Raw genomic sequence first — 144,179 nt, 5'->3', positions numbered from 1 at the left:
CAGAATTTACTCTGCGTTTGTCCTTGTACACCATAAATGACCCCTTTCCATGGGGATTTACCCTTACTATCTTCTTCCGACATAATATCTCGGCATTGTTGGCGCTAAGCCAATCCATTCCCAGAACGATGTCGAAACCGTTCAACTCTATGGGCAACAGCTCTTCATGGAATTCGTTTCCGTTTAAGTCGATGACTACGTTCCTAATACGATTACTAACAGGTATGAACTTGCCACTGACAACTTCTACAATCAGGGCATTATCAAGTTTTTCTACAGGCAATGCTAATTTCCCACCAAATTTATGCGATACAAAGGAGTAGTTGGCTCCGGAATCAAACAGTATATTGGCAGGCAAACCATTTACAAGAAAGGTACCTGAAGCGACGTCTGCTACCTCCTTCGCAGCCTCGAGCATCATATGGAAGGCTCTCGCCTTTGGCTTCGGTGGAATGTTAGGCCTTGTCGCATCTTTCTTCTTCGGGAAATCCTTAGCAATGTGCCCTTCTTCATGGAACTCGTAGCACACCCTTTTGTTGGCGGTGCACTCATTGGCGTAATGCCCTGTCTTCCCACACTTGTAGCAGGTCACCTCCTCGCTACATTTCCCGAAGTGCTTCTTTTTACACTTCTCGCACCATTTTGCTTCATTCCCTCCTCCTCCAAACTTCTTTGAACTGAACTTGCTCTTCTTATTGGGTTTAGCAGATTCCTCGAACTTCCTTTTCTCGCCAACCTCAACCTTGATGGCAGCTCTTCCCTTGATCATCTCCTCCACAGACTTGGCAGCCCAGATAGATGCCTCCAGAGTATGTGTCTGACGTACCAGCACTGCATACTCTCATGGGAGTCCCTTGGCGTACTTTTCGATTTTTGTTAGTTCATCTGGGACAAGACGCAAGGCAAACTCCATCTTCTCTGTGAAGTTGTTGGTGTACTCATCAATCGACATGCTTCCTTTCTTCAGGGTTAGGAATTGGTTCTCTAGCTCGAGCAGGTTTTGGGCTGAGCAGTACTTACGTTTGAACTGCACCAAAAACTCTGCCCATGTCAGTTGAAGGGGCTCATTGGGGCTTAAAGTCTTCCCCAGGGTGTTCCACCAACGCACCGCGCCTCTTCTGAACTGGCGTACTGCAAAGGTGGTATGTAACTTGCCTATGCAACCACACGTCATGAAAGCTAACTCCATCTCCGAGATCCAATCCATGACTCCGATCGGATCTTCCTTTCCGGTGAAAGTCGATGGCTTGCAAGTCAGAAAATCCTTGTACTTGCATCCATTCCTCTCGACTCCGTCATCCTGGTTGTTTTGTCGAACTATTGGTGGGTTGGCTTGACCAACGGTCCCACTGTAGTTCCCCTCCTCAGACTGCCCTTCGTTCAAATCGGGCTGTTCTATTGGTATGGTAGCTTCCTCTCGATTCTGTTGGAGCAAACGTCTGGTTTCCTCCATTTGACGATCCAACATCATCTGGATCATCGCTTGCACTCCGGCCATCGTTATTGGCTTAGCAGCGGCTACCACAACCAGTATTTGCTCAATCACTGGAGGTTGGTTTCTGTTCCCATTTGCATTTCCGGCTCCACTGCGGGTTCTTGCCATTTTGATCTATACACCGAATAAGGTGAATTTAGATCTTTATTTAGGATAGTCGTTTAAACCGTCCATATCACTCCGAAACGTTTACATGTTAGTTCTAATATCGTAGTCGTACGTTTAGAATCCTAAACACATAAGGTTTCCAGATCCGGTCGGCAACAGAGTATAGATCCGAACAAATAACAGCATATCAGGCACAAAGCATTTAGCACATAAAAGCATTTTAGGCACAATTCCTAAAATAAGCTAGTGCTCACACCTCACAATCATCGCTTAGCATTCTAAGTATAAGTCTAGAAATCCTACAAATTCCTAGTTCGCTTAAACTAATGCTCTGATACCAACTGTGACATCCCCATTTTCACGGCCAGAAAAGACCGATTTTTGTTTATGCTTTGTTTAAAAATCGGAGTAACATTTTAAATAAAAGTGTTGCGGAATTTGTTCCCAAAACAAAATATGATAAAGATTTATCAAAGCATTTCCGTAGAAATGTATTTCATTAAAAGGATGTCATGTTCGATACAGATCAAAAGCATAAACAGTACAACATAAGCCTTACTACATTATTTCGTATTTACAGGCCTATAATCCCTTATCTCTCATCCAAACATCTATGCTCATGCGCCACTACCTGTAATATAAGAAACTGAGTGGGTCAGGCTTGGAAGCCTGGTGAGCACATAGGGTTTTCAACCCACAATAATTAAATTTATTATTTTCATCAACCAAACAAACCCGATTACCCGTTCCCGCTATCCTCACTTTACGTCCCTAAAACATCTAACATAAGGGACCTAGCCTAGGGATTTTCATCGGGGTGACAACACATGATTCGGGGGTTCCTCAGCCATTCATGTCAAACAAGGCAACCATGTGGGGAATGGAGTACTGCTGGTGAGCACACAGTTCAAATAAACACCTACAGGTTGCGAGCCTGCTAGCGTTCCACTGGACCGTCTAGAATAGTCCGTGGTCATCATCTATACTCCGCTAGATGACTGGATCATCAATAACATCTATAACGAGGCCTCTCATTATTTTATTTTGTCACACATCAACTATTACATCTACCCATGTTTTACCCAACACATTTTGTAGATATAAATTACATATACAGTTTAAATCATTTAAAACATGTATAAAATCGTTCATCCAGCATAGATAGCAAGTATACAGATAATATGCACACACAGCACGTAATTTGTATAAAATACTTCATATCTATGTGTAAGATGAAAGTAACTATGCACTCACTTGTTAAGGTGGTGATTCCGAACTCAGACAGCGATTCGTTATCTCAAAACAATTTTCCCTTGACAAAACCTAGTATCAATACCACTAGGGTTTAGTCTATGGTTAACCGCGACTAATTAATAGTCTAGCTATTATTACTATTATATAAGCGTTAAACAGCACTCTATATAACTCATAATAATAGCCCAAATAATTATTTTAAGGTCCTAATAATGTTACTATAATTAATTAGAAGCTATATTAAAAATAGCATAGGCGTAGCTCACTTACAGTTGGTTTTATAGAAAACCGGGCTTTGCTTGGAGCAGCGTTTCCGAACCGAAAGACCCTTTTTCTCGGGACTCCGGGAGCCTCGGGGCTTCCTTCGGGTGCTAGGGGGTTTACCTAGGCTTAGGGGGGGTTGGATCCTAGAGAGAGAAAGAAACTAGAAAGAGAAGTGATTTTGGTGTGATTTCTTCCGCAGCCCTCGTAGCCTATTTATAGGCACGAGCCTTCGGTTGTACGCTGGGCGTACATCAGCATTACGCGGGGAGTAGTTCGGATAGGGTCACCAGCTGGCTTCGTACAAGGCGCGTGGCAAGGTTCTGATGGTGCGACGTGGCCATCTCTCGGACCACACAAGAGCGAATTATGCTGGGCGTACCCAGTTTCGGACACTGGGCGTAGGCGAGGGGCGACATGTCGCAATCCGAAGCAGGTACCGAGGTCAGGGATGGAAGGTCCAGATCGAGCCACGTCATCATCTTGCACCAGGTTTCGCAATTTCCCTTTCCGACTTCTAAAAATCATAACTCTTGCATACGAGCTCCGTTTTTGACGTTCTTTATGTCCATGTGTAGGAGGGAACGTACTCTACGACTTTCGTTTAGACTCCGTCGGCTAATTTTTACTTTATTTTAAAAGTTATATTTTAACAGGCCGGGACAGGATTGGTCCGTTAAAAATTCATAACTTCTTCATCCGACGTCCGTTTTCGTCTGTCTTTTTATCGTTACGCTACTATTAACGAGATCTTCGATTCTCGTTTAGGTTGTGTCGGCTAAAAACCGCTCGATCTCATATTCGAACTTCGGGTTGTACACTGCTAAGCCGAAACTTCGAAAAATCATAACTTCCTCATACGAAGTCAGATTTGGGTGTTCTTTTTACGGACGCTCTCGGTTTAACATATTCTACGACTTTCATTTAGATCGCTAAGGCTAAAAGTCATTCTATCGTAAATTCACTATTTACGCTTCCCGGTGTCGTGCCGGTTCCGTCGCAAAACTTCGACGGGTCATAACTTCTTCGTTATAACTCGAATTTTGGCGTTCTCTATATATTCAGAATCCTTGTTTCGACCACTACAACTTTATGCATCGATATCGGGTTTATTCACAACTTAAATTTTGACGCTTTCTTTTATTATTACTTTATAATTAAATATATAAGCACATAAATCACATAATACTCAAATAATTCATTTTTATTACTTCAAAAAGATTTACAATAGTTGACCTAGACTATTTCATCATCTAACAATGTTTAGCGCCGAAACACGGGCATTACATTGATCCTGCCTGGTATTTTGATACAGGCGCAACAGACCAGGTGTCTCCTGACATTCAAAGACTCAATCTTGTTGAAGAATACAAAGGGGATGACAAGCTCCAAGTGGGAAATGGTAATCAGTTGTATATTTCTCATGTTGGTTCATCTTATCTGCCTCATCTTAAATTGCCAACTGTACTTATTGTTCCTAAACTAACCAAAAATCTTCTAAGTATTTCAAAGTTAACAGAAGATAATGATGTCTATGTTGTATTCTGGCGTAACCATTGCAATGTTAAGTCGTTTCAGGGGCAAAAAATTCTCAGAGGGGATGTAAATGAAGGGCTCTATCGGTTACCTCTTCCTCGTAATAAATTTGCATTCACCGGTGTTCGTACCTCTCTTCATGGATGGAACATGTAACGCCCGTAGATCCGGGCTAGTCAATTTAGAGATAATAGGGGTCGAAAAACGATTCGAAAAAAGATTATTTAGAATAAATAATCTTAACCAAGTTGTAGAATACGTCTCAAGGGTTCCGTACATATAAAGAACGCCGAAATCCGAGTTATAACGAAGAAGTTATGGTCCGTCGAAGTTTTACGGCAAAACCGGCACGACACCAGGAGACGTAAATAGTGAATTTACGATGGATGACTTTTTAGCCTTAGAAATCTAAACAAAAGTTGTAGTATACGTTAAACTGAGAACATACAAAAAAAGAACGCCCAAATCTGACTTCGTATGAGGAAGTTATGAATTTTCTAAGATTTGGCTTAGCAGTGCACAGCCCGAAACTCGAATTTTAGATCGAGCGGTTTTTGGCCTACGCGACCTAAATGAGAATTGAATATCTCATTAATAGGAACTCAACGGTAAAAAAAGACAGACGAAAACAGAGTCTGTATGTAGAAGTTATGAATTTTACGCGGACATTTAACAGTATAATCTCCTCGTACTGTTAAATTTAAGATCGGTCGAGAATTAGCCGACGGAGTCAAAATGAAAGTTGTAGATCTTATTTTGACTTACGCGTGGATATAAAGAACGTCAAAAACAGAGGTCGTATGTGAAAGTTACGGATTTTAGAAGTCGGAAGTGTGTTGTGCGAAAATGGGTATTGTGGCACAATCTTGGCCATTGTTTTCTCCCCAAGTCTTGCCACTAGATGGTGACATGTGGCACCAAGTTCAGCCATTTTTCACCCTATAAATAGAACCTCTCCCACCCTCATTTTCTTCACACTTTTCCCATTCTTTCTTCTCTTTACTCTCTCTCTAGAACCTCTCTCTAGCCCCGAAACCCCCCGAAAAGCCTAGGAACCTCCCTAGCACGAGGCGGAAGCCCCGGAGTGCTCGACGGCTCCGAGAAGAAGATCTTTTCGGCTCGGGAACGCTGCTCCAAGCAAGGCCCGGTTTTCTATAAAACCCGTTGTAAGTGAGCTACGCCTACGCTATTTTTAATATAGCTTTTATTTAATTATAGTAACGTTATTAGGAACTTATAATAAGTACTTGGGCTATTATTATGGGTTATATAAGTATTGTTTAACGCTTATATAATAGTAATAATAGCTAGACTATTAATTAGTCTCGGCGAATAATAGACTAAACTCTAGTGGTAATAATACTAGGTTTCGTCGAAGGAAATTATTTTTAAGAAGCGAAGCGCTGTCTGAGTTCGGAATCACCACCTTTTCAAGTGAGTGCATGGTCCCTTTCATCTTACACATAGATATGAAGTATTTAATATAAATTACGTGCTATATGTGCATATTGTCTGAATACTTGCTGTCTATGCTGGGTGAAATATTTTTATACAAGTTTTAAATGATTTAATTTGTATATGTATTTTATATCTACAAAACGTGTTGGGTAAAACATGGGTAGATGTAATAGTTGCTGTGTGACCAAATAAAATAATGAGAGGCCTCGATATAGATGTTATTGATGATCCAGTCATCTAGCGGAGTATAGATGACGACCACAGACTATTCTAGACGGTCCAGTGGAACACTAGCAGGCTCACAACCTGTAGGTGTTTATTTGAACTGTGTGCTCACCAGTAGTACTTCATCCCCCACATGGTTGCTTTATTTGACATGAATTGCTGAGGAACCCCCGAAGCATGTGTTGTCACCCCGATGAAAGTCCTTAGACTAGGTCCCTTGTGTTAGATGTTTTAGGGACGTAAAGTGAGGATAACGGGAACGGGTAATCGGGTTTGTTTGGTTTGATAAAGTTAATGAACTTATTTATTGTGGGTTGAAAACCCTATGTACTCACTAGGTTTCCCAACCTGACCCACTCAGTTTATTTATATCACAGGTGTTGATATGAAGTCACATTACACTGAGAGATTAAGGAGATATAAATCACTAGTGATAATGAATGTAAGTTCTGTTTATGCTTATGTTTCTGTATTGACGATGACATCCCAAATGTTTTAAAATGAATAAAAAAAATACTTTTCTTCGGAAATGCTTTGATAACGTATTTATCATGTTTTACTGGGAACAAATTCCGCAACATTTTTATTAAAAGAGGTACTCTGATTTTTATAAAGCATAAACAAAATCGGTCTTTTCTGGCCGTGAAAATGGGGATGTCATAGAACAGGCGACTTGCACATCCATATGAACCTATGTTACATCGTTTAGTTTCAACATTTCATCTTCCAACTTCTTCCAATAAATTTCCCAATGTCTGTGACTCCTGTTAATTGGGTAAAAGTCATCGTTTTCACTTACCACCATCTCATGTCACCTCTTCTCAACCTTTTGAACTTGTGTACTCAGATGTATGGGGTCCTTCCGCTGTTTTTTCATTCAATGGATCACGATATTTTGTTTTGTTTATTTATGACTGCACAAAGTTTGTATGGGTTTATTTTTTTATCTCACAAATCTCAAGTCTTCTCTACATTCTTACAATTTCGAACAATGATTAAAAATCAATTTTCATGTGATATTAAAAGCTTACAAACTGATTGGGGTGGTGAATATCGAAATGTGTCAACCTTTCTTCAAAATAATGGTATTATACATCGTGTTTCTTGTCCACATACACAAGAGCAAAATGGTGCCGTAGAACGTAAAAATCGTGTCATAGTTGAAAAAGGACTCACTCTTCTAGCTCAATCTTCTTTACCTCAACTATTTTGGGAACATGCTTTCAAAACCTCCACATACTTACATAATCGTACCATCACACCTTTACTAAATTATCAGTCTCCATACCAAAAGTTATATCACAAAATTCCAGACTATAATTTTTTAAAAACTTTTGGTTGTTTGTGCTGCCCTTTCTTGCGTCCCTACAACAAACATAAAATTGATTTTCGATCTCTACCTTGTATTTTCATCGGATACAGTGCCTCACTCAAGGGTTACCTATGTTTTCACCAACCTACCTCTCGAATATACATCTCCCGTCATGTAGTCTTTGATGAAGATACCTTTCCTTACCTCACTCCCACACCCAATATTGTTACATCAGTTCCAAATCTACCCTCCATACCATCTACTATTCTTGAATGTGCTGATCATCTTCGTCCCATAAATCAACCAACACAGACTCCATCCGTTACTCCATCTCCACAACCATCGGTCACATCTACTACTCCTCCTCAAACTCCAATTAGTCTGTCACCAACCAGCCCTCAACCTGATCATCACACACCTGTTTTCACCTCTTCAACTTCTCAGTATCAACAATCTACCATTAGCTCACGGGCAATAACAAATCAATCCTATTCCATCCCATTTTCGTCCAGCAGAACAAAATCAACACTCCATGGTAACTCGTGCCCGTACCAACTCTCTCAAACCCAAAGCATTCACAGCCACCACCTCTTCCATTGTGAACTTTGAACCTCGAACCTTTCATCAAGCAAATCAGCATACATGTTGGCCAAATGCGATGAAAGCAGAATATGATGCTCTCATGAAAAATGACACTTGGTCACTTGTTAATTGTCCCCTCATACTAATGTTGTTGGCTGTAAGTGGATTTTCAGGGTAAAAAGGCGAGCGGATGGTTCTATAGAACGACACAAAGCAAGGTTGGTTGCTCAAGGATTCAATCAAGAAGCAGGAGTTGACTTCTTTGTCACATTTAGTCCTGTTATAAAACCAACCACAATTCGCTTAGTGTTGTCAATTGCACTCTCTCAAGGATGGTGTGTAAGGCAACTTGACATCAACAATGCGTTTTTAAATGCTGACTTGTCCGAAGTTGTTTATATGAAACAACCCAAGGGTTTTGAAGATCCAACGAAACCAAATCACGTGTGTCGATTACATAAAGCTTTATATGGGCTTAAGCAAGCACCGAGAGCCTGGTTCACCAAAATCAAACAATATCTTGTTACAAATGGCTTTCGTGCTTGTCAATCCGACACTTCCTTATTTGTTCATGTTTCCACATCATCAACCATATATGTACTTGTATACGTTGATGATCTCATTGTGACAGGTACAAATGATGCTCATCTACAGCGGTTTATTGATGCATTGGATCGTGCTTTTTCATTGAAAGACCTTGGTGATTTGCATTTTTTTCGTTGGTCTTCAGATTACCAGAACTGCCAATGAGTTAACTTTGTCACAACAAGCCTACATACAAGATATACTGGATCGCAGCAACATGTCCATGGCTTCATCAATTACCACCCCAGCTGATCCATAGTTTCGTCTTCATCAAGATGGAGATCCATTTGATGACCCTACGCTATATAGACAAGTGGTTGGCTCTCTCCAATATGCTACTATTACATGACCGGACATTGCATACTCTGTTAATCGTGTATGTCAATTTATGCACTCTCCAACACAACAACATTGGCAAGCTGTCAAAAGAATACTTTGTTACTTAAAAGGGACGATCACCCATTGCTTACACTTCAAACCAACCACAGCTACGTCGTTACATGCTTTTTCTGATGCTGGGTGGAACTCTGATCGTGATGACAGTCGTTCACAGTATGGATTTGCTGTTTTTCATGGGACAAACCTCATCAGTTGGACATCTAGAAAACAAAAAGTGGTGGCTAGATCAAGTACTGAAGCAGAGTATCGTTCACTAGCTTATACTACAGCAGAATTAATGTGGATAAAACAATTACTCGCTGATCTTCAAGCACAAATCAGTCATCCACCTTTAATTTTGTGTGACAATGTAGGCGCTATATTCATGAGCAAGAAGCCTGTAATCAGCACACGTTCAAAGCACATTGCTCTTGATTTTCATTTCATTCGTGAGCAAGTAGAGTATGGACAACTAAAAATCTGCTATGTTTCCTCTGTTGACCAATTGGCTGACATATTCACAAAACCACTAGCTAAAAGTCGTGTTCTTCTTCTAAGTTCCAAGCTTCAAGTCCGTCCCGCCCTTGAGCTTGCCGAAGGGTATTAGCAAATATTAAAAACGTGTTCATAGTAGAGTCAAAAGTCAGCTTAGTCAAACCATAGAAGTAGGAGTATATCTCTGAGTTTCAGTTGATTCCTATGTATAACCTCTGTATAAATTCATGTAATGTAATGTAAATAAACATATACGAGTTTATCAAAGCTCTATAACATATATACATCAATTTTACATATACATTCATAAATTCATACCATGATCAAGATATCCACAGTCAATAGTTTCACATATATACATCAATTTTACATATACATTCATAAATTCATACAATGATTAATATATCCACATGCATACAATACATATTCAGAAGTGAAATAGAAAACTAACGTGTTCTTGCCGGAAAAACGAAACTACAATCGTTGGTGATGTGTGTCCTTACACCCAGAACTTAAAATCAGAAAAAAATCATTCAGTCATTCGTAACGGGTGTTCAGAAAAGAAGAGAAAGAGAAATGGGTAGAGAAAACGAACCTCGTCGGAGATACCAGGTCGTAATCGGAGGTGACAGTCGGCAGGCGGTGGCAGTCGGCTTTGGAGGTTAATTGGCGGTGGGAGTCAGCTTTGGAGGTCAATCGGCGGTGGAGAGCAGTGGCGTCAGCGGTGATGTCGCAAATCGTCGCCGGAGTGACCCATTGGAGATGGTTACAGATTATACGTCGTCTGGGATGAGGAAGCTGAACAAAAGGGGCAACCCTTTAGCGGCGACCCTAATAGCGGCGACATAGAAGCTATTAGCGGCGACAATCTAGAAGGAAATCAACACGCACTTTCCGGAGATTATCGACCGTTGGATCGGGTGAGAATCGTAGGGCCAAGATTTCGTCAATGTGGGTCAACGGATTGATACCAACAACGACGACATGTCGCTGCTAAAGGTGTCGTCTCTATTGCCTTCCAGATGAATAAACCCTATCTGTTGGATCATGTTCCGAACCAAATGTCAGGATTGAAAGTGGTGTGTCTTCGACGGATCTCCGGTCCATACCTTTAGCGACGACGCTATTAGCGACGACATTAGCATTTTAGCGGCGACACCAAGCGTGGCTTGTCTTGTGTCGTCGTTAAAGGTCTTGTCGTCGCAAAAAGCGACGTCGCTAATACTCTGTATTCTTGTTCTGTGTGTGTGTGTGTGTAATACATAATTTTAATGAAAACATAGCTTTTTCTAAAACAAAATAAAATTTTCATTAAACCAAATAAAAATTTCATTAAACTAAATAAAAATTTCATTACTAAAAATTAAAAATTACATTAAAACCTAGAAATTATAAACCTTATATTTGTCTTTTATTTTGCGTTGGAGTTTTTTAAATAACATGAGTTGATCGGGTGGAAGATCTATATGGGGAGGCGTGTTTATTATTTTAAAGTCGTTAAATATTTTTTTCTATTCTTGAGTTGAATTTTTAAACTCTAATTTTTTTTTAATGAAAGATAAGATGATCATCAAGTTTTTTGCGAAAGCACTTGCATGGCATCTGTTTCAACGATACTTTTTTCCTTTGTCCATTTTCGATGATGATGCCGCCCTTTTCGCTTTGTCTTTCCCATCAGGGGTCGAAGGGTGACTTCTTGCAACTCCTCCTCCTCATCATCATTGAGGTCAAATCCAAAATCCATGTCCGACTCCTAAGTTCTCCCACATTTGTTAGAGCCGGTGGATTGCGATTGACTAAGCAAGCTCGGATCATGGACCCACTTTGGACCATCTCACATAATATGCCATGCTTTTTGATGGCCAGTCGGTCTACCACAATGAGTGGTTTCTTATTGTTGAAGAAAGGTGCTTAAAAGGCCGAATCAATTACACCCACTTTGACGCACGTTGGTGAAGTTCATGTAGATTCCATTAGAATTTATGCAAGTAGCTCTTAACTCGCGCCATTTGTCGTTTACACAATCGTAAGTCTGGTATTAACCCTTTCCCATTTGTGAGTAGAAGTGTTCTAGAATGATGTTCCAAAATGTCGTCCCGGTTAGGGCGTTGCTCGTCTTCCCATCTAAAGATATTGAATCCAAGATTTTAAAAGCGTCATTTCCTCATCTTTGGTCCAATATTTTATTTTAGCTTTTTGGCTTTTTTCTTTGTTTTTTCTTCTCGAAGATTTTGGCGGTTGAGTTTCCAACACCTTTTCGATGTCATCATCGTGGGGAGATCGGGGTTGGAAATGTGGTTGTTGGGAAGGTTGGGTTTGAGGTTGTTGAAATTGTTTGAATTATTAATACTATGGACGACGGTGAGTGGAAAACCGTCGTCCAAATCGTAGTCGTTCAAACTCAATCAACTTTTCATCTGAGCCGCATAAACTCCAATTCGGCGGTTGTTTGCAGTTCATTTGATCGGGTCCTGCTTCTTCTACCCACGATTGCGTCCATGCCTCTATTTCGGTAACTGCTGAATTAGTTCATCCTCATCCGCCTATATATTGATGGTTCTATGTTAGATGTTTACATCTTTTAATTGGTAAAAGCAATTGCTTCATTTAATCCTATGGGTTCCAATTCGTCTGACATATGTTCACCTAAGGTAAAATATTCAATTCTGTAATCGATTCCTATCCTTTGTACTTCATTGCATTTGTTTGTTTCAATTGGTAAAAATAATTGCTTCATTTGATTTTATGGATTGCAATTCGTCTATTGTTTCTTCACATAAGGTAAAATTATTGTCTCTGTAATCGATTCCTTTGATTTGTACTTCATTGTATATTCAACTTCGATGTATAATTGAAGTTAAAGTTCATTTATGTTTCAATTTTCGATTTCATATGTATTAATAATTGTGTTCTGTATAATTTTCATGTAGAAATTTGAAGATGTTGATGGAAAAGTCAAACCACAATCAAATGTATCAAAATCGACATGTCACTCTGATTCTGAGAGTGTTGAAATAATCGAGTGTTCACTTCAGTCCCTAAAAATCCCAGTTGGAGAGGGTGATTTCGGAAGAGGTAAAGATTTTATGAGTTTTGTTTTCAGATACATATGCATGTAAAGTTCTTTTTCCCTTTCAGGTGTCTTTAATTGCCAAAGAAGAGGAGAAGCTGTCAAGAAAAGAAAAAAGGAAGTTGAATTTGTTATGTTGGAAGTAGGAAGAAGTTGTAGATCTATGTGAAGATGAAGAGTTGGGTGTGAATCTAACATCAAAATTGTTGATTTCGTTGTTGTAGAATTCGAAATAGTTGAACATGTTGCCCCATTGAGGTAATGGCTTTTCTTTTTAATAGTTATGTCGATTTTTTATACTTTGTATTTTTCATGTTGATTGATCTTGATGACCTTTACAGATTGGGAATAGAAATTGTTAGCAGGTATGCTGAAACCAATTAATTGAAGGAAATAAGCCTGAAGATGAACTTGAATAAACAAAAGAACGACCAAAAATCCAAGCATCTGATTCCACGCCTAAATGATGAATGAACCCATCTTGGAAGAACCATATCAGGTAAGTTCATTGTAGTTTTTTGTCATTTTTTTTTGTGAAACATCTTCTTATAAAATATCACGCACTTAATTTTGCCGAATTCAAGTAAAGTGATGTTAATATTTAGTGTGAATATGAGCGTTTTCTTTCAAGGGTATGTGCACATGGTGTCATCTGTTGGGTGGATAAGATACAATGTGTGGAGGCATGGACATGGTGGAAGCAAGGCATGAGGTTGCATTTTTAAGGCGAAATGGTTACAGCTTCATGACTTCCCCTTTTAGAAGACTCTTCACCTAAATTTTTGATATAAGTCTCCATTTCCAGTTGTTGCCATTGGATTTAGACTAAAATTTCTCAAGGTATGTTTTGCAAATCCCAAACACTACTTCAAAGTTCAAAGTAGGAAGTAGTTGGTGTTCATTATATCTTTTGGAGCAAGTATAAAAGGGGTGTTTGGATTTTCTTTTCTTAAGTAATTATTCTGATTTCAAGAATTACAATCAGATAATAATTTGAGAAATTTAGGGATAATATGATACTTTTCCATTTATCCTGCAATAAATTTGATTTTGGCACTAAAGATTCTGTCATGATGACTTCTTGTACTGGAATTGTTCTGAAAATATCATAACCTCTGAATTTTACGAAAACTAGTGGGGTTTTTTCACATGATGTTAATTTGCTGCTGCCCACGTCTCCCCAGAAAAGCTACAATATGGTAGACCATCACCATCCATTTGAACTTTGAAGAAGATAACAATGCAATGTAAGTTTATGTTAATTGTTTTCTCTTACTATTTATTTTTGAATTTATGACACTTTGGTTGCATTGAATCTGGTGGGAATAAAAGGATGAGACAGAAGTCTATTAAGTTAACTAACCATTTTTCTTACTTTTAAATTGTGTTTAATTATTTGCCAATTTGGTCTATCAAGTGTCATGTTTTTTCTTTGGGTTTGTCCATGTGATTGAATTTTGAAATACAAATTGAATTCAATCTTAAAATTAATTTTCTTTAAGTTGGAAAAAAATATTATATTCTACTGGTTACATCAGAACCAAACAAAATTAATTTAGATATGGCTTTAGTTCAATAATGATGTTTATTTGTCTTATGTTTCATATTTTTTGGTGAAATTTGGTGTATACAGTCGGTTAATGTAACTGAAAATGCAGAAGAATAGACACGCAAGAAATAGCAAGGCACCTCCATTCAAATGTTTAATATAGCATTTTTTTTATTATAACGTTGCATTTTCACTTTTTTTTTCCACATTAACACATTGCTATTATGAGCAAAATACACATACAGAAATGAAAAAATGTTATGGAACGGTTATTAGAAACTAAACATCAATGTTATTGCAGGATATGGTGAAGGTTGATCAAGTGATTCACATTTTTACTCCCGAGAAACCAGTTGTAATGATAGAAGTTTTGTACTTTTTTTTTATCATACCGGCGCACAAATTTAGAATAGAAATAATTAAAGTAAAAAAATCTATGTTTGTGTATCATTATGATGTTTTGTTGCTGGGATTTGTGGTAATAATACCCTTATAATGTTTTTGTTTTACCTTTTCTCTATTAAGTATAGCCATGATTAGTTTTTAAGAAAGATCTTAGAGTAGTGTGAGCTGAAAGTTTGAGGAATTTGTATAATCATTACGTGGTTATTTGTAAAGAATGTGAAAATCTTTTTTTTTAATAATTTTTAGTCATTTATTTTTTAATTGCTGATTAATATCCTTTAATGACAGTCTCATTCCGATATCTAAGATTATTTGTATAAGTTGCCTAAATTGGTAAAAGAATACGGAAACATTGTTACATAAATAAACATTTAATTGGTGTCAACTACTACATGGTTACCGGTGAAGATGACAATGTAGGATATAAAGCTTGGTTTCACGATCAAAGATTGAGATTTCAATATACCGACCTAACCTTAACCTAATAAAGGAGGGTATAAAGCTTAATATTTTGCTATTTTTTTATTCATTCGTATGTAATATAATTGGGTACATTGCTAATATGAGAACAAAAAAATGATGTTATAGAAAAAATTTAAATCAATTTATTGTTTTACATTTGTCCACCTGTCTACCGGACGGGTATGACAGTAGTTGGTGTGGTGTTTGGTTTTTGGAAGTAGTTTTGTTGGAATGGTTGTGGAATAAGTGAAGTTGTTATAAATAGCATGTGCATGAACCCTCCAGTTGGTGATTCAAAATGTGTGTATTGACGAAATGTTGTGTTGAGTGCGTATGAACTAGTAGGTGAAGTGGGTGTTTTTGGGGTGCGTGGAGTGTTTGGGTTTTTGAATTCTAGTTCATTTTTGGATGTTTGGTGAATGAGAAATAGTGTGTTTAAGAGAAAATTTTTGGTGATTGTAGTATGAAAATATATATGAAATAATATTGTATTTTTAGGTAAATATTTGATAGTGCTTTTTTTTTTTGCCAATGGTAAAAAAAAGGTCACATTACTGTTGCCTCTTTCTCTCCCCCTTGTAACGCAGTGTAAGTCAACCTACGCCACCGACTTACATTGTTCACGCGTAATGTGGGGTTGCCACTTGCCACCTCATCTTAAGGAGACCATTACACGACTAGTCCGTGTAGCCTTAACGGATGAATTCAAACCGGTGACGCAAAAGGATCATCTATGCAAATTTGCGAAACCACAAGGCCCATTCTCATCAACGAAAAACGTTAAGGACGAATCTTGAAAATTAAGAAACCATGAGGATCATTGTTGTAAATCTGTCCATATATATACTCATAGAGGTGTTGAAGTGAAGGTGTTATGGAGCCCAGAAGCAAAATGCGAATCTCTTTCATCATCATACTGTTGATACTGCAATCGCACATGGTAGCCTTCTCACATTCGAAGTCAATCGTGGAAAACCTCCCTGGCTTTTCTGGCAATCTTCCATTTACGCTCGAAACAGGGTACGTATGCATCTATCTACCTACATCTTTGCTCTTCAAACTTCACCCTCTTCAATCAAAATCTTCTTGAAACAGCCAGTTGTTAGTCATTTACGAGAAAAATCTCAGATATGATTTCTCAAAATTCAAACAACAAAAGAGACTTGTATTACTTTGCATGTTTTTTCTCCATATAGAAATTATGATGAGTTTATATAACGCTAAATGAACTATACAACATAAGTTTCCCCTTCGATATAGTTTTTGGGGATTTAGAATATAGTATATTGGATTGAATTTGTGTTTTAAAGTTATGTTGGAGTCGGAAAAGACGAAGAAGTGCAATTGTTTTACTATTTTGTGGAGTCTCAAAGAAATCCACAGAAAGATCCGTTGCTTCTTTATCTCACCGGTGGCCCTGGAACTTCCGGCATAGTTCCATTCCTCTATCAAATCGGTACGTTTATTATTCGTTTATAGTTATTTTATATTAGTTAGATCCAAATAGATTTTCTTTTTTATTTTCAACGAGCCAAAAAGTTGGATCTAAATAATAGTTTAGTTTCTGCTATTATATAGCATGCACGAGTTATTTTCAAAAAGCTATAAATAAGTCAACTCAACTTGATGCAACATATATTTTATATTGGCCACATGTAATGAGATTTATTGATAATCCATAAAAAGAGATCTTCGTGGGAAAGTTTTTAACTCATACCCTACAAAAAAAGAGTCAGTGAAATATGATTGTTTATGTCACTATCTTTTTTATCTTTTATTTTTAATTATTATCAAAAGAAATGATAATAATAAGATATATAATACGAATTTTTATATTTTTAATTCAAGTAAATATATATAAATAATTTAGGACAAACTATATAATTAAACTGTAGATGTGTAAGAACAATTTAATATTTACAACTAATTGTAACCGGACCACATGGGTTCCTAATTAACATTTTGTAAGTTGTCAAATTTTTTAGTTACATAAATACCAAATAAACCAGATTGCATATAATATGATTGTGCTCAACCATGCATGTGAAACTTATTTAACTTTTTTTTTTAATACTAATTTGGCCCCATATATTGAAGTAACGCACAAAATGTAAGTCGAAAAACTGAAAATTAAAACCCAATTTCTCCACAAGTTTGCTGTTATTATTTGAGATATTTCAAGAAAATTCTAAGAACTTTGATTTTTGATGATGAGTTCCAGAACTGAAATCTTTTAAAATTGTTGTTACAAACTATATTGTAAAATTAAATATTGACTTTTGTAGATCGAATCTAAAGTTCATTCAAAACTAAACGACATTGCAATGTGAATATAATGTACTTCAATTTATCATTTTTCTCATTTGCAATCATATAAAACATTATATTCGATGAACTTTTATTGTAGGTCCACTTAAATTCAAATATGCGAATTCAAGGAGAACTAACGTAAATTTGGAAGTGAACCCATATTCATGGACAAAGGTTTAATTAGCATACACACACACACACACACATATATATATATATATATATATATATATATATATATATATATATATATATATCATCCATTTCTCTAATTAATTAATTATATCATGTAACAATCTAAAATATATATTTTTTGTATTTTATAGACGGCTAACGTCATATTTATAGATCTACCCGTTGGCACTGGATTTTCATATGCCAAGACATGGGAATCATCAAGGAGTACCGATTCTCTTGTAGTTACTCATGCGTACGATTTTACAAGAAAGGTAAGAAACATAATTTAATTAGGATCAATATATATCCTAAAAGCTTTTTAATTAATATATCAATCTTTCCTATATATATATACGTACATAAAATTTGGTATGTCATTTATGTACTATACTACTAGAATATTATGTTTTTATTTATTAATTGATGTTCATCTTGCAGTGGCTCATAGACCATCCTATGTTTCTCAGTAATCCATTGTATATTACGGGGATTTCTTATATGGGAATAATCATTCCAAATGTCGTTTCAAAAATATACAATGGTAAAAAAATTGTAGTTTTAGTTAAAAAGGACAACATGATGATCATCCTTTGAAAAAAATGAGAACATGATGTTCTTTTTACCATTTTGTAGGCAATGAACGAAAGGTTAAACCAAAATTGAACATCAAGGTAACTTAAATATAAGTAAACATTTTTATTTTTCTTCTATTTCTTTTGGATTCATAGTTCATGTACTTTGGATTGTAGGGTTTCTTGATTGTGAACCCGCTAACAGACAAGTTCATAGATTTTAATTCAAGAATTGAATTTGCTTATCGGGCTGCATTAATAGAAGATGAAATCTACGAGGTACCATGAGTCATTAATTAATTAATTACATATAGAAACGAAATAAGATTTGTTACTTTAAGGTTAACTATATATATTAATCCTAAACACATAATTCTGATTTTTGTCAGCCAGCAAAAGAAAATTGTGAAGGTAAATATGTATATGTAGATCCAAATAACACATTATGTATGAATAGTCTTCGGCCCATAAATGAGGTGAGTCGATTAACGAATTTTCATTGTCTTTTTGTTATATATAGTATATTCATTCCTCATATATCCTAAATGTTCTCGATTGCAGTGTCTAGCTCGAATTAACGTAAATCACATCTTAGAGCCACTTTGCGACACACAAGATCCAAAATCGATTTGTCGAGTAATTAAATCCTAAAAACTCTCTAAATGTCTTACATTAACACTACAGCAAATAATGGAATAATACACATGTTTTCTTCACAATTAGTTAATGAACACGTGTATACATACTAATTAAATATCATATTTTGTCTTTAATATATAGGAATCCATTTATTTTTATTCTAATACTTGGGCAAACACAAAAGCCGTCCGACAAGCTCTCCACATTCGTGAGGTACACACGTTAATATTAATCTTATTTAGCAGTTGATATATATAGCCCAACAAAAAAGAATCTGTCCTTTGTTACAAAGTATTGTTTTCAAGAGAATTAATTCAATATGTACCACAATTTTTCATTATAGCTAAGGACCTTTGTTTAATGTACAGGGTACAGTAGATAATTGGCAGTTCACTAACACAAGCATTCGTGCTTTATATGGGAAAAACGACACCATAATTTACTCCTACAACATCTTCAGCAGTTTGGCATACCATAAAAAGCTTATTACCAAAAATTGCCATGCTTTGATCATCAAGTAATCTCTCTCTCTCAAACTTGTATCCAATTTATGCTTGAGGTTTTGAATATATTAATTATAAATATACGAAAGATGTAGATAATTATTTTGATTATTTTCTGCTAGTGTAATTGAAATGGTATTGAATTGATTTGCAGTGGTGATCATGACATGACATTTCCATATATGGGCACGAAGCAGTGGATCAATAGTCTTAATCTTACAACTGTAAACACATGGAAGCCATGGTTCGTTAGTAGTCAAGTCGCTGGGTAAGTTTATTATTTTTATAAAACGAAATAACAAAAGCCATTCAATTCACCTTAGTTTTGGTAATCGAACGCTGCCCATATTCTTGTTATATATATATATATATATATATATATATATATATATATATATATATATATATATATATATATATATATATATATATATATATATATATATATATATATATATATATATATAGGTATCAGAAGACGTACTCAAAAGCCAAATATTCTTTGAGATATGCGACAATTAAGGTGAGAACTTGTAACTTATCTACATATGTGCGTCGGGATTATAATGGTGATAGTGTGCATAAAAGTTGTAGGGATTATGATGGTGATTAATTGCGATTGTTTTTTGCAGGGTGCGGGTCATTCGGTGGCATTGTATAAGCCTGAAGAAGCTTTGGTCATTGTAGAGGCATGGCTTGCTTCTCATACTAACTCTACAAAATCTTAACACCCAGTTCTTTTTATTAGGAAAGGTTATTTATTTCACTCTATATGTACACTGTTTGACTTTTGATGTAACATATTGGAATATGGAGTGTAATGACAATCTCAGGCTTCTGGAATGACTATACGTTATAACTTATAACCGTAATACATTTTTTTTAAATGTATCATTATTTGTAGGATAATGCTAAGACAACACTTAAACTTCGACTACATTTTTAAAGGGAAAATGAGTAATCTAACAAAATGTGTAAGGTTTGAATATAATAACCACATTTAATTTGTTTTTAAAAGATAGCCGCTCACTCTAAATTAGCATTCCATGCTAAGTGATAATTTCCCATGAATTGGAATTGGGTTATTGAATACGTATAAATACAAGCTAGTACAATGGGCCATTACATATAAGCTAACCAACAATGGGCTAGAACTAATAATGTGTACAAAAAATAGATTCCGCTAACATCCCCCGCAATTTGAACGGGAGGAGAGTTTCGTATATTCAATCTGGACTTGAAATCGTTGAAGAGATGTGATGGTAGATCTTTGGTGAAGATGTCGGCATACTGAGCAGAAGGCGGAACATGAAAGACTCGAACAAAGCCTCGAGCAACCAAATCACGTACAAAATAAATGTCAAACTCAATGTACTTCGTATGTTGGTGCTGAAATGGGTTCACAGACACGTAGACTGAGCTAATATTATCACAATAGACGGTGGTGGCTTTGGTAGCCTGACACCGAAGCTAACGTAATATATTACGAACCCATCATGTCTCTGCGACGACGTTAGCAACGCCACAATACTGCCTCGACACTAGACCGAGAAATAACTCCCTGTCGTTTCGAAGACAATGTCATCAACATAAATCAAGAGATAAACAGTATCAACGCCATTATGATAAATAAATAAAGATAAAGCTACAAGACTATGTTGAAACCTCATGCGAAGGGCATGTTGAGCAAACCGTTGATACCATGCCCGAGGGGTTGTTTGAGGTCGTATAATGATCACTGAATGTGACAAACGTAGTTCGGATGCTGGTGATCTCGAAAGCCCAAGAGCTAAAGCATGTAAATTGTCTCCTGAAGGTGACCGTGAAGATAGGCGTTCTTCACGTTCAGCTGATGAAAGGGCCAGTGTCTGGAGATGGTCAGACAGAGTATCGTGCGAATGGTGGCCGGTTTTACAACCGAACTAAAAGTCCCATCACAATCAATCTCATATTGATGATTGTGCCGTTTTCCACTAACCACACTTTATATCCCGAGAGAGTCTGTCACACCCCAAAACCGAGAACGGCGGAATACGTTCTGGGGTGGAGGACGTCATGTACAGTATCATAACAAAGCATAATAGTAAAGACAAGCAACAACATCCATTGCATTAAGATAATAATTGTAATACAAACGTGTTCAGTACAAATGTTAGACGCCAAAAATACAATCAAAATAAAGTGGAGTCTTATGTGTGCTCCGTCTTCTCAAAAGCGGCATCCGTACCTGTCTACTGATGACCTGAGAATACAAGTTATTTTGAAAACGTTTATCAGCATAAAGCTGGTGAGTTCATAAGTATTTAGTGTCATTTCCTGTATAAAAATATTCACATTTATACATTGTAAAAGAAAATTTCGATGTTTGAAAAGAGTATGAGCCCTAGAAAACCCTATGTTTTCCAGAAAAGTAGTCTTTTCCAAGACCCGATGGTTTGTTTGTTCCTTCGAAAATGTACAAGTTTTTCCTAGTAGTTATTAGTATGAAAATATAGTTTTCAACTTTATTCATGTATAGTAATGAGAAAAATGTTTTACCCCAACAGTATCACTGTCGGCCATATGTAATGAAATGCAGGCTCCAGGTAGTATTAAATGTACAATACTCCTCAGGGAGTCTGTTGCCTTTAATTTTTAAAGTATTAATTAAAGGTTTGAATGTGAACTCGTACGTAACCATGCTGATTGACGATCGAATCCCTTTGACCCTCCGAGTCATATGTAGATGTGACATTTTGTCACCCCTGGGCCTAGACGGCTCGGACTGTAGCTAGCAGTCGGGATGTGGGAGTGTCTGTCCCGTATAGATCTATACACATAATGCCCGCTCTCCCTCCAGGAGACTCTGGTTACGCGGTGATAGCACAAAGATGTGTCGTATCGAGAAATAGTATGTCACATTCTATTTTAGTAAGTTCTCTTGTATAGTATGTAGTGTTCTCTTTGTATAGTATGTAATGTTCTTCTTGTATAGTATATAGTGTTCTCTTGTATAGTACATAGCATATATTGACTCACAACTGAACTGACTCTGGTAGTTGTCATGGCAATAGTAGCATTGAGTAGTATCCCTTAACTATACCTATTATAGTTAAATAGTGTTGTTGGTTGCATGTCTTTGATATCCAAAGGCATTGAACTAATATGTAAACTTTTATATCTGACACAAATATATAAGATATATAACTAAGAATTCAACGAGAGTCGGACTAATAACAAAATACCCTAAGCCCACAATCAAACAAGAACAGGAAATAAGGTGAGCTATTAGTCCTAAGTCCTTCAAGTCTTACTTATATAAATATATTGGTGTAGATACCTATTATAGTTAAATAGTATTGTTGGTTGCATGTCTTTGATATCCAAAGGCATTGAACTGATATGAAAACTTTTATATCTGACACAAATATATAAGATATATAACTAAGAATTCAACGAGAGTCGGACTAATAACAAAATACCCTAAGCCCACAATCAAACAAGAACAGGAAATAAGGTGAGCTATTAGTCCTAAGTCCTTCAAGTCTTACTTATATAAATATATTGGTGTAGATATGGTTTGAGACTAAAAATTTGTTTAAACGAATTTTGGAAAAATAGTTTTATAGTGATTTAACACGAAAATGAATTTAGTACGCATTTGAAAACAGTTTAAATGGGCAAGATAGTTAAAAATATAGAAAATCCCTTTTTGATGGTAAAAAGCAGTTAATAGTGTAGAAAATCCTTTTGGTTGCAAGTTATACTTCACATGCGATTGTGTACTATAACTTAGTTGGTTCAACTTGTATTCCCCCCCCCCCCCCCCCACAAAACAGTTAAAATCATTTAAAAAGGTTCATTTAGGGGTATGAACTCACCTGTAGTGAGTGAAGTGAATGGAAACGCCGGGTAGGATGCTAGGTGTCAAGTGAGGACTTGAACACACACACGGATCCTATGTAACATCTAATGATGTATAAAGTATCTAATTAGTTGTGTAATCACTAATTAAGTGAGTAAAGGTACTTTAATGTATGCAAACACTTTGTTTCAAGTGTTAGGAGTGCTAAAGGTGGCATCTAAGGAGTGTATGGCCTCACTATGGAGTTTACACTTCACTTGGCCACACTTAAGTGTGTTTACGGTTGGGAGACCATTTCCCCCATGAGTTTACGGCCGTAAACTCATGGAAATGGTGAGTTTGTGTGTCTAAAGGTCTCATGCATCACAAGGAAGGCTTCTAGGATCAATTCGAAGGCTTGGGAAGTGATTAGGGTTCAATTGGGTACTCCCTTGGAGTTTACGGTCCTTGGACCACTCCTGGGGAGTTTACGGTCGTAAACTCCAGGAGTTTACGGTCGTAAACTCTAGGGTTTACGGCCGTAAACCCTTGACCACTTCAACCATTTCATGTTTCAAGGTCCTAAGCTCATTTACACTAGTTTCTAGTTCATCAAACAAGCTAAGGAAGGGTTTAGGGGCATCAAAACACCATTTGAGGTGTTTACGGTTTTTGGGTTTACGGTTTTTGAATGTTCAAGAACCGTAAACTCAAATTTATGGCCAAAAAGTCACGATCTTGGGTTCCTTTGTCCATGCATGCAAGTATCTAAGCTATATCTAAGCATTAGAGAAGGTTTGGAAGTGTTTTTGGGGCTTCTAAACCCGTTTTTTTGGGAGTTCACGGTTTTGGGAGGCTCCCCAAACCGTAAACACATGCATGTTAAGGCATTTGGATGATTCAAACTTGAGATGGCATGAATACTAAGTTAAACAACAAGTTAGGAAGATTACCTTTGATTTTTGAGCTTGAATGAGGTGATCTTTTGGCCAAACCCGATTTTAGAGAGAGAAAGTAGAGAGAGAAAGCTCCAAGGTGGGAAAAGGCTCTAAAGGTGGACACTCCTCCCTTATATATGGCTGCCTAGTGGGAACCCACCATACACTGTCGTTTAATCGGAGCTAAATGTTTTTACCGGGTAAACTAACCGTAACCCGACTTAGTTGTTTTTATTCCGTCATTATATATTATTTATTTTAATAACTCAAAATGAATTATTTTAATAAATAAAAGTTAACGGAAAATTTTAATAGGACTAACTTTTATTAACGGAAACGGGTTACAGTGACGGAGTAAATTTCGGGTTGTCACATCATCCCCCCGTTAGAGGGAATTTCGTCCCGAAATTCAGAATTCGAGTAGTTACGTTATTACAGCACAACTAAGCAAAGAGATGAGGATAGTTAAGTTTCATTTGATCCTCGCGCTCCCAAGTGAACTCTGGTCCTCGTTTGGCGTTCCAACGAACCTTCACAATCGGGATGCGGCTTTGCTTCGTTCGTTTGACCTCTCGGTCCATGATCTCCACAGGTTCTTCCACGAAGTTGAGGCTCTCATTGATCTCGATTTCATCGAGTGGAATTATGAGAGTCTCTTCGGATAGGCACTTTTTCAAGTTCGAGACGTGGAAGGTAGGATGCACATTACTAAGTTCGCGGGGTAGATTGAGTTTGTAAGCTACGGGGCCGATTCTAGCGAGAATCTCAAAAGGCCCTATGTATCTTGGATTCAGCTTTCCGCGCTTTCCGAAGCGTATCAAGCCTTTCCAGGGTGAGACTTTCAAAAGGACTCGGTCTCCCACCTGGAATTCCAAGGGTTTCCTCCGTTTGTCTGCGTAGCTTTTCTATCGGTCTCTTGAGGCTTTAAGTCGTGCTCGGATTTGTACGATCTTTTCGGTGGTTTCGCGGATGATTTCTGGACCGGTGAGAGTGTTGTCAGGAACTCGTCCCTTAGCTAATTGAGTGTCGCCTACCTCGGCCCAGCACAGAGGGGATCTGCACTTCCGGCCTTATAGGGCTTCGAATGGGGCAGCTTTGATGCTCGTGTGATAACTGTTGTTGTAGGAAAACTCGACTAGGGGTAAGTGGGTATCCCACGCCTTACCGAAGTCGGTTACACAGGCTCGCAGCATATCCTCCAAGGTTTGAATAGTTCTCTCACTCTGTCCATCGGTTTGAGGATGGTAAGCTGTGCTCATATCCAGCTTAGTTCCAAGAGCCTTCTGTAGTGACTGCCAGAACCTCGAGGTGAACCTGCTATCCCGATCGGAAATAATGGACACAGGTACACCGTGCAGTCGGACTACCTCTTGGATGTAAATTCGCGTAAGTTTCTCCATTTTGAAATTTTCCTTGATAGGAAGGAAGTGGGCGGATTTGGTTAGCCGGTCGACGATTACCCAAATGGTGTCGTACCCACTCGGAGATTTGGGCAATTTGGTAATGAAATCCATAGTAATTCTCTCCCACTTCCATTCAGGTATCTCTGGCTGTTGGAGAAGACCCGAGGGTTTCTGGTATTCGACCTTGACCTTAGCGCAAGTAAGGCACGTATTCACGAAGGTAGCGATTTCCGCTTTCATGTTAGGCCACCAGTACGATTTCTTGAGATCCAGGTACATCTTATCTGAACCTGGGTGAATGGAATATCGAGTGTTGTGTGCTTCTTTCATGACCAAGTCTCTGAAGCCACCGTGTCGCGGTGTCCAGATTCGGTCCATGAGGTAGTAAGCTCCATCATCCTTGACTACCAGATTCTTATCCATTCCTCGCAGGGACTCTCCCGCCACATTTTCCGGTCTCAAAGCTTCAAGCTGTGCTCCCTTAATTTGTGCGGGTAGATGCGAATGGATAGTCATGGTTAGGGACTTGACTCTTCGCCCAGAATATTCCTTCCGACTTAGGGCGTCTGCTACTACATTGGCTTTACCCGGGTGGTAACGAATTTCACATTCGTAGTCATTGAGTAGCTCGACCCACCGTCGTTGTCTCATGTTGAGCTCCTTCTGGTTGAAGATGTGCTGGAGGCTTTTGTGGTCGGTATAGATGGTGCTCTTTGTACCATACAGATAGTGTCTCCATATTTTTAGGGTGAACACGACCGCTCCTAGATCGAGGTCGTGCGTGGTGTAGTTGACTTCGTGTGTCTTCAGCTGCCTTGAGGCGTATGCGATGACCTTACCTCGTTGCATCAGGACACAGCCGAGCCCCTGATTGGATGCATCGCAATATACTACGAAGTCTTCTGTCCCTTCGGGGAGGGACAGTATCGGAGCGGTGCACAGGGCTCGCTTCAGGGTTCGGAATGCCTTCTCTTGTTTTTCTCCCCAGTTAAAGGCCACGCCTTTCTGGGTCAATGCCGTAAGAGGCTTCGCAATCCGAGAGAAATTCTGAATGAATCTTCGGTAGTAGCCAGCGAGGCCTAGAAATTGGCGAATTTCTATAGGCGTCTTTGGTGCTGACCAGTTCTCAATAGCTTTAATCTTGGATGGGTCCACGTGGATTCCTTCTTTGCTAACCACGTGTCCTAAGAATTCGACTCTTCGGATCCAAAATTCGCACTTTGAGAACTTTGCGTAAAGCTTCTCCGATCGTAGAGTTTCCAGGACCTGTCGCAGATGATCGCCATGCTCTTCCTCACTTCGCGAGTAGATAAGTATGTCATCGATAAAGACGATGACGAACTGATCCAAGTAAGGACGGCATACTCTATTCATCAAGTCCATGAACACTGCGGGTGCATTGGTCAGTCCGAACGGCATCACTACGAACTCGTAGTGACCGTAACGAGTCCGGAAGGCTGTTTTCGGAACATCTTCTTCGAGCACTCGCAATTGGTGATACCCGGACCTTAGATCAATTTTGGAAAAGTAACTCGCCCCTTGTAGTTGGTCAAATAAATCGTCTATCCGAGGAAGAGGATAACGGTTCTTGATTGTCAGCTTGTTGAGTTCTCTGTAGTCGATGCACATGCGGAATGATCCGTCTTTCTTCTTTACGAACAAGACTGGTGCTCCCCAGGGTGAGAAGCTTGGTCTTATAAAGCCCTTGCTGAGCAGTTCGTTAAGTTGGCCGGATAGTTCTTGCATCTCAGCAGGCGCTAGACGATAGGGCGATTTAGCTACGGGGGTAGCTCCTGGAATTAAATCGATTCTAAACTCGATTTGACGTTTGGGAGGTAGGCCTGGCAGTTCTTCTGGAAAAATGTCAGGAAAGTCGCACACGACGGGGAAATCTTTGAGTTCTTTCGTTTTCCGGCTCGTGTCGACAACGTGTGCAAGGAATGCGCGATATTCCTTGCGCAAGTATTTCTGAGCTTGAATGCTCGAGATGACGCGAAGGCTCGTACTGGGTTTGTCTCCGTAGATCATCAATGTTTCGTTGTTTGGCAAGTTCAAACGGATGGCTTTGTCGAAACACAGGATGTCGGTACGGTGGAGACTCAACCAGTCCATGCCTATGATGACATCAAAGCTCTTGATCGCTACCGGTATGAGATCGATAGGAAACGAATGATTATCTAGTGTGAGGGTACAACCTATGTAGATTTCGTTAGAACTTTCCGTCTTGCCGTTAGCCATTTCTACGACGAAGGTTTCTTTCAGTGATTGCGGTGATTGTTTGAGTAAGTGTTTAAAGTTTTGATTTACGAAACTTCTTTCTGCCCCACTATCGAATAGAATACAAGCATAATAGTTATCGAGAAGGAACGTACCCGTGACTACGGTGGGGTCTGCTACAGCCTCATTATGGCCAATAGCAAGTAGTCTACCTGCTCCTCCCGCGTTGCCAGTCTTTGGACAATTTCTTTTGAAATGTCCGACTTCGCCACAGCCATAGCAGGCCTGGCTCGCTCCCGAACTGGGAATTTGGGAAATGGGTTTGGGAGGTGCTCTGCAGAACCGGATGGTGTGGCCCTTCCGGTCGCAATTGGCGCAGTGCATTTCACGGCATGGGCCGTTATGATGGAAGGCGCACTTATCGCACTTGGGTAGATTCCCCGCATATGTTTTGGCGGGTACAGGGGCAGTAGGAGTAGTGGCAGCATGGACAGCCACTATTTGCTGGTTACTGGAAGAGGATTTGACTGATTTACCCTTCTTTCGATCTCCCCGCTTTCTCTTGTTGTCGGAGGCGTGAGTTGGAGCAGTAGTGATGGTTGTAGTTGTTGATGGAGCACGGGGAACTTCATGATCGATAAGCATTTGGGCCAACTCCTTGGCACTTTCAAAGGTCGTTGGTCTTGATGATAGAACGTTCCCACGATACGGAGGCACTAGGCCCCCGATGTATCGTTCAATCTTCTTGGCTTCCGAGGGGATCATGTTAGGGCATAGGGCTACCAGCTCGCAGTACCGGGTTGTGTAAGCTACTATATCGGAACCCTGCATTTTGAGACTCCAGAGTTCCTCCTCCAATTTCTGAATTTCTCCCTTTGGGCAGTACTCTGTCATCATTAGGTCTTTCAGTGTATCCCAACCCATGGCGTTAGCTGCTACCAGGGAGAGGGCTTTGACATGGCCATTCCACCATGTTAGGGCCCTTTGGGTAAGGGTACAAGTAGCAAACTTTATCTTGCTCCCTTCGGGGCAGGAGCACATTTCGAATACTGCTTCGGTTCTTTCGAACCATTGGGTTAGGGCGAGGATTCCCCCGGTCCCGTTGAAGTAGGTAGGCTTGCAACTGATGAAATCTTTATAGGTGCATTCCCGAGCACGGGGGTGGGTTTCACCCTGGCTAGAGTTAGTTCCCAGTCCACCTCCACTGGCACCACCAGAATTGACTTGCGCCAGAGCGGCGGTCACGGCTGCAGTCACGGCTGTTTGGAACAACACCGGGTCGAACTGCAGAGGAACCGGCGGTGTAGGTGGTGGGGGTGGAGTTCGAGTTGCGGGAGTTCTCCTGGTTGGACGCTTGCGAGGCGGCATCCTGTACTGAAAGATTACGAAAACGATGACAATAGTAAGAATCGATTTGTAAACATGATAAGAGTGTTTCTTGGACTAACTCTCTATAGTCTAACAAGCAAAGGGAAATGTACTGCTAGGTTAGGGGCACCCAAAAGTACAACTTTCCCATCGATTAGACCCTGCCAATAGTACTGGTATTACTGATGTGTAATGAGTTCGAGAAAGATAATGACCTAGCAGTAGGTCTTACATCAAACCATCAGGGAAAATGTTGGCAGTTTAGTAGTCTAGCTCGAGTACTTCCAAAGTTAGGAATGCTTACAGGCATGTACTCTATTGACTATAGAAAGAAAGCTATTCCTTAATCAAAAGAGAGGGATGAGTTGGCATCTTTTACTGGCGACGGGGATCCTTTGGGGCAAACCCTAAGATCAGCCAGTTGGCGCACAACTCCCTGAAGATGTCGCTCGTGTGTCCTCTGACGTGTTTGGAGTTCCATGACTTCCGCTCGGGATGCGGTTATGCCATTTACGCGAGAATGGGAAAAGAAAATTGATAGGCGCGCTAGTCTATGATACTTATAAGATGATCGTTATTAGTCGACCCAATATTTGCATAGTGCATACCAATTACATGTAATCGAAGCAGAATAGACCTTCGAATAAGTAACCCTAACTCCAAGCCCACAATCAAACAAGAACAGGAAATGAAGCAAAGGTCACAGATTCTAAGTCTATAACGCCTTAGTCACATGTAACCGTGGTGTATCCACTCAGCAACTATTGCCCTACTAGTAACGACCCTTTTAGTTCTCACAGATGTTGTAACTAGAATGCAGAATACTCCTATAGTATTCTTGTTCTGATGTTCTTGTAGCAGTATTGGTAAGTTTTAGACTTGTTGCAACACCACAACCATTCTTAGGCACATGCTAGCCACTCCTAGGAAAAATGTAGTTGATCAGGCTACATCCGCCTAGTTTTGGCCATATGTCTCTAAGCCTAACTGTGCTGTTCAACAATCTTAATACTTTTGTTCTGTTCTAGTATGATACTGACCCTTTGTATGAATGAATGTATATATATACTTAGTTAAATATTTTATTATTTAAAAGTATATATTCTTGTTCAGAGTGTTTTAGTCCCGATGTGTTTATAGTTTGTATATCTTTTATGGGTTGATATACTTGATTCACTATAAACAGTGCTCTGATACCAATCTGTCACACCCCAAAACCGAGAACGGCGGAATACGTTCTGGGGTGGAGGACGTCATGTATAGTATCATAACAAAGCATAATAGTAAAGACAAGCAACAACATCCATTGCATTAAGATAATAATTGTAATACAAACGTGTTCAGTACAAATGTTAGACACCAAAAATACAATCAAAATAAAGTGGAGTCTTATGTGTGCTCCGTCTTCTCAAAAGCGGCATCCGTACCTGTCTACTGATGACCTGAGAATACAAGTTATTTTGAAAACGTTTATCAGCATAAAGCTGGTGAGTTCATAAGTATTTAGTGTCATTTCCTGTATAAAAATATTCACATTTATACATTGTAAAAGAAAATTTCGATGTTTGAAAAGAGTATGAGCCCTAGAAAACCCTATGTTTTCCAGAAAAGTAGTCTTTTCCAAGACCCGATGGTTTGTTTGTTCCTTCGAAAATGTACAAGTTTTTCCTAGTAGTTATTAGTATGAAAATATAGTTTTCAACTTTATTCATGTATAGTAATGAGAAAAATGTTTTACCCCAACAGTATCACTGTCGGCCATATGTAATGAAATGCAGGCTCCAGGTAGTATTAAATGTACAATACTCCTCAGGGAGTCTGTTGCCTTTAATTTTTAAAGTATTAATTAAAGGTTTGAATGTGAACTCGTACGTAACCATGCTGATTGACGATCGAATCCCTTTGACCCTCCGAGTCATATGTAGATGTGACATTTTGTCACCCCTGGGCCTAGACGGCTCGGACTGTAGCTAGCAGTCGGGATGTGGGAGTGTCTGTCCCGTATAGATCTATACACATAATGCCCGCTCTCCCTCCAGGAGACTCTGGTTACGCGGTGATAGCACAAAGATGTGTCGTATCGAGAAATAGTATGTCACATTCTATTTTAGTAAGTTCTCTTGTATAGTATGTAGTGTTCTCTTTGTATAGTATGTAATGTTCTTCTTGTATAGTATATAGTGTTCTCTTGTATAGTACATAGCATATATTGACTCACAACTGAACTGACTCTGGTAGTTGTCATGGCAATAGTAGCATTGAGTAGTATCCCTTAACTATACCTATTATAGTTAAATAGTGTTGTTGGTTGCATGTCTTTGATATCCAAAGGCATTGAACTGATATGTAAACTTTTATATCTGACACAAATATATAAGATATATAACTAAGAATTCAACGAGAGTCGGACTAATAACAAAATACCCTAATCCCACAATCAAACAAGAACAGGAAATAAGGTGAGCTATTAGTCCTAAGTCCTTCAAGTCTTACTTATATAAATATATTGGTGTAGATACCTATTATAGTTAAATAGTATTGTTGGTTGCATGTCTTTGATATCCAAAGGCATTGAACTGATATGAAAACTTTTATATCTGACACAAATATATAAGATATATAACTAAGAATTCAACGAGAGTCGGACTAATAACAAAATACCCTAAGCCCACAATCAAACAAGAACAGGAAATAAGGTGAGCTATTAGTCCTAAGTCCTTCAAGTCTTACTTATATAAATATATTGGTGTAGATATGGTTTGAGACTAAAAATTTGTTTAAACGAATTTTGGAAAAATAGTTTTATAGTGATTTAACACGAAAATGAATTTAGTACGCATTTGAAAACAGTTTAAATGGGCAAGATAGTTAAAAATATAGAAAATCCCTTTTTGATGGTAAAAAGCAGTTAATAGTGTAGAAAATCCTTTTGGTTGCAAGTTATACTTCACATGCGATTGTGTACTATAACTTAGTTGGTTCAACTTGTATTCCCCCCCCCCCCCCCACAAAATAGTTAAAAACATTTAAAAAGGTTCATTTAGGGGTATGAACTCACCTGTAGTGAGTGAAGTGAATGGAAACACCGGGTAGGATGCTAGGTGTCAAGTGAGGACTTGAACACACACACGGATCCTATGTAACATGTAGTGATGTATAAAGTATCTAATTAGTTGTGTAATCACTAATTAAGTGAGTAAAGGTACTTTAATGTATGCAAACACTTTGTTTCAAGTGTTAGGAGTGCTAAAGGTGGCATCTAAGGAGTGTATGGCCTCACTATGGAGTTTACACTTCACTTGGCCACACTTAAGTGTGTTTACGGTTGGGAGACCATTTCCCCCATGAGTTTACGGCCGTAAACTCATGGAAATGGTGAGTTTGTGTGTCTAAAGGTCTCATGCATCACAAGGAAGGCTTCTAGGATCAATTCGAAGGCTTGGGAAGTGATTAGGGTTCAATTGGGTACTCCCTTGGAGTTTACGGTCCTTAGACCACTCCTGGGGAGTTTACGGTCGTAAACTCCAGGAGTTTACGGTCGTAAACTCTAGGGTTTACGGCCGTAAACCCTTGACCACTTCAACCATTTCATGTTTCAAGGTCCTAAGCTCATTTACACTAGTTTCTAGTTCATCAAACAAGCTAAGGAAGGGTTTAGGGGCATCAAAACACCATTTGAGGTGTTTACGGTTTTTGGGTTTACGGTTTTTGAATGTTCAAGAACCGTAAACTCAAATTTATGGCCAAAAAGTCACGATCTTGGGTTCCTTTGTCCATGCATGCAAGTATCTAAGCTATATCTAAGCATTAGAGAAGGTTTGGAAGTGTTTTTGGGGCTTCTAAACCCGTTTTTTTGGGAGTTCACGGTTTTGGGAGGCTCCCCAAACCGTAAACACATGCATGTTAAGGCATTTGGATGATTCAAACTTGAGATGGCATGAATACTAAGTTAAACAACAAGTTAGGAAGATTACCTTTGATTTTTGAGCTTGAATGAGGTGATCTTTTGGCCAAACCCGATTTTAGAGAGAGAAAGTAGAGAGAGAAAGCTCCAAGGTGGGAAAAGGCTCTAAAGGTGGACACTCTTCCCTTATATATGGCTGCCTAGTGGGAACCCACCATACACTGTCGTTTAATCGGAGCTAAATGTTTTTACCGGGTAAACTAACCGTAACCCGACTTAGTTGTTTTTATTCCGTCATTATATATTATTTATTTTAATAACTCAAAATGAATTATTTTAATAAATAAAAGTTAACGGAAAATTTTAATAGGACTAACTTTTATTAACGGAAACGGGTTACAGTGACGGAGTAAATTTCGGGTTGTCACAGAGTCCCATCAACATTAAACTTCTGCTTAAAGGGCCACACAGAACGAACCACATTGGCTCAAGTTGGTCGTTGCACAAGAACCCAAGTATCATTTGTACTAAGAGCATTATACTCTTCATTCGTGACTTTATGCCAGTTTGGATCTTTCAATGCTTGTAGATGTGAACATGGGACAAAGGAAATAGAGGTGGAGTTTAAGTTAAGTCTTTGTGTGGGTTTCACTATGTCGCTCTTAGGTCTAGTGTGCATGTGGTGAACGGTATGAAGATTAGGAGCCACGTGAGGAGAGGAAGTGGGAGAAGTAGCCGCAAGTGGAGGGGAGGGAGGAGGTTAGGAAGGACCCGCGTCAAACTCGAGAGGATGGGGTGAGCCAGAAGCAAGAGGATGTGGATCGGAAGCGAAATAAGGGGGTCTAAAATGATATGAAGATTAGGGGATACGTTGAAATCATAGAGAAAATCATAGCAAGGGGGATCAGTGGGGGTGACCGATCCATAAGGAAAGACGGTCTCGTCAAAAGTGACATGACGAGATATAATGATTTTCCGAGTGGAAAGATCAAAGCAACAAAAACCATGATGGTAGGTGGGGTAACTGAGGAGAATACATGGGGTGTATCATGGTTGAAGCTTATGAGTTGTGTGAAGGCGAGGGAAGCATAGCCAGCCAAAAACACGAAGATGGTAGTATGTGGGGTGTCGTTGAAATAGGCGATAATGGGAGTGTCATTAGATATGGAGGTGGATGGAAGGATGTTGAGTAAGTGGGATGCCATATGGAGGGCTTTGGGCCAAAATTGAGGAGGTAGTTGGGAGTGAAAAGGAGAGTTTGCATCATATTGTTGGTGGTACGGATCATGCGTTCAAGTTGTCCATTTTGTTGAGAGGTGTGTGGGCAAGGCAAACAAAAGGTGATGTCATTGGACGTGAAGTGATCATGAAAAGATTTATTGTTGTATTTCCCCATTATCACATTGAAATTGTTTGATTATGCCCCCAAATTGAGTTTTGATGAAGTTAGAAGAGTGTAAAAATTTGGCAAAATCATCTACTTTTTGTTTTAGAGGATAAACCCAAACGTAGTGAGTATAATGATCAAGAAACAAAATGTAATATTTCAATCCACCATAACTAGAAATAGGAGATGTCTACAAATCAGCCTCAAAAATCATTATGTCAATTAGTAGGTTTGAGGGCAAACCCAAAAGGACTCTGCTTTTAATTCAAGTACATACTAATTTAGTTATTGTCTTAGACACCTAATCCAACATTTATAACATTCATCAGGAAGACAATTTAAGGAATTTTCTTTCTTTAACCGTTTTTGTTTCGAATCAAAATATTGTCAGCTCCTTTTGTGTTTTTCTCAAATGTATATTTTTCCACTTTATGAGATGGATCACTACATCTATAGCACTTTAGAATTCCAAAATAGCTTTTCTTTCGAAAATATGGTTTTTGTTTTTCAAAAGACTTGGGTTTCAATGGAGTAGAAGCGTTTTCAATTAATTTAAAAACTCTTTCCTTGGTTCTGGAAACATGAGAATGATCAGTGCAACAAGATGTGGTTCCAGTGGTATGATGCCCTGAGTATGAACATTCATAATCACCAGTGTCAGAAATAATTGACTGGTCATGAGTATCATAGTCACTGGCAATGTATTCATGGAATTCACAAAGCATAACCTTGATAGTGTGAATATGACCATTAGTCATAGGAAAATTAATAATAGTAGCAATTTTAGGACCCTTATATACACGATCAGGAGGTTTAATAGAAGGGTCAATAACAGTTAGAGGAGAAACACATGAGGTATAACCATCAGGATTAGTAACACAATGTTTTGTCTATAGGGTCTTGATGATTTATAATACCACCACTTATGAATTTAGTTTTGTATTCATGAATAAGTTCAGATTGAGAAGTAAAATTTGGTTTGGATTCAATGATTTTGAAAATATCAACAGCTTCATCAATATTTCCTCCAAATATCTTTTCACGGTGATGAGGAATTTGATCATTTACAATCTTAGTTGTTTTGAAATGAGAGAGAGACTAGTTTTTAGTAATACTTTGACATTTTTGAGCAAGTTTAGTTGAAGAGTATTTCTCACTATTGTGATCATGATTTATAAGAGATACATTATGAAGTTGTAAGCTCGTCAGTCAACGAGATTTCTCGGTGTTGGATAATTCATTTTTTAAAGATTCAATTTTTTTTCTTAGTTTAAAAATTTCTTGATTAGATTTTGAAAAATCAAGACACAGATACTCAAACATTGTGGATTTTTCATTTTCTAAATAAGATAAAAACTTATTAACCTCATACAACGTATAGGAATCCCTATTATGAGATTTAGAGTCACCAGCAGCATTAGTGAGATCCGCTTAAAAAGTACTTGAGTTGCTGCCTCCTTCATCGATAACAAAATCACTAGTTACTACCATTAAACTCACATCCTTTTTGAATTCTTCAGCAGATGACTCTTCTTCATCGACCCATTCTTCACCTTCAACAATAAGAACTTTGGACTCTAATTTTTTCTTCTTATGAGAAAATACGAATCGCTTGTACTTTGTCCCATAAGATTCATCCTTTGAATCATTCTTCTTGACTTTGCAATCACGAGCACAGTGATCAGCGACTCCACAATTGAAACATTTACCCTCATCTTTCTTGAGATTTCTAGAAACATTTTTTTAGACACTGATGATCCATCAGACCTTTTAGACACTGACGGTCCATACTATGTTTGAAACCTTCTAGGTCCTCCAAACTTCTTATTTTCTGACTTCTCATAATGCTTCACACTCATTGCAGTGCTTTATTAAAGGTCTGCATGATACTCTTATTCAAAATCAACATTTTCTGATTTGTCACTATCACTTTCAGGGAAAAAGCTTGAATTTCTTGAGAAAATCGTTGAATATTTCTCCTTAAAACTGTCTTTCACAATCTCTTTTCTCAGAACCTTTGGTTTGTCAAAAAAATTCGGATTATCGTACAAGTTGTGAAGATCCATGGAGTGGATTTTCTCGTAAGAAGCTAAAAATAACTATTAAAGTTTTTGAAAATAAGGAAAGAAATATTTGCTCATCCAATGGCTCAGTAGAGATATCAGCGAGTTGATCATCAATGAGAATATACATCAGCTCATTCTTCCCTTTTGGCATGTTTTCCCTGATGAAGTGATGTTTGATCTCGATATGCTTGGTCTTGGAGTGTTGTACAGAGTTTTGGGTGAATCCATAGCAAAGAAGTTGATTTTGAATCCATAAAATATGAGCACAACATCTTCCAGCAGCGACATATTCTACTTTAATGGTTGAGCAAGCCACTGATGATTGCTTTTTACTTGACCAACTTATAAATCTATTTTCCAAGAGTTGACGTCCTCTAGAAGCACTTTTTCTATCTGAAGAACAACCTGCATAATCAAAATCAGTAAATCCAATTAAGTTGAAATCAGAATCACGAGTATACCAGAGCTCAAGATTGGGTGTATGCTTAAGATATATGAAAATATGCTTGATGGAGAGAAGATGTGATTCTTTAGGCTTTTCTTGAAAACGTGGACCAATGCTAGTAGAAAACATAATATCACGGCGACTAGTAGTAAGATATAACAAAGATCTGATCATTCCTCTAAATGGAGTAGGACTAACATCATGGCCATCTGAATCAGCAGAAATCTTTAAAGAAGAGGACATGGGAGTTTCTGCACAGGGCCGGTTCTAAGGATTCAAATGCCCAGGACGAGACGGGTAAAAAAGGACCTTAGGCCTTAACGTGTAACGAATTAAATTACATAAACATAAAAATCTGATCATCAAGTAACCTATTTCTGATAAACAAATTTACAATTAACATAATCTAGTAACCATAATATGATAAAGTAGTATTTGATTCTTTAAACACTCATGATTTTTGAATTTTAAATTTCTAATAAATAATTATACAATAAACATAATCACATAATTACATAAATACATAATCTCGTTCTCATAATTTAATTTCAGTTTCTAATAGTAATAATCTGTTTAAGAAATCATAATCATTTATTATAATCTGATTGAATCATATTTCAGAATAAAATCAAGATTTTATAATCTTATTAGTGATAATAAACTACTAAACTGATTTCTATGATCTATGAATCTGAGAAACTGATAAGATTTCATTCATTCATGATTCAACATTCTATTAAATTGGTTTCTATAGTGATAATAAACTATTAAACCGATAATCTATGAATCATTCAAGTATGCAATTGACAATTATAAACTGATAATCATCGATTTCTCATAAATCATAATCTATTAGACTAATAACTATTACAATATTACCTGATTAGTGATTAGTAGGACTGCAGGAGATAAGATAATCGTGCAATCGATCCTTGCTGTTGCTGTCTTGCTGATTGGCGATTGCTAAAAGTTGAGTCGATGTGGCTAAGTTGATGTCGACCTGCCCTGCTGAGTGTTGATCGTTTTTTTTAACGAGGAACGTGATGTTTCTGGCTTCTGTTCGTCGAATGTCGATACTCGATGACGCCTTGTGCAGTTGTGCCTTCTCCCGTAATGCTGATGGTCATGGACTGGTTTGCATTTGGATTGGCCTAAAATTATATATACTATTTAAAAAAAAATTGGGCCCCTGAAAATTATGGGCCCTGTTCCAATGCCCATCTTGCCCTTGATGTAAACCGGGCCTGTTTCTGCAGATTTACAATCGAAGAATAAGAACTTTTTCATCACATCAACAATATACTTGCTTTGGTTGATAAAAATTCCTTTTAGCAACTTCTTGACTTGAGACCCAAAAAGAAAATCAGTTCATCCATCATACTCATCTCGAACCTTTTAGACATGACATCAGCAAACTCTTGACTCAAATTTTCATTTATTGATCTAAATACAATATCATCGATGTACAGTTGAGCAATAATGAGATCAGATCCTGACTCCTTGATGAAAAGGGTGTTGTCAATAGCTCCTTTCTTGTATCCATTTTGAAGAAGATACATAATCACTGTATCATACCAGGCCCCGGGAGCTTGCTTCAGACCATAGACAACTTTATCTAACATGTAAACATGATCATGGAATTCATTACTTTAAAAGCCAGGAGGTTGTTTGAGAAAGACTTCTTGCTTGAGATCTCTATGTAGAAATGAAGTCTTTACATCCATCTGAAATACTTTAAAGTTCATGAACGAAGCATATGCTAGAAAGAGTCTAATGGCTTCGATACGAGTGAAAGGGGCAAAATTTTCATCATAGTATAATCCTTCCACTTGAGTGAAGCCCTGAGTAACAAGCCTAGCGCTATTTCTTGTAATGATGTCATCCTCCTCCATCTTGTTTCGAAAAACCCAGCGAGTACCAACAATAGTTTTTCTTTGAGGACAAGGAACAAGGGTCCATACATTATGTCTTTTGAATTCATGCAAGTCATCTTGCATTGTTCTAATCCAATTAGCATCATTTAAATCTTCATCAACCTTCTTAGGTTACATTATAGAAACAAAGTTAACAAACATGCAAAAGTTGGAGGATTCTTGACGAGGAGTACAAACACCAGCAGTAGGATCTCCAATGACTTGAGAGAGAGAGAGAGAGAGAGGGTGATCACGAACACCATGAAGATTAGATTTATCAGAAGGAGTCTTGTTATCAATGAGAACTTTAGTTTCTGGGTGAGGAGAATCATCATCAACAAGAACTTCAGAATCAGGACAGAGAGTAAAAGAGATAAGCTCATCAAAAATTGACTCAGAATGATCGACATAATCTTTAGAGAAAGAGTCTTCATCAAACTTAACGTGGATGGATTCTTCAACAATTTGCTTTCTTAAATTGAAAACCCTGAAGGACTTAGAAATTGACGAGTAGCCCAAGAATATTCTTTCATCAGCTTTAGCTTGAAACTTGGAAAGTTGATCCTTCTGGTTCAAAATAAAACAAACACAACCAAAAAAAGTGAAAATAAGAAATGTCAGGCTTTCTACCTTTAATAAGAGCATATGAAGTTTTTCCTCTTACGCTTCATAATTATAGATCGATTTTGAGTGTAGCAAGAAGTATTAATAGCTTAAGCCCAAAACAAAAGATAAAGACTAGCATCAACAACCATAGTTCTCCCTCCTTCAATAAGAAGCTTGTATCGGCGTTCGACGAATCCATTTTGCTCAAGAGTTCTAACAGCTGAGAAATTTTGAACAATTCCTTTCTCTTCACAAAAACCTTCAAGAGTGATATTTCGCAACTTAGTTCCATCATCACTTATGAGTTGCTTGACTTTTAAATCATATAACACTATACTTTATTTGATTAGGGAGATGATCTCATCAGTTGCATCATTTTTGTTGCCTAAAAACATTACCCATGTGAACCTTGAAAATTCATCAACAATGAATAATAAGTGTCTTTTAGCGGCACGAGATTTAATGGGTACATGACCAAATAAGTCCATGTGTGAAGATGAAATGTTTCAGTGATGAAAGAACACATATTTGGTTTAAAATATGACTTGGTTTGTTTCCTTTTTCATATGCAGCATAAACATTATCTTTGACAAATCTCATCTTAGGTATCCCTCTCACAAGATGATTGTACCAAAACCTTCTGTTTTTGCTTTGCCATTGCCTTTATAGGTGACTACAGGGTCATCTTTCTTCACAAAATCCTCTAAGAGAGACTTAAATCATATCATATGTCGAGAGCATCCACTGTTGATATATCAGATATGCTCTTGACCATGCACCACTTGCAAACAATTAGATGACTTTATTAACCCATTTTGCAATGGGTTTAACGAAGGAAGACCTAGTAGAGCTAAAGATGTTATAACATTCAGCAGCAAAACAATTTAAAGAATTTTCTTTCTTTAACCATTTTTTCTTTCAAATCAAAATATTGTCGGCTCTTTTTGTGTTTTCCTCAAATGTACAGTTTTCCACTTTATGAGATGGATCACATCTATAGCACTTTGTAATTCCAAAACAACTTTTCTTTTGAAAATATGGTTTTCGTTTTTCAAAAGACTTGGGTTTCAATGGAGTAGAAGAATTTTCTATTAATTTAAAAACTCTTTCCTTGGTTCTAGAAAGATGAGAGTGATCAGTGCAACAAGATGTGGTCCCAGTGGTATGATTCCCTGAGTATGAACATTCAGAATCATCATTGTAAGAAATCATTGAGCAGTCATGAGTATCATAGTCATTGGTGGTGCATTCAAAGAATTCACAAAGAATATCCTTGACAATGTGAATATGACCATTATATATAATAAACTTAATAAAATTAGCAATGTTATGACCCTCATATACATGATCAGTAGGTTTAACAAAAGTCAATAGCAGTTAAGGGAGAAACACATGAGGTATGACCATCAGGATTAGTAACACAATTTTTCTATAAGATCTTGATGATTTATAATACCACCACTTATGAATTTATCTTTGTATTCATGAAAAAGCTCAGATTGAGAAGGAAAAACTGGTTCGGATTCAATGATTTTGAAAATATCAACATCTTCATCAATATTTCCTCCAATGATCTTTTCACACTAGTGAGGAATTTGATCATTTACAATCTTAGTGGTTTTGAAATGAGAAAGAGCCTGGTTTTTAGTAATACTTTGACATTTTTGAGCAAGTTCAATTGTAGAGTCTTTCTCGCTGTTGAGATCATGATTTATAAGAGCCTGGTTTTACCAATCGCTTGAACTTAGTCTCATATGATTCATCCTTTGAATTATTCTTCTTGACTTTGCAATCATCAGCAAAGTGATCAGCGCCTCCATAACTGAAACATTTACACTCATCTTTCTTGAGATTTCCATAACCATTTTTTTAAACGTTAATGATCCATCAAACCTGTTGGACACTGATGATCCATACTTTGTCTGAAACCATCTAGGTCCTCCAATCTTATTATTTTCTGACTTCTCATAATGATTCATAATCATTGCAGCGCTTGAATAAAGGCCGGCATGATATTCTTATTCAGAATCAACATTTGCTTATTTGTCACTATCACTTTCAGGGACAAAGCTTGAATTTCTTAAGAAAAACACTTAAGATTTCTCCTTAAAACTATCTCTCATAATCTCTTTTCTCAGAACCTTTGTTTCTTCAACAAAAAATTCAGATTGCCATACAAGCTGTGAAGATCCATGGAGTGAATTTTATCACTTTTTTTTAGAACATCCACATGATGTTCCCACTTATCATCAAGAGAATCTAAAAACATCAAAACTAAAATAGATTCATGTTTGTATATATCAAATATTCTAATGTCATTAATCAAACAATTAAACCGATTAAAAGTTTGAGTAAGAGATTCATTACTTTGAGTAAAGAAGTGTTCGTACTTTCGGCTGAGTGAGTTTTCCATGGTTGCCTTAAAGTTTTTGGTTCCTTCATTTGCTACATTCAGCGTATCAATCATATCCTTTGCTGAAACACAGTTTTGAACAAGATGGTAGATGTTATAAGGAAGAGAGTTGCCAATAGTTGCACGAGAACAAACATCAAGACTGAACAACTGCTTATCCTCTTTAGTGAATTGATGCTTTGGAGTCTTCTTAATTACACCAGTTTTAATATCGTTTTTCATCTCTTCAACAAATGGAATGTGAGGAGCTTTTCGATGATGTCCGTCATGTTATGATCCATGGTTTCAAGAACAACCATGGCTTTGTTTTTCCATATGGGAAAGTACTTCTCATCAAAAGGAGGAATTTTGTTTCCTGAGGTAGTACTAATAAAGAGTTTTGGATTCAGAAAATGAAGATGGTTTCGACATTTCTTGGTAATAATACCTGTTCTGATACCAGTTGAATGATCGAGATTTAACAGAAAATATCAAGCAATAAGATAATAGAAAACAACAAAGAACAGAATTAATCAAAAACAAATTTTGATCAAGAAATCTCTCATAAAGAGAGAATGCACCAAGCATTAATTACATTGATACCTAGTGTAACTTATATATTAGGTAAAAGACTATTCTAGATTCAAATACCTACATATCAGGGATTTGAATAATATGATAACAACCAAATATAAAAGATATATATACTATACAAAAGGATCTTATCACTAAGATAATGGATTAGAAACTTGTAACAAAAGTAATATCATGCTGCAATGAGAAGCTAGTCAGAGGTTGATGGCGTTGATGAAAGTGTAAGCGTGATAAAGTTTTGACTCATCGGGTTATAAGGTTTGACCTTACACTTCTCTACTGTATTTGGCCTTTGTTCGTTGAATCGCAACCTCTATTCATGAAACATATGTTCTAAGAATCACAAGCTTTGTACTCGGAACCACAACCTTTATTCTTGAAACCTATATCACCTTAGATCAGACTTCACATCTTAACAATCTTCCACTTGGAGACAGATCAAATCTCTACGCCCATCCAAGCAATGTAAACTCTATCTCACTTTCTCTAGCCCCCACATTCGCTTCAAGCTACTAGAAAGCCAGTTGTAACCATGCACAACTTCAACTTCTTTGTTTTCACTACCTTGATACATGTTTGTTGGATTATTTGTTCCAAGGATCTTCATAAAATTCAAAGATTTGTCGCTTATTAGTTCTCGGATAAAGTGGTACCCCATCTGAATGTGTTTTGTTCTACTATCAAACACAAAATTTTTTGTCAAGTGAACTGCATTATGGTTGTCACAATGTAATATACAATCTCCATGTTGTATCCCTAGTTTTGATAGAAAGTTCTTCAACCATATAATCTTTTTGCCTACTTCCGTAATAACTATGTACTCTTATGTGGTTAAAAGAGAAACACTTTTTTCCAAATGATTTCCATACAAATAACTATGAACACATAATCGGTTGTGATTTTTCCTAATTATATACAGCCCCTCAAATTAGCATCAACGAAACCTTCCAAGCCTAACCCTTTTTTTGAAGCGTAAGAGAGCCTTAGAAATACTTGTCAAGTATATGGATGTAAACAGGAACAAACGAGGGACAAAAACTGCCTCCCCCGCCCTCGAAACCTTCCAAGCCTAACCCTTTTTTGTCTAGGATATGAAATAAAGTGTATAACCCTCAATAGTCTAGGGGGCTATATTGTAAATATGTATGTCGTATTGCAATCAAACGATTGCAACTCAATTATGTAACCGGCTCTCTTGAGCCTATAAATAGGGTCTTTGCCCATATGAAATAAACAAGTTAAGTTTAAGTGTTTAAGACTTGAGTTGATCTCAAAGTTCTTCCTCTGTTGAAATAGTCGTTCTATTTCTGAATAGCAGAGCCCTATCCAAACATACCCAAGATTATTCATATAATCATTCATATAATTTAAACAATCCATCGGCAATCCATCCCGACGCATCATTCAGGTATAATCTTATCCTAATCTTTTTATTAATTCCGTCATGTCGTTAATTTTGGTATCAGAGCTAAGTATCGTTCTTATTATGATTATGAATGATAAATCTTTCGTTCATATGAATATATGTTCATCATGCATCATCATAAATATTATTATAAATATTTATCGTTATGAGTTATCATCATAAATTCAATGTTTAAAACAAGTATTACTATGTACCTACAATTTAGAAACATATTTCGTAAAAAAAGTTTTTAATTCTCAGTATGAAAACTTTGACATCATAACCACCATTATAAATATCATAAATAACAAACCCCACCATCCTATTAAAATCTATGATTTTTAGTCGAACCATTGAAAGAAAAGCTAAATTATCATTTTAAAAATTATAATCATGAGTATTTCAAGTTTAAATATTATTAAACAAGAATTAAAGTTTTTCGTAAAACATTAAAACAATCTAAAAAATTTCTTTTAAATTTAAAAATAGATTCTAACATATCAATAATTAATTGTATATCCAATATTGAAGCAATACATATAATAAATAATAGTATAAATTGGAAACAAGAAAAAATAAAAGATCTAGAAGATAAAATAACAAAACTAATCTGTTAAATATGTCTCAAGAAATAGAAAATTCACCAATCACTATTAATAACGAAGAAAATGAATTTGGATACACTTTTGATGCTTTAATTAACAAAAATAACATTAATAAAGATGCTATAAAAAATCAAATTTTACACTATCAGAAAAACATAATTTTAAAAATAACTCATTAAAAATTTTCTTTTCTAGAAAAAATATTATATATTATAGAAAAATTATAGGAGAAGAAGCATTACCTATAGAATCAACTTAATGAAATATTATTATACCCATAATAAATAAACAACAAATTAGAAATAGATTATCTAATATTAAAGAAGTAGATAGAATAAAAATTGTTTATATTCATATATCAACTATTCAAGTAATTTTAAAAAGTACTTTTAGCGATTTAGATACACCAATGGAATTAGAAATCAGAGATGATCGTATAATTAATAATCAAGAAAGTATTATTGCAAAAGGAAAATGTAATTTAATTGAAGGAAAAATAAAATTTGATATTAATATTCAACTAGGATTAAGTCTTAAAGATAAAAATCTAAGTAATAGTATTACTGTACGATATAAATTATTAAGACAAAATTTTATGTTAAAAGGTAATCATCCGTTTACTATTACATATCAAATAAATTATGCATTAACAAATTATCATCATAGTTATACATTTAAAACAGAAGATAGAATTTATATAGATAAATTATTTACCCATTTATTATCACTTGAATCACCAAATATAACTAATAACAGAATATTTAATGAAACCAATTTTCAACCAATAATAACTACTCCATAAAAAAAATAAAAAAATAAAAAAAAACTAAAAGATTTGTTTTCAAAAAATTAGTACCAACAAAACTTATTAATATGGAAAGTTTACAAGAAAAAGTAGAAACACTAACTAAATTATTTGCAGCACTAGAAATTTCATCCGAAATTCAAAAAAATAATACAGAAATAGAAAATAATTCGGATAATAACGATGCAGAAGTAATATATGATTTTTCATCCGATGATGAAAACCCTTATTCAAATCCATATAAAGAATCACAAAATAATTTTGGATTAAAACGAAAACAATCGTATGTTGAAGATGATTATCAAAATCAATATATTTATGGACCACCTTCATTAGAGGAAAATTTTGTATATAGACAAGGAATGGTTAAAAATAAACAAAACAAATGGGAAAAAATACCTCCACAATACATACCCAAATTATTTACTTTTCCAACAAATTCAGATATTCTTTTTATTGATTGTGAACAAAATCCCGAAGCAAAAATTCAAAAATGGAGTAATAAAATGGGAATTCAAATTCAATTAACTGAAGAGTTAAGAAATCTACATCCAAAAAATTTTCTTAATTATATTATACATAAAACACAAGGTAATGCATACCGTTTCCTTTCATCTCTCGATGAAACAGAAACAATGATGATAGCTACCACTGACGCTATGGAAACATTTAAAAATGTATTAAATCGGCTTATTCAATAATTCATAGGAAAACAAATAGAAGATAAAACATCTCAGGAAGCTTTTCAATTAGAATCATTATGTCATTTAACTAACCTACGAATTTGTAACATGTGTTATTTAGACCCATTTATATGTGAATATTCTGAACATTATTATAATCTAGATTTCACTAGAAAAAAGATAGCATTAGACATGTTTTACCAAAAATTACCATCATTAGTAAGTCAAAGTGTAATAAAAGATTTCCAATAAGCATTACAACAAAATAAAATTGCAGATACTTTAGGAGCACGAATAAGTATATTAAAAGCATGGATGCAGAAAAAATGTTTAGAACAAAAAACAACACAAGATGCAAAAATTGATTTATGTTGTGATACCCTTTCTAATAAAGTTAATCAATATGGTTGTAAAGACAATAAAAAACAACAATATAAAAAGAAAACTTGGAAAAAACAAACTTATAAACCTAAATATAAACAATATTATAAACAAGGTGAAAGAAAATATTTTCGAAATAGAAAACAATATAAACAAAAATATCAATCTAAAACAAATTATTGCCCATCGAATAAAAAAGATTGTAAATGTTGGATATGTCAAGAGGACGGACATAAATCTTATGAATGTCCAAAAAATACTGAAAGAGAAAAAGAAACAAGTTTATTAAAAATTGCATATGATTTGGGATATGAACCTATAGAAGATTCAAATATAGATTCAGATATAGATATTTATGCATATACAACTGATTCTGATTCAGATGCAGATAGATAATCCTATGGAGAAAGCATTATTGGGATTAGAACGTGAGGGAAACCTCATATCTAACCCATCCGAAGTATACATTATCAAAGCATACAATGGTATGAAAATACCACCAAAAGCATACAAAAATAAAGTATACAGTGATATAAAATATATCACCAAAGCATACATTGATATGAAAATCCTCATATCATCATTTGAAATATTAAAAACAAACAAATATCAGCAATCATTTAGGTACCCAAGAGACGCAAATATTCAATCAGCATATATATTGAAATGGAAGCAATCATGAAGCAAATCAAACACCAGTTCAAACAAAAAGAGGAGCAAAAAGCATCATTAATCAGACAACTTGAAGTAGCCAGACGTGAAAAAGAACAACTACAACAAACATTACAAATTTTATCATCCCATTCAGTACCTAAAGAAGAAGCAGCTAGCAGTTCAACAACGAAGCAACCAAAAGAAGATATTCAAGAAATATCATCCGATGATAGTCAGCCACTCAAAACAGAAAAACAACCTATAACGCCAAACCAAGAAGAATATCCACCACTTCAAGCCGATCATAAAAACATAAAGAAATGGTATGTGATTTTCAATGGAGAAAACAAAGGAATCTACGACGATTGGGGAATTGCCAATTCATATATTCTTGGAAAAAACGTAATTCACAAAAGTTACAAAACAAAAAATGAAGCAGAAGCCGCATACAACGAAGCATACAAAGCAGTCATAAAAGATAATGTCGAATGTTCAAAAACAGTTCTCCTTACACCACAAAACCCCATATCCAGCTTTACCCCACAAAAACCTGTATCCATCCCAAAATCTCTTAACCAACTAAAAGCAAAAATTGCCCTTGAAGCCATTCCATCAACTAAAGAAAAAGAAGCTATGAAAAAACCATCTGCTCAAAAATTTGCCAGATTATGGGACAGCCTCATTAAATACACCGAAGTCCATTCTTTAATGGGCTTTTACCCAGTAGCCAGGCGACCAGGCCCAAAAGCAGTATTCCTAGCAGATCTCACTGACCCCATGACCTTATGGGACTATTTCAGCCATGGATTCATAGACACTATCTATCTTGATGGAACAAATTTACATTGCATCAGCGAATTCCCATCAGCCGTTCAAACAGTAATCAGAAGCTACAAAACACGATTTGCAAAACAAGAAAGAGGGTTATTTATCAAGATGCATTCAAGTTACCCAATTTTTGATGAAGATTCTCAATTACTTGTTCCAAGCATTACTTTCGCAAATATGGGGATAAGCAACGGCTCAAAACCAACGAGAGATGACCTACCCCATGAAATACCTACACAAGACCATTTGATTTTCGCACTTGTCGGTGTCTATTTAGCATCATCTCGCGTAGGCAATGGTAGAGATCAAAAGTCAAGAATCAGAGTAAATTATGTCAGTAAAACCTTCGTTATCTATTCTCTAACAGACATTGAAATAACCCCGGAAGCATTAAAAGCAATTGAAACTTTCGAACAGCCGTTCGAAAAATTTTCACATCATTTAGCTAAATTACCCGCTGATATAAAAAAACAGCTTTGCAAACATATCATGCATGAACCACGACATAATTGCAGCCATTGTAAAGATAATACGGAAGAAACACCGTTCATGGAAGACTAACGACAGCAATGACCGAAGCACACATCATTCAAAAATATCTGTCCTTTCGATGGCGGGAGGAATGACGAAAGCAATGACGTAAAAAGTCATTATTATTGAAGACACGCGTTCTTTCATTATGGAAGGAATTGTAATTATTTGTAGTTTGTCTTTTATAATTATTATTGTCAAAAAGTAGTGTCTAGCCCCCCCCCCCCCCCCCCCCCAATTAACCATGTTTGGCCCAAAATCCCATGTTTAAGATTTGAGTTGTTCTCAATCTTCTTCTGTTGATATAGCTCGTCTATTTCTGAATAGCAGAACTCTATCCAAACATATCCATATATTCATATAAACATATCAAACCCAGACAATCAATCCATTCCGACGCATCATTCAGGTATATTCTATCCTAATTTTATTAATTCCGCCATGTTTTTCAATTTGGTATCAGAGCTAAGTAACGTTCTTATTATTCTTATTATTAGTTTGCATATTCAATCTATCATTAATAAGAATATATTCATATGCAGCATCATAAACATGATAAACATCATAAACATGATAATAAATAACCATTGTTTTTAAATATTCATATTTAAAAAAGTTATCAACAATTAAAATATTTATCGTAAGAAGATTTAATACTATAAGTATGTCTCAAGAAATAGAAAACTCACCAATAGTTATTAATAACGAAGAAAATGAATCTGGATACACTTTTGATGCTTTAATTAATAAAAATAACATCAATAAAGACGCTATAAGAAAATCAAATTTCACACTATCCGAAAGACACAATTTTAGACATAACACATTTAAAAACTTCTTTTCTAGAAAAAATATTATATATTATGGAAAAATTATAGGAGAACAAGCAATACCTATAGAATTAACTCAATGAAATATTACTATACCCATAATAAATAAACAACAAATTAGAAATAGATTATCTCATATTAAAGAAACAGATAGAATAAAAATTGCTTATATTCATATATCAACTATTCAAATAATCTTAAAAAGTACTGTAAGTAATTTAAATACACTCATAGAATTAGAAATCAGAGATGATCGTATAATTAATAACCAAGAAAGTATTATTGCAAAAGGAGAAGGTAATTTAATTGAAGGAAAAATAAAATTTGATATTAATATTCAATTAGGATTAAGTCTTAAAGATAAAAATTTAAGTAATAGTATTACTGTACGATATAAATTATTAAGACAAAATTTTATGATAAAAGGTAATCATTCATTTACTATTACATATCAAATAAATTATGCATTAACAAATTCTCATCATAGTATTACATTTAAAACAGAAGATAGAATTTATATAGATAAATTATTTACCCCTTTATTATCCCTTGAATCACCAAATATGACTAACAATAGAATATTCAATGAAACTAATTTTCAACCAATAATAACTACTCCGTTAATAAAAAGAAGTCCAATTATAGAACCTCCATTTTCAACTATAATAGGTAGATCTTCTATTTCAGAATGTCAGCCTTCAACATCTAATGAAAATAACGATGAAAAGTTAGAAGATATTAAAGAAATGATTAGATCATTAAGTTTAAGAATATGACAGAATCATCTAGTAATTTTCTAAAATATTTTAAAACACTTGAAGGATCATATCAAAATACAAAACCATGTATACCAGATAAAGAAATGATTATAGAAATACCACAAAATTTACCACAAGGAACAATATATAACATCGGTCTTAATCCTGAAGAAGATAAATCAGTAGGAGAAAAATTAAACATAATTAATCAAAAATTAAACAATATTATAGAAGTAGAAAGTTTAATTGTATTAAAACAAATTCATGAATTATTACAAAATTTAAATCAACAGAAAATTCTACTTGAAAAATATTTAAAAATAAAAACTATTAAAGAAGAACCACTTAATGAAAAACAGCTACTTAAAGAAAAACCACTTACTATTAAACGACCTTTCACATGGTAAAATAAAAATTATGAGTAATAAAACTCAAGTATATTGTAGTTACGATAATAAATATAAAGTTGATCTACTTAAAAAATTATGGAAAGATTTAGAAAAATCCACAAAACATTTAAAAGAAATTTATAAACTAATCCTAAAATGAGTAAAAGAAAAACAAATATTAACCCAAATAGTACCTTTATTACAACCAAAATACAAGATAAAGAATTAGTTTCATATATAGATATAGGAGCTACTTTATGTTTTGGAAGAAAAAAGATATTAAAAAATTGGGAAAAATTAGAAAAACCATTAAAAATAACAATTGCTGATAAATCAATTCACAAAATTTGGTTCGTAGGAAGAGATATAGATATAGTAATTGAAAACGCACCATTTAAAACTCCAACTATATATCAACATGATTCAGGAATAGATTTAGTAATAGGAAATAATCTCCTTAAATTATATCAACCATTTATACAAACAAATGACGATATAAGTCTCAATCATCCAACAAAAGGTATTATAAAAACTGCAATTATCAAACATTATGATCTTATTAAAATAATCAAACAAGAGGTTGGCTTTCAATTACGCATATTACTAACATTTGCTAAAGAAATTGCTGAAAAACAACTCGAAGAAGTATGTAGCGAAAACCCGCTAGATCATTTAAAAAATAAAAATAATCAAGAAATAATATTATTATTAAAAAACCCTAATGATGAAGTTAATGTTCCAAATAAAATTTCATACAGCATAAAAGATGTTTCTGAATTCAAACAGGAATGCATTGAACTATTAGAAAAAGGAATCATTCGACCTAGCAAGAGTCCTCATTCAGCACCTGCATTCTATGTAGAAAATAATAATGAAATAAAACGAGGCAAACGAAGAATGGTAATCAATTAAAAAAAATGAATGATGCTACTATAGGAGACTCATATAAATTACCACGAAAAGAATATATTTTAGAAAAAATAAAAGGAAATACACATTTTAGTACATTTGATGCAAAATCCGGATATTGGCAATTACGCTTACATGAAAATACGAAACCACTAACCGCTTTTTCATGTCCTCCTCAGAAGCATTATGGAATTCGGTTTAAAACATGCACCAGCAATATATCAGCGATTCATGGATGAAACCTTAAATGGTTTAGATCATATTTGTCTTGCATATATTGATGATATAATTGTTTTTACAAAAGGAAACGAACAAACACACATTGATGCAGTTATCAAGGTTTTACAAAGAATTAAAGAAAAGGGTTTAGTTTTATCAAAAAAGAAATCAAAACTTTTTCAAACTACAGTTGAATATCTCGGTTTAAAAATTGGAGAAAATGGTCAATTATCGTTAACAGACAATATACGAGAAAAATTAAATATGTTTCCTAATAAACTTGAAAATAGAAAACAAATACAACGATTTATTGGTTGTTTAAATTATATTGCAGAACAAGGATTTTTGAAAAATTTAGCAAAAGAAAGAAAAGTTTTACAAAAGAAAATATCAGAAAAAATACCTTGGTCTTGGACCAATACAGATACTATTTTAGTACAAAATATAAAACAAAACATTCAAGTTCTCCCTACTTTATATAATGCAAAAATAGATGATTTCTTAATTATAGAAACAGATGCATCACAAGACACTTGGGCATGATGCCTAAAAGCAATTATACATGGAAAAGTATTATTGGGACTAGATAACGAGGGAAACCTCATATCTGACCCATCAAAAGTATACAGTGATATGAAAGTATCACCAAAAGCATACATTGGTATGAAAATACCATCTGAAGTAAACAATGATAAAGTATATAGTGATATGAAAATATCACCAAAAGCATACATTGATACAAATGTATCATCTGAAGTATTAAAAACAGATAAATATGAGCAAAAATTATGCAAGTATATATCGGGAACATTTTCCCAAACGGAGCAAAATTATAGCACACATGAACGAGAAACACTAGCTTGTCTAAGAACGTTGAAGAAATGGAAGGTCGAGCTTCTACAAACAAGATTCGAGTTACGAACAGATTCCAAGTATCTACTTGGATTTTGGCGCTATAAATTACAAGAAGATTATTGTCGTGGACGATTGATTCGTTGGCAATTACAATTACATCAATTTCATCCTTATCTCAGATACATCAAAAGCGCAAACAATCATATAGCAGACACTTTGACAAGAGAATGGAAGCCATCATGAAGCAAGAACAACAACAGTTCAAAAAATCCATTCATGAAAGAAACATTGTGAACGCCATTCATGGAGGATTAACATCATCCATGACATAAGCAAACATTTTCAAAAATATTTGTCCTTTCGAAGGCGGGAGGAATGGTGTAAGCAATGACGTATAAAGACATTATTGAAGACACGTGTCCTTTCGTTGTGGAAGGATGTATTTTATAATTTGTATATTATTTGTATTTGTTGGTATTTGTCATTGTCAGTAGATTAAGTGTCATATGTCGATAGGTTATATGTCACTATCGAATATGATGTCTAGTTTGTAGGATATGATTTAAAGTGTATAACCCTCAATAGTCTAGGGGGCTATAATGTAAATAGGTTTGTCATATTGCAATCAAACGATTGCAACTCAATTATTGTACTCGGCTCCTTTGAGCCTATAAATAGGGCATTTGCCCATATGGAATAAACAAGCTAAAATTGAGTGTTTAAGATTTGAGTTGTTCTCAATCTTCTTCTGTTGAAATAGCTCGTCTATTTCTGAATAGCAGAACCCTATCCAAACATATCCATATATTCATATAAACATATCAAACCCAGACAATCAATCCATTCCGACGCATCATTCAGGTATATTCTATCCTAATTTTATTAATTCCACCATGTTTCCCCTCCCCCCCCCCCCCCCAAATTAACCATGTTTGGCCCGAAATCCCATGTTTAAACTTATTTCCCTATTTTTCACTTGTTTATTTCATTTAACATTACATGTTACACTAATTATCAAATACAAAACATAAAGGGGGTCTTATAGGGTTTTTGACACCCCTATTTAAGGAGCATAACAACCACTTGGCTCATTCCCAAAAATATGTTTTCCTGGTCGAACAATATAAAACAATTCCCTTAAGATAAAAATTATTAATAAAAATGTTGGCTTTAATGAAAAAAATACTATTAGTAAACACATAATGATTTCGTATCCAACAAGTATTCCATAAAGACAAACAGCAACAATAACAACATACGAATAACTAATAATAATACATTATCAGCAACAATAACAACATACGAATAACTAATAATAATACATTATCATAAAATTAATAAAAATAAATATTGTCATAATAATATTAGTAATATACGTATACCAAGGTTGTAAAAAAAACGTTCAACGTTAACTAGTCGTTGGACTAAGGTTAAGGGATTAATCGAATAGGCGAGGTTTAATCGGGGGATTAATCGGTGACCTTAAATTGCTTATTCGTTGAATTTTAAAAATCAAATATGATTAATATCATAACAAAGTTCTTAAATACTAATAATATCATAACAAAATAAGTTAACATGATTAATACAATACTAATCATTCCTTAAATAATTTCTATTAAAATAGAATTTTTTTCAAAGTGTTTAAATTTCATCGTTTTTTACAGTTTTGCTCATTTTGTAGGTAGAGACTAATCGTTAGGCATCTCTAGTAACATAAGTAGCGCCTAGGGACTAATCGGGACCTACTCGAAATTTTTACACTGATATATATATAGTTAAATATTTTGATTGATTATTAGATTTTTAAAATAAAAAATGTTTAAAAATAATTTTACAGATTTAATAATAATAATAATAATAATAATAAAATGGGCTATAGACCCGATACATTTTTTTCTAACCAAAGTTTAAAATAATGAACGCTTGAAATGGAAAGTTATCTTCTAACCACCATTTTTTTAAAAATGGTTTTTCGAAAATTTCATTTGAAATAGAAAGTTATATTCTAACCACCATTTAAAAAAATGGTTTTTTCGAAAATGTCATCTTCACTGGGTGAATAGACACTATGTCTATAAAACCATCTATTGTTTTTCTTTCCACTCTTAATTCAATAAAATATTATTTAAAGTATATTGTTTAATTTTTTTATTATCATGTTTTATTTTGCTCAATCTTTATTTTATATATATATATATATATATATATATATATATATATATATATATATATATAAAGTATATTGTTTTAGATATTGTTTAATTTTGTATCATCATATTTTATTTTGCTCAATATTTATTATTCTTTATATATATATATATATATATATATATATATATATATATATATATATATATATATATATATATATATATATATATATATATAGGCATGGAGTTGTTAGAAGGGAAGTATGATGGAGCCGAGAAGCAAAATGAGAATCTCTTTCATCATTGTTATGTTCATACTACAATCGTGCATGTTACCTTTTTCACATTCGAAGTCAATCGTGAAAAAACTCCCTGGCTTTTCAGAAGAGCTTCCATTTACACTTGAAACCGGGTATGTATGCACCTATCTACCGAGATCTTTGCTCTTCAAAGTTCAAACGTCACCTGCTTCATTCAAAATCTTCTTAAAACATGGTGTCGTTGACCTCTAACCAGAAAAATCTCAGTTACGGGTTTTCAAAATTTGAACTGACAAAAGAGATTGTTTATTACATTACATGTTTTTCTCCATATAGATATTATGATGAGTTTATATTACGCCAAATGAACTTTACAACAGAAGTTTCCCCTTGAATATGGTTTCTAGGGATTTAGAAAAAAGTTAATCGTATTGAATTTGTGTTTTAAGTTATGTTGGAGTCGGAAAAGACGAAGAAGTGCAATTATTTTACTACTTTGTGGAGTCTGAAAGAAATCCACAGAAAGATCCGTTGCTCCTTTTTCTCACTGGTGGCCCCGGAACTTCCGGCCTTCTTCCCTTCCTCTTTCAACTGGGTATGTTTCTTATTTGGCTTCACATTTATTTGAAATTTTGTCTCATTACTCTAAAAAGGTAACATTTTGGAAAACTAAAAGCTACAACAAGTTCAGCAACTTTAAATAATGAAATTTCCTAAACATTTGATTTGGTAATTTCATCAAACTTTGTCAAAAAGTTAAAACCGTTTAGCTTCGGAATGAGGAATTTCTATATGCATAATAAGCTGAAATAGATAGTTAGATATAGGGAGAAGAAAATTCAAAATAGTAGATCTGAGATCCACTGTGTCTATGTTTCCTATTGACCACATGTTTTTTTTGGAACGGCAAGCAAATATATTGGCCACATGTAATTAGATTTTATCGATAATCCATAATCTTCGTCAGAATGTTTTTAATTCATACCCTACAAAATAAAAGATTCACAAAAAATAATTATTTGTCACTGTCTTTTTAATAGTATTTTTTAAATTATTATTAACACAAATGATAATAATAAGATACTATAATACGATTTTTTTTACAATTCAAGTAATGTATAAAAACAATTTCGGACAAACTGCTATAAAAAGTAAATGGAAAGAACAATTTAGGACAAATTGTGATAAATACCAACTTATTTACCTATTTTTATCCAACAACACAACACACTTCATTTTTTTAATACAAATTGTAACCAGACAATGGATTCCTAGCTCATTTTTTTTTTCCTTTTAGTTGCCTCTTTATAAGTTGTCAATTTTTTAGTTATATTGAACATATAATAAAAGTAAAGAACAGAATGTAAATTAAATTAAATTTAAAAAAAAAAAAAAAAAAAAAAAACTTAATATCAATACCAAATTTCTCCACAATTGAAAGTTTTAGCTTTACTTTGTGTCCTATAAAAATTTTGTTTTTGAGATATTTGAGAAATTTGTATTTTATTTTTTTATTTTGATGACATGTTAATGTTACAGATGGAACCAAAAGCTTTTAAAATTCTTGTTATAAACGATATTGTGAAAATAAATATTAAGTTATGTGTTATGTCGATTTAATTTCTCTTCATTTGTGTTGAGTTCAAAGTCAATTCAAAAACACATTGCAATGTGTATTATTATCGTTCAATTTATCATTTTTATCATTTGCTATCATATAAAACATTATATTCGATAAACTTTTATTGTAGGCCCACTTAAATTCAGATATGCGAATGCAAAGAGAAGTAAAGTAAATTTGGATGTGAACCCATATTCATGGACAAAGGTTAGCATTATTTACTCGTGGATATATGTATGCATATCTTCATCATATATGTTTATAACTAGGGTATGATTACAAAAACACACAAAGGTTGTAAAAAGTGCATGAGTTATAATTTTAAAATTATACATAAAAACAAAAACACACAAAGATTGTAAAAAATAATTATGTAAAGACAGAGAAAGATAGAAAATCTCTTATATAAACAGGAAAATTGTGCATGATAATGGGCCACAAAAATACCAAAAAGTTAAAAGAAATGAGTGTTGGGTAATTTTAAAAAAAAAAGAGAAGAGGCTAGGGACCATTTCTGTAACTTGGATGGTTTGTGAATAATGGAGAAAAACATAGGGGCATTTAACTCTGATATCATATTAAAAGATACTTTTATTAATCAGAAACAACCAGAAAACAGGACATAGTTTGTATTCATATTCAACGAAGTAATTAACAAAAAATAGCTAAAAAACTCTAATGATTTCAAGAAGGAAAACCTAGAGTTTACAAAGAATAAAGTTTAATCAACGAACCAAGAGAATAGAAAAGGACGAGAGAGTATTTCAGCTAGTGTGAGAGTGAATTTGTGATGAATGACCAAAAATATACAACATCACTTCAATATATACTTTGCGAGTTTGCGTCAATCACGGGTCGGACTATGGATAGACCTGTGGGTATGTGTGTTCACACACATACTGACTTCCATAATAGTGAGCCTCGGTCCTTGAGAAATCACAATTTGCTAGAAATAGTCCCTCAATTGTAGCTCATCTACATCTTTAGCCTATCCAGCCCAATCCATTTCTTAGCCCATCAACATATCCCACCGGATCACTTTGCTCCACGAACATAATCCTCGCACATGAAAAAGTACAACGCGCATCCATTAGAAAATAAACCTAAACAATTATATGCCTGAAGCGTTTAATCTATTACAAGATTGGAGAATTCTAGAATATTTTTGTTAATAACAGTATCATATAACAATCTAAAGTATTTTTTGTATGTTGTAGACAGCTAACATCATATTCATAGATCAACCCGCTGGTGCTGGATTTTCATATGCCAAGACATGGGAATCATCAAGGAGTAGTGATTCTCTTATTATTACTCATGTGTACGATTTTATAAGACATGTAAGGCACACATAAAACTCACTAGTTTACCATGATACTTTAATATATATATATATATATATATATATATATATATATATATATATATATATATGTGTGTGTGTGTGTGTGTGTGTCAAATGCTTTTTAGTATGTCCATCTTTCCTACATAAAACTTGGTGTGTGTCATTTTTATCTAGTATACAACTAGAATATTTTGTTTCCATCACCTTGATTTTAATCTAGACAAAAAAAATTTCTCAAGGATAATTCGTTGTTTAATGTTCATTTTGCAGTGGCTCATGGATCATCCGAAGTTTCTCAGCAATCCATTGTACATTACGGGGAGTTCTTATATGGGAATTATCATTCCAAATGTCGTTTTAAAAATATACATTGGTACAAAAAATTGTAGTTTTAGTTCAAAATCATGCTTTTAAAAAAACGAGACCACCTTCTTGAAAACATTTTTTTACCATATTTGTCTTTTGTAGGCAATGAACAAAGCGTTCAACCAAGATTAAACATCAAGGTATATGTATAAAGCTTGAAAAATAAACATTTTACTTTTGTTGTAATTCTTATGCATTCATATTCATGTCATCATGTACTTGGATTTGGTGTAGGGTTTCTTGATTGTGAACCCTCTTACGGATAAATTCATAAATTTCAATACACGAGTTGAATTTGCTTATCGAACTGGACTTATAGAAGATGAACTCTACAAGGTACTATACATAATATATATGCATGGCTCATTTAATATATTTAATATAAACCTGAAATGTGATTTGTTATTTTTTTAATCTGGATTTGTCAGCCAGCGAAGAAAAATTGTGGAGGTAAATACGTATACGTCGATCCAAACAACACATTGTGTTTGAATAGTCTTCAGCCCGTGAATGAGGTGAGTGATGATTAATATATTAATTGAATATGTTCTAAATACTGATTATTAACTCATAATTAATTAAAATTAAACGTTTTCACTTGCAGTGTCTATCTCGAATTAATGTAAATAACATCTTAGATCCCCTTTGCGATGCACAAGCTCCAAAATCCATCTGTCCAGTAAATCATAACTATAAACATTTTTTTTTTTTCAAAACTAGTTAATGCATGACACGTGTACACATACTAATTAATATCATATTTTTCTCTTTATATATAGGAATCCATTTATTCTTATTCTAATATTTGGGCAAACACAAAAGCAGTCCGACAAGCTCTCCACATTCGTGAGGTAATCTTACTAGCATTTGATATATATAATAGCCCACAACACAATATAATATTACGACCTTTTTCTTTTTAATTATAGCTAGGCACCTTTTTTTTAATGTACAGGGTACAGTGGATAAATGGCAGTACAGGAACACAAGCATTCATGCTTTATATGGGAAAAACGACACCATAGTTTACTCCTACAATATCTTCAGCAGTGTAGCCTCCCATAAGCTACTTACTACCAAAAACTGTTATGCTTTGATTATCAAGTAATCTCTCTCGCAATTTTGTATCCAATTTAATTATATATGCTTGAGGTTTTGAATGTATTATATATGAAATAAGAAAGATAAGTTTTAAATTCTGTTTATATATTTTCTAGTGTATTTGAAAGGTTACTGAATTGATTTGCACTTGCAGTGGTGATCATGACATGACGTTTCCATATATGGGCACGAAGCAATGGATCAATAGTCTTAATCTTAAAACTGAAAACACATGGAAACCATGGTTTGTTAGCAGTCAAGTTGCAGGGTGAGTTCAACTACTTTACTTTCTGATCGATGTTTTTTGGCATCTTCCTACTATATTAATTAGTTTAGGGATATTGTTTTTTCATGTTTAATCTCATGGTTATTTTATTATGAAGTAACAAATGCAGTAGGTGGAAATCAAGTTCATTGGTAATAATCGAAAATTGGCCATTTTCTTGTTATGTAGGTATCAGAAGACATACTCAAAAGACAAATACTCTTTGAAATATGCGACTGTTAAGGTAAGAAGTTGTAACGTATTTATATATATGTGTGGGCGTTTCAAGATTTTGTTAAATTATTTTTGGAACGATCATGCTTTAAAAAAAATCCAACCATAATGCTTTCGTTATATCAAAATCAAGTATAATGGTGATTTTGATTAAAATTTAAAATGCAATTGTAGGGTGCGGGTCATTCAGTGGCATTGTACAAGCCGGAAGAATCTATGGTGCTTATAGCGACATGGCTTGCTTCTCATTCCAATTCTACAAAATAAACTTAGCTAGCTAGGCTCTTTAAATAATTAACAACGTTTAGTTTGTTATTTATCTATTGGACTTTTTATGTACCATGCATTGTTTGACTCTCTATTTATAATGTATCATAGTTCTTGGCTGACATGTCAAGACATGAAAATCAATAATATGACTACGTCATTACTATTACAAATAGTGCTAATGCAAAGAAACAGACTTAATAGTTTAAGGATTCAATATGTTGTCAATGTATGTGGTGTAGCGTATATTAATATGCTGCAAATTTTCTTGCTATACACGTTGCATTGACATGATGGCTACAATTAAAATTAATAAGCTCAAAGCAAGCCTCGTATAAAGAAGTGAGATGGCATTGGCAATCAAACAAAAAGTCAAAACTTGTGACAAAATTATGTGATATCTATTAACTCCATACACAAATAAAAACAGAAGATAAATCCATCCATGAACAAACCTATCTTGGGTCATCAATTGCTTTATAAAAAGTAAAGTAAGAAAAATAAATATCAATAAATCCATGCAAATATTAAAAATATCCTTTGGATATAATAAGAAAAGGAACTAAACTTTGCTAGACCACCAACTTCCTGTGTACAGACTCCATTCCATTTATCTGGCAGTCTGCCTAATCTTGATCATCCGTTTCAGTGTTGCTAACCAGAAGCTACACTCATCCCAGTCACTAGTCGTAAGATCCACCTATTTAAAGAAAAAAAAAACATTTTAGTTTTTAACCCCTCAAGTCCTATGATGTTGACTGCCAGAAAAGATTACCTGAATCTTGAGGGCAGTAGCAAAGTCACCACGATCCAACGACTGACAAAGCTGCACAAGCTTTTCACCAGCATTTTTGGAAATATCACCACTGTTAAGTTTAGCAAACAACGCCCCGAGTTTCTTTGAGTTGTCATCAATTTCACGTTTCTTAGCTGGAACTGCATTCGCCCCTCCCAATGCTTCCGATGTCTCGTTGAAAAGTCTGGTCAAAGTCCCAATAACCGGCCTTTGTTGGACTGTCAAGTGTCAACACATAACAACACTCAACACTCAACATTCATTCATAAAACATGACTATATATAATTATTATTATTATTAATTAATATACCTGGGACATTGGACACGTCAGCAGTCTGGACAGTTGGAGGGGCAACAGGAGGTGGAGCAGGGTGTGAGGGACTTGGTGGTTGCATTTGATTTGAGGAACTTCTTTGTAATCCTGTGGTGTTGTTATTTACAGGCATGAACCCCCTGACTGGTGGTGCTACACCCTGTGTGATTTTCGGCCCACTGGTGGGGACCATTGGAGATGGGACAGGACCAACTGAAACCGGTCCAGGTGGTCCCGCTTGGTAACCAGGGTTAGCATTCACCTGATTCTGATATTTATTAATTATTATGCATCAGCATCAGAGAATATACTTACTGTACACATTAATTAATTAATTAATTAAAGAAAAACATACATACAGGATATAGCTGAGACCCCAAGGTCGGGGGTTGCTGGTATTGGTCGGCATTTCTCATGATAGGTGGAGTTGAAGGAACAAATACTTTCGGGGCAGCTTGAGTTGCAACTGGAGCTGGATTGAACCCCGTTGTCTAAAACAACATCAGGGATGTAAATTGTAAGTTTAAGTGAATTAAAGGGAGTAAAATGGAAGTTTTGAATGAAATACATACGGGTGGAATTTGAGCTGCAGGAGATGGAACAAACATGGAGGGATGTTGTGGCTGTTGATATTGCGTGTTGTATAAAGGAGCAGGTGGTTGTTGATAGCTTTCACGTTGATAAGAATTCTCATCCTGAAAACACAAAATAGGATTCCGAGATTAATTTTATTAAATTCCAGGATAAAATTAAATCAGCTTACGTGTACACTGTAGTCTGTACATTTAAACAATAAATAAATAAATAAATACCTGATAATAGTTTCTCGTAGGTTCCACGACAGAGTTTGTATGCTGGTTTGCACCATATACAGCTCCCATTTGTGGTTGAGAGTGACCATAATCAGCAGAACCATTTGCCTCTTTTTCTACAAAATACATAAATAAACCCAGGGGAATTATTAAAAATAGCAATTCAGCATGAATTGAATATAATAATAATAATGCCATATATGATATAACATACCTGGTTGAGAGGAAAGGGCAATCCGATCTCTTAAGATCACAAGTTCAGGAGACAAATCTTCTGTGCCCATTAGCTTCAAATACTCCATAGCTGTTGTCAAAAGTCCTTGACTTGCTAAAATCTCAGCATACTTTTCAACAAGTTTACATAAAGAAGCACTGAATCTCTTCTGTCCAGTTGCTAAAGCAAGAACCACAGTCTTCTCCATCAAATCCTAACACACACACATACACAGAAAACACAAATTAACACTTACTATTCAAACTTTAACTTAAATCTTTTCAGAAACAAGTGTCTACCTGAAGAAGGGAAACATAGGATTCTCCTTTGTGCTCAGTGGTAACATTCTTTGACCAAATTTCAACTGTTTTATCAATGTTCCCAGCACATATATAACAAAGAGTCGCAGCTAACGTGTTACCAGAAGATACAAGTCTAGAGGCAAGGGTATCACAAAGTAAAGTCCACTCCTCCCTTTGAGCAAACTGTGTATATAGTAAATCAGTAATACCAAAAAATTATAATAAACAAGCATAAACTGTAAGTTTTTACCACATTCAAGGAAAAAACTTACAGTGCATAAGAGAGCAAGTGTTTCCTTCCAGGATTTCAGGGGCCTGGTGTTTACTAGACTAACAAGATCATTATTTACCATTGCAGCAACAACCTGTGTTTAAGAAACCCATCAATAAAGATACAAAAAGTTAAATGGAAATGAGAAAGTAAAAGAAAGTGAAAATCACCTTTAGGTAAGGAGAACGATTCTTTTTAAGGTACTGATCACGTGTGCTCTCCCACAGGGAAGCACCACCAACCTGAGCAATAACTAAAGCATCCGCCATTTTATCTGCAGCTATACACTGTGCAACAGCTCCCTTGTAATCCCCAACAACCAAAGCACGTTGAACAGCATCATTAAAAGACGGGTCATTACCCCCATCACCTTCTTTTAGTGCATCTTCAAAGCTCACCAATTCTTCATTCCTTCCAGGAGTTGAGACAGGTGTGTCACATTTAGGACTTGGAAGATTGTTAAAGAAATCTTCCCCATAATCAGTTGGAGTGTTTATTGCTTGGTTTTCGCCCATAAATCCATCTTTAGCTCCTTCATGTTCCTCAAAATTTAAAGCACCTACATCTTGTGTCAGATCTTGAACAGTTTCAGTTGCTTCAACAGGCAAAGTGAATCCAAGATGGTGTAGAAGCTTTGTTCTTGCTGTCCCATCATCTTCAAACATCACTTTCAAGAATCCCCATGTTTCTCTGTCATCCTCGGATCTGATCAAACAAACAAAACATATGCAAGATTCAAGAATCCCCAATGTTTTCATCATCTTACAACTTATGTAACTAATTTAAATAAACATACTCAGATTCTTGAGATTTTTGGTCACATAGAACACGTAAAGTAGATCTATCTCCACTACGCATTGCAGCTTCAAATTCAGATGAGGCATTAACTAAATTGTGCTCAGTAACCAAGTCATGGACATTAACCTGAAGAACGGGGAAGATGATGAGAGTGAGATAAGAAAGTTATTGGAGAAATGTAAATATAAATACATAATAAAAAGACATACCTCTGAAGGTCCAGAAGAACCAGTTGTGTGAAAAGAAACAAGTTTTCCACCAAAACCAAAAGAAACTCCAGCTTTTCGTTGGTACCATTTTGGGGCTTTTAAAGGTGCTGCATGACATGGATCATATATAAAAATGGTGAAGAGATGTAAAATAAATAAAATTATATATAGAAAGATCCCAGAGCTACATTACCTTGTCCATAGTAATTCTCACCAGCACCATATCGAGCACAAGCCTCAATATTATAAATGCCAATTTTGCCATCAAATGAAGATGCTGATATGATTCCTGGTATCTTTGAATACCAGTGAACATCAAAATTCCAATTGGTTCCAGCTGGAAGTTCAGAGACAATCTGTAGACATCAAGATAGCATAACATAAGATGTTTATGAAGTGAAATTATGATTTATGAAAGTCTTGAAAAACTACAGACCTCGCCAGAACTAGTGTCCCAACAAATAGTGCGATTATCTTTGGCACAGGTAAGCAAATAAGAACTATCACTGGGACACCATGACATTGCAACAACACCTGATACACCATTTTGTTTGGAAGCACAATTGTAAAGATCCAAAAAAGAAAGTTAAAAGTCATATATGAGAACCAGCATACCTTTATTGTGGCCTACCAACTCTCTCAATGGTGACATTGTGTTCCGCATATCCCATATCTGCATGCCAAAACAAATGTAAATAAAAGAATAAAATATATGCTTGTGGAAACATAAAGAAAAGCATAAATCATTACCCTCAAAGAAGGTGAACTATCATCATCCGAAGCAACAATCAGTTGAGTGGCAAAATCAGGATGCCACTGTAAAACAGAGCATCGTCTTCTAACTGAATCTGAAAAACTGTATATTGGAAGTCCATAGGTTGTTATTGGTAAACAATTCAAAGTTCCATAAGACATTCATCATACCAACTTTGCATGATATTAATAACTTCATATATTTACCTTATAATTGGCTTTTGCTTCCTAAGGTCCCACACCACTGAATAAGACAGAATACAACGTAAATATCTCTAAAAATAGATTATCTCAACAGTATATGGTGGTTTATTTCCATACCAGTTGTCCCATTAAAGGAAGTGGATGCCAAGATAGGCTGAACTTTCCTGTTCCATGATAAATAAGATATTTCACCCTGTTTAGCTGACGCACTTCCCTGCATAATAGTGGTTTATTAGATGTCTATAACATGATGAAGGTAATGATATATGCTCCTTCTTTAGCAAAAGATTCCAGCTTAGGCAACATTATGATATTGTTCTATAAACCAGAAATTCGCAGTCGATTTGATGTTGAATGTAGATTGGTGATGTTAAAATATTCTAACCTTGAGAGGAGGAAAATGTGTAGGTTCTGATGGTTTAGAAATATCCCATATACAGATTTCTCCTTCTTCTGCACCAGAAGCAAGATGGTTTGGTGAAAGACCACTAAACTCAAGACCACGAACCTGAGGAAAGAAGAGGAGATATTGATGCAGATTACACCCATGAGGGCTTATCATTACATGCCAACAGAGCATTAAGTGTAACATCATAGAAACAGGAAAACGAAACTTACAGGTCCTTTGTGTCTTGTAAGTTGTTGAACAAGAGCGCCTTCCTTTTCTTCCGAACTGTTGATAAAGATAATAGCAATAACTCAGTAAGGCTTTCACAATTATAAACATTTTCATTAGAACAGGGACACGCCAACTAGTGTTGTTACAGTTCTTGGGGAAATGAGGGAGAATTATTCTACAGGACATGCAGAAAATTATTTCTCTTAAGCTCTACAAGCAACCATATCTTTCCACATTACCTATTACACGACAAATTTTCGATTCAATTATGGATATCCTGAAACGATCCAATCAAATCTCTCACATTCAAAGGAAAAATGAGAATTTGCAGGATTTGATCAATTGATTTACAGGGCCCCAATTTGAATCGACTACGACGATTTCTACCATTAACAGTACTTTACCTGATAAGTAGTCGTGGATTCCAGATACCGATTGTGCCGTCGACAAGGCCACCGGCAACGAGCCCGAGTGAGAATTCCTCCGAACCCGATGTCGGGGATTTTCCCCAAGATAACCGATTAAATGGCTCCGAAATGGGTATCGCCCCAACTAAGGGAAGCTTGCGATCGTCAGATTGGAAGTCAAGTTGAAAGATTTCCAGATTCGCGGACGAGCTGAACGACATGTCGACAGCTCCCGCCATAGTTCCGGCGGCAATCAACGGGGCTTCGGGGGCAAAGGCAACCGATGCCGATCTATTCACTTCTTTTATGCAGGCCGACGTATCCATTTTGATTTGATTTGATTATCGATCCAATAAATTAGAATTGGGAGATCTGAAAGGGAGGAGTGTGTAGGGTTAGGGTTATGATCGAAAGGGGAATCCGGTGATGAGAGAGAAACAAATCTCGCTCCGGTGAAACGTGGTCGCTTTCTCTCTCCTTCTGTTACTTCAGTTCTTCGTGCTGGGCGTTCATGAGAGCTTTTTGGGGGAGGACAGAATTTGGAAAACGATACAAGAAGCACCCCAAAACTAATTTTCGCCTTATGTTTGTTTTCGCTAAATTGTTTTTTTTTTCGATTTGCATATATTTAAACTAAAAGTCTTTTTACTTCAAAAGTTCGAATTACTTGGGATGTTAAGTTTGTTGATATTGTTTGTATGTTGGAATATGTTGTTTTAATGTTTTCTTTTAATTTATAAAGATATGAACTTTTTGTTTTAATATAAAAATAATTTTATGGGATTATTGTAATTAGTATAAATACTTTTTTAAAGTTTTGTTTTGGTAATATAAAAGCTAATAAATATATTTTTTAAAATAATAATATCATTATAAATAAGCAATCTTAAACATCCTCTTAAAAATGATTTTCAACATTTTATGCAAAAACAAAAAGTTATCGAGTTTTTTTAACGAAAAGAATGGACCGGAAGGAAAGGTTGGAGAATGGAATGAAATGAAATGGAAGAAAAAACAAATAGTTCTTGAGGTAAAGGGAAATGGAATCGAATTAAGGCATTTTTGGACTTCCTTTCGTAATCCTCCCAAAAATGGGCGGATGAAAAAAAGCTTGTATATTGTTTCCACTTCCCTTCCCTTCCCTTCCATCCCCTTCCATCTTTAAAAAAACTCAAGAACACATTTCTCTTTTGATTATTTACAAACCTTTCCATTCAACTCCTTAAGTAAACTCAAGAACAAGGTGTTATGCTACCATACTATAGTAAGATCTCATTAACACACTAGGTATGTACAAACGAGGGTTTAAGTCTGTATCTTTGGTGTGACTTTAAACAAGATTTTTTATTGATAGTATATTGCTATAAAGAGGAAGAAAATCCATTAGTGGTCATTTTAATGAGAAATCTAATGGAAGCACATTGCTACAAATGGCAAAGCATTGATAATTAGAAATTACATATTCACCCAGATACATATGTCTATTGTGACGCCTATTTTTTGTATGTGCTCAATTAGGAATTTTGAGGAAATGAGCTTGGGGCTTTTGGGAAAACCCTTGTTCGCGATGTGCTTAATGGATAAGTGTGGCGCATGTCACGTCTTAAGTAGTGACTCAACCAAGTGTGGGTCGCGACGTGAAGCCGCAAAGAGCCCAAACCTAATCTCGAGTCTTGAGCACTGTATAAGGACACCAACTTCTAGGGTTAGTCATTTTTCTTCAGCTTCCATCCAAAAAAAACCTTGAAAACCCTAGCCTTTCTCATCTCATTTGGTGTTCTTTGTGCATGTTAGTGAAGTTTGAAGTAAAAGCGATGAGGTTTTGGCACACCAAAGGCTAGACCCATAGAATACAAGCTTCTTGACCTCACCCTTATGCTTTGTAAGTATTCAAGTTTTGAACTTTATACTTGTTGGTTGCTAGATCTAAGGTTTTGAGCATAATTGGTCCCTTTCTGTAATGATTTCTATGGAGTTTGGAACTCCATGTTTAAAGGTTAATTTATGTTGCTTTGTGAACCCTTGGTGGTGAAAAGTGTGAGTGTTGCTCTCATTTTGGACCATGCAAGATTTTTGAGCATCTTTAAACACATTTTTACATAGGTTTAAAGTTAGTGTGTAACATCCATAAAATTCATGAAAAATTTAAACTTTTAAAAACCAATCCACAATCATAATTGTTTACAACATAGTTGTAACGCCCGCAGATTCGGGCTAGTAAATTTAGAGATAATAAGCGTTAAACATGACTTTTTGATATAAAATTATTTAGAATAAATAATCTTAACCAAAGTTATAGTATATATCACAAGGATTATGTACATATAAAGAACGCTAAAATCCGACTTATAATGAAGAAGTTATGATCCGTCAAAGTTTTGCGACAAACCCGGCACGCCACCACATATCGTAAAAAGTGAATTTTTGACGAACTACTTTTTAGCCTTAGCAATCTAAACGAAAGTCCTATTTGACGTTAAACCGAGAGTGTGCATATAAAGAACGTCCAAATCTGACTTCGTTTGAGGAAGTTATGATTTTTCTAAGATTTTGCATAGCGGTATACAGCCCGGAAATCGAATTTTAGATTGATCGATTTTTAGCCAACACAACTTAAATGAGAATTTAAGATCTCATTAATAGGAACTCAACGATATAAAGATAGTCAAAAACGAACATCGGATAATAAAGTTATGAATTTTTAACGGATTTTAACTGTGTAAGCCTGTTAAAAAATAACTTTAAAAATAAAGTCAAAATTAGCCAACGGAGTATAAATGAAAGTTGTAGATCACGTTGCTACCTACGCGTGTATATAAAGAACATCAAAAACGGAACCTGTATGCAAAAGTTACGGATTTTAGAAGATAATTAGTTTTTGGAGTAACCAGCAAGTGACACGTGGCGCGATTTGTGCCGCACCTTCTTCCCCACGGCTTTGCACGAGATGGCGACACGTGGCATGAGTATGACCAGCATAGCTCGAAGTACGCCCAACGTACCCTTCGCGTACGCCCCGCGTACTCGGTGATGGCATCCTATAACTAAGTGGCGTTTTTCACTCATTTCTCCACATCTCTTCACCCATCTCTCTCCCAAACACCCCCAAAGCTTCTATCCTTTTCCCTAGCACTTACTAAGTGTTATAAGCGAGTCCTGGAGTGCCGGAAAGCCCTGAGAAAAAGAACTTTCGGCTTAGAAGTTTTGCCCGCGCAGAGCCCGGTTCCTCGCTAAACCCCCTTGTAAGTGAGTTATGCTTACCATACTTTAAGTATAACTTATGTTTAAGTTCATTATAGTCATTATGAACCTATAAACAAGATTTATCAGTGATTCCAAGTCGTTATAATGATTGATCTACTTACGGGGATGGTGTCTATGTTGTGATTTAGTGAGGTATTTAAAGTGGGATTTCCAAACAGTATACTTCGTATACCAAACGGACCCTACCTCCGATTTGATCCTACCTGGTTGTTCCTTACTTGATAGATCATGAAAGTAGACTTTGAGTTAATGATTAATCTAGACTAATAATTAGTCGTAGTAAGTATTAGACTAAAATTTAGTGATAATAATACTAAGTTTCGTCAAAGGAAAAAACAATTGTTAGAAGCGAAACGCTGCCCGAATTTCGAGTCGTCACTTTAACAAGTGAGTGCATAGTTACTTTCATCTTACACATAGAAATGAAGTATTTAATATTAATACATGCTATATGTGCTTATTATCTGTGTTCCTGATATCTATGATAGATGAACGATTTATATATGTTTTACGTGATTTAAACTGTATATATGTATTTTTATACCTATAAATATATTGGGTAAAGATAGGTAGATGAATGATGAGAGATGAAAGATGATATAGATCATGAGAGGTGAAAGATGATGAGAGGTGAAAGATGATGAGAAGCCTTGACTTTAAAGTTGATCCAGTCATCTAGTAGAGTATACAACCACAGACTATTCTGGACAGTTCGGTGGAACGCTAGCAGGCTCGCAACCTGTAGGTGTTTTTAAACTACATGTTCACCAGATGTACTCTAAAAATCCTGGCAGCTGCGCCTAATGGATAATATAGGCAGTTATGCCTAATAGATAACCTTTGAGCTACGTGTTCACCAGATGTACTCTAAAAACTCTGGCAGTTGTGGACTTAGTGCCTTATAAATGAACATTGGCAGCTATGGACTTAGTGTCTAATAGATAACATTAGTAGCTATGTATTTAGTGCCCGATAGATAAACCCTGGCAGTGATGGGCTTCGTGCCTATTCCTTAGGACAATCCTTAGGAATGAATGAATGAAGAATAGATTATTCTTATGGAAGATTCTTAAGAATAAGTAAGATAATGGGGATGGGAAATTGGGTTAATTATTTGATGATTAAACATAATAATTATATTATTGTGGATTGAAAACCCTATGCACTCACCAGGTTTCCCAACCTAACTCACTCAGTTTATTGTATCACAGGTGGCTATATGAAAGGTAAATTCTACTGAGAGATTCAAGGAGTATTAGGCCACTAGTTTAATTACTGTAAGGCTTGTAATATTTCGTTATGCTTATGTTTTTGTATTGACGATGACATCCCAATGTTTTAATATAAATAAAAAATACATTTCTTCAGAAATGCTTTGATAATATCATTATCATGTTTTATGGGAACAAATTCCACAATACTATTTTTAAAAAAAGGATACTCTGATTTTTAAATAAGCATAAACAAATCGGTCTCTTTCTGGTCGTAAAAATGGGGATGTCACAATTGTCTTTAAAACATGTTCCATATCAGAGTTTCCCAAAATCATAAGTCCAAAACATGAGGATGTGTACGGTCACGCATTCGCCTTTCCGATTTCCTCTGAAGTACCTGAAATATAACCCAAAATTGTAAGCCAACGCTTAGTGAGTTCCCTCAAATTACCAACACAACACATAATCATAATAGTACAGTAAACAACATGCATACAGAGCCTTCAGTCTGACTGGAACGCCCCACCGGCCTACAGTCTATCTGGTACGCTCACAGAACCTTCAGCTTGACTGATACACTGGGCCTACAACCTATCTGGAACGTTCTCCGAGCCTTCGGTCTAAATGGTACACCCCACTGGCCTACAGTCTATCCAAGACGCCTTGGGTATCTTGGCCTTGAGCACACAACAGGACCTCCTCAGCCCAACCCAACCCAACACACCATCACATAACAGTATATACCATATCAAGCCCTAGCTAGCATATACAGACAATCATATAGATCTAACATATCACTAAGCATAGCATCATCATATATACAAGGATATAGATCTGACAAATCACTATAGCATACAAGCATATGATAAACCAGGATAACAATCCAAAGAGGTCGGCCTTGGTGCCTTCGACCCAAAAGTATAGTGAGGGAAAACTCACCTCGCAAATTTGAAAAGCTAGCAGAAAAGAATATCGTTCCGCGAGTCCACCCTACAGATCACCTATACACAGGGAAAGATACAACCTTAGGCTTTATAACAAATACCCAAATGCCCCTACGGTCAAACTAGGTCAAAAGTCAACGATCAACAAAAAGTCAACCCAGCTGAGTACGCCCAACGTACTCCGCCCTTGACCAAAACAGGCAGTTGATCACCTACGCCCAACGTACGCAGTGGCCATGCATAACCTCCATTAAGTGCTTATTTCAGCAAGTCCAAACGTCCAAATCCAAATCCAAATCTAAAAAGGTGTTCCTAACCATAAAGTTTCCAACTTTATGGTCATGCATGTCTTAATAAGTCCCAAAACCAAAACCCTAGTTTGTCTTAACCGCTTAAGACCTCTATATCTTGCATGCAAGCACTAAATAAGTCAAGATAACATTTTTACGACTTAATGCACCTCAAATCTTGTGAAATGACAACTCCTTTGGTCTTAGAGTAGCTTTTACTCATTAAGTCCAATAAAAGGGACTAAAAACTCATAAAACTTCACATGGCTAGATCTTAAGAAAATACAAGTCAATATCAAAGCTTTATACCTTTTGGAGCTTCCCAAAGAGGCAAGGATTTCAGATCTACAAACTTGCTTCCACACCAAAGCTCCTCAATGAGCCCTCATTCCTCCTTCAACACAACAAGAACACACACTCAAAGGCTAGGGTTTTCAAAAACATCTCAAGGAGAGTGGAGGCTGAAAAAGTGTCACACCCTGAAACCGATGGCGGAAACGTTTCGGGGTGGAGGACGTCATGTATAGCATCACAACCAATGAATAACAGCAATCATAGCAACACAACCATTACAGTGAATACTTAAGTAAAAATGTTTACATCAATTCTGAAACTTGTTTGAATTACATCATATAACTTGTATGAATATAAACATTAAACTCTTATTGCTTCAACTCTTCAAAAACCCAGCAGGTACCTGTCTACTGATTTCCTGAGAATACAAGCAGTTTAAAAGAGTAACAGCATAAAGCTGGTGAGTTCATAAGCGGTGGTTTGTAGTGAAAATCGTTGATGAGTTCGGAAAATATTTGTATAGTTTCAAGAAAATCCGATATTTTCCTTAGTGAAAATGTAGTGTTATCAATTCTGTAATAAACCATGAATATCTGTATGTTTCCAAGAAAATCTGATATTTTCTTTAGTGAAAAGGTAGCGTTATCGATTTCGTATAAAACCATGAATGTTCGTTACTGAAAACTGTAATGATATGCGAAAATACTACCTCATGTGACTAGCTAAAACTAATCGTGAAGTGTAAGTATTTTGTATGTGAAACCATTGCCTAATCGGCTCTGTTTGAAAACCCTGGCTTTAGCCAGTATACGTAGTGTGTATCAGTCCTATTTAGTAAAAATAAAACTGTTGAAGAGTGCCAGGTTGTAAACTAAAGGTGATTTATACATAATGTGAGTCGTATAACCATGCTTGATATGACTAGTGACCTTTCCAACGTTCTTCAGGCGTCGAGTTAAATGACATTTGTACATCTCAGGCGTGCCCGCCTAACTGTAGCTAGCAGTCCAGATGTGGGATTGTCAGTCCCGAATAGATCTATTCACAAATCTCACGCTCTCCCTCCAGGAGACTCTGGTTATACTATGGTAGGATTTATCCCTGTACACCTAAGGGTACAGTAGTGAAGTAGCGCCTCACAGTATCGTACAATCTAGTTTACATGTAGTGTAGTAGCGTTCTATCGTAGTGAAAATCCGTATGTATACCGTATATAATGATGATTACAGTTATGAAAAACCATGATAAAGTGGTGATGTAACTGTAAACTATTTATGTCTTAGTGCATATGTTTAGTAGTGAAAGTTTCTGTACTCGTTATGTTTAGAAAATCCCAAACTATACCGATTATAGTTTGCATGTATAGTGAATAGCGTGTCCGGAAAACTATGCAAATTTTTGTGAAAACGTCCCTTATGCTCAACACAGTACAAAAGGGTTAAAGTATGAGATTTGCATAAGTTTTGAAAACATTTATGTTTAGCTTGTATTCCCCCCCTGAAAACATTGAAAATATGGAAAAATGTAGGGGTATGAACTCACAGTCGTTGCGTGAAATCGTTGACTGAAATGAAGATCCTTGAGTTGTTGCACATGACACTTAACGAAATCCTATTATCAAATAAATACATATATGTATCTAAATTAGCGATTTCGATAGATAAAGTGTCATAAGAACACTTGTATTCGGTTGAGGAATGTTACCGGGACTTGATCGAATCAAAGAGGGTGAGTTTTCAGCCAAAAGCACCACCAAAAGGTGTTTACGGTCGTAAACTGGGGTTTACGGTCGTAAGCTGGAGTTTACGGTTTCTGAAGACTAGGTGAGTTTACGGTTCTTGAAGGCTTGGACCGTAAACTCAAGAATAGAGTTTACGGTTTCTGAAGGCTGACCGTAAACTCAAGAACACTAGTGCTGATTTCGAAGAGATAATCGTTTCCAGGCGTTCCCAAGTGACTCCAAACGTGGTTTCTCGATGATTTCCGAAGTTTGAAGGCGTTTTGAGTGTTTACGGTTAAGGTTCTTAGAGAGAGAATGAGAGAGTTTTTGGCCAGAAATGTTCTAATGAAGGTGGAGGTATCGTATTTATAGGGGTGAGGTGGTCGGTGATGGGAGGTCCACTCGTTACTGACCGTAAACGAGTTTATGGTCGTAAACGAGTTTACGGCCGTAAACACGTTTACGGTCGTAACCTCACTTAGACCGGGAATGTTTGATTTTTCGAGATATTCGGGTTTCCGCGCGATTTTGGTTCCGACTCGTAAATAATTTAATTATGTATATAACTAGATTATTTTCTAAACCAAAAAGTTTGACGGAAAAGTTAACGAATTCGAAATTTTATTAACGGAAATCGCGTAACGGAAACGGAAAAAGTTTCGGGTTGTCACAAAAGGTGAGGTAAATGAGGCAATAAGGATGATTATATAAGGGCTTAACCCTAAAATTTAGGGTTTCCACACCTTGCGAGTACGCCCCGTGTACGTTGATGTACGTCCAGCGTACTAGGGCGTGCCCTAGTACGCTAAGTGTAACGCATGGCGTACTCTCATTTCTCCAAAATTACAATTTTGCCATTAGGGCTTCCAATGGACACTTCCTTCTGCTTAGGGACCAAAACGCGGTATAAAAATATTATAGGATTGAATTTAGAAGTACTTGGACACCGGGATGTTACATAATGGTATTTGAGGCATGCAAATGGATAAAGTTGGAAACTTTATCCATTAAGTCCATATTTTGAGGTATTCTAGAAAAGATGAGCCTTGGTCTTAATGGATTAAGTGTCTAATAAGAAATGAACGTTGTCATGAAAAGCGTGATGCGGCCATAGAAGGGTCGCGACGCGAGTTTGGATTTGTATTTGTGACTGCTTTGTTGCCTAATATCCCTGACGCGACCAAGAGTTGGGTCACGACGCATTTATATGTTGACTATTGATCGTTGACTTTTTTATCAGTTTGACTTTTGGTCAAACTTTAGTAGATTAAAGGATTTGTCTAAGGATTTTGGTCTAGGATTTGTATTGGATGGATTGTGTTAATTGCTTTGTTTGTATTGGCTACTGTTACGATTATTGTGCTCGGCTCAAGTGAGTTTTCTCACTATACTGTGTGACATTGTTGATGGGTTTTATAGGTTATAAATTTATGCATGAGGCAGAAAATTACTTAATCTTAAGTTCACATGCAATCTATTTAGATCTATGTTTTCTCTATTGATAGCAATATACTATGAACATCAAGAACCATAATGGTAACCTATTATAATCGAAATATGCATAGGATTATGGTTACATACCTATTGATTATTGTAGCAAATAATCACACCAATATCCTTCTTGAAAACCTTGGAAAGCAAGCACCAAAAGTTTAGTGTCTCTAATGGTATGTATCCAAAACCCTAGAATAAAGAGGAGAGAGAGGAGATGGATATAAATTTCGTTCCTAAGCTTGTAGGTAAATGTAGGAATGAAAATAATGACTCAAAAGGGTCCTATTTATAGTTTAGGTAACTTGCGAACCAAGCAAGATTTGAATTGATTAAATAATAGGTTTAATCTTAATTCAAATCTTTTCCTTTTATGCAACCAGGAGGCTTCCAGAAACCCTAAGAACCCCTCCAAAACCGTCCATGGCATGGAGGGTTCTACAATTGCTTATTTTGTTCAACTATTGACAATTACAATTCATCCTTTGCACCTTTAACTAATTCTAATTAATCTCGAATTAATTTCAAATTAATTCTGATTAATAATTAATTAAGTATAATTGATTTTTTTATTAATTTATTAACCATATAAATTAACAAATCAATTATTTAACTATTGATCTCATGTTAATTTATTAATCACATAACAAATTAACATATCGATTATCTATTGCCAATTAATATATTAATCACATAATATATCCAAAAATTATTTTTTCTCTTTCTCCTAATATCATTTCTAGCTATTTCTGGTTACGAGGGCAACCCTAAAAGGACTTTGCTTCTATTTACAGGTTTATACTAATTTAGTTATGAGCTTAGACACCTTAATCCAACAGTCTCCTACTTGGATAAGTCTATAACTACAATTGCAAGTATAACCAAACAACAAATAGTGCTTTCCAAAGCAATTGTGGAACTCTGATCTAATAAGACATTAGCCCTAAGATAAGTGATCAAACCCTAATTTTTAGGGTTTGGACCCTATTTAAACATCCTTAGCTCATTGAGACCCCTTCGTTCATCAGCTTTCATCCCCATTTTCGTCTCAATCAAACCCTATTTTCTTGTGTGTGCATTTTGAGCTTGAAAGTGTGCTTTGTGGTGTCCTTGAAGGAAGGAGAAAGAGAGGAGACCATCTTAGAAGAGTAAATCACTTTAGATCTAGAAGTATCTTGCCATCAAGCTTTATTTGGAGGTATAAAGCTCTGAACTTGATAGTTATTCCTTTAGATCTTGTTAGAGGAGGATTTTTGTGCTTATTAGTCCCATATCCTTGGTCCATTTGAGTATGAGCTACTCTAGACCAAATGAGTTGTCCTTCTGGACGTTTTAGGGTGTCTAGAGTGATAAAAATGGAATCTTGATTGTTCATATCCCTCCATGCATGCTCTTTAATGGCTTAGAACTTTATGTTAAGTTAGGGTTTTGGTATTGGGCACTTAATAGACATGCAAGATCATAAAGTTGGAAACTTAATGATTAAGAACATCATTTAAGGACTACAACTGGATTTTGGACGAAAGGGCTTAATAGATTAAGCACTTATTAGAAAGGAGAGCTGACATACGCGTACGATATGCGTACGTGGTCAATTCCTTGTAGTCTGATTAAGATGCATTGTACGTCATGCGCACAACCTGAGTATGATGGGCGTACTTAGTTGAGTTGACTCGGTTGACCCCTTTGACTTTTGACTTTGACCAAGATTTGACCAACTTTGACCAAAGGGTATTTTAGGTATTTTTAGTTGTAGTTGAGTTTGGTCACTATTTGATCTATAGGTAACTGGTAAAGTTGATATTCGGAGCAGCATCCTGTTCAGCTATCCTTTTAGACTGAGAGGTGAGTTTTCCTCACTGTACTTGTGGGTCGAAGGTACCAATGCCGGCCCACTAGGTTATGTATCCTGGTTTAGAGGATGTTTCTATGTTTCATTGATCCATTAGAACTGAGTCCCGATATATAGAATGTTATTATGAGATAGTGATCTGTAGATCTGCCAGTTAGTCTGTTGACTGGTTATATGACTATCTGTTTACTGGATATATGTTATCTGTTATGTATATGTCAAGAATAGTGTGGATGGGTTGAGGCGATGCTGCTTTGTGTGGAAGCCAACAAACATGGGAGCAAGCCAAACATAAGTTGTAGGCCCGAGAGGCAAGCCAAACTTATGATGTGGGCTCGGGAGTAAGCCAGACATGAGTTGTGGGCCGGAAGGCAATCCGGATTCATGTTGTGGACTCAGGGGTAATCCAGTTTGTTAGTTGTGGACCCAATATGCATGATGTTATATGTTTGTGTGGTGTACTTTGGGGTAACTCACTAAGCTTTGGCTTACGGTTTTCAATTTCATGTTTCAGGTACTTCAGATGATCGGGGGAAAGCAAAGGCATGTTCGTGCACATCCTTCCAGTTTTTATGATTTTGGATATTTGGGATACTATGATTTGTGATTATCACTTTTGAGAACAATGTTTTGTAAACAATTATGGTTTTGGTTGGATTTTAAAAATAAAAATTGTACCTTGATTTTTAGGATGTTACAAGTTGGTATCGGACCCCTGGTTTGAGAGAATTGGATGAACATCCATGTGAATCCAGACTCAAACTAAGGATCTGAAAAAGTTTTCAAATTGTTTTCGAAAGTAACCAAGGGAAGGACGAGATGTATACGATTATCCGGTGCAAGAAAGTATACCCCAAGTTACCCACACTGTTATTTGTTATTGATGGTTGTGATAGAACTGCATGCTAGTGGTAGGCTAGGGATCTTCAGGAATTGGATGATAGAATTGCTTGATGTATGATGCTTGATAGCCTATGAGGACTTCTTGTATGTTAGATGAAATTGACATCATTACTGTAGTTTCTTAGTGTCTGCATCATGGTTATACATAACTAAAATTTTATAGCCTGAGAATGTCTGATTTAGCCTTATTTCATGTTCCTTGTTTGGTTGTGGGCATAGGGTAGAATCAAGTATTCTAATGTCTATGGGGTCCAATTTCATGTATGATTAGCACGCACGAGTGGCTGCAGGGTTGGTGAAAGTTTCATGAGTGAGTATGTGGGTGTAGCATCGTACTTACTTGAGCTCGGTAGATTGCACACATCACACCCCTTTCTTTGTAAAAATATATTTAGAAAATTTATTTTCTTTCAAAAAGATTATCAATTCCTCAATTTGAGTTCATACACGCCCGAGAGTTTGGCCAAATCCCTCAAACCAAGACTCGGATACCAACTTGTAACGTCCCAAAAATACTAATAAAAATTTTCATTTTCAAACCATCAAAAACCAAATAAACATTTGTTCAAAACCAATCATAGTAAAATGTATCTCTCAAACATCAGAGTAAAATAGTAATAATCAATTCAGAAAAATCCATCAGGGATGCTATGCAATCAAGTCGGGCCCTTCCCTTTGGAACTGGAAGTACCTAAAACATTTAAAACATAAACCGTAAGCACACAACTTAGTGAGTTCCCTAAAATACCACATACCATACATATCAGTAGGCCCAACCCTAGGGGTATTTCAACCCATGTGAATGATATGATCCAACTATAGTCTTACAGTCACTTGCACACTACACCCCATCCGTAGCCTTTCTGCCATGATCCAACCATGGTCTTCCATACAGTCACAAAGACAAACAAGTGTTGTGATCCAACCACAGTCTTTCATACAGGTGATATGATCCAAACACAATCTTTCTGGCAAGCGTCACAAAGAAAATCTAGCAACCTACATAGTATAGTGAGAAGACTCACCTCAATCTGCAGACAAGGCAATCATACACCCAAGCTGATGATACCGAAACTCCTCACACTAAACATATACACAATAAAACCCTAATTAACAATTAAGGTAATTACTAAAACTCAAAGAGTCTTGGTTCATAGCTAGTCCTCCATGGGACAAAAGACTATTTTGCCATTCCAAGACTAAAAACCAACCCAGTTGACCAAAAGTCAAACTGGTCAAAAAAGTTAACTGACCGACGCTACGTGTAGCGTAGCACATACCTACGCTCGACATGGACTTACGCCCAGTGTAGCACACTTCTATACGCTCGACGTAGAGCTTTAAATGAAAAACGGGGGAATTTAATGCTACGCTAAGCGTAGAGAAAGATACGTTTATCGTAGCTCCGTTGATGTCCCAACTTTATATTAAGCTCTTAATAAAGAATGCCAACCACCTAAACTCTCAGATCTGATTCTAATGGATGTCTTAATGGATAAAGTCTTTGACTTTATCCTTTTGCATGGCCAAAAAGAGCACAAAGCTAAACCATAAGTCCATACTATCACATTTCGCTCAAGGGCTCATGCATTGGTGGATGAGAGTGACTAAACTATCATTTTTATAACTCAATAATCCAAAAGATATCTGGAAATAACACTTAAATGGTCTGGAGTAGCTCATAATTACAAAGACCAAAGTCATTGGGACAAAAGCACAAAAACTCAAGACCAAACTAGATCTAATATGAATAAACACCAAAATAGAAACTTTATATCTTCTGGGAGTTGGTGATGGAATGAAAATCCAGATCTACGAAGTTTGGAGCTCCAAAGTGGTTCCTCAATGCAATTCCTCCTTTAAAATGCACACAAAAACACTCAAAAGAGCTTATAACTCACACAAGGTGGCTAGGGTTTCGAAGTAGCTGCTTAGGAGGTTGGAGGTTGAGCATGGGGAGGATCCCAAGGAGTTAGAGCCTTTAAATAGGGTTCACAACCCCAAGGATTAGAGTTTGGTGCAACTCACCTATGCTCGGTGTAGCTTAACCTACGCTCAGCGTATGTCATTAATCCCCCCGCATAAGATCTCCCTCCTACGCTTATCGTAGGGGATTATCCTGTGCTCATCGTAGGACATCTGGATGCAAAATATTAATAATTTAATCTTTAAAGAATTATATTTGAAAATACGGATGTTATAGTGAATTGGATAAATGAAATAAGACCTTTTAAAATAAGATGTTAGATTAGCATATCAATCAACACTTCTGATGTTCACCTACAATCATTTTAAATGAATAATTAATGACTAGAAGTATCAAATTCAAGTAGATTTATCAAAACATAATGACATGTGAAATTTGTAACGTCCATAAAATCATGATAAATTTTAAACTTTTTTAAATACAACCCAAAACCATAAAGTGTACACAAAATAGTTTTCAAACATGTAACACCCATTAAAATCATGCCAAATTAAACTTTTTAAAACATTTCAAAACACATGATTATTACAAAACTTGTTTTCAAAATGATATATTGTCAGAGTATCCCATAATCAGATCATAAAATCATAAAATGTGAGGAGCGGTACGATCACGCCTTCGCCTTCCCGCGATCATCAGAAGTACCTGAAACAATAATCGATAAATGTAAGCTCGAAGGCTTAGTGAGTTACCCCCAAAATACCAACGCCATACAGATACAACCATATCATATGAACATATAAGCAAACAACATGCATAATGAGCCATCAGTCTGACTGGACTGAATCCCGGTCCTCAGTCTATCTGGACCGCTCTCCGAGCCCTCAGCACGTCTGGACTGCCCTCCTTAGAGCCTTCAGCCTATCCGGACCGCTTGTTGGGCCTTCGGCCTGACTAGATTTTCCTGGCTAGGGCCTGCAGTCTACCCGGTCCGCCCAGGGTGTCTTTGCCTACTGCACATAGCAGGACCTGCCTCAACCCTTTCCCCAAACCAACAAACATGTGCACATCCATATAAACAAGTAAACATGCAGATCTAAGATATCACTAACATGACAACCACCTTATAACCAGGATACTGATCTAACCGATCTCTAGCATAGCAACCATCCTAACCCAGGATGTAAATCATAAAGGGTCGGCCTTGGTGCCGTAGACCCTATTGATATAGTGAGGAGAACTCACCTGACACTGCTGAAGTCTCGCGGATGAAAATCCAGTTGCTGGTTGACAGCTTCCTGAACTGTCAACATCAAACAATACCCAATTAGTAATTGGGTTCCAAGCCCAAGGCCCAACTCACACTCCAAAAGCCCAATAGTCAAGTAATGGGCCAAAGCCTAACATATGGCCCAATTTTCCAAATTGGGCCCAGACCTCTACATGGTCTTATCTTAAGGCCCATCTATTAATTCTAGTCCAAACTCTCGGCATTCCCATGGTCCAATATCACATAATCATAAAAGGCCCAATTATGGCCCATCAATGGCCCAATTTTCCAAATTAGGCCCAAGACTCTCACATGGGCCTTATCCTAAAACCCATATAATTATTTAGTCCATTTGCTTATTCTTGGAAGCCCATTAATAGTCCAATCACCAAAGCCCAATAGGAAGGCCCAACTCAAGGCCCAAGTGAAATTAGGGTTTCACATAAAATGATGATTAGGGTTAAGTTTCCTACTTAACCCATTAAGGACTTAATCCACTAAGGACTTAATCCATTAAGTCCAATATCGCTTAGATTAATTTTTGCCAATAATTATTATTTAATATTTCAACTTATCAAATAATCCCCGTGTGTCTCGATTAATTCCCCAAAATTAGGGTTTCATGGCATTAGGGTTTTCCAAACCCTAATTAGGGTTTCCAACCCAATACTAGCCCATTAGTCACATGGTTGGGCTTTTAGGTCCATTAGGGCTTCATTAGGCCCATTAAGGTCTCATTGGGCCCACTAGGGTTTCTTTGGGCCCATTAGGGTTTAGTAGTCCCTTTGTCCAAACATCCAAACGAGTCACAAGCCAAACAAGGCACACCGCCACCCGACACGGCGGCCGGTGGCGGCAGCCACCACCTCACGGTGGTGGTTTTGACTTTTTTTCCATTATTTCATTTTTTTGTTACAAATTACAATGAAAATATCAAATGTACCCACACATACCCACTAAAACACACCCTTCCGACGGTGGCAGCCACCACCTCATGGTGGTGGCGGTGGCCCTCTGTGATTCCGGCTAAGACAGCCACCCACACACACGACACAAAATTGCCACCATACGGCAACAGTTAACGCACATACATGCCTGGAAAAATAAACCCAACACCCACTGAAGTGGGTGGCGACGACAGTAGCTCAAGAAAAACGGCAGCAGCGGTGGCCCTTAGCGGCAGAACTCCCCCACGTCGATGGTTGCTTCGAACGACAGCAAAAACAGAAGAGGAACGGACCCGTTGGTGGTCCTCGTCTTCATCAGTAGTACCTGCAGCGGCAATGGTTGGAGATTACGGCCTCTACAGCTGGGTGGTTGCTCCGGTCGTCCATTGGAAGGAGGCGGCTGAGAGGCTCCGGAATGGTGGTAGAAGCGGATGCAACGCCGGAAAGAGATGGAGAAGGTGACAGTCGAACGGAAAGGAGGAAGTCTGGTGGTCCTAGTCGACGATTGGAGCGGCGACGACACTCCGAATTCAACAGAGATGGTGCGACAGCGGCTGGAGGTGAGAATCCGGCAGCACCCGAAGGTCGCCCGCAAACCCCTGTCGGTCCTCGGTGTTTCCGGTTGAGGTAAATGTCGTCGGAGCTCCTGGTCGATCGGAACAGCAAGGGGGTGTCGGGGTGGCGGCTGTGCGCTGAAGGAAGGAGGTGGCGGCTGGTGTGAGATGCTAGGGTTAGGGTTACAGTGAGGTTGACAATTATATACCCGATTCCTACAACTTCAACCCATAATAACGTAAATGGTCCCTCCTTCACCATTTTCTTTCAAAACAGATCCTTAAGTTACCTTTTTAACACCAGCCATTCTAAATCCTTTCAATTGAAGTCCTTATGTTACCCAATGGCCCCTCCTCTACAAAAACCTTTTCAACTTAGATCCAGAATTTACTCTTTAACCCCTACTTCCATAAATCCTTTCATATTAAGTCCCGAAATTACACTTTAACCCCTGAAACTCCAAATCATGACATTTGGCTCCCCGAAACCAACACCCCACTAATTATTATTTGATTTCGGGTTATCATAATATTAAATAATAATTAGAATTACTTCTCGGGGTCCCGCGTTTATTATTTAATTATCTTATTTTACACGGGATGTTATAAAACATTTCCGACATCAGAGTTTCCCGAAATCATGGATCATAAACAGAGGATGTGTATGGTCACGCCTTAGCCTTCCCGCGGTCATCCGAACTCCGAAGTACCTGAAACATAACCCAAAACTGTAAGCCAATGCTTAGTGAGTTCCCCTAAAATATCAACACATCACATAATCATAATAACAAACAACATGCATACAGAGCCTTCAGCCTGACTGGTACGCCCCACCGGCCTGCAGACTATCTGGTACGCTCACAGAACATTCAACATCACTGGTACGCCTCAACGGGCCTTCAGCCTATCTGGAACGTTCTTCGGGCCTTAGGCATGACTGGTACACTTCTTGGGCTTGTAGTCTATTCGGGACGCCCTGTGTCTCTTGGCCTTCAGTCTACACTGGTCTGCCTCAACCCAACCACACATAAACCATGTCGCCATATACATAACAGATAAGCATACATATAACCAGTCAACAGACAATCAGGCAGATCTTACATATCACTAAGCATAACATCATCCTATATACCAGGATACAGATCTAACTGATCACTACAACATACCAACATACGATAAACCAGGATACAATCCAATAGGCCAACCTTGGTACCTTTGATTCGAAAGTACAGTGAGGAAAAATCACCTCACAAACTGAACAGAAGCTGCTGATGTATTGACTCTGAACCTCAGCTCTCTAACCGACACCTATTCCCACCAAATGACCAATTTCCAACAAAATCCCAAAATACCCAAAATATCCTCAAGGTCAGACTTGGTCAAACTCAAACTGGTCAAACCAATTAGGTCAAGTGAGTCAACCTAACCAAGTCAACCCAACCGAGTCAACTCAGGGTGCGTATGCAGGGGCGTACTCCAGAGGTATGTTGGGCGTACACGCAACCTCGCACGTTGACCACCATCGGGGTGGTTGACCTCGTACACAGGGTGTACTCCGAGTACACGGGGCGTACTCCTCGGAAGTCCAAAATCCATTAAGAGATTAATGGCTTAAGCTCTTATGTCCATAATTCAGATCCATGGCTAAAATACTCTTAGGAGTCATAAAGTCTCCAACTTTATAACTTAGCATGACAAATAAGTTCTTAACTCAAGGTCTTATTCCATTAAGAACTTCTAAATTATGCGAGCAAAACTAGCCATTTGGAACCTATTTTTATGACTTAAGACCCCTCCTACCATCTGAAAGGACAACTTGAAGGTCAAGAACATGCCATGTTCAAGATCTAACCTTTTGGGACCAAAAAGCTCCATAAAGACATCCAAATCTAGATCTATATGCTAGAGGGATAAAGTTACAAGCTTTATACCTTAGGAAGGTTGCAAATGATGTAGAAATCCCAGATTCACGTGTTCCACTCCTTCAAGATGAGTTTGGCTTCCTTCCTTCTTCTTCTAAGGCACCAAAATACACACTCTAAGCTTGAAAATGCTCCTCAAGGTGAAACTAGGGTTGCAAAGATGTATGAGAGGGATGGACGCTGAAGGAAGGAGGTGGCGGCTGGTGTGAGATTCTAGGGTTAGGGTTACAGTGAGGTTGACAATTATATACCCGATTCCTACAAGTTCAACCCATAATAACGGAAATGGTCCCTCATTCACCATTTTCTTTCAAAACAGATCCTTAAGTTACCTTTTTTACCCCAACCATTCTAAATCCTTTCAATTGAAGTCCTTATGTTACCCAATGGCCCCTCCTCTACAAAAACCTTTTCAACTTAGATCCAGAATTTACTCTTTAACCCCTACTTCCATAAACCCTTTCATATTAAGTCCCGAAATTACACTTTAACCCCTAAAACTCCAAATCATGACATTTGGCTCCACGAAACCAACACCCCACTAATTATTATTTGATTTCGGGTTATCATAATATTAAATAATAACTAGAATTACTTCTCGGGGTCCCACGTTTATTATTTAATTATCTTATTTTAAACGGGATGTTACAAAACATTTCCGACATCAGAGTTTCCCGAAATCATGGATCATAAACAGAGGATGTGTATGGTTACGCCTTAGCCTTTCCGTGGTCATCCGAACTCTGAAGTACCTGAAACATAACCCAAAACTGTAAGCCAATGCTTAGTGAGTTCTCATAAAATACCAACACAACACATACTCATAATAACAAACAACATGCATACAAAGCCTTCAGCCTGAATGGTACCCCCCACCGGCCTGCAGACTATCTGGTACACTCACAGAACATTCAACATCACTGGTACGCCTCAACGGGCCTTCAGCCTATCTGGAACGTTCTTCGGGCCTTCGGCATGACTGGTACGCTTCTCGGGCTTGCAGTCTATTCGGGACGCCCTGGGTCTCTTGGCCTCCAGTCTACACTGGTCTGCCTCAACCCAACCACACATAAACCATGTCGACATATACATAACAGATAAGCATACATATAACCAGTCAACAGACAATCAGGCAGATCTTACATATCACTAAGCATAGCATCATCCTATATACCAGGATACAGATCTAACTGATCACTACAACATACCAACATACGATAAACCAGGATACAATCCAATGGGCCAACCTTGGTGCCTTTGATCCGAAAGTACAGTGAGGAAAAATCACCTCACAAACTGAACAGAAGCTGCTGATGTATCGACTCTGAACCTCAGCTCTCTAACCGACACCTATTCCCACCAAATGACCAATTTCCAACAAAATCCCAAAATATCCTCAAGGTCAGACTTGGTCAAACTCAAACTCGTCAAACCAATTAGGTCAAGTGAGTCAACCTAACCTAGTCAACCCAACCGATTCAACTCAGGGTGTGTATACGCGGCGTACTCCAGAGGTATGTTGGGCGTACACGCAGCCTCGCACGTTGAGCACCATCGGGGTGGTTGACCTCGTACACAGGGTGTACTCTGAGTACGCGGGGCGTACTCCTCGGAAGTCCAAAATCCATTAAGAGCTTAATAACTTAAGCTCTTATGTCCATAATTCAGATCCATGGCTAAAATACTCTTAGGAGTCATAAAGTCTCCAACTTTATAACTTAGCATGAAAAATAAGTTCTTAACTCAAGGTCTTATTCCATTAAGACCTTTTAAATTTTGCGAGCAAAACTAGCCATTTGGAACCTATTTTTATGACTTAAGACCCCTCCTAGGATCTGAAAGGACAACTTGAAGGTCAAGAACATGCCATGTTCAAGATCTAACCTTTTGGGACCAAAAAGCTCCATAAAGACATCAAAATCTAGATCTATATGCTAGAGGGATAAAGTTACAAGCTTTATACCTTAGGAAGGTTGCAAATGATGTAGAAATCCCAGATTCACGTGTTCCACTACTTCAAGATGAGTTTGGCTTCGTTCCTTTTTCTTCTAAGGCACCAAAGTACACACTCTAAGCTTGAAAATGCTCCTCAAGGTGAAACTAGGGTTGCAAAGATGTATGAGAGGGATGGAAGCTGAAGGAAGGAGGTGGCGGCTGGTGTGAGATGCTAGGGTTAGGGTTACAGTGAGTTTGACAATTATATACCCGATTCCTACAACTTCAACCCATAATAACGGAAATGGTCCCTCCTTCACCATTTTCTTTCAAAACAGGTCCTTAAGTTACCTTTTTAACCCCAACCATTCTAAATCCTTTCAATTGAAGTCCTTATGTTACCCAATGGCCCCTCCTCTACAAAAACCTTTTCAACTTAGATCCAGAATTTACTCTTTAACCCCTACTTCTATAAATCCTTTCATATTAAGTCCCGAAATTACACTTTAACCCCTGAAACTCCAAATCATGACATTTGGCTCCCCGAAACCAACACCCCACTAATTATTATTTGATTTCGGGTTATCATAATATTAAATAATAATTAGAATTACTTCTCAGGGTCCCGCGTTTATTATTTAATTATCTTATTTTACACGGGATGTTACAAAACATTTCCGACATCAGAGTTTCCCGAAATCATGGATCATAAACAGAGGATATGTATGGTCACGCCTTAGCCTTCCCGCGGTCATCCGAACTCCGAAGTACCTGAAACATAACCCAAAACTGTAAGCCAATGCTTAGTGAGTTCCCCTAAAATACCAACACAGCACATAATCATAATAACAAACAACATGCAAACAGAGCCTTCAGCCTGACTGGTACGCCCCACCGGCCTGCAGACTATCCGGTACGCTCACAGAACATTCAACATCACTGGTACGCCTCAACGGGCCTTCAGCCTATCTGGAACGTTGTTCGGGCTTTCGGCATGACTGGTACGCTTCTCGGGCTTGCAGTCTATTCGGGACGCCCTGGGTCTCTTGGCCTCCAGTCTACACTGGTCTGCCTCAACCCAACCACACATAAACCATGTCGACATATACATAACAGATAAGCATACATATAACCAGTCAACAGACAATCAGGCAGATCTTACATATCACTAAGCATAGCATCATCCTATATACCAGGATACAGATCTAACTGATCACTACAACATACCAACATACGATAAACCAGGATACAATCCAATGGGCCAACCTTGGTGCCTTTGATCCGAAAGTACAGTGAGGAAAAATCACCTCACAAACTGAACAGAAGCTGCTGATGTATCGACTCTGAACCTCAGCTCTCTAACCGACACCTATTCCCACCAAATGACCAATTTCCAACAAAATCCCAAAATACCCAAAATATCCTCAAGGCCAGACTTGGTCAAACTCAAACTGGTCAAACCAATTAGGTCAAGTGAGTCAACCTAACCAAGTCAACCTAACCGAGTCAACTCAGGGTGCGTATGCGGGGCGTACTCTAGAGGTATGTTGGGCGTACGCGCAACCTCGCACGTTGACCACCATCGGGGTGGTTGACCTCGTATACAGGGTGTACTCCGAGTACGCGGGGCGTACTCCTCGGAAGTCCAAAATCCATTAAGTGCTTAATGGCTTAAGCTCTTATGTCCATAATTCAGATCCATGGCTAAAATACTCTTAAGAGTCATAAAGTATCCAACTTTATAACTTAGCATGACAAATAAGTTCTTAACTCAAGGTCTTATTCCATGAAGACCTTCTAAATTATGCGAGCAAAACGAGCCATTTGGAACCTATTTTTATGACTTAAGACCCCTCCTAGGATCTGAAAGGACAACTTGAAGGTCAAGAACATGCCATGTTCAAGATCTAACCTTTTGGGACCAAAAAGCTCCATAAAGACATCCAAATCTAGATCTGTATGCTAGAGGGATAAAGTTACAAGCTTTATACCTTAGGAAGGTTGCAAATGGTGTAGAAATCCAAGATTCACGTGTTCCACCCCTTCAAGATGAGTTTGGCTTCCTTCCTTCTTCTTCTAAGACACCAAAATACACACTCTAAGCTTGAAAATGCTCCTCAAGGTGAAATTAGGGTTGCAAAGATGTATGAGAGGGGTGGAGGCAGGTAAGGTGAATGAAATGAGGCCATAAGAGTGCTTAAATACGAGTCACACCCTAAAAGTTAGGGTTTCCATATCTGGCAAGTACTCCCCGCATACTAGGGCGCACCCTAGTACGCTCGGCGTACATTACGTACACATGGCGTACTCCCAAGGCCAAATTACGAAAATGCCACTAGGGCTTCTTTTGCACATTTTCTTGAACTAGGGATCAAAATGCAACATAATTAAATTATAGGGTTGAATTTAGAAGTACCTTATCACCATTTGTTACAAAATTATTGAAAATAAGTGTTGAGATGTGAAGCTCACTTTATCAATGTCGATTAGAAACGAGGGGTAGTGGAAAGGATTTGAAAAGATCGTGAAGAAACCACTTAAACCACATTTAGTAATTAGTACCCCGAAGTAGTAAGGCGTAATAGAAAAACAAATACTATATAATTTAAACTAATATTATAGGAACCCACCTGCATGAAGAGTGGTAAATCAAATTCAAGAAAAAAAAAAAGCTACATGTAACTTTGAAGTTGATCTTAGGTTCTCAGGTGGTTTTCGGTGAATAGTGGTGGTTTTCGGTGTCTGATGATAGTTGGTCTGTGGTGGTTTTCGATGGCTAGTGGTGGTTTTCGGTGTCTTATGATAGTTGTCGGTGGCTGCTGGTGTCGATGGTTCTGAAATTGAAAAATAATATATAAAAGATAAGATAATCTTTTCTTGTCTGTCAAGAAATGCAAGTTAGGAACAAACTCACAATTTTAGATTTTAATAACTTGTTCTTCCGGATACCTCACTTACCATATATTATCCTAACCCTACATACTTTGACCTACACTTTCCCCTGAAATTACATACATCTTCTCAACCTAATTTTTAGGTACATTCAACCCAATTTCACCTCATCATCAAAACCCACAACATCAACATAAGTCATCATCAAGTTTAAAAAAAATTGTTCAACTTCCAGCGTAGCATTTTTTTTGTCAGAAAAAAGACCTAATTGTTTTTACTAAATTTTACAATGTATTTTACAAAAACAGTCAAAAGACTAGTCTCCAATTTTGAAATTAGATGATAATCCTTGTCGCTGTCAAATTTTCTTATGCATCACATTTTTAAACGAAAACTTGCCTAATTTCAATCTAGAACGAAGATCAAACAGATTCCAATTTGCAATGAAACAACAAAGCATCTTTTTCATATTACAATCCAGAATAAGTCATGATAGATCGAACAACTAGGAAGTATTCTTCAGCTAGCTTTGGCAGCATTTGCGTCGAGCTCCACTGGAGGATTATGCCGATCAAATGGTAGTTTAATCCGGTTAATAGAACCTACTGGCTTCAGTTTGACGTTCTCGCAGTTGCAAATCTCGATCATGAACCCATCAGGATCGTTGAAAAAAAGCTGATCAATCACCCCATCTTCCTCCCCTCCAACTGTTCTTTTCATGTATTTGATCCCCAAATCCTTCAATTTCTGCTCCATTGCTCCCATGTCCTCGCACTGAACAATTAATTGCAAACCCTAATGAAAAACAGAAATCGAGGAGTAGGAAAGATCGAGAGAAACATTATTAATTGATTAATTAAGAACCTGAAAGGATATGTGATTATCCATGGGGTCCAATTCATGGTTATTTGGTAACTTGTCTTCATCGTTGGCTTGAACTAGATGAATACCTATTCCGTAATTGAACAACCAGGCGCCATCGAAATCAAACGCCTGTGGTCGCTCTATCAACACGAAGCCCAACGCCTTGGTGTAGAACTCCACGGAGTCCTTGACTGACGTGCAGAGCCTCGACACATGGTTTAGCGACATGAGAGGGAGCTCATGTTCATGTTCAGCTTCATCTTCTTTTGGTTTGCGATTCTTATTGTCTTCCGATTTCCTCTCCATATTTGTCCTTCTCGAATTGGGATAGAGGTTTTAGCAGGGTTTTATGCTACGAGATGCCGAAGATCTGGAATGTGGCGGTTGATGACACCTTGACACGTAGTATGACGTGAACATTTGGGTTACGCGTGGACGAGCTTGGAAGTGACGCGTGCCACTGTCGCATTTTTAATGACTTTGAGCTTAAGCTAGGTTCTCACTTTCTCATAACAGCAATGTTCAAAATTACTAAGGCTACTCGGAGCACTCCCGTTAACGCCAATGAACACCGCCTTCCTCCCATGTTATTCAATGTTAAAGCATTCCGTTGCTTCCCGTTACAACCATAACATCTCTTAACGACATTTCCTTCTTTTTCTCCTAGTAACGTGTGTGGGGCGTTGCCCACACCCACCACTCTAATTACTAATTTATATGGAAACTTTCATTATTGAAAGTTTAATTACAAGCAAGTATAGAATACTCGAGTCGATAATCGATTATAAATAAAAAAATAAAACAATAAAATGCATGTACACATATCAAAACCAAAAGGGTGTTGAGTGTTGATTATTCCGTTTTCGTAAAGACAGAATTCTACAAAATGTATAAGGGGGAAATAAAGTCTAGCCCGACTCAAGATCATCGACATCGACAATACTCGAAACTGTTATAATTTAATGTTTTAGCGTTTATCCTTTCTATGGGGTGGTTCGAATGACACATCAAAACTATGTTGGGTTTCTTGGGATAGAATCACAGCAGCTAAAAAAGATAGGGTCTTGGAGTTGGGTCGATAAAAGCCCTAAATATTGCTTTAATAGTCAAATGGAGGTGGTGGTTAAGGTCGAATCCATCCTTACTATGGTGTGGGGCTGTTTCATGCATTCATAATTTACAATCAAAACCGGACGATTATAATGCAAACAAGAGACTCACTGGTCTTTGGAAAAATATAACAGGTGCTAAAAAGGAATTGAGCAAACTTGATATTTCTGTTTCAGATATTTTTTCAAAAATTGTCAATGGAGAGAACACCGAATGGAAATGTCATTTAACTCATGTGGGAAATATTCTGTCCACTCATTAAGGTATAAAACTGACCAAATCACCACTATATGCACGACGAAAATAAATTGGTTAAAGGAGGTCCCTTACAAAGTTTCGTGTTTGTATGGAGGGATAAAACGGGTAGATTTCCATCTGCCATGGCGTTGCAAAGAAGAAGGGTGTGGATAGAATCCACAGTCTGTGAGTACTACAATCATGAGAAGTAATGTGATGATCACATCCTTGTCCAATGTCCGTTTGCAAAGTTGGTGATGGAATGGGTTTTCAAATGGTGTGGTATACATACAGTGGCGGACGTAGAACATTTGAATAGCGGTGTCAGTCATATACGAAGGCGGTGCACCTAATAGATTTTTTTTACACTACGAGGCTGAATCGGAGCAGTGTTCTGGGACCCCAAATGCCCTACACAAGTCTGCCACTGTATACATACTGATCCGTTCAATACAATTGTTGAGGTTCTCAATTTCGCACCTGGATGGGGGAATTGCCCAAAAAAAAGACGGATTTTACAAGTCATTTGCCATGGAACCCTTTGGAGCATATGGAGGGCAATAAACGATAGTATATTCAACAACCGACGAACTTCACATACTCTGTTGGCAGACATGATAAAATATAGTATTTACATGGATCAAATTTAGGGGAACTTCTCCAAGAAACCTGAAATGGGTTGATTGGTGCAGGGATCCTTTCCTTTGCTTTTAAATTTTCATTTGTAATATTAATACTTTCTTATGCCCCCTTCTCTAAGCAGCTTGTTGTTAGTTTTGAGTTTGTTCTCTTTATTTAATATATATTTGTCCGTTCTAAAAAAATTTAAATTACTTTTATTGGAAACCTAACTCAATTTAATATTTCTCTCATACATAAATATATAATTCAACTAAATATAATTATTTGTATGTATTAGCAATCATATCTAATCTATTTAAATAATAAAAAATATCAGCAAGACACGTTACTACTAGTCTCTATTTATAAAGAAAAATTATAAATTTTGAATATATATCGTTTTATTCATATAACTTATATTTTATAGATTTCGTTTCAAAACTAAAAATGGTACCGCCAATAATTGTGAGTTTATGACTAAGCATTTTTCCTTGGTGGATGGAGCAAGTTTAGACGATTTCATAGATGTCTACATAGACATCCGATTTGGCGTGTTTTATGGCGGCAAAACACGACGCATGTCTTTCTTATTATTTTTTTGCTTTTTTTTTTCGGCGGCAAAGTGTCGAAGACAAGTTTGTGCCGATCAATTTTGGACAAACTACTATAAATGGGACAAACGATACTAAAACCAAATTCAATTTAAATTACACGAATATTCTTAAGGTTTTGTTTTTTTTCCCTAAAATAGTCCTTACGAAATTTTTTTCCCTCAGATGGTACCTACGGAGCAAACTTTGCACACAAATGATCCTTATGACTAACTTTCTTAACTAGTTCTGTTAAGTGTGTGTGAAAAGACGAAAATGCCATTTGTTTTTATTTATTTATTTATTTTTAATATTTTGTTAATTAGAAATTAAAAAAAAAGTGGCTCTCTCTCTCTCTCTCTCTCTCTCTCTCTCTCTCTCTCTCTCTCAAGAACCCACGCACACACGCTCCACATACGAACACAATTGATGATGAATACACACTCCATAATCGATTTGCAAGTGTGTGGTTGAATACTCCGCCCAACAATACCGGTTGCACCGATGAACTCCATCGCCAGCCACCCTCATCCACCATAACCCTTACCGAAAACATCCTCATCATCTCCCTCACTTCACGAAACTAAATTAAACCAAATGTGACAAACATCACTACATCTCCCACTCAAGAACACACAACCACCACATCAACGCCTCAGAAGGTTCGTGAGCCGCCGAGAAGAAACCCACTTGCCGAACGTTATCTGATTCACCCACATGCTATCCCTCATACTTCTCACTTCCTCTAATTTCGATCGATAATTGATTTCTGGAACCATTTAAAATTGATTTCTGAAACAACTGTCTCACCGATCTACAACTCGATGAAGACGATGGTTGAGCCGCACGTCTCTCTCCTTCTCCGGCGATGTTGTTCAGGGTCGGCCCCGATATTTTGGAGACCCTGTGCGATTTAACAAAAATATGCCCTAAAATATGAAAAATCTCAAAATCTAAGCAAAAATATTATAAATTTTAAGTTCCTATTGCAAATACATAAAATTGAAATTTCATTCAAAATAATACATAAAAAAATGGCTTCTATATTCTAGATTTTCCACACTTCAAATCACCAAGAGGGTATTAAAACTGTAAAAAAAAAAAATCAGAATCCAAATCAGCATGATATGTTTCATTATCAGGAAAAAAAAAGAACAATGATATTATATTAGAAATCTGACAATGACCTTATGATTTTCGACACTACAAATCAGAATTTACCTTATTTCCTTGTTCCTTTTGAGTATGATTTACGAAAATTCATGTCATTGTTCCTCCGATTTACTGATTACTAATTTGGAAGTAGTAGAAAAACAAAAAAGAAAAACTGATCAGAAATTTGCAGCTTCTGAAAAAAGAAAAACTGATCAGGAAAAGAAAGAAGGACAAAACTAAAGTTGAATGTTACCTTCTGATTTTGAAACTTCAAGCAAGTAACAAATTTGAGGCTTCTAAAATCGTTGGTAAGCTTTGTTAGAACTGAAATCGTTGGTAAGCTTCATAGTGTTGGGAAGAAAGAAAAAGAAGTAAGATTGCTAATTGCTTGTGTCTTTGATATTGGAATGGAATCGACTTATGCTTCCTGTCACCCGTGTGTGCGTTATCAGTGAAGAAGAAACCAGAAACCAAAGAGTTTTTTTGTTTTACCGAAATTTTTCCCGCTCCTCCTTGCTTGTCACACCCATAAAATTCGAGCCAATTTAAAACTTTTTAAATCATTTGAAACCATTCAGTTATTACAATTTGTTTTCAAAATAGTTTATACATCAGAGTTCCCAGAAATCATAATCATCAATCGAGGAAGTGTACGGTCACGCCTTCGCCTCCCCGCGGCCATCCGCTGAACCTGAAACAATAAACTAAAACTGTAAGCCCGAAAGCTTAGTGAGTTGCCCCCAAAATACCAACCTCATATAACCATAATCATATCATATCAACGAATACAGAACAACATGCATACTGAACCCTCAGCTTGACTGGACCGCCTTGCAAGGCCTACAGTCTACCTGGATCTATCTCGAGCCTTCGGTATGACTGGACCGTCATGCAGGTTCACAGTCTATTCGGACCGCTCGTCGGGTATGTTGGCCTCAACCGCACGAAGCAGGACCCCGCCTCAACCCACCCATCAACAATAACCATGTGCACATAAATAACATATACTGGCATATATATAACAGTCATACCGATCTAACAGATCATCAATCATAGCAACATCCTATAACCAGGATACCGACCTAACCAGGTCACTAACATAACATCATCCTATATACCAGGATACCAATCTAACAGATCATAATAGCATAGCAACATCCTAAACAGGATACTGACCTAACCGGTCACTAACATAACATCATCCTATATACCAGCATACCAATCTAACAGACCAATAAGTATATCATGCGAATACCCGAATACAAATCCGATAAAGGGTCGGCCTTGGTGCCGTAGACCCTGTTGATATAGTGAGGACAACTCACCTTGCAACTGCCGAACCGAAACACGAAAACACTGGCCCGAAGCACTGCTCCAAACTCCAACACCTGATGCCATCAATGAACCATGACATAAATATCCAAAATACCATAACACCCCTGAAGGTCAAACAGGTCAAAGTCAAAGTCCTAGCCAAAGTCAACCTTCCTGATTGAATCTACTCGCCGAGTCAACCCGTCGACTCGCCGAGTTCCCAACTTCAGAAAACTCTTATATCACAACTCGACTCGCCGAGTCACTCCATGACTCGTCGAGTTTAACGATCTCTGAGTCCTATCATGTCCAACTCACTGAGTCACCACTCAACTCACTGATCTGGGTCTTAACCAGAAGAGGTTGGGGTTTTGCGTTCTGACTCGCCGAGTCCAAGAACAGACTCGCCGAGTCCACAGCAATCTTCAACAGACTCGCCGAGTTGTTCCTCCAACTCGTTGAGTTCATGCCTATCTTCAACAGACTCGCCGAGTCCAAGAACAGACTCGCCGAGTCCAAGAACAGACTCGCCGAGTCTCTTTAGTCCTTTATACATGCAGAGGCTTTTCGAGTCTTGCAGGGGCTCCAAACTGTAGATCCACTCTTCTAGGGCATGACTCTCACATAAAGTTTCAAGCTTTACGTGGAAACAAGGAGTTATAAGCCCAAATCACTCTAGGGCTAAGGTTTAAGACAATGATGCTTCACCAACAAGCCAAATGCTGATACTTTGTCAGGTTCTGGACCAAGACAAGTCTAGATCTGAAGTAGCAACCTCAGATCTAGACCCCTAACCCGAATTAGATCCTTAACATGCCAAAATGGCCCCAAATATCATTCTAGAACAGATATAAATGCAATAGAGTCAAGGTAACCGCTTGTTACCTCTAAAATATGCCTAAGCTGAAGTAGATTCTGGATCTACACAAATCCGTTGATGCTCTACACTTTGATTTACAAGCCTTCTTTGCTAGAATCTCCTTCAAAAGCTTCCAAGTTCACTCCATAGGCTCACACATGATTCTAGGGTTTTCTGAATCTCAAGGGGTGACAAAGAGGCTGAGGTGAGGACTTAAGGTCCTTTAAATAGGGTGCAAGCCCTGAGATTAGGGTTTTCTCTTCCCAGCACCAACTCGTCGAGTCCAGCTTCCGACTCGGCGAGTTGGTCACTTAATTCGCGACCAAATCCCGATCCGACTCGACGAGTACTCGCACCTACTCGTCGAGTAGCTTCCTCAATGTACACTTTAAGCCCTTATATGATATTTCTGAACTTTGGGATGTTACAACTCTCCCCCACTTAAATTAGGCTTCGTCCCCGAAGCCTACTGCAGTATACGCTTCCGAACAACTTACTCGCACTGCAGACTCCGATTTCCCAATTATCTCAGGTCCTCCCAGACCCGACCACTACACCCCCTTTAACGTATCTCCTACTCGCGAGGCACCCTTGCCAACACTCCAAGCCGACCATCGGCCTTTTCTTCTTGCGGACAACACATAATAGCCAAGTATCACCCGATGATACTATTCCTTCCTGTCAGGAACACATTTTCGTGACTTGCAACTACTAGGTACCACCATGACCCACTGGGTCCTCCCACAGTGTCAAACTACCCTTCCCTTTCCAAACTAGAGATAGCCCGAGTAACTCGCAATGTTGGGACCCAATCCATCCTCTTCTTGAATCCATTCTCTCTCGTGCTGACAGGATACTGCATCCTTCAGCTTCTAGAAATTCCCATGAATTAACCAGCTATATCTCATAACCACTCGCACCTGACCCAATCAGCCTCGGGCTAGAATACCAGACACACCTATAACGGGTCCAGTCATCCCTAGGGTGGAATACCCACTCATTCCCACGCATGTTTGGCCCAATCAACCCTCGGGTTGGAATACCAAACGCGCCGGGTCCAATCAATCATAGGGTCCGGTCATCCTCATGATGGAATACCCTAGATTGGAATACAACTACTCACATAACCCATGCCTACAACCATACTTGAAGCCCAAGGATCCCAACCTTGCAGCTCCCTCTATCTACTCTGACTTGACACAACCGAGTACAACTTACCCAAATCTCAACAATACGCTTACCTCAAACTTGCTACAGCAGGGAATATAACTATCACGATCTCTACGCCCACGACCTATGACTGGAATACCCTTACGTGGTCCTCAGCATAAGTCTGGATTGCTTCTGAGCCCACATCACGAGTCTGGTATGTCCTCCCCGGCCCTCAGCTCATGACTGGAATGCTCCCGATGACCGATCGACACTACTGTCGTCACTTTCGTTTCCCAACACTTCAACCCTACAGATATCCACTTTCCTCCGCCACTCGAAGGGCCTAAACGACGCTCCTCACATCAACGCACAACATACGATGCGAAAATTACTACCACACACGAATCACAATGGCTCAAATCAACAACAACACACCTACCACTACCGACCAACCAGCACGACCCTCATACCAAACCCTTACCGCTTCCTTCGGGTTAGCATACCAACATGCCTAATCAATCCAACTATCGAGTCAAAAACTCTCAGGGTTTGCTGGCCTACCGCCTCAACCCTACTGCTCCCTTCGAGCCTTCGTGCCTACGACTTACAGTCGGCCCGCACCGGGTATCTTGGCCTACTGCGTAGAGCAGGACCGCCTCAACCCTATCCAAATGCCATAGACAATCATGAGAAAGATCTAACCCGGTTCCCAGAACCGGAATGACAGGATATTCTAATTCCAAACCTTCCCAAAACTGACGAATACCCATTCAGATCCACTCTCCGTCTCCAACTGGAGTATCACCCGATCCAAGATGATGAAACCTCGGAGACACTCCGAACTGATGAGATCACCAAGATCCTTTAAACTTCTTCCGACCACTAATAACACTTCCGATCAACCAAAACACACCGGAGTCCTCAGCCTACTCTAACCGCAGGTTCAAAATTTGGAACAAACCCATTGATTGCTATAGCATAGCAACCTACTCAATACCCGAACATAGATCTACTAACATATACAGAGTCTTCAGCATGACTGGACCGCCCTACCAGGCCTTCAGTCCATCTGGACCACTCTCAGAACCTTCAGCATGTCTGGACCGCCTCTCTGAGCCTTCACCGTGTCTGGACCGTTCTCCGAGCCTTCAGTCTGACTGGTACGCTCCGCTGGCCTTCAGTCTATTTGGACCGCTCTAAACTGTTGAGCATCTCCCTGGACCACCCCTCTTGATGTTCTCTCTCTCATGCATCCTGTTCTCACCCACTTGGGGCTTCGAACTTCTAATCTACTCTGTGGACTATATCCCCAGCCCAACGCTAGGCCTCATGTCGATTGTCCACCCTCTCGGAAATCCGTGGTCTGTTCCCTGACCCGCATGTCTACTACACACGCTAAATAACCCGACTCCTGTGCTGAGTGTATTGTCGAGCCCTGGCAGCTAACAAAACCCTCAATCTATCAATCCAAAAACCCTCAGAGTCGAGTACACCCTCGACCGAACACTCGAACTGAACTCAAACCATGATCAAAACTCCAAACTGATTTCCACGAATTCTGTTATCTATCACCGAGGAGACGTGATACACATGCTGGGGAGTTTTACCAGACTCCCAACTCATACATTCCTCCAACCAAACAGCCACTCGATTTGTCTTCCTTCCTGCCAACGATGCGAGACTTATCCCATTTTCAACACCGCTCTTGCTTCTGTATCCCGGGACGATTCTCCCCCACTTAGATTCGACTAAGTCTTCACAATACATGGACATTGGGGAAATTCCCAACCCTTCTCACTTTCCTACAATTGATCCGATGACGACCAACTCTTTCCCAATTTATCACACACTTCTAATAACCAGATGGACACTTACTGCATCCCAGTGCAACCGACAGTCACTAATGCTTGGATGGCCCCACCCTCATGTCCTGGAGACCAAAAGATAAATTCTGCCAATAATACCCCAGCCACGAACCACTTCCCTTGTCGCTTTCCTCCGCCAATTAATAATGCTTACTAAAACCACTGAATCCTGACAATGATGAATAACCATCTTGTGGGACCCTGTCCACAGACCTCCCACATAATACCCTTCTTCCCAAAGCATTCCAACAATCCTCCCGCTTTCGACTCTAGAACTTATCATTCAGGGCCTCGCACCATGACTCACTCACCAGCTCAATCATCCACCGTTGAACTGCAGTAGCTGAAACAACCTTTGCCCTAAACCAGGCTACAATCACTTCCAAGACGTAGTCTACAATCCCGAAAGTGCAATAGATCGCACCAACAATCCTTAGCGTCTGATACAAGAGATCCAAGGCGAAATGGACCTCCAAAAATACTTATGCTACATCGACCCACCTGCGCTTACCAGCGCTAAACCATTGTCGCCAATCCTGACGCCCAGCTAACCCCGAGTTAGAATACAACCTGATCTTGGGGTCACAAGCCTGCTTAATTCTTCGAGCTCGTAAACTGAAAGGGCACAATCCTTGCCCTAGAAAATAAACCATTTGAATTCCAGTTGCATAACTCCAGCTGAACATAATCATTACTCCTTTCCGGAGTCCCCGCGACTCACATTCCGGCCTCGAACAAAACCCTCGAAGCCTCAATCTAGAATCGCATGTTCTAGAATCTCCCGCTTAACCCGCAGACTGTAACAAGTACAGAACACCTCACTGATCCCAAGTAGCTGCAGCTCTCTGCTCCTCAGAATACGTCCCAATAACAAGTCCCCACCAATTCTTCGCCCCGGACCTTAGCAGGTTCCGAGCGTGCCTGACCTTCTGGTCAGTAGAACATAAATATGTGAAGCAACATCCCTTCACGTCATATTGTACCTCATGGCTATGACCGGATCCCGAACCCTATCAAAAGTCGGGGCTTCGCATCATCGAAGTCCCGGTACTAGAAAGCCTAACTGGCTCCTCCCCCTGCCGTTGTTACAGCTGCTATAGCTGCCACGACAATCGTCTCGGCACTAGCTGCATAGCGCTCGTCGAAATACTCGACCATAATGGTCTTGATAGACCCCAACATCTCCACCAATTGTCCCCAAACAATCTCAATCACCTCCTCCTGGATGATCTCACGGACACGATCCTCTAACAATGCAGGCCTATCCTAGCTGCCAACTCCCGACCCTAACCTGGGTCCGGTCTCAAGACGTCTCGTAACCACCATTCTGGTAAGACACCAGAAAGATCTCTGATAATGCATAATATAATAGGGGACCAACTCCTTACCCAACCCTAGGGGTTGTGACTTCCTTGCTACGCGTATGGGTCCTGTGCTTTCAGTAGTACGGGCCCATACTACCTTCCACACCTACCCATATTTGTCTCAAGTATCACCACAACACCCTACTAATACAGATAGCGAGCGCTCAATCCTCACCCCTAGAGGAATGCTAAATATCTCATAACTGGCCTCCTGACCTCACACAACCCATCCATCCATGAAACTTCCACCAACCCCTGCAGCACTAGTGTATGCTAGCCATACATAACGCTGGACCCTATAGACTTTCGAATATCCAATCCTACCCTATACCCTAATCAATAAGAACAGAACATAAGGCCAGATCAAACATTCTCAGGCTATAAGATCTTAATTATATACAGCTGTGATGCATACACAAGACAACTACAGTAATGATGTCAATTTCACATAAGGGAAACCCTAGGCTAGCAGGCATCATGTAATCAGGCAATTCTATCATGCAATTCCTGAAGATCCCTAGCCTAGTACTAGCATGCTGTTCTAACATATCACAATATCAAATAACTGTATAGTATTTTGGGGTCTACTTACTGGCTCCGGCTGATCATACACTTTACATCCTCCTTTACTTATTTTGAAAACCATTTTAAAAATCATTTAAAAATCATTTCCTTGATTTGAGACTGGATTCACACGAGTGTTCCTCCAATTCACTGAAACCAAGGCTCTGATACCAACTTGTCACACCCATAAAATTCGAGCCAATTTAAAACTTTTTAAATCATTTGAAACCATTCAGTTATTACAATTTGTTTTCAAAATAGTTTATACATCAGAGTTCCCAGAAATCACAATCATCAATTGAGGAAGTGTACGGTCACGCCTTCGCCTCCCCGCGGCCATCCGCTGAACCTGAAACAATAAACTGAAACTGTAAGCCCGAAAGCTTAGTGAGTTGCCCCCAAAATACCAACCTCATATAACCATAATCATATCATATCAACGAATACAAAACAACATGCATATTGAACCCTCAGCTTGACTGGACCGCCTTGCAAGGCCTACAGTCTACCTGGATCTATCTCGAGCCTTCGGTATGACTGGACCGTCATCCAGGTTCACAGTCTATTCGGACCGCTCGTCGGGTATGTTGGGCTCAACCGCACGAAGCAGGACCCCGCCTCAACCCACCTATCAACAATAACCATGTGCACATAAATAACATATACTGGCATATATATAACAGTCATACCGATCTAACAGATCATCAATCATAGCAACATCCTATAACCAGGATACCGACCTAACCAGGTCACTAACATAACATCATCCTATATACCAGGATACCAATCTAACAGATCATAATAGCATAGCAACATCCTAAACAGGATACTGACCTAACCGGTCACTAACATAACATCATCCTATATACCAGCATACCAATCTAACAGACCAATAAGTATATCATGCGAATACCCGAATACAAATCCGATAAAGGGTCGGCCTTGGTGCCGTAGACCCTGTTGATATAGTGAGGACAACTCACCTTGCAACTGCCGAACCGAAACACAAAAACACTGGCCCGAAGCACTGCTCCAAACTCCAACACCTGATGCCATCAATGAACCATGACATAAATATCCAAAATACCATAACACCCCTGAAGGTCAAACAGGTCAAAGTCAAAGTCCTAGCCAAAGTCAACCTTCCTGATTGAATCTACTCGCCGAGTCAACCCGTCGACTTTCCGAGTTCCCAACTTCAGAAAACTCTTATATCACAACTCGACTCGCCGAGTCACTCCATGACTCGTCGAGTTTAACGATCTCTGAGTCCTATCATGTCCAACTCACTGAGTCACCACTCAACTCACTGATCTGGGTCTTAACCAGAAGAGGTTGGGGTTTTGCGTTCTGACTCGCCGAGTCCAAGAACAGACTCGCCGAGTCCACGGCAATCTTCAACAGACTCGCCGAGTTGTTCCTCCAACTCGTCGAGTTCATGCCTATCTTCAACAGACTCGCCGAGTCCAAGAACAGACTCGCCGAGTCTCTTTAGTCCTTTATACATGCAGAGGCTTTTCGAGTCTTGCAGGGGCTCCAAACTGTAGATCCACTCTTCTAGGGCATGACTCTCACGTAAAGTTGCAAGCTTTACGTGGAAACAAGGAGTTATAAGCCCAAATCACTCTAGGGCTAAGGTTTAAGACAATGATGCTTCACCAACAAGCCAAGGGCTGATACTTTGTGAGGTTCTGGACCAAGACAAGTCTAGATCTGAAGTAGCAACCTCAGATCTAGACCCCTAACCCGAATTAGATCCTTAACATGCCAAAATGGCCCCAAATATCATTCTAGAATAGATATAAATGCAATAGAGTCAAGGTAACAGCGTGTTACCTCTAAAATATGCCCAAACTGAAGTAGATTCTGGATCTACAGAAATCTGTTGATGCTCTACACTTTGATTTACAAGCCTTCTTTGCTAGAATCTCCTTCCAAAGCTTCCAAGTTCACTCCATAGGCTCACACACGATTCTAGGGTTTTCTGACTCTCAAGGGGTGACAAAGAGGCTGAGGTGAGGACTTAAGGTCCTTTAAATAGGGTGCAAGCCCTGAGATTAGGGTTTTCTCTTCCCAGCACCAACTCGTCGAGTCCAGCTTCCGACTCGGCGAGTTGGTCACTTAATTCGCGACCAAATCCCGATCTGACTCGACGAGTACTCGCACCTACTCGTCGAGTAGCTTCCTCAATGTACACTTTAAGCCCTTATATCATATTTCTGAAATTTGGGATGTTACATTGCCGCGTCGGCTGATGGAGCAATAAAAAAACTATCCTAATTTTTTGGGCCATTGAACGAACATACTCCACTACAAATGCTAAAAAAAAGTTGGGCCCTATAATTTTGTGGGGCCTGTTCACAGGCACTTGATGAACCTGCCATGGGCCGACCCTGATGTTGTTCCCGCTCTCTGATGGCGACAACGTTTAGGTTTGGTCTTCCTTGATTATTAAAATCTAAAACTGAAAATCAAAATCGAAAAGCAACTGATTTGGGTTTGTTCTTGCTTGATTTCTTTGTGGAAATCGAAAGACGTTAGAGTCTTTGTGGAATCACGAAATCAGAGTTCTAAAAGAATACTGTAGGCAGCAGACGTTAGAGTCGAGTTTGGAGTTCGTTTTGATCGAAATTAGAGGACACTTCAATTTTGATTATGTTTCACAAAATCGGCTTTCCAAATCAAGTTGATCTATTATTAATCTCTAATTACCAGGAGGAATTGGAGTGTTCAACCCACCATCATAGACTCACAGTGGGACAAACTTTGAGATCAGTTTGCAAATCTTGTTTTGATTTTGCCTCCGAAATCTTCCTTCAGGTTGCAGTAGGGCTAATTTTCGCTAGAGCAGAATTAAGAGAACTACTTGCTGGTGGGCTTATCTGCTTCAAATAAGTTATGGTGGTTGAATCATGGTTTCGTAGTGAGAGGGAGGGGTCTTATGGCTACTGATGGTTTGGGTATTGAATTTGGGTATTAAAACGAGAGAGAGAGAGAGAGAGAGAGAGAGAGAGAGAGAGAGACCATTTGTGTGCATAAAACAAAGGGTATGTTTGTCATTTAACAGAATTTAACGGAATCTTTTAACAAAGTTAGTCACAGGGGCCTTTTATGTGCAATGTTTGCTCCTTAGGGACCATTTCAGGGAAAAACGTTTCGTAAGGACCATTTCAGGGAAAAATGAGAAACCTAAAGGACCATTCGTGTAATTTGATCTATGGTTAATTTAAGTTTATACTATCTAGGAAAATGAGTTTTTTACGGGTTAAAAACCTGTTCGGGTATTTTTATTAGAAAAATCGGAAAAAACAGTTTGTTTTTCAAAAAAACTATTAATAACCGGCGGTTCGGTTTAACCACCTAACTGGTTCTAAAAAAACTAGTTCGGTTTAAAAAAAAAATTGTCAAATAGTATACCTCTAGAGTCGAGGGCTTTTTGTGGACTCGATCTATATTTAAAGAGTCATATTATGTTGAAGAACAGTCCACATAGAGGGTATTGAGCACTCAAAAAAAAGCATCGGCCGGGGACTAATGAAAAAAATACCAAAATATTTAATGTCGAGTCCCTCGCACTCAATGAATGTTTTTGGTAAAATAATATTTTTGATTATTTTTTGGAACGTTGGGTTAAAAAATGGTTACGTTTGTATAAAAATAAATAATTAAATAGGTGTTAAATTGCCGTTAAAAAAAAAGGTGTTAAATTGGAGATGATCGATGTGGTTATGAGCTTGACCTTTGACCATTAACTAGTCATACAAAGGCCAAATAATTAAAAGATGATTGCTGAAGTTCACATAATAGATATTCTAAAAAATTTGAGCTTCAACAAATATGTAACTACGCTCAAAGTAAAACCCGCTGGACATATGGTTGAATGTCGTTGTGGTTAATGGGTCTCGGATTAATAACAAAAAAACAAACACGATAACGAAAACGTACGTCATTAATTCTAAAAAGAAGAATTAATAAATTCAAAATCAACCTAGTCGATATCTTGAACCATTAAGAGGGTTCCCAGTCAAGAAATGTGTAACCAGTCCAAGTGCGGTCTTTGGTTTGTAGCTTGGCACCTGGTGACCGGCTCCAAGCACTGTGGCGAATGTTAGATCTCCTTCATAGACTTGAGCAAATCCACCCACCTGTGGTTTTTATACAATCAATTTCTAATCATCTACTTCTCATATAGAGCATCACATCTGTCTGCATATATAAATAAATTAACCATACCTTCCCTTGATAAAGCCATGGATGCCATGGAGTCTTTATAGGAAGACTCATTGAATTGATGGAATACTTGGTTGAGGTGACTGGCACCCGTGCATCAGTATCACCACTATATACGCAAGAAAAAGCACAGTTCATAAATATGCTACATAGTGATTAATTACTTGATTTCCCATATCCAAATACAGTTTACTATAAGGCTAATTAATTACCTGTATATCCACACGCGAAGGTTATCCTTCATGAATTCTCTAAGGAGTGGAATGATCGTCGAAGGGCTATCTTTCCATATGTTGATAACATCGCTGCATAATTTTGTCATTGTAGCTCCGTGTTAATAGATTGAAACATTTGTTAGGATTCATACGTGCTTACATATAAATGGTGAAATTTACCTGCATGGTTCCCAATCATGATCTAGCTTTGTGACATTGGCATGCAGAGCTTCTTGAACATCTTGACGATTCATATAAACATATGTGTAGTGTTCGCTGCATGGATCAATAGCCCGCGACTGGTGCACCAAAAATAGAAACAGATCATGTTTCATCTTTAATTTTTGGATTCAGCTATATAATGTTCATGAAGATTATTGACTTACCATCGGCTTGGGCTTGGAAGTAAGAATTTGTTTGGAGCACACAGGCGCATAGATGTTGTAGATATCAATATTGACAATATTTTGACCAACTTCAGCATTCGCTTCCAAGCATTTATCCGACTGTTTGGTTGTATTCGGGGAAAAATCACAGTATATACGAATCTGATCAAGTATTTCATCTGAAACAATAGCATGTGAACCAAAGTAATCATACATCCCTATGGTATCAGTCTCATCGTTGATCACCGCGTTCCCAATCTGTATTATATCAAATGCAACATCATCTTGATCAAGTTGATAAAAACAAATTTAAAAGAAACTAAACGAATTAAGAATTCTAGATATCAATTACTAAAACTCGAAAAAAGTAAGGAAGAAAGAGTTACAAGGATCCCCTTAAGATTGATTAGGGTTTTATTGGCCATCTTGTTGTAGTAAAGAATGGTATGTGCAAGCTGAGGCACATAGTGGCCAGCATAACTTTCTCCTGAAATGTAAAACTCTCTTTCTTTGTACTCTGGAAATCTTTCCAGCCAATTCAACAAGAACACATAATTGTCCGCTGCTGTTGATTCGTCTCCACAGTTCATATAATCTGATGACGAATTTGAATAAGAAAACCCTACACCCGCAGGTGACTCCAGAAACAAAACATTCGCCGCTGAAAACATGAAAATATAAACATAATTTAAACATGAATGTAAAGAAATCTTCTATTTCGCCAATGTATAAATACCATGGTTCCATGAAAAATCATTTCTATAAAGAGTTTTGCCATCGCTGTTGACTCTGAATGGCCCGAGCTCCTGCATAGCTCCATAAGCGAGAGACGAACAACCCGGCCCTGTAAAGGACAATTCGTTTAGTTCGAAATTAGTTCATACATACTATAGAAAAACGCATACGTTCATCAAAGATTAGGGTTTTGTTACCTCCGTTAAGCCAAAGAAGGAGTGGTAAAGATTCGTTAGAGGTCTGATCAGCTTCCACAAAGTAATAGTAAAATGCCCTACCGGTCGATTCGTTTACAGTAACATACCCGCCGTACTGGTCAAATCTGACGTATGGTTGACCAGGCAATTTGTGGATTTTATCGTTCTCCTTCAGACCTTCTTGAAGAAGAATGCTAGCGTTGTTCACATGTTGAGGTGGCTCGAAATGGCTGGTGTCAATGGCGGTGTTAAGGGACCATTTGGCCCTGTAAAGATGGTTAAGAGCTTGTGTCTGTTTGTTACCTGCATGGGTTTGGCATAGAAAGCTTGAAAAGAGAAGAAAGATTTAAAGAACACAAAGGGTAGTCTTCTTCATTACTGCCTCGAGATATTTAAGTTTGAAATAGGTTAATGTGGCCGTGTTATTTACCACGAAGTACTTAGGGGGTGTTCGGAGTGCTTTTTGAATGCTAAAAGTGTTTTTAGATAAAAGCCTTTATTGACTTATAAAGGTGGTAAAAATAAGTTTTTTTAAAAAAGTGTTTTAGATTAATTTTTATGATAAAGAAGCCAATAAGTCAATAAGTCAATAAGTTAAAAAGTGTTTGATTTAAAAAAATGTTTTTTAAAGTTATTTTGGTTAAAAATTCAAAAACAGTTTCAAAAAATCAAGTTTTACTTTAAAAAATGTTTTTCAAAGCTAAGACAAAATTGTAAGAATGGTCCTTGTGGTATGTCAAAACTAGCAACTTTGGTCCAAAATGAGTTTGGCTCGCAAGGATGGTCCAATAGTTTCGTTTTGTGACGAGTTTAGTCCAAAAATTTTAAAACTTTTTATAATGACGTATTTGCCCTTGGTATTTTCACTTTTTCAATTTTTTTATTACAGAAATCAAAAAAAGAAAAAGAAAAAAAAGAAAACCTCTCTCTCTCTCTCTCTCTCTCTCTCTCTCTCAAGAACTTAGGATTCTTAGATGAACCGGATGAAGATATGTTCTTCATTCATCTTCTACAAACAAAAATTCAAGGTTTAGTTTTAAAAGACACACACAAAACCAATCTCTCTCAGCTCTCCCATTGATGTTCAAGCTTCTGAAGAGCATATTTTTGAGCTTTAGAACACTGATGAAAAGGCAGATCCCAAATATAAACGTGATGAAGATGATCGAAGTTTTTTTGATTTTTTGGATGTTCTTGTCCGAACATGAAGATGAACAAAATTAAAAAACTAATGAATAAACAAATCTTTTGTTCTAAACAAATCGAGACTCAAACTTGATTTCAGGAACTCAATGACGAATTTGAAGAACTCAAGAACGATCTTCAAGCTACAAAAATCATGTTCAAATTTTCTGGAAACTGTAAACCATAGAAACATAGAAAACATTAAATCGAAACCCCTAAAACTCGAAAACCTTACATCAAAACACCAAAAGTCGAAACTCTGAACTTGAAAACCTTAAATCATAACACTAAAAGATGTGAATATGTAAAAATCAAAATCGAACTTTGATTTCTCTTCTTTAAATGGATATCAAATGTCGACTACAGGACTTGAGACTAAAAACCTCAGATTTCATCCAAGAGCTCGAGATTTTCATAGGTTCATGGTTTTTTAAAGCTAAAGAAAACGAAGGGTTCATTGGATTTGGGAAGCATGTCGATGAGCAGGAGTCGCATCTTCGGAGGTTCACCAGAAGAAGCTTGACATGAGATCTGGGTTTTGTTGGAAAAGCTTGAAAAGAGATCTGGTGTTGTTCTGGCTCTTATGGTAGATTCTTGTATCTAATTTGATGTTCTTGATGAATTTTTGGGGAAGAAACGATTAAAGAGCTTTTGTTAAGGAAAAGTAATGAGGAAGGAATGGGCATTAATGAGTGAGAGAGAGAGAGAGAAAGAGAGAGGGAGAGAGAGAGATTTTTAATTGTTTTTTAATTGTTGTAATAAAAGAAAAATGGAAAATAAAATAATTAGGGGCAAATCCGTCATTATAAAAAAATTCATAGGAAATTGGACTAAACTCACAACAAAACGAAACTATTGGACCATCCTTGCGAGCCAAACTCATTTTGGACCAAAGTTGCTAGTTTTGACATACTACAGGGACCATTCTTGCAATTTTGTCTAAAGCTAATGAAAAACTATTCTAAAAAGTGATTTTGAGTTTGCCAAATATATTTTTATTTATTTATTATCTTTTCAAAAAACCAATAAGTCCCAAATACCCTTTAATAGCAGTTGAGCATCCAAAGTTTCAAATTTTGAAGGAATAAGTTGATCAAGGGTTTTAGAGATAAGATGAGACTAATAGTTTATAGCTATCATTAGGTAAACATCTCATTTTATTTTTTCATTAGTTTTTTTTACCACTAAAAGAGGAAAATAAATTAGTAAAGGGGCACTAGTGAGAAGCTAGGAAAACTACCCGAAACCACTACAAGACTCGGTTGCAACTTGCAAGCTACAAAAGGAATTGAAATCCAATCCCACAAATATATATTTACCCTCGTCTCTTATACTCTTATACGGAGATATTTTATTCACACCCAAAAACTAAACCGTCTCTTATACTCTTATATGGGGATATTTTATTCGCACCCAAAAACTAAACTATATGATTACCCTTATGGGTGAGCAAAAACCGAACCGACTAAAGAAAAACCGACAAAACCGCAATAAACCGCAACCGAAAAACCGAAACCGATGCAAAAACCAATGGTGCGGATTTAATTTTTGCAAAAACCGAATGTCATCGGTGCGGTGCGGTTTCTATCCAAAAAACCGGTCCACCAAAACCGAACCGCACCGCAAACGTGTATAGTAATAAATCAATCAATGTATATTATATACATGCTATTTAAAATACTTATAAACGATAATATATTTATTATATCTTTATTTTGTGTTTGTGTAATACTATATGGGGTGCAAAAGAAATGTTCTATTATTAGCCAAACGTACTAATCGATTACATGAAATAAGCTTGTAACAAATTACGTCAGAATCAACCAACTTTCAATTATTAATTAGTTTGTGAGAGTAATCACATGTTGTATTTTAAGCGACTTACAATTTTTGATTATGTATTTTTATTTTGAGCTGAAAATGAATGGTTTAAAAAAAACAGCACAATACAAGCTTACATGCACATGATTTTCAATTCTTACAATTTTAAAAAACCGCACCAAAAAACATAAAAAACTACACCAAATTCTAAACACGGTTTAAAACCGAAACCGCACCTATACAAACCGAAACCGCATTTAAAAACCGAAAAACCGAACCATTGCAAAACCACAACCAACTGTTTTAAGAATGCAAAAACCGCACCATGCGGTTTGCGGTTCGGTTTGGCCTTAAAACCGCACCAACCGCAACATGCTCACCCCTAATTACCCTATTTGACATGACACGTTGACCATTAGATATTATTTTTAAATTCATTTCAATAAAAAAACATATTGTATTATATATTCACATCTCCCCTTTAATTTATTATTTATTTACAGTTCTACCCCTTAAATTTATTATAATTGTAACTATAAATAATATTTATGACTTATTTATTGGTTTTTTATTTTATTACATACTATAATATTTTATAATTTTAAGCATAGAACAATGAAATAAAAATTTATTATAAAAGTTTACAAAGAGATTAAAATATATAAATAATGTTTTAACCCATCAACCCGTCAACCCATGAACCCTAATATAACCCGCGAACCCGTATAATTAAACGGGTTAGATGAGTTGTGTCAGGGTTAATGTTTTCAACCCGTCAATTCAAACTCGATACGATTGACACCCTTATTATAAATGACGTAAGGCATGATGTTACGGTAAGGTAAAAAACAAAACAAAAAAATGTCCCAAGGAAAAACTCATGACGTGATAAGGTACGTACTGACACATTAAATTTGGTGTTCCTTTTTACCAATTAAACCGAATATAATTTTGATTTTTTTTAGAATCGACGACCATCAAAAAATTTCAAAACCAAAACCACCACGGGGCCCTAGTCCCGTTGTTTAGAAGCTTTGCAGTCAAATAGTTGGAAAAAGTGGTTATATATATATATATATATATATATATATATATATATATATATTATTTAACTTTTTAAAAATAAAACGGAGGAAAAGAAAATAATATATAAATAAATAGCTATAAATGTAATACTAATTGGTATTCTAATGGATTTAATTGTATGACCTTAAGCAAATTGTATTAATTTGAACTTTTTAAAATTGTAGGGGTGGAAATCAAAAATTAGTACAAAAGGAAAGGACCAGTAATGTATTTTATGATTTTTACAGTTCGATTGTGTCGGTAATTGACTTTAATCCCTATAAGGTGCAAATAACAACACCCGCATTTAGCTAAATAAAATTTGAAATGTTTCATTATGTCCTAAACCCATCATGAGACATTCCATCTTATTTATTTATTGTTTGAAATGCCATGAGTCTCATGAATTCAGAAGCAAAATGTTTAATGAAAGGGTATCATTCCTACTTAGCAAGTGTAGCGGATATTACTAAATAGAAGAATATCATGGTTGAGATTGATGTAGTATGAGATTTTCTAACAATTTATACGGATTACCGTCGGATCATCAAGTTTAATATTGCTTTGACTTGATGCGAAGACCATACCCATTGCTAAGGCACCATATCGTTTGGAACCTACCAAGTTAAAAGAGATAATGGTTTAATTACAAGATTTGATGGATAAGGTCTTTGTCCGACCGCGCACATTACCTTGGGTAGCTCTTTTTGTATTTATAAAGAAGAAAAAAAAAATAAGGATATCTATTGATTATCGAGATCTTGATATAGCCCTGTCGAAAAATACCCGTTACCCGAATTACCCGCCCGATTTTTTCGGGTATCGGGTAAATCGGGTTGGGTAAATCGGATATCGGGTAAAAATTTTCGGGTATTTGGGTAACCCGATTTTTTTCAGGTTGGGTAAAGGGTAAGTGTTTGGGGTTTCGGGTATACCCGATTACCGGAAAATTTATTAAACAAATAATGATGGCCCAATATCTTTTATTCCTATATGAGTTAATTATCTGATTCCGTGTTGGTCCAAAAGACAAAAACTCCAAATCCCAGCTCCCTGCCTCCATCGTTCTATTTTCTCGTCAAAAACCCTCGCATCGCATCTTCGTTCATCACCGATCAACTCCAACCGACAGTCGGTCGTCCCCGCCTCCTCCCCAGTCGTCCCCGCCTCGTCACCGGTCTTGGTCGTAGCCCGTCGCTCATCACAGCCTCGCAGCGTCGCAGTCGCAATCATCCTCGCCAGTCGTCACCTCCAGGATATTTGGAATTCAAAGTTTGAAGTTCAAACTTGGCTTGAATGTAAGTGATATCTACCAATTGCTTTTATTTTACAGTTAAATTTCGTGATTTCGTCTCTACCAATTACTGTAATAGAGAAAGTAAGCATAACAATGTTAACTCACCCCTTAGGATAGATCCTACTCAGATTGCAAACCAAAAAGACATGACTTTTTTTATATAGAATTGAGCAAGATGAAGTAGTGAAGTTGCAAGAAGAACGAGTAGGTGCAAGAAGACGAGTATATTTATGAATGTCTTTTGGAACTTGACATGTTATTATTTTCATACTATGTAATGGTTTTCTATGTTTTCTAGATTTAAGACGTGAGTTTTTTGGTAAATGCAAAATACATGCATATACATTGATATCAAGTAATTTAAATGGTAGACTTTGGTTGTTATTATTTCTTTAAGTATTTGTTTTTTTAACATCTTATTAGATTTGATTAAATTGTTAAACGAATACTTGATATCTCAAATATTATTGAGTAAAAAATCTTAATGTTCAAAGTTTAGCACGACATACTTATTTCATTACATTTATTTTTAGGTGCCATTAAAAAATTAAAAAAAAAATTTAAAAATCGGGTAATACCCGAATTATCCAAACCCGAATTACCCGAATTTAATTTGGGTAGGGTAACGGGTAATTTTTTTATATGAAAAACTCGAATTACCCGACCCGAATTACCCGAAACCCGAAAATTTTACCTTATCAACACCCCTATCTTGATATAGTGATTATCAAGAATCGGTATCCTCTTCCTCGGATCAATAACCTCTTTGATCAATTACAAGGGCTAACTTTTCTCAAAGATCAATCTTAGGTTCAGTTATCATCAATTCATCAATTGAAAGTAAGAAATGGAGATGTTGAGAAAATGGTATCATCAATTTTTAGTCATGATTTTTGGGTTAACCAACCAATCGATGGACGATTTTCATGGATCTCATGAATTAGGTGTCTAAACCACTACTCGGTAAGTTTTTCATCATGTTTATTGATGACATTCTCATATACTCGAAGACCACAAAATACCATATGGAGCATTTAAGATTAATACTTGAAACGTTGAAGAATAAAAAAGATTTATTCCATTCCAAGTGTGGATTTTGAATTGATGAAGTCCAATTTTTATGTCATGTGGTCGGACGGAAAAGGAAGAATTAAAGTTGACCCGACAAAGTTTGAAGCGGTTATGAATTGGGAAAAAACAAAGAGTCCAATCAAAATTTGAAGTTTCTTAGATTTGACAGACTATTATCATAGATTTATCAAAAAAAATTCAAAGAGCAAGTCCTTTGACCATTTTGAACGGTAAGATTGTGAAGTTTGTGTGCACCGAGGCTCAAGAGAAATATTTTAAGAAATGAAGAGACAATATCTACATCTTTTCATGGGGCCCGTGATTTGGGGGATAAAACCATTTTTAAGGGGAGGTAATTGCAACATCATCCTTTAGGGGTAATTTTAGAAACTATTAATAACAATATAAAAAAATAAACTTAAAAAATAATAAAAATATTAATAACGAATATAGATTTAGTAATATTAGTTGTTAAAATATATGAGATTTTCTAATATGTGCCCTAAGGACACATATAAGAAGTATTAATTATGAAAAATATTACCATAATTAAATGTGAAATCCATTAATTATGGAGATTATTAATGAATTTTATATTTAATTATGGTAATATTTCTTATAATTAATGTATTTAACATTTAATTATGGTAATAATTGTGATTAATTAATAATTCTTATATGTGCCCTTAGGGCACATATTAGAAAATCCCAAAATATAAATGTTAACTCAAAGTTTAATAAATTAGGAGTTTGACTTGGTTATATTAGAAAATACCATGTGCAACTCTAATTTAACTCACTTAACCATATTATAAACTATTTTCTAATAAATGAGTTGATTAGGGTTAACAGTAAATATGTAAAGCTAGTCAAGATTTAGGGTCATCTCGAGTAGGGTTGTTCACTATTGTAAGTTATTGATAAATATTAAACAAATAAAGTCTAAGCCAAATTAAAAAGTCCATGAAATTAACAATTTAAGAAGAAATTGTTTTTTCTTCACATGTATTAAGTATGGAGTTTTGGTTGTTGGAGAAGATTACAGTACTTAATAAATTTTGTTACAACACGGTTACGTTTTTAAAAATCAATAAGATATTGTTTAACATATATCGAGCATATTTTTGACTAATTTTGTTGACATCTACTAACACCTCGTTCTCGAGTTCAACTTAACGAGAGAAAAGAAAGAAATGGGTGGAAATGGGAAGAAAATAAAAAAAAAATTTGTGTTCCCGAGTTTCATTAAAGGAATGAAGTGGAGGGAAATGAAATGATCACTTTCCCTCCTAACTTTCCTTCCGATTTAGGAGGATTTGGAAATAAAGAACAAAATGATTAATTTTCCTTCTATTTCTCCCCAACTCGGGAATACAAAAGAAAATCTTGTTTTCCTTTTCTTTCTCTTCCTTTTTCTCTTGACTTTCTTTTCTCTTCTTCTCTTTTCTTTTGTTAAACTCTGGAACTACGCGTAAATGTTTGAAGGAGTTAGGAGGAAATGTATGGAGGTCTTTATACTGAATGTTTTAAGGAGTTTGGAGAACATGTATGGTGATGTTTAAATGTCTAAATTAATAGATGAAAGGTTACAAATAAGTTAACAACATAGTTTCTGTTCATTTTATAATAATTTACCTTTTGTTTTTTCATTTATATAAACATATGCTTTTTATTTTTTATGTAATTTTTGTACCATTATGGTTGATCAATATTAACCAATCATTAAAACCATTAACCGACTAAAACCATTTCCATTACTAACCGATACTCAATGGTTACCGAAATGCATTAACCGATTGTAATGATTATGGTTCGGTTTTGTTCAATAACCAAACCAAACCACCACATATACACCCCTACCCTTCAAGCCATTGAATAGTCAATATCCAATCCTAAATTAATTACTTTAATTACTTTACTCAATTATAATAATAAACAATTTATTTATTTAAATAAGTAAACATTTTATTTATTTATTTTCTTTATTTTAATATACAATAATAAATCTTTCATTTTATTATTTATTTTGATTGATAAATATTAAATTTATCACATATAAATATTGTTCATTTGATTTTTTTAGTGTTATTTGTGTATAAACCCATATTTAGATTTAACCAGCAATATAGTTGAAATTACATTTTCCTTGCACATAAATCCAAAGTGATTATCTTTTGAAGCTCATGCTTTCTTTCTTTTCCTCCTGTGTATCATCAAGTCTCCGTTACTTGGTTTATTTCTTATTATTTTTTTTAGTTTTTATTAAATATAGCATGCGCCCGTTTAGACTCACATGAATATTTCAAAGACATGTTTATAGTTGTAGCCAACACATGACGAAGAAAACATAAGTTATAGAATTTGAATAGAGAGTAGGAAAAATCAAGATTATTAAAGATAGGAAAATGTGAAATAGGTAGAGAAATTTAAAACAAAATTGCAAAAATCTCCTTATGATATATATTTTTTCTGAGATTTAGTCCAAACCTCGATTTTTTTGGTTTCATGGTCATTTTAGTCTAGTTTGTATGTGAAAATGGTCCCCCGGTAAACTGAAATGACTTTAATACACTTGGGTATTTATTTTATATTTTTCTTTCATTTTTAAATCTAATACTTTATTATTTATTTAAATAATTAAAAAGTAAAGAGTCTCACTCTCTCCATGATCACCATAAAGAACCTATAAACACTTCACAATACACACATACATATGCACACTCCACATACACAAACAGTCGCCACTGCCTTCAATGACTCCGCTCGATCCTCCCACCATCGATTGCGTTCAACAACGCATCAAAAGGAAGCTCGAAGATTTCTGAGTATGACCTCTCCTCCTCCGACTTAGTCTCCGGATGAGAAAAACGATCCTAACCCCACCCTCTCTTCTTTTTCTACCTACACACTCTTTGATGTCTACCATTTGACGAGGGACATTGGGGACTAGATGACAATGATAATAACTAAACCCAAATCAGTAGTGGGTATGGCGGTCCATAGAGTCGGAGATGTAGCCACGTGGAACAAAATCTGCAATGAAACTAGCTCAAAAGAACCACGAAGCAAAAAAAATTGAGATTTTGACTAAATCTCAGAAAAAATACATACCATATGGACCAGTTTTGCAGTTTTGTCGAAATTTAATTTGCAAGTGATTTATAAAGACCTTTAAAAACGAAGCTATTCAATTTGCTCATTTTAGCCCCGTACTATCCATCCAAACGAACTTTTCCTCCACTTAATTAAAGATCTAATATGTGGGATTCATGTTTAAAACTGGCAAAACCAACGGTATTTTTTAGACAATGTTGAGACCCTCTTTTTCTACCCTCAATCTAACTGCATCGAAGTCACAAAAGACAAAGCAAATATCATCTATCGACACAAATGCAAAGAGTCTGTTATCTTTGAAATAAATCTGATTAGGGTGTAATTAACCCTTGAATTCATTGGCACCAAAGAGCTTCTAGCCCAACGGTATCCGGTGTTGTCCTCCCTCCTTGAGGTTGAGGGATCAAGTCTTATCGTGGACATAAGTAGATTTAAGGAGTAGTTTAGGAATATGTTAGATTTGTCGTTTCAAAAAAAATTAAGAAAAAATACAAACGTTTGAAGTGTTTATACTACCTCTGATTTCATTTCATTTTCCAACTATCTTGAATCCAACATGATTGCCAACGATTGACTAACCTTATCAACTCAAGAGTTTATTATTGTATCTACTTATTGTAGGTTTTGAATCATATAACCCAAATTAGCTCATGGTGGTTCCCTCCTTAGGTGGAAGAAGTCATTCCCTTCCAACCCACTCAATTTATTACCACATCAGCGCCACATCAGTTTTTCTCTCCCATCTCTCTTTCAACCCTCCCAACCCACAACATATGAAAATCCTATTCTTTCTTAACCCATTCAACTTACTTAATTTTTTATTTTAAAATAAACACAAACTAATTTTTTTTACAAAATCATTCATAAAATCTAAACTTAATTTATAAAAACAAAATATTAATTATATTTGATATTATTTTATTTTTGTAAAGTAAAAAATGATATATATATATATATATATATATATATATATATATATATATATATATATATATATATATATATAGTCTGGTTCCGGTGAGTACTATTTTTTCGGTGAGGACTCGTAACGACACCTTAAAAAAATTGAAAAAAAAATACAAATCATAAAATCGAGCATAGTACTATATCGGAGAGAAAAAAAATTAGAAAGTTTTTTTTGGATCATTAAAATTGAATCATGAATCATAAAAAGTGAATCATGGATCATAAAAATGATCAATGCTTTGATTTTAATGATCCAAATTTATTTTCTCCGATATAGTACTATGCTTGATTTTACGATTTGTATTTTTTTTTCAATTTTTTTAAGGTGTCATCACCGAAAAAAAAAATTCACCCGATCCTATCTCTCTCTCTGTATCTCACTCACTCACTCACTCACTCTCTCTCTCTCTCTCTCTCTATATATATATATATATATATATATATATATATATATATATATATATATATATATATATATATATATATATATATATATATAAGGGTTCAATTGAGAAAAAAAAATTGAGAATGAGGGAATGAATCTGGGCCACTCATTTTGAATCTGCCGCTAAAGCCCTCCAGCGTACTGGACCGACGGAACATGTCATATTCATATATGAATACGTATATGGTTATGTATGTTCATATATGAATACATATATTCATATATGAATAACTATAACGGAACTGATTATTCATATATGAATATGGCGGCAGTAGGTGGTGGCGGAGGTGACGGTGGTTGGTTGTGGTGGTGGTGGTTGGTGGCGGAGGGAGGTCGTGTGTGTGTATATATATATATATATATATATATATATGAATACACATATATTTATATTCATATATGAATATTACTCATCCTCCGTCAGTTCGGTACGCCGGAGCGTTTTGCGGCAAAAATAAATGATTGATTGAGGATGATTCCCACATTCTTAACATTTTTTTTATTTTTTCAATTGAACTTGTCTCTATATATATATATATATATATATATATATATATATATATATATATATATATATATATATATATAGAGAGAGAGAGAGAGAGAGAGAGAAAACCAAAAAAGGCAATTAAATTAACGGGTTGAACAGAGAGAGAGAGAGAAAACCAAAAAAGGCAATTAAATTAACGGGTTGGTAAACCCGTTCAACCCATTAAAATCTCATAAAACATCCCAACCCGTCGGCAACGGTACCCATCTTTTGGTACCGCCGGTACCTACCTTGAGCCCAAATATGATACCTTCCTCCTTTATCCACTTTATGGGCATTTTTCACAAAGTCATGGTTTTGGGAGTTATTTTTTTATATTCTTTTAGATTTGATAAAAATCAAACAAGTAAACTTAATAAATCTTTTTTTATACTTTTAAGTGTTTAGTATACGAAAATGAACCTTAACACCAAGTAAAAAGGTGATACAAAGCACATTGAAGACTTAGTTTTGCTTTCATGCACGGGTAGGAAAAAGAAAAACACGCAAGAGAGGTCCAACTTAAAAAACGAATGTAACAAGAGTTTGGAGGTTCGACTTAGGTGCTGTTTGTTTTTCTATTAAAACCTTTTCAAACCACTTATTGTTGCGCGGCGCAGCACACGTGCAACACTTTCCCTCTCGCAGCAGTTTGTTTTTTTTGGAAGACTTCAGACTACAAAACTTCTGCGCGTGTGCTGCGTGGCGCAGCACTTGACTTGCCTCTTCTAACCTCTTCAGCTTTCATTTTTTCTAAGTGTTTTTTAAGAATTTTTGTATAACTTTTTTTTAAACTTTGATTTTCTTAAATTTTTATTTACGGATGTGATACAATTTATTTTTATAATTTCCACGATTTTTTTTAACTTGATTTTTTTAATTTTTTTTTACCGTTTTATTAATAATATTTTCAATTTCAGTTGCATCTTTTTTAACGTGTGTAATTTTTTACGAACTTTGTAGACATCGTTTGCAATATTTTCTTAATTTTTTTATTATTTTCTTTTTTAATGTTTTTTAAAATTAGTTTTTTTAGAATAAAACTATTAGCTTCTTTTACATTTTTTTAAGTTTTTTTTTTTAAAAAAAAGTTTTATATTTTTGTTTTTTTACATGTTTTTTTATTATTATTTCAATGTTTGAATACTAGAATTATTAAATTTCGGTGTTGAGAACTATTTTCAGTTTATAAAATTAGTTTATTTAAATTTCAGTTTACTGCAGCAGTCTGCAGATGTTAAAAAACAAACATGCTTCTTATTATAGGCTGCAGCCGTTTGTTCCACCTCTTCTGCTACAGATGATTGTAGAGGTGGTCCGCAGACTTCATGAATTTTCGCTTCGAAAAAACAAACAGCACCTTATAGTTTTCACACCCGTCGTAGCCAAAAAAGTCTGCTTAGGCCATCAAAATTTACTTTCCCCTCAATTGCAACTAATTTCCTTAATTTATTTTATTTTGCATTTAATGATATAATATTTTTTTCTTTTAATTTTGTTTTTTACTTCTTTATTTAAGAGCTTAATTAGAAGAAGATTTTATAAATTTTAATTTTCGAAATTGAGCAATACCTATCAAATTTAGCCCCCTCACTATAAAGAGATTTTTTAAGCCTCTTATAGGCATCTTGAATTCAATAATACAAATTCCTTTGCATAATTGTTCTTCTTGCTTTCGTTCTGCGTTTAACTAATAAAACATAATCAGGGCGTTAAAAAGCGTTATATAAATACCCATGATAATGTGGTTTTGAGCTCTTTTATCCAACTAGACAAGTCATTCATCAGTTTTAAATAACCGACCCCTTTTGATAGGAATACTCATTTCAAAGAATGCAATTATGGTCTCGATGGTTGTAGTAAACAAAGAGGGTAAGATGCACTAAAAAAATCCCTAATGCATCAAACAACCAAGAAATTTGAATCACGAGAGCAATATTAGTTTAAGCGGAATAGGGCTAAAATATCAAACCACAATCAATCACATGCAATGAATAATACCAAACAAAAAGTAAATCAAAGAGGCACATAGATTTACGTGGAAAACCCAAATCGGGAAAAACCACGGGCGGAGGAAGCCAAGAACCAATCCACTAAAATATTGCAATGTTTACAGATCTTGATCAAAAAGATTAAAATGAGCTATAATGATTTGGTGATAAATAGGAAAAACCCTAGAAAATGTCGCTCAAGAAAGGAAGAAGAAGAAGAAGTCTTCAAAACTATCTCTCTTAAAAGAAATCTGAAGATTAAAGGGAAAATGGTTTGACCAATTTGGCTAAATTTGGTCCTTCAAGAATGTAATATTTGCATTTCAGGACCAAGCCGTTTTTAGACCTGAAAACACCTATTTCAGAATATGACGCCCCTTTTAGACATGAAACATCCATTTTAGACCTGATGCCATTTTTAGACCCAAAACAACTAAATTAGACATGGATTGCTGAAAAGACAATATAGCCCTTGAACTAAGTAGAATTTGTTAATTTTGGATGGCATATTTCCACAATGGTCATATGAATGCACTTTCCTTTTTCAACAATTTCAAACATTTTTTTTATCCATGTCGAAGTAGGCAAGAATTCTTATTTTCCACTTGAAAATGGTGTCAACGGTCAATAATAGATGTATTATCACTATATGTCATAACAATCTTGATGTATTGAGGAATAAAATCATTCGGATATCAATTAAGAGTCTCATATGGACTTACTTTACAAATAATACAAGTATGGTCTAAGAAGGGTGAATACAATTAAATCCAATGTTAGTAATAATATATTTTTTTTAATTACTGTTCGTTATAAAGCTCATAATCTCTTTACGGAAGAAACCTTAGTTACTCCAATACAACTCTTTCACACACACCCTTTAATCTTCTAAAAAATATGAAATTTAAGTAGGAGAAATTGAAGATCATTTATGTGAGTAGGGGGTCCTTTTCATAAAAGGTAATGAGCCGTACACAACACTTTTTAGCCATACACAACAAATTATGTTTTATACAGTTGTACAGTACAATCGTCTAAAGCACAAACTGTGTGTATGACTATAAAATGTTGTGTACAAATCACTACCCTTTCATAAACCCTTCACATTTTGTTCGTTGAAATGCCTTGAATTTAAGCATTGACGATGGGCAAGTGGGATTCAATACAAGTTGTAGAAGTTTCAAGCATTTGGTGGATTTTCACCGGTATTTATACTAGTGAAAATAATTTCAATTGACAGAACATGATCCTTAAAATATTTCTACTTGAGTATAAAGTTTGAAATTTCTTAGACATGAAAATTGAATTTATGCTCTTGGCAGTAATACATATATGTCCAATATTCATTAATCATTTTAGAACATTTAATACAACCTTTCAATGCATAAAATATGAAATTTTTGTTGAATGATAAATAAAAGAATATTTTTCTTTTGTCAAAAAGGCGTGTCGCCTTTTTATACTTTTTAAGGATGACTCTCATATTTTGATATGTTTTTGACAAGACACCTTAGGACAATAATTAATGTACAACTCACTTATATTTCAATGCACATTTTTGTCCTTTAGAATTGATTCAATTAACGATGTCAGAATTTGATATTCTCAGCTTCAGCTAGTTTGTCAATTAGAATGATTCTTTATGTTCTCAAACTAGAATCTACTAGTAGTAAGGAACATTCTTCAATTTTGATATGTTTCCTTATCTTGAATTGATCTAATATCTTCAATGAACCATCTTCATCTGGACGAGCATACGGTATTTAGGGATAGTAACCGATTATCTTGCATAACATATTTTAATTTAGTCTTTAGTTATGCTTAGGGGGTGTTTGACTAATGGGTCGTTTGATAGTTGTTGATTGAGAAAGTCATGACTGGGAAAAGTAGTAATAAATTCTGACTGAGTAAGCGACCATGCTGTTTGATTGTACATCTGACTGAATATGCTGACTAATACAAAATGACCATTTTACCCTTATGCTCTATATAATAATAATAATAATAATAATTATTATTATTATTATTATTATTATAATAATAATAATAATAATAATAATAATAATAATAATGATGATGATGTATACACCTTTTGTTTATTTTCCTTCTTATTTCTTAAATTGATATCCAAAAAATCGTGTACACATATTTGCTTCTTCTTTTCTTTCTCTTTCTTACTGCTTCTTCTTTTCTTTCTCTTTCTTTTTCTTTTTCTTCCTCTTTGCCCAATTGCCCTCAAAGAGTCAAAGAGGCAAGCCATATACCCAAACATAAAACACTCATTTCCTTGGTGGTGCTTGTTTTCTTTTTTCGGCGACATCAAAGAGGCAACAGCCTCTTGCCCCTAAATTTCCGGCGAGATGAAAGAGGCAATAGCCTCTTCGTGTTTTGTCGGGCCAGGAAAGAAGAATCAAGTGGAGCTGTCGGAGCAGCCCCCATCGACCGATCTGCCGTCACCGGTCCCAATCTGCTCCACCCTTCTTTCCCCTTTGGCCCTTTCGTGTTTCTTTTTGCTAATTCTCCACCGGACCACCTCGTTTGCTGCCTCTGTTCATGTTTCTTTTTTCATTTCCAGGGATTAAATTGATGGCTATGAAAAAGGAGGATGTGAGAGTGGTGCTGGTTCAAGGGCAACAGTGGAATCAATTTCACACTTTCTCAGTCAGCAAGTTTTTTGTGATGAGCGAGTAAGACATTGGTGACCCAATCAGATGCAAAACTCAAGCATATCAAACACATAGAGTTGAGCGAGTCAGACATTTTTGTCTGACCTGACTCAGTTAGATCAAAATCAAACGGGGTCTAAGCTTGTTAAAACAACTTATTAGCTTATTAGAGGTTCCACACCGCTATAAGTTAAAAAAGTGTTTGGATGAAAAATAGCTTATTCCGGTGGGAACCTCTAATAAGTCATTTTTTCATAAGTTACCCCACACTTACTTATTAGCTTATAAGCTAATAAGCTAATAAGCAATAAACTTTTTTGCCAAACACCCATTTAGTATAGGATAGTTTCGGCTTTAACTAGATAGCTTTAGCCAATCCACTTAGCATATTTACCATAATATTAATTCTAAGTTTTTTTTTTTGGATAAATCTATAAGTGTTAGTCCTCAACCAAATCCATATAAATATAATTTTGTAGTTACAGTATAACGTGAGGTATTAACATATCTATCATAGAAATATCATAAACTAATACCAACTCTTAAAGAGTTGTCTATTTGACTATATGAAGCCAAATGACTATGTTAACCAAGTGGTTAAACTGAGAGTTAGTCGTGAAGCCATCAAAATGAATGAGACTAAAGTTGCAACACAGTAAGATAATGTAAAAAACCCTACCTAATTAAGTACAAATTCCAAGATCTAGGTTTAAAGTGACAACCAAATTACATATATAAAGCATATGTGTGCAAAAAAACTCCAACACTTTGTAATAAACAATGATTACGATAAGCTTTTATATTTATTATGATTTTAGAACGTCACCATATGAGAGAAATGAGGTTGCTTTGATATACTCATGCTTAATTCCTAAAATATCTTGCAGGCACATTAAGATGTCCATTAGCTATCACGAACATAATAGCAAGAACTCATTAGGAAGAAACGGTTGGAAAATTGGTTTTACCAATTTCCAAAAATGGGGAAAACCCCATTTTTGAGCATGAATTTGGAACTCTAAATGTAATCAAAATGGAGAAATGGTTATGTGTTTATGTTCTCCTCTGTGATACATTCGTTTTTATATATCACAAGTCCAAAATAGATTAAAAATGAATGAGAAATTACATGTCAAAATGAGGTAGTTAAAAGAGATTAAAAATGAGTTAATTGAGTTTTGTTCCATCTCACATAGGTGAGAGAAGAAAACGAAATGGGTATATAACTATAAGGGGTTTTAATCATGTAAGACTTATAGAACCAGAGACTCTCTTTTGCCCATGCATGGGATGCAAATGCGAGTTAGTTTGTTTGGGTTCATGGAACTTGTGTGCGAGTGTGCGTGCGTCCTGCAGGTACGAATGCACCACTGGTCGACCAAATTTGCAACAAATTAAAGGTTATTAATAATTGATATCCGTTTTGATTTATTGATTAATTATCTTCTTTAACTGACTATTATGTTTTGATGTTCAATAACATTAGAGCATCTCCTTGACTGATTAGATTACACCAGATGATCCAATCGTCTCCTCCTTTTTTTTTATTCTACTTCTGCTTCTTCCTCCTGCAACCAATGTGAGAAGGTTCGGGCGATCTTGAAGAATCGTTTTTCGTTGTTGTATCATGGGAAACAAACACCCATAGGGCGAATTTGTTTTAAGGACACTATGTTAACACAAGCCTCAACAACAATTCTTTAATTTTGTTCTTTCGTACAATTACCTGTTATATTTTACTAACTGAATCTTAAGTGAAATATGTTCATTATCTACACAAATGTCATAACAATTCAGGGATGTTGAGTCTCTCGGACAATTAGTATAATATATGTATTTCACAAGGAAAGGCTAAAAAGAGAAAACATGCCTATCATATATATGCATGATTTAATAGTTAAATTTTATTTCAACAATTAATAACTCTTATTGCTTAACTTCCAAAGATATGAGAGATTGTTGGAAAAAAAAATAACTAGATGTCTATTTTGGACCAATAACTTGTGTAGATTCTGAACTGAATTTGAAGTTATATCATCGATATTACGTGCTCCTCCATAAACTAACGAGAAATTAAATATCCTCCTATCATTACTCCTACTTATATTTCTACCCATTTGAAACAGTGACAAGTGTCATATTTGAATAATATTAATTATATTTTAATACATTTGTCATCATTTCAAATGAGTAGGAGGATAAGTAGGAAGAAAAGTAGGAAGATATTTAATTTCTCTAAACTAATTACCAAAAACGCAGCTTCAAAACAGAGGAAAGAAACAGAGCAATTTTTGGGCAATTTTCTAGTTATTCTCTTATTTTAAAATAGCAACAGAAGAAGCTAATAAATAGCTAAAAAGTAAAAACTATCCGATGAAGCAGGAACTTCTACCCACTAACAAAGCTAATGCCAACATGGCGTTTACTGAATCAAACTCCTAAAGAAATAAAGGAAATTACAAAAAGGACTAAAATACCCCTAAAAACAATCACCTGATTTTGACTTAGTTTGGATTAACACCAATAGGATATGCATGTTGAAGATGATGCTACTATGGTTAAGTCTGATAAGGCACAACCCTAATCGGAAGATTGCAATATCAAATTAATTTGTTGACCCTGGCATAGTTTGCGAGCGAATCATAAGGTAGAAGCCACAAAATCTCTAGTGGAATTTCAAAATGACCAGAAACTTGCAACCTTATTAACGAGAAAAGACGAGGTAAAAAATACTCAGGTGTGACTTACTTTCCCGGTTCATTTTTTGGCTGTTAACTAAGAGTAACTCAACCAGGGGCGGACCGAAGAATTTTCTAAAGAGGGGGCAAATATTTTTTTATAACGTTATGGGGGCAAATATTTTTGAAGAGTCAAAACTTATAGTTTTGAAGGGTTAAAATATAATATTTTTTTTAAAAAAACTTCCTTTTTAATTAATTTTTTTTGTTGTGGGGCAGCCGCCCCCACTCTAGGACCGCCACTGAACTCAACTCGTGGGAAACAAGAACCGATCGACTTTATTTTAAGTACCCTGACATTGTGTATAATACGAGTATCAGCTCTGGTTCTAGTTGGTTTGCCGGTTTGCTTTCGACTTACAACAATTATAAAGCAACAAATTTTTCATTCTCATGAGGAAGAATTAACAATGATACCTTTGTTCAGGTCTTCAACCGAGTCGAAATGGCTGTTTTCAATAGCTAAATTACGAGACCATTTAGTTGTGTAAAGATGGTTAAGAGCGTGTGTTTGTTTGTCACCTGCATGGATTTGGCCTAGAAAGCTTGAAGAGAAAAGAAAGATATAAAGAGCCCAAAGGGTAGTCTTCTCCATCTCTGCCTCTCGAGATATTAAACTTGAATTAAGGTTAATGTGGTTGTGCCAATCACGTATTATATTGGGATTGCATGGTGGATGATGCTCCAACCGACGTAATGAATTTTAAACCAAAAAAGTTTGAGTAGTTGAGAATTCTAGGTAAAGATAGTTAGTTATAGTTTATGATCACGTAAATTTATCATTTATATGTGTACCAAAAGTGCATATTTTATTTTATACTAGGTTATATCTTGTGGGTTAAAATTAATTGATTAAAGAACAATTAAAATAGTTAGACAAATATTAATAAAATACAAAACGATATTTACAGATAAGATATTATTTAAAAACTAAATGTATACACCGAATAAATTTATTACCCTTAAAATATATTAACCATATTTTGTTTCACATGTAAATTCTTTTCATTTATGCGATTGTTTTGGGATTTTTATTTTTTTTATTTTGTAAATTTTAGTTGGTTCTATTAATGTACGAACTATTTGTTATAAATTAAAAAAACGGGTATGATTTCAAATTTAATTTTGATAATAATAGTTTCCGGATTTATTGACTATGATATAAATAATTTTCAAAAATCTTTGAGTGTAATATAAAATTTTGAATATAAAATTAAATATTAGTTAATTTTATGGGATATGATTATATTCAGGAGCTCTAAGAGAATGTCATGTAACAAACAATAAATATACATAATAAAATGACACCTTCAACCTAAAACTATTCTTTTATTAATATAGGAAAAGTCATCTCCATTTTATATACTTCATCTCTACTTAAACAAAATGACAAATCTCAAATAGGTCGTCGACCGAAATAAATTGAAAATCGTATATTGCACTTAACTTCCACAGAAAAATATTTATTGTAAAAAATATCTAACTAATCCACTTCAACTTTTATTTTTTCCACGATTTAAATAAAGGTTGTTTCACAAATAGCCTCCAACTCATCGTAAGAATTAAATGTAAAATACATTTTATATTGAAATTTAAAATATGTTATTCTGCTGCATGAATATCTTGAAAATCAAAACTTTATTTGAATAATCCAGAGTTTCAACATTTATTCACATATCGACTTGAAGTTCAGTTTTATATCATTGAAAACATGAGCCTGCACTAATTACACCAGTTCAAACATAAAATCTAATTTTTTCCATGATAGTTGTTTAATGAATATTATTACTTATTATAAAATATTATGTGTTTAGCCTTTACATGACTTATTAGATAACACAAACGATCGGAATATTTGGTCGATGTGATGAACACTGGACACTCTTACTTCTATGTCATCGCTACGCGGTTCATAGCGATGATGGATTTAGGGAGCATATATGTACACAATAACTTTTTTTTTCATACACACCAATTTATATTATAAAAATTATACAATATACAAATTATATTATTTTCTAAAACATAAATTATTATGTGGCGAATCACAACAACAATATGGTCATATTTTGGGTTTAACCCGTTTAGAAAATATGTGACAAGAATACGTTCCGAAACCGCATTACCGATATTACCTAGCAAGTATGCGGTCACCTTCATCTTCTCATATATATAATTCATTGATTAATCGATCTCCCATTGTCATTTGTCTTAGCTCTGTAACATCCCAAAAATACTAAATAAAAATTTCATTTTTAATCAACCAAAGTCATTCAGTCATTTGTTCCAAAAGACAATAAGAGTAAAAGTATTCTCAAAACATCAGAATAAAACCATAAATAGTCAATGCGGGATAAATCTTCAGGGGATGCAATGCGATTAAGCCGGACCCTTCCCTTTGGAACCAGAAGTACTTGAAAACATTTTAAACATAAACCGTAAGCACAAAACTTAGTGAGTTCCCCAAAATACCACATACGATACATACATTGTCATAGACTACCTCCATGGTCTTACATACAAGTATCATGGGCTCCCCCATGGTCTTACATACAAGTGTCATTGTCTACCCCCATGGCCTTACATACAAATGTCATGAGCTACCCCCATGGTCTTACATACAAATGTCATGGGCTACCCCCATGGTCTTCCATGCGAGTATCACAAAGACAACTAGCATCCTACATAGTATATTGAGAAGACTCACCCGAAAGTCAACTAAACAATCAACACAAATTCTTTGACAATTCAATACACCTTGAAATGTCCAATCTATTCCTCATTCATCAGTTTATCCTAAATAAATCGTTGAACTATGAATATGTTGTCGTAAGTTAGAATACTTCGTTCTAGATTTAGTTCAAGGTTTTGGTCAATATGTGAAATCATCTGTCATCCTAAACAACCATAACCAATAGACCGATAAAGACGGAAACGCATTGCAATGAATCATGGTGTCAAACCATGTTATCTACCCTCAACCAACTCCTTAGAATCCTCGTGATTTTCCTCGATTCGAGTACGGATCATGTGCTTCCAGTAGTACGGGCCCAATACTACCTTCCACGCATATCCGTACTTTCCTCAAGAATCATCCTGAATCTTCTAAGTCACTCCCTTATAACGGGACCCACAAATCTCGCTAAACGACACACTTATTATACTAAAATACTTCATAGGCTCTCCTAGGATTCCTCTCTCTCTCTCTCTCTCTCTCTCTCTGCTATCAACTGTGAAAGAACTTTCACCAATGTCGACCATATACCTCACGAATACAATTGCATGCAACAGAAATTAAACAGTTCTTCGACTGAAAGACCCAGCACCAGAACGGTTGGACTCAGACAAAAGTTGCACAATAGAGCCAATTCTTTCATGCTAAAACTGTTCAATCTTCGTGGCATGCAACTTAACGTATCCACTTAATAAATAGCTAACATCAATTTAGATTCCATTTCGCACAAAGCAAACATCATTCGAGCATCGAAACTAACAAGCAAAAAGGCATCATCAAAATCAGGCAATCCTAACTCGCAATTCCTGAAGATCCTTAGCCTACTCACTATCGTGCATTAATTTCAGTTCTCATAATAGGCATAAAGGAATCTCTCCTAAGCAGGCATCCTAGCATGCAACTTCTAACATGCATATCATACTATAACACATATAACATATCAACATGTATGGGTATTTTGGGAATCACTTACTTGAGCTCGGCTGAATGCATGCATCACGCCCCTTTTCTTTGTAAAACGTTTTTAGAAAAATCGTTTTCCTTTGAAAGATTTTATCAATTCCTTCGTTTGAGCTGTGTTGATTGGTTGGTAGACTGCAAGGTGAGTTTTCTCACTATGCTTTGTATTGTAGTATGTATCCGTGTATGTAAGATGTTGTTATGTTGTAGTGATCTGTTAGTTTGGTATACCAGTTATGATTAGCTGTGTTTGTTGGTTATTGTTTGTCTGTTTGCATATGTCGAGATATTGTGGTTGGGTTGAGGCGGTCCTACTTTGTGTTGTAGGCCAAGATACTCGGGCGGTCTAGTTGATACTGTAGGTCCAAAGTGAGTGGTCCACCCCAGTGTTGTAGGCTTAGGAGAGCGGTCCAACTATATGTTGTGGGCTGAGGAGAGCGGTCCAGTCAGACTGAAGGCTCATGTATGCATACATTGTATGTGTATTGTTCTGTGGGGTATTTTAGGGAACTCACTAAGCTTTGAGTTACAGTTGTGGATTTAAATGTTTCATGTACTTCAAAGGATCGGGGGAAGGAGAAGGCTTGACTGTACACCTTATCCATTTGTTGATATGTTTTTTAGAGATATTATGTTTGATACTCTGATTTGATAATATGGTTGTGAAAAATTATTCTATTAACTTATGTTTTATGGAAAATAGTTTATCCCCTTTTTAAAAATGAAAAATATTACTATGATTTTTGGAACGTTATAGTGACGATATATGTTCTTTTTTTAATTTTCATGCAAGTTGTATGATGTATGAAATTACCAAATCCATAATTTCTTTTCTTACTCGGACATATGTCTTTGTTTGATTATGTTTTTATCGATGGCTATTATGGTTTGTTATTTAGCATGTCCACATAACAAAAGTTGTTTATTTATACACCCTTTGTCATGAATTGATAGTCAAGAACTATTGTGTTGTTATTTTTATAAAACAATCGAAGTGCTAAAAGGAGTAGATTGCTTATCTAGGAACCAGGCTCTAAGTCTCATATGAAAAAGAGGCTAAAACTCTTATACGACCCAATTGTTTATATTGAACCTATATATATTTTGGCACAAAAGGTGTCATATGCCCCAATTATATGAATGAAAACCGGGCTCTTTTCGTCATAAAAGGACACGGTTTAAAACCGGGTTCTATTATGAATTCTGCATAAGACTCGCCGGTATCAAACCTGGTTGCAAAACCAGGTTCTTTAACCTATTTAACCGGGTCCTTTAGCCCTTGTTGTAGGTATAAATATTCAATCATAATTTGTTAAAAGTTATTATTTTATTTATATAATTATAATCTCGCGCAACGGGCGAGGATTCACATAGTATTTATGCAGACAAAATTGCAAAAATGGTCCATGTAGTATGCATTTTTTTCGAGTTTTGGTCCCAACCCCAACTTTTTTGGATTAGTGGTCATTTTGAGTTAGTTTTATGTGTTTTTGGTCCCTCGGAACACTAAAAAGACTAAATTGCCCTCTAATATTTTTTTATGTTCTTTTCTATTTATTTTAAAATATTAATAATAATATATATGGCTCTCTCTCTCTACTCACGTATGAAAAAACACACACATCACAATTCTTAAAATTAAAAAAAAATTAATACAGAAGTACAGATGCATACCACCAACGATTTATCAAGAAATATCACACCTTAGGAGAAATTTTAAAATACTATGTGATTTGGTCAATTATTTAGAAAGTATGAAATTTTAAAATTTTTAAGTTTTAGCTTGAAATCTAATTTTAAGCGTTTACATTTTAATTTTGCATATAATGGTGATTTTCAGTTCTTTGTTGCCATATTTTTATTTATGTTATTATTGTATTTCAAGGAACCTATAATTTCCTTTATGGAATTTCCCTTTGTCACATAATGATTTGGTCAATATAGCAACATACTTTTATTTCTTTACCCACAATAACAATCTATTTTCGTTTTTAACCTATAATAACAACGTATTTTTATTTTTTTACCACAACATACATTGGTTTTTGTTACTATTTTTTTTTTTTTTGTAAAAAATATTTCAATAACTTATTAAAATTTCATATATGTTTTTTGACTTTTAATCATTTAACCATTTAATTTTGAATTCAATGACTTTTACTCTTCCAATGTAGCTTTCTTAGCCATAATTTTCCTCTTTTTGACAGAAAAAATGGTATCTTTGACTATGAAATGTGTCTATTAGTTGATTTGTATTAGTTTATTTGTCTTTATGTGGAAAATAAACAAAAGCCTTTAAGGTTATACCAATGATTATCAAAGTACAATACTTATGTTTATTATATCGGTATATTTTCAATTTATCCCATTTATTGCATTTAAACAAAAATTAAAGTGTTATTCTTTCCGGTGTGGATCTAAATTAATGATTATACAATTATGGACAAAAATCTAACTATATTTTACACTTTTTAAATTTTAATATTTTTTTACTTGGTCAACCGTGTACTACACGGGTTATAACCTAGTAATATATATGACGCTCTCGCTCTCTCTCACTCTCATCATCTACTCACGTATGAAAATACACACACATCACAATTCTTAAAACTAAAAAAAAAATTAATACAGAAGTACAGATGCATACCACCAACGATTTATCAAGAAATATCACACCTTAGGAGATTTCATCAAAAGACACGTAACCAATTACAGTGGTTGAAAAATAGAATCCTCTAATGGATGGTGAAATTAGTCCAGAAAAAAAGTTCCGGCTTAACACCACAGATTTAAAGAGCTCAGCCCAGAAATCCAATCAGGAATGGACCCTAAAATATTGACCTTACCGACGTTGGGTGGGAGAGACGAAATGAATAGATTATTAAGGTAGTGTTTGTTTTTTGTCTGCAAATCTGCGTGGTCTCTTCTGTCTGCGCCGCACAGACCACGCGCAGACATTAACCTTCGCAGACTGTTTGTTTTTTTGAAGACTGCAGGCCTAAAAATGTCTGCGTGTCCTCTTCTTGGCGCAGATGTAGACCAGAGTCTTCTAACATCTTCATACATCTTCTAGCCTAAAAAAATATATATATATCTTTATTTTTTTTAAGTTTTTTTTAATTTATATTTTTTCCAACTTTATTAATGATAAACAATTTGAAAAAAAAAATTACAAAACTTAAAAAAAAACGTTCAACGATACAAACATGATATTTTTTGACAAATTTATAAATAAAGATTTATTACAATAATAGTCGTTGAAGTTGTTTATATAAATATGAAAAAAAAATCATAATATATTCTTATATTTTTTTGCAAAATTTTGTAAAACATTATTTAATACAGTATCGTCAATTTCTCGAGAAAATATTATGGTACGTTTTTAATGGATTTAATTGAAAAAATTGAAGTTTATTTCCATCAATTTATGTATAAAATTCTTTGATCACTAATTATAATGTTTAGTTATAACTTTGCAACCAGAGTTGTTGGTTTTTATCAAATATATACGTTAATTCATATTATTTTTATTTTTATTTTTTATAAAATAATATATAAAAGTTGATCTAAATTCGTTAATTATTTATAACAAAGTCATAATGAAGTTTAAAAAAATCAGTTTATTTAGATTTCAGTTTATTTTAGTATCCCGCAGATGTTAAAAAAACAAACAGTCTTCTATTTTCAGACTGCAGACGTTTGGTCCACCTCTTCTACTACAGAGATCTACAGATGTGATCCGCAGACTGCAAGACATTTTGTCTCAGAAAAAACAAACAGCACCTAACTCTCCTCGCAAACCTCTTTGTGACCGACTCTCCTTCCAAATCTTTTTGTCAACAAAGCCACTGAATCAATGATTTCTTTCGGTCCGGCGGCGGCCTATTAATCTGCACATACGCCTCTCTTAACCTCAAACAATCAAACCTCAATATATTGTAACCCGCCCATACTCTTCCTCTTAAACAACCCATCGATTCTATTCATAATTTAGTAAACACTTTTACAAGATACGTCTATAGTATAAAGGGAAATTGGGGATATCAGTTTTACCATGTAAAATGTCGTAAACCCTATCTGCGATATCCGAGAAGGACGAGGCGGAGACAACAGCGTCGATGGTGATTCCATTGGAGTGAACGAAGGAGGAGGAAATTAGATAGATATTGTGTGGTCTAACTAGTGTATCGAATCTCTCGAACTCAATCGGCTTCTTAGGGCAAACTAAAATCGACCCAAATTCCAAAATTGCATGCGCCTCTCCTGGTCGGGTTGGGATAGTTGTTTCCACATCGAAGAAAGCTACCTCCAAACGGTCTACACTGGACGCCATATCGCAAATGTGTGTGTGTGAGAGAGAGAGGTGTTCGTCTGTGTTGAATCTGTACCTAAGATCGTCATTTAATTCATCCCCAAATCTTCATCTAGTTCATCAGTGTGTGTGTCAAATCAGGAAGAGAAAGAGAAAAGCAAGAGAGATAGAGAGAGAGAAAGAAGAGGTGGGCACCTCTTATTTTTTAGGGTAAATTACACCATTCGTCCCTCGTGCATAGGGGTGGCAAATCGGGCCAACGTGTCGTGTTTTTGTCTGACACGACACGATAATGTTTTATGTAACACGAACACGACACGACACGATGTCGTGTTTTTTCTAACTAAAACGAAAACGAACCAATTAAAAAACGACAAACACGACACGACACGACAAAAATAACATAATATAATAAGTAGTGTTTTTAATTAATATTTAATCATACATAACACGAGAAACACGAAAAACACGACAAATAAATGTTAAATTGTGTCAATATCGTGTCGAATTTTGAACACGAACACGACACGACATCGTGTTTTTTACACTTGACACGAACACAACACGAACACGAATTCGAATTTCAGTTTCGTCCCAATTTCGTTTCGTGTCGTGTATTTTTGTCGTGTCGTGTCAACAATTGTCACCCCTACTCGTGCACATGCCCGAAAGCGTGTTTAGTCCCTATTTTCAAAAATTAACTCGGAACGTCCCTCGTTTGGTTAATAGTTGCACGCTACATCCCTCATTAGTTTTAATTTGCGAGCTACATCCCTTGCGAGACCTAAAATGACTATTATGCCCTTTTATATTTCTTTACCATTTAATTTAATGTTATAATTATTATTTTTTAATTTAAAATAAAAGAAAAAACAATATGGCCCCATTTCATGCCCCCACCCCAACAAATCATCGGATGAACACCATCTGCATCTCTCAAACACCATACATCCATCGCCAACTTCCCAATTCAACCATTCTTCGTCAAACATGTACCTTATAACACCTTAAAACCCACCACCAGCTTCCTACCTCCTCCTTTGTCGGGTTACATCACCATCGGAACACCCTTGTTGCACCCCTTTTCATCATCACAAACCGCAACCAACACCCAATTTAAACCATACCTTCAAAATTGGAAAACCCACCACAGTCGGAACCACCTTCGTACAACCTGCACCATTCGAACATCATCAGTTCATTGACTCCAAACAACAACTACCACCTGCCTTATATTACCCTCGAAGCCAACCATCTCTATCCCCCAGTTTCTGAACCCGCTTCTGCGATCTGAATCTCCATCATCTTCGATTTATAAGTTTAGGGTTTAGTTTGGTTTCATTTGCAGGTTCAGGTTTCATTTTTTGAGGTTTGAGTAATGACTGGTGGTGATTGCAGGAGGTGTTGCCAGTCTATGACACAGAGTGAGAAAGATGATCGATTAAATTCAAAGAAGTAGAAATGCAATTGGGGAAACGATAAATCGCAACTTACTTCTCTCTTTTCGATCTTCTAATTTGCTGCAAATTAAGAACAGTTAAAACGAGAGGCTACTTAGGGTTGAGTGGAGATATGAGATGGTGGTAGTGATTATGGTGTTGTTGATGATTCCAACGGCAATGGTGGTGCTGTTGATGATTCCATGTACAGTTCCTTCTTGAGTTCTAGGGTTTGATAGAGGCGATTGGAGGAGGATGAAGATCGACTGGTCCGATTTTGGTTTATCACATTTGGGTGAAGGTGAAGGTGGGGCTGATGGGGCTTCGCCGACTTTGGGAGTAGCTGAGAATGGGGGACAAAGGTAGAGGAATACGTAGGAGGGGGGAGCAGGGAGGGGTGGGTTCATGTATGTTTATTTATTGTTTTTTCTTTTTTTTAATCTAAAAATAATAAACAGATAAAAAGAAAATTAAAAAAGAAATAAATAAGGGCAAAATGGTCTTTTTATGTCCAGAGGGACGAAACCTGCAAGTTTTAAACGAATGAGGGACGGTCCGAGTTAATTTTTGAAAATAGGGACTAAACACGCTTTCTGGCATGTGCACGAGGGACGAATTGTGTAATTTACCCTATTTTTTAATTAATAAAATAAATAAACAAGAATTAGATTTTAACAAAACTAAAGAAAAATGGAAAATAAAGTATTACAGTCATTTCAATATTCGGAGTGACTAAATACGCAATGAAACTAGCTCAAAATAACCATCAATTCAAAAATGTCGAGATTTGTATCAAAACCCGAAAAAATGCATACTACAAGTATCATTTTTGCAGCTTTTTCATTTATATATATAAAACCGGTCATATAAAATGGAAGGTGTTTCTTAAGGTTAGTGAGGATTTAGTGAAACTTATGTGTAGTTGAGGTGGTATCTATTTATCTAATGTAAACATATTTTAAACCACTCCATATAGCCTAAGATTTTATGCTTGTTTCTTTTGTCCAAAATATGCAGGTGATGTCTATTTATCTAATAATTTAGTAATCATAATGTCTATTTTTAAATATGTATCATCATGTTTCTTCTGTATTGTTACAGGCTACAATAAATTGAGTATTCCGTAAAACCAAAAAAATAAAAAAATAACATACAGTACAAAAACAATCAATTTTTAATATGAAAAATACAATAATTGATATTATTAATCTATCAAATGTAACTTAAAAAAAACGAATATAAAAAACGTCGAGTTGATCTTGTTTATTTAAATTTATATTTTACAAATATGTACCATACTATTCATCATTCAATATCAATACAGTCGTCACGATATAAAGTTTTAAATGCTTTTAAATCTATCTTTTTTTCGCACACTCTAGCCATTATATTTATATATGTTATTTATATCTTACTATATTATTATACAAACCTTACTAATTCTAAAAATATATTTAAGACGTCTAAACCGTAAAGCTAAAAGTACAACAACCCATGAATATAATAATATTATAATTTAAATCGTACAAACGTTTAAACTAAAAGTGAAAATAACTAATGCAAAGATATCTTATTCGACTTGGCTCGTTATCTTTCCCTTTTTTACCTTTTATATCTTTTTATCTTCACATTTGAATCGGTCAATTCCTTCATATCCGACTATTTTGAATAAGGTAATTCCTTATATCTTGCTACTTGAATCTATCAACAACAGAAAATACACTTCATATAAAATCTCCCTCCTCGCATCTTATCTCTATAATCCCCATTCTCTCCCTCTCGCTACCTACTATCATTACCGCCACCACGGACGTCACTACAAGTTGTCGGAGTTACTACCTGCCGCCACGATCTCAGTCGACATCACCTCCAGTTTCTGTCAATCCCTCCCTAAACCACAATCTTCGCCTCATCTTTTTTTCTGAAACTTTTGGGGGCAACGCAAGAAAGCATAGAGCTTCAAAGATACGCTTCTAACTTGCACACAAAGATTACTCCTCATTTCTACCCATGTAAACTTAATCTCGATGTTGAATTTGCCTTTTTTTCATAACCACCGTCTTTCTTTTTCTCCCTCCTTAAAAAACACTAAATATAATCGTCTATCGCTGCACCACCAAAAAACCATAGCTGCTAAAACCCCCAAATCTAGAAACAAGCCACATCTATTTCTTTTTCCTGTCTCATACACTCATCCCAACCTCTTCGTTTTTTTGCAGGGAACCAACAATGTATGGCATCTCATGAAGTATGGTGGATAAAAAGAGTGAATTCGTCTTCAAAAAGGTGAAATAAGCCAAATTAAGGCACCATCTTTTTCCCATGCTGCGTTTTTGTTGTTATATGGTCTTAATTTTAAGCTTTATTGATTGTTCATCTATATGAAGCTCTTTGTCGACAAGATGAAGGGGGAATATTGCTTAGGGATAATGACTTAGGAGGGTAATAACGTTTCCCGTTTGTCCATATTAGGTCTCTAACATATTTTTTATGTGTATTACACCATTAAGGTTGTTATAACCGTTTAGAAATAATCCCTTTTACCGGTTTCTTCCTGTTAAAAGGACTATTTGTGAACGGTTAGAATAACCTTAATGGTGTAATACGCACAAAAAATACGTAGGGACCTAAAATGGACAAACAGAAAATGTTATTACCCTCCTAAGATTTTTAGTATTTATTATTTTGAATATATATTTTTAAGATTTTTAGTATTTATTTTTATATGTGTATTTCATATAAAGTTGTTGAAATTAAAAAGAATAAAAAGTACGAAGGTTTGGATTGGATTTTGTAACCACAACATCATGAACACCGACTCAACAATCGGGCGTTCCATATGAACCGTCGGTCTAGAATCCACCCAATCCACCACATCACGGATAAATGAAAACACTGGAAGGTCCAAATGAAGCCACTGCCCAACACGGCTCCAAACCTGATCAGCAACCGAAAACTGCAGCAACAAATGCTTCACACTTTCTTGAGAATTATGACACACAACAACAAATGCTCCCTAAGAGGAATATCCAAGCACCAAACATCCTTCTAGAACCTCGTTTGAGTCTCTTCCCCCACCACACTATACTTGGAATTAGAAGGAATACAACTATTCTCATGGAGATGATTAATGGATCCTACAATCTTTTGCCAAACACCCCCTCCAGTTCCTATTCTGGAATCGTCCGAAAAACCACCACCTTCCCCATGACAAAATTTGACAATTTTAACCCAAAGAGCTCCCTTGTCATTAAGAAACCGCCACTTTCATTTATAAAGAAGGTCGAGGTTAAAAGCATCCAAACTACCAACCCCAAGACCTACAAGTTTCTTATTTAAAAAGTAAAAATTTACTATAAGGGTTTATAGTTTCATACGGGGATAATGACTTAGGAGGGTAATAACGTTTCCCGTTTGTCCATATTAGGTCCCTAACGTATTTTTTGTGTGTATTACACTATTAAGGTTGTTATAACCGTTTAGAAATAATCTCTTTTACCGGTTTCTTCCTGTTAAAAGGACTATTTGTAAACGGTTATAATAACCTTAATGGTGTAATACGCACAAAAAATACGTTAGGGACCTAAAATGGATAAACAGGAAACGTTATTACCCTCCTAAGTCATTATCCCTATTGCTTAATCAGTTCCAACTACTACATCATCTGCCATTTTAACGATCAATTTAGTCAACTCGGTGAGGTTTTTATATTCATATATAGTTTAATTACAGCATAATCGCATAAAGAACAAGCATTTTTTTTTACATACAACCAACTTCATTTAAAAAGTCATGTATGCCATTTGAACAACAATGTGCCCATATCCATATTAACTGCTAATTTGGAAATTGTTTTTGGTTTATAATATAAATCAAAAGTTGACATGAAATTATAATATAATCAAAAGCTGACATGAATTTTTGAATTTATCCTATCCATTAATAAAGTTCTAATTTTTCTATTTTTGATGTTCATTTTTTTGGTTTATTTTGCTTATGTTATTCATGTTTAAAGATTTCTGTAGGAATAAACTTGAAGTTACACTCCTTTGTACCAAAGTGACATCACTTTAACCAAAGTAGCATCATTAAGTTCTTTATTTTATAACAACAAGAACTAATTAACATAGAACTAACTCGGTTGTGATACATTGGCGCATATGTAGTTGCATAAAAGGCTTATTTGATGATGATTAGGGATGGCTTATGCTTTATTTTCTGTTTAAACACTTGTTTTTTTCATTCTTTTTTTATAGAAAAGATAGCAATCAGGTATATTTGGTATGGGTTTAGGCAAATGCACATTTTGATGGTCTTCTTTTGCTTGGTGATGACATTTTCCAGGTGAGGATGTCCATATGTATGCTCAGTGTTGCAAAACTCGGCCGAGTACTCGGAATCGACCCTCCACCGAGGCGAGTTATGTGAACTCGACAAAAAAAATCGGATTAAGTCAAACTCGGTCAAAAATTGGTCAACCTAGGTCAAAACTCGGTCAACATCTTTCTAACTCGGTCCTACTCGGTATTACTTGGTCTTACTCGGGCTTACTCGGTCAAAAAAATCAAACTCGGCCAACTTGGTCAAATGGTCAAAATTGTCATAAAAAGAGAAATAAAAATCAAGAATTTCAAGATTAATATGTATAATACACTTAATGATTTATTATTCAACACACACATATGATTATTACTACATATATATCTTAAATTTTCAATAATTATTCACGAAGTGAGACAATTGTGTGTATTTCAGTTTTTATGTATTCCTAAAAATGTTATATATTTCAATCAAATTATGATTTTAACTTGTATTTTTGACATATATAATTTTCCTAAAAATGTTTCTACATGAATTACCGAATCCGAGTACTCCCCGAGTACTCTCGACTACTCGCTACTCGGTAGTCGGCCGAGCAAGTACCGAGTAACGAGTTCTACAACCTTGTGTATTCTACTACAAGTGCACTTTCTGACATGGTTTCATATTTCATGGTAGTTGCTAACTAAACCTAATCCATCGTCAATAATGTGTCAATTTTATATGTTATTGGTGTGTGGCATGATCTGTTAGGAAATTCATGAGCGGGTACAGTTTCTCTTTCTCTTTCTAATATCAATCTAGAAATAATGGGATGTGCCAAAATATTTTAAGGGACTACTCAAGTATGGTGTTTTTCTTCTCTTCTCTATTTTTTATGTTCCTTTGTTGTAATATATGCGAGATATCATCAAACTACTTTCGATGGTTTGTTTTTATTAATAGTTGGAAAGCACAAAATTAAGAGAACGGGATTGAGCTTTTCTTTTGTTTGTTTTGTTTATTCGAATTAATGGATTTCATTCTTATGTTTCCCTTTGCGCTTTCCATTTGTTTGTTTTGTTCATAAAATAGAAAAATTACATTACGGGTGATAGTCTATTTTTTGGTAAAGTTGCATTATGGTGGAAGTGACTTTAACAAATGGCATAACCAATGAAAATTGGAAAAACCTTAACCCTAAGGCAGATAAGGAATGAAGGTTGTCCTTCCAAGTCATTGGTGAATGCTAAATGCGAGACCATCTATTTATTATAAAAACTTTAACCCTAAGTCCTAAATCAAAACCATTAACCCTTATCATAAGGATATGATCTTGTGCAAACAAAAAAAGAATTTATCTTCGTATGGAGAGGGTTATAACAATTCGTTGTCACAACACCAAATCTACACTAATAAATAAAAATAATTTTGTTACATGTCATTCTCTCATTCAATTGGCCACATGTCATTTTGTCATAATTTTAAGATATATTTATTTTCCACTTGTTATTTACTTCATTTTTCATTTTCAATATATCATTAATTTAGTTTCCATAAATTAGACCTACAATAATGACTATTAATTTCAAATTTTAAATTTTAAATTTCAATTTCAATTTCAAATAAATTTATAGTTTAAACATTAGTGTTTAACATTTTGTTATAATTAACATTTTACTATATAGGTCTGATAACTAAACACATAATGTTAACTTATTTATTTTTTGCATGTTTTTTCTCATAATTTTCACTTATTTCAAATTTCAAATTCAAATAAACTTCCCATTGAATCATTCATATTTAACATTTTGTTTTAATCAACCCGTATAATATATGGGTCTCACAACTAGTGATGACAATATGTATCTGAAATTTATGTGTTAATATCTTATATTGTGATTTATGGTCTTTCATGTTTATAATCGATTGATTAATGTCAAGTTCATGCTAGTAAAAGTTCATTTATGTCTATATTTTGGAAAATATAAATGCCAATATTAACTTGTATTCAACGTTATATATTCTTGGTTTTCAAAGAAAAATTTATATGTTTTCATATTATTGGAAATATATATATATATTTGTTTCTTATTTTTTTTTTAACAATAATATATTTTATATTTTATTTCGTTGGAAAAATATGTTTAGTACTACATTAAAAATAAAATATAAAGATATCATCATATTTGTTTATAAAAAAGTAATATTGGTGCATTTTTAACGAAGAAGATAGGACGATACATGTTTTCCCATTATACATCTACATTTTCCAGAAAGAAACTAACGGTGGAAAATGAACTATTTTTTATTTTTTGCATCTACAAAAAAAATTAGTTACATATCCAATAAACGCAAAACCAATAGGTAACAAAGTCCATCCGTTGTTCTTAAAACACACTCTTTGTCGGAACAAGGAAGAACTGTTGACGTCAAACCACCTTCTAGTCACCTAGAAAGAGGAAAATTGCCAGTTTAGTTCCATCTCCAAAAAAAAGGGGGGAGACAGAGAAGAGGAGATTCAGAAGAGTCACTCCACTCAAAGTTTCGTTTAATCGTTCATCGATCTGTTTCTGTAAGGCCTCGAATATGCTTTTGTCTCTTGGAATCGTATCACCCATGGCGAGGGTCTCGTATAATAGATTAAGAGAACGGTTGCCCCGACCAAATTCAGGTGAATGAACAATATATTTATAAAAATAAACTATTGTGCGAAATAAATTATTCTCCGCCGCAGCTTTGCACGGTTAAGGCTATTCTTATATTAACCAATTCATTATATTATTGCAAGCACTACCTAAAATGTAATATTTGTGACAACGCTTTCTACTTTTGTGTTTGAGAGTTCCGACTCATGGAATTAGTTAACTTTTAAGAAATTTCCACGTGAAGAGTGATTGTGGATGTAGCAATCGTCCTTTTAACTTTTAAGTACGTTTACAGTAAAGTTATACAGTTAACGTAAGATCTGTCAGAACTCAGAAGGATCCAAGAACCCAGTGTTGACCATCGGCCTTAACTCGAAGGCCGTTGACACGGGCAAACATATTAACCGCCCGTCTAACACCTCTATTATCCGCCACCGTAAAATAATCATGCCCGAAAATAACCCCACCTGGTCTCAACAGTTTATATGCACGATTAATGTCCGACCATGCAGAGTGAAAATCATGGCCGGCGTCGACTTCAATCAGATCACCAGTCACACCCCACTCACAGAGCGTCTCGAGAGCTGACCCGGTCGAAAATGGCATAAATATAATGGCTTCCGTTGCATTAAACTGAACCACGTTTTGCATAAATTGGTACATCAGCATCGTGTCACCGTTAACCATTTTAATATCTCGAAACTGGGTGGGTAAACCGGGCCAACCACGAAAATCATCGATGCATAGAATTTGAGTGTCGAGACCGAGTTGACGGGTCAACTCAGCCATGTGTATAGCGGAGGCGCCAAGGAAGGTACCCAATTCTATGATGGTTTTGGGTCGTACTTTATGAATCAGGTTCTTGAAGACAGCCCCAGTTGATCCCCATCCTTTGATTCTTTGCTGGCGTAAGAGAGGTTTGATATGGGGTTGCGGGAAAGCATGATAGGGGGATGTTCCGTTGAATACGCGGTTGAGGATTGATTGGCGGATGAGCTGGGAGGGAATCGGATCACCGCATCGAGTCTGGAATTGGTAGTGGTCCACGGCAGCAGCTTGTGATGGTGGGTTAATCATGTTGGTGGTGTTGGTGCTGGTGGTGGTGGTGGTGGAGTAGTGCCGATGTGGTTCACATAATGGATTCTTTGAAACAGCCGATAAGTAACCAAGGTAATACGTCAGGAGGAGGAGAATAAAGTAAGCTGCCGGCTTGATGAAGTCCCGGCGGAGGAACGCAGAAATCTTTTTACGGGTGGCGGCGATGATGGCAGCAGGGAAGTCAGTCATCATGTTGTTTTTCGTCGGTGGTGGTAATGAATTAAATAAGCTTTAATTAGGTAGTTGTTAGCGGTTGATGGGGCTGAGAAAACAATTGAACAAAGCACAAAGTAGGTTTGCCGCCTGATGAAGTATGGCGGCGGCGGCGGTGAGTAGAAGTGATTTTACTACCGGTGGTGGAGTCGGTGTTTGTGGTGGTGGTGAAGATGGGATGAGAAAAAGAAGTCTATGGAGGAAGATGATGGAAGAAAAAGATGATTGGGTGATGATTACGAAATAATCAATTTTATTTTATTAAATTCTTTTACTTGTCTAATAATCCAGTGATTTCTTTTTCCTATTTAATTGAATTATTTAGGGAGGTAGATAAATTCAAACAAGATAGCACATGATGATATTTATATACATTTAATTACGAGTACGAGTGATGTAGGTTTTTATTGCGTATAAATTCAGTTTCCTTATCTGGATCTATTTGAAAATGACGTCGGCCGCCCTGTCTATGAGGTCCTTTTGCCCCAACTTACCCGTGGCAGAGATTACTCAACTTTTGAGATTATATACTGCAAAAATAGATCGAATTAGGTATCTATAAACATGTGTTTAGATAACGGCGTCTTCGGTAGTGTTTGAGAGCTTCTAGCTTCGAGCGTTTGATAAAACGCTCCGTTTTGAATAGAAAGTCTCGTTTGACACTATAATCTTCTAACGTTTAGTTTAAACAAAACGCTTCAAATCAAAATGTCACTTCATTTAGCGTTCAACAAAACACTACCAGCTACAAGCTACCCGCTTAGGGGCAGAAGTAGGAATTGATAGTAGGTATTGCCGATTTTTTTTTCCGGTCAAACATAATATAAAACCGGAAAATCATTCATTATGTCTAATACAAAAAAAAAAACGATCAGTTACATAAAAAGTTAAAAACATAACAACGATCTATTACAATTTAAATTTGTCCTCTTTGTACAGACATCTTTTGAAACCGCTTCATTACTTTTTTATTCTAAACTTTCGCAAGTGCTTCGGTCTCAACATTGCAAAGCAACGTATTGTTCAAAAAGTCATCGTCAATTTTGTTGCGCAAGTCGGTCTTCAAGAGCTTCATATTCGAAAAACATCTTTCTACACTTGTTGTCACTATGGGTA

At 36.1% G+C, this 144,179-nt stretch overlaps 7 protein-coding genes across 7 annotated transcripts; 2 read left to right on the top strand and 5 right to left on the bottom strand.

The window, feature by feature from the left end:
- Nucleotides 1–16,052: 16,052 nt before the first annotated feature.
- LOC145109768 (serine carboxypeptidase-like 2) lies at nt 16,053–20,267 on the top strand. The gene is made up of 14 exons (XM_079046931.1): nt 16,053–16,195; nt 16,486–16,631; nt 17,583–17,659; nt 17,812–17,934; nt 18,101–18,203; nt 18,296–18,333; nt 18,412–18,513; nt 18,624–18,710; nt 18,796–18,870; nt 19,015–19,086; nt 19,242–19,390; nt 19,531–19,644; nt 19,845–19,899; nt 20,009–20,267. Exons 1-14 carry the CDS (start codon nt 16,068–16,070, stop codon nt 20,102–20,104), a joined length of 1,365 nt encoding a protein of 454 aa, XP_078903057.1. The 5' UTR covers nt 16,053–16,067; the 3' UTR covers nt 20,105–20,267.
- A 16,041-nt stretch (nt 20,268–36,308) lies between these two features.
- On the bottom strand, nt 36,309–37,170 carry LOC145104487 (secreted RxLR effector protein 161-like). Its single transcript, XM_079041725.1, has 2 exons — nt 36,691–37,170; nt 36,309–36,515 (listed from the first exon to the last, which is right to left on the bottom strand). Exons 1-2 carry the CDS (start codon nt 37,168–37,170, stop codon nt 36,309–36,311), a joined length of 687 nt encoding a protein of 228 aa, XP_078897851.1.
- Nucleotides 37,171–54,689: 17,519 nt separating this feature from the next.
- On the top strand, nt 54,690–60,113 carry LOC145104440 (serine carboxypeptidase-like 13). Its single transcript, XM_079041689.1, has 14 exons — nt 54,690–54,849; nt 55,147–55,292; nt 56,449–56,525; nt 57,536–57,658; nt 57,934–58,036; nt 58,132–58,169; nt 58,264–58,365; nt 58,458–58,544; nt 58,634–58,708; nt 58,809–58,880; nt 58,985–59,133; nt 59,285–59,398; nt 59,585–59,639; nt 59,804–60,113. The coding sequence occupies exons 1-14, from the start codon at nt 54,701–54,703 to the stop codon at nt 59,894–59,896; spliced, it is 1,383 nt and encodes a 460-aa protein (XP_078897815.1). The 5' UTR covers nt 54,690–54,700; the 3' UTR covers nt 59,897–60,113.
- A 162-nt stretch (nt 60,114–60,275) lies between these two features.
- LOC145104439 (protein transport protein SEC31 homolog B-like) lies at nt 60,276–66,188 on the bottom strand. Its single transcript, XM_079041688.1, has 21 exons — nt 65,593–66,188; nt 65,188–65,242; nt 64,955–65,077; nt 64,687–64,783; nt 64,573–64,609; nt 64,363–64,468; nt 64,228–64,285; nt 64,049–64,146; nt 63,806–63,968; nt 63,613–63,719; nt 63,402–63,529; nt 62,776–63,310; nt 62,607–62,699; nt 62,332–62,517; nt 62,033–62,246; nt 61,819–61,934; nt 61,579–61,701; nt 61,366–61,497; nt 61,004–61,274; nt 60,672–60,910; nt 60,276–60,596 (listed from the first exon to the last, which is right to left on the bottom strand). Exons 1-21 carry the CDS (start codon nt 65,919–65,921, stop codon nt 60,507–60,509), a joined length of 3,300 nt encoding a protein of 1,099 aa, XP_078897814.1. The 5' UTR covers nt 65,922–66,188; the 3' UTR covers nt 60,276–60,506.
- A 23,229-nt stretch (nt 66,189–89,417) lies between these two features.
- On the bottom strand, nt 89,418–90,268 carry GLYI8 (Lactoylglutathione lyase / glyoxalase I family protein). Its single transcript, XM_079046930.1, has 2 exons — nt 89,879–90,268; nt 89,418–89,788 (listed from the first exon to the last, which is right to left on the bottom strand). Exons 1-2 carry the CDS (start codon nt 90,182–90,184, stop codon nt 89,534–89,536), a joined length of 561 nt encoding a protein of 186 aa, XP_078903056.1. The 5' UTR covers nt 90,185–90,268; the 3' UTR covers nt 89,418–89,533.
- A 14,424-nt stretch (nt 90,269–104,692) lies between these two features.
- Nucleotides 104,693–133,387, bottom strand: LOC145104486 (serine carboxypeptidase-like 40). Its single transcript, XM_079041724.1, has 10 exons — nt 133,108–133,387; nt 132,904–133,033; nt 106,473–106,798; nt 106,277–106,384; nt 105,927–106,201; nt 105,541–105,798; nt 105,335–105,453; nt 105,152–105,244; nt 104,943–105,048; nt 104,693–104,854 (listed from the first exon to the last, which is right to left on the bottom strand). Exons 1-10 carry the CDS (start codon nt 133,385–133,387, stop codon nt 104,693–104,695), a joined length of 1,857 nt encoding a protein of 618 aa, XP_078897850.1.
- Nucleotides 133,388–141,811: 8,424 nt separating this feature from the next.
- LOC145104435 (S-adenosyl-L-methionine-dependent methyltransferases superfamily protein) lies at nt 141,812–143,343 on the bottom strand. The gene has a single exon (XM_079041685.1). The coding sequence runs from the start codon at nt 143,040–143,042 to the stop codon at nt 142,083–142,085; it is 960 nt and encodes a 319-aa protein (XP_078897811.1). The 5' UTR covers nt 143,043–143,343; the 3' UTR covers nt 141,812–142,082.
- Between the last annotated feature and the right edge of the window lie 836 nt (nt 143,344–144,179).

Source organism: Lactuca virosa, chromosome 4 (assembly GCF_052849685.1).
Source record: "Lactuca virosa cultivar CGN04683 chromosome 4, Lactuca_virosa_CGN04683_v6, whole genome shotgun sequence".
NCBI lineage: Eukaryota > Viridiplantae > Streptophyta > Magnoliopsida > Asterales > Asteraceae > Lactuca > Lactuca virosa.
This window is presented reverse-complemented; position numbering and strand designations above follow the sequence as displayed.

Excerpts from the sequence above, each read along its gene's own strand:
- LOC145104439 (XM_079041688.1), bottom strand. The coding sequence starts at position 65,921 with ATGGATACGTCGGCCTGCATAAAAGAAGTGAATAGATCGGCATCGGTT. Across the intron at positions 62,518-62,606 it reads CACTTGCTCTCTTATGCACT|TTTGCTCAAAGGGAGGAGTG; the intron begins GTAAGTTTTTTC and ends CTATATACACAG. Across the intron at positions 61,498-61,578 it reads CTGCAGCTCAAATTCCACCC|ACAACGGGGTTCAATCCAGC; the intron begins GTATGTATTTCA and ends ATGTTGTTTTAG.
- LOC145109768 (XM_079046931.1), top strand. The coding sequence starts at position 16,068 with ATGCGAATCTCTTTCATCATCATACTGTTGATACTGCAATCGCACATG. Across the intron at positions 17,935-18,100 it reads CGTACGATTTTACAAGAAAG|TGGCTCATAGACCATCCTAT; the intron begins GTAAGAAACATA and ends TTCATCTTGCAG. Across the intron at positions 18,871-19,014 it reads ATCCAAAATCGATTTGTCGA|GAATCCATTTATTTTTATTC; the intron begins GTAATTAAATCC and ends TTTAATATATAG.
- LOC145104487 (XM_079041725.1), bottom strand. The coding sequence starts at position 37,170 with ATGTCCTCTTCTTTAAAGATTTCTGCTGATTCAGATGGCCATGATGTT. Across the intron at positions 36,516-36,690 it reads ATGGATTCACCCAAAACTCT|TTATTTTTAGCTTCTTACGA; the intron begins GTACAACACTCC and ends AAACTTTAATAG.
- LOC145104440 (XM_079041689.1), top strand. The coding sequence starts at position 54,701 with ATGATGGAGCCGAGAAGCAAAATGAGAATCTCTTTCATCATTGTTATG. Across the intron at positions 54,850-55,146 it reads CCATTTACACTTGAAACCGG|TTATGTTGGAGTCGGAAAAG; the intron begins GTATGTATGCAC and ends TTGTGTTTTAAG. Across the intron at positions 56,526-57,535 it reads ACCCATATTCATGGACAAAG|ACAGCTAACATCATATTCAT; the intron begins GTTAGCATTATT and ends TGTATGTTGTAG.
- LOC145104486 (XM_079041724.1), bottom strand. The coding sequence starts at position 133,387 with ATGGCGTCCAGTGTAGACCGTTTGGAGGTAGCTTTCTTCGATGTGGAA. Across the intron at positions 105,454-105,540 it reads CTTCCAAGCCCAAGCCGATG|TCGCGGGCTATTGATCCATG; the intron begins GTAAGTCAATAA and ends TTGGTGCACCAG. Across the intron at positions 104,855-104,942 it reads CATGGCTTTATCAAGGGAAG|GTGGGTGGATTTGCTCAAGT; the intron begins GTATGGTTAATT and ends TAAAAACCACAG.
- GLYI8 (XM_079046930.1), bottom strand. The coding sequence starts at position 90,184 with ATGGAGAGGAAATCGGAAGACAATAAGAATCGCAAACCAAAAGAAGAT. Across the intron at positions 89,789-89,878 it reads ATAATCACATATCCTTTCAG|TGCGAGGACATGGGAGCAAT; the intron begins GTTCTTAATTAA and ends TTAATTGTTCAG.
- LOC145104435 (XM_079041685.1), bottom strand. The coding sequence starts at position 143,042 with ATGATGACTGACTTCCCTGCTGCCATCATCGCCGCCACCCGTAAAAAG.